At 47.7% G+C, this 141,808-nt stretch overlaps 8 protein-coding genes, 2 long non-coding RNA genes, 1 other non-coding gene and 3 pseudogenes across 31 annotated transcripts in view; 8 read left to right on the plus strand and 6 right to left on the minus strand.

Annotated features, from left to right (window-relative positions):
* Window positions 1-8,722: 8,722 nt before the first annotated feature.
* On the plus strand, window positions 8,723-9,591 carry LOC120679936 (copper transporter 5.1-like). Its single transcript, XM_039961597.1, has one exon. It carries the CDS (start codon window positions 8,886-8,888, stop codon window positions 9,357-9,359), a length of 474 nt encoding a protein of 157 aa, XP_039817531.1. The 5' UTR covers window positions 8,723-8,885; the 3' UTR covers window positions 9,360-9,591.
* Window positions 9,592-15,150: 5,559 nt separating this feature from the next.
* Window positions 15,151-18,046, plus strand: LOC120679946 (subtilisin-like protease SBT1.8). Its single transcript, XM_039961609.1, has 2 exons — window positions 15,151-16,905; window positions 17,159-18,046. The coding sequence occupies exons 1-2, from the start codon at window positions 15,267-15,269 to the stop codon at window positions 17,836-17,838; spliced, it is 2,319 nt and encodes a 772-aa protein (XP_039817543.1). The 5' UTR covers window positions 15,151-15,266; the 3' UTR covers window positions 17,839-18,046.
* A 2,476-nt stretch (window positions 18,047-20,522) lies between these two features.
* LOC120679957 lies at window positions 20,523-26,042 on the plus strand. Of its 11 annotated transcripts, none has more exons than XR_005677418.1 (7): window positions 20,535-21,086; window positions 22,076-22,161; window positions 22,242-22,290; window positions 22,720-22,887; window positions 23,572-23,643; window positions 24,724-24,786; window positions 25,168-25,580. It is a non-coding gene; the product is annotated as an uncharacterized LOC120679957 (long non-coding RNA). The 11 variants fall into 11 exon arrangements; XR_005677403.1 differs by having other exon boundaries at window positions 20,536-21,086; window positions 22,076-22,165; XR_005677401.1 differs by having other exon boundaries at window positions 21,055-21,086; window positions 21,561-22,165.
* A 5,651-nt stretch (window positions 26,043-31,693) lies between these two features.
* LOC120679989 (probable serine/threonine-protein kinase PBL8) lies at window positions 31,694-36,634 on the plus strand. Of its 6 annotated transcripts, none has more exons than XM_039961654.1 (8): window positions 31,737-31,886; window positions 31,990-32,117; window positions 32,285-32,495; window positions 33,764-34,098; window positions 34,418-34,553; window positions 35,350-35,486; window positions 35,578-35,701; window positions 36,055-36,634. In XM_039961654.1, exons 3-8 carry the CDS (start codon window positions 32,441-32,443, stop codon window positions 36,498-36,500), a joined length of 1,233 nt encoding a protein of 410 aa, XP_039817588.1. In that variant the 5' UTR covers window positions 31,737-31,886; window positions 31,990-32,117; window positions 32,285-32,440; the 3' UTR covers window positions 36,501-36,634. The 6 variants fall into 6 exon arrangements, with proteins under 6 accessions (XP_039817574.1, XP_039817594.1, XP_039817588.1 ...); XM_039961647.1 differs by having other exon boundaries at window positions 31,990-32,080; XM_039961672.1 differs by having other exon boundaries at window positions 31,738-31,886; window positions 31,996-32,117.
* Window positions 36,635-38,429: 1,795 nt separating this feature from the next.
* LOC120680029 lies at window positions 38,430-43,659 on the plus strand. Of its 5 annotated transcripts, none has more exons than XR_005677445.1 (4): window positions 38,435-39,043; window positions 42,000-42,807; window positions 43,210-43,267; window positions 43,348-43,659. It is a non-coding gene; the product is annotated as an uncharacterized LOC120680029 (long non-coding RNA). The 5 variants fall into 5 exon arrangements; XR_005677446.1 differs by having other exon boundaries at window positions 38,438-39,043; window positions 42,000-42,351; window positions 42,550-42,807; window positions 43,210-43,659; XR_005677443.1 differs by having other exon boundaries at window positions 38,430-39,043; window positions 42,000-43,267.
* A 1,316-nt stretch (window positions 43,660-44,975) lies between these two features.
* LOC120680048 lies at window positions 44,976-46,953 on the minus strand (annotated as a pseudogene).
* A 1,546-nt stretch (window positions 46,954-48,499) lies between these two features.
* On the minus strand, window positions 48,500-50,441 carry LOC120680058 (trimethyltridecatetraene synthase-like). Its single transcript, XM_039961706.1, has 2 exons — window positions 49,480-50,441; window positions 48,500-49,308 (listed from the first exon to the last, which is right to left on the minus strand). Exons 1-2 carry the CDS (start codon window positions 50,392-50,394, stop codon window positions 48,676-48,678), a joined length of 1,548 nt encoding a protein of 515 aa, XP_039817640.1. The 5' UTR covers window positions 50,395-50,441; the 3' UTR covers window positions 48,500-48,675.
* Window positions 50,442-53,308: 2,867 nt separating this feature from the next.
* On the minus strand, window positions 53,309-55,298 carry LOC120680068 (dimethylnonatriene synthase-like). Its single transcript, XM_039961716.1, has 2 exons — window positions 54,262-55,298; window positions 53,309-54,175 (listed from the first exon to the last, which is right to left on the minus strand). Exons 1-2 carry the CDS (start codon window positions 55,159-55,161, stop codon window positions 53,534-53,536), a joined length of 1,542 nt encoding a protein of 513 aa, XP_039817650.1. The 5' UTR covers window positions 55,162-55,298; the 3' UTR covers window positions 53,309-53,533.
* An 11,368-nt stretch (window positions 55,299-66,666) lies between these two features.
* Window positions 66,667-85,641, minus strand: LOC120695370 (annotated as a pseudogene).
* LOC120696325 lies at window positions 77,881-77,987 on the plus strand. Its single transcript, XR_005684102.1, has one exon. It is a non-coding gene; the product is annotated as a small nucleolar RNA R71 (small nucleolar RNA).
* A 1,380-nt stretch (window positions 85,642-87,021) lies between the features above and the next one.
* On the minus strand, window positions 87,022-89,185 carry LOC120695371 (annotated as a pseudogene).
* Window positions 89,186-121,533: 32,348 nt separating this feature from the next.
* On the plus strand, window positions 121,534-123,984 carry LOC120680080 (trimethyltridecatetraene synthase-like). Its single transcript, XM_039961725.1, has 2 exons — window positions 121,534-122,705; window positions 123,121-123,984. Exons 1-2 carry the CDS (start codon window positions 121,773-121,775, stop codon window positions 123,754-123,756), a joined length of 1,569 nt encoding a protein of 522 aa, XP_039817659.1. The 5' UTR covers window positions 121,534-121,772; the 3' UTR covers window positions 123,757-123,984.
* Window positions 123,985-130,652: 6,668 nt separating this feature from the next.
* On the plus strand, window positions 130,653-136,274 carry LOC120680092 (keratin-associated protein 5-1-like). The gene is made up of 5 exons (XM_039961729.1): window positions 130,653-131,098; window positions 133,168-133,220; window positions 134,023-134,067; window positions 134,145-134,189; window positions 135,287-136,274. The coding sequence occupies exons 1-5, from the start codon at window positions 130,967-130,969 to the stop codon at window positions 136,116-136,118; spliced, it is 1,107 nt and encodes a 368-aa protein (XP_039817663.1). The 5' UTR covers window positions 130,653-130,966; the 3' UTR covers window positions 136,119-136,274.
* Window positions 136,275-139,593: 3,319 nt separating this feature from the next.
* The window catches only part of LOC120680105 (serine/threonine-protein kinase RIPK-like), a 3,035-nt gene continuing 820 nt past the window's right edge, over window positions 139,594-141,808 (minus strand). Inside the window, exons 3-5 of one of the 2 annotated variants that reach the window (XR_005677472.1) lie at window positions 141,376-141,512; window positions 139,813-140,580; window positions 139,594-139,769 (exon numbers count right to left, since the gene is read on the minus strand). Coding sequence is in view for 1 of the 2 variants with exons in the window: in XM_039961737.1 (XP_039817671.1) it covers window positions 139,882-140,580; window positions 141,376-141,512 (836 nt within the window). In the remaining variant the exon portion in view is untranslated. Of the gene's footprint in view, window positions 140,581-141,375; window positions 141,513-141,808 lie in introns of both variants that reach the window. The other variant, XM_039961737.1, reaches the window with a different exon arrangement.

The following is a 141,808-nucleotide window of genomic DNA, read 5'->3' on the forward strand; positions in this document are numbered from 1 at the left end:
AATTTTTCCAGTAAAAGTTGCTTCACAGGAGTAAATGGATTTTCTACTTTGAAATGCCAGTGCGAGTCCTGTTCCGGAAATTTCCCTTTTAACGCACATAGCATTATATTATGTAGGAGTAGGATACATTCATACATCGAAGATCATTGGGCTGTGACGGACCGTGAGGATGACAGTGTGATGCACATCCCATACGGCGACATGCCGACGTGGCGTGTGCTCGGATCCTAATCCGAGGACCCGTGCTTAACTTGGCCTCAGCGATTCAGGTATCCATTATTTTGTGCGGCCACTGTTTCGACAAAATAGAGCCCATTCGCGTGTCCCACACGGCACTCTTTGCCCGGTAAGGACCCGTACACATGATAAAACTGTAGAGCCCGCAAACTGAACTCTACAGAGAATGGTAGTTCGTGTTTATCGACAAGTCCGGGTAGAACCCACGCCTAAAAAAAATAAAAATAAAATAAAACGGGTCCTTGCTCCCCCCGACGCTCCTGTCGCCCCCGCGCGGGCGACTCGAGCGGCGCGGAACCTCCAGCCGCCGCCCCTCCCCCGACGTCCCCTCTCGCCGCGCCGCCGCCTGAGCAAGCCGCCGGATGCCCGTGCGGCTCGCGATGAGGACGGCAGCGGGGCCTCTTCCTCGTCTGAGCCGTTTGAGGGGGCTCGCTAGCGCGGGCCCTCCCACAACGGCGGAGCTCGGGTGGCCCGAATTCGGCACAGCGACGGCCGGATCCGGTGGCTGCGCGGTCGGGCGGACGCGAGACGAGGCGGCGGAGATGTCCCGGGCGGCTCGCTGGAGTGGGCGGCGCCCCGCGACGACGAGGCCAGCGGGCCATGGATCCGGCACTGTGACGACCGGATTCGGTGGCTGCATGTCAGGGATCAGCTACCAGTCTACCACAGAATGGGCTGATGACAAGCAAGAGGCCAGGAAGCCCAAGGCAATATTCAGAGTATCGGTAGTGCCTGCGTGCTCGTACTTGGGCCCAGCCCATGTAATAGTCTATAATAGTGTTCCGATCGAGAGAGGAGGACATGAGAGATAATGTATGAACAAACACTTCTTCCTCCTCAAGAACAAACGGTCCTTGTGCCGTTCCTGTCTGCTCCTAATCCCCAATTCTTGCTATTCCTCCCCAATTCCAATTCTCCTTTCTAGTCTCCGCTACCGTGCTGCTAACATCTGGTATCAGAGACTCGATTCGATCCTCGGTCTGGATCATCACCACCACTGTACCCGCCTCCAGAAATCGCTCGGTGCTATGGATCCGAATTCGAAGCTCTTGCTCAACGAGATGAAGAAATTGGGGTATCGCTTCTCTCTGGTCGAGTCGCGCATGGATCGTTTGGAGGACTCCCTCGGCAAGCGCTTCAAGGCGGTGGAGCAGACGGCCGCCGATCTCATGGCCTGGCAGCCGGAAGTGGACTCCGCCGTCGCGGATCTCAACGCCAAGGTCGCAGCCGTTGACTCCATCCAGCATCAGATCGGCGCCCTCCACGGGCACATCGATCGAGTGGTGCTCGATCGGCCCTCCCACGACTCGGGCATCCTACCCACTTCGCCAGCATCGTCCGAGGCTTCACCGACCCCTTCGCCGTCGACCACAACCACTGCTGCGGCCACTACTTCATCTTCAACAGCCACCACCACGACGTTCGGCGACAACACTGTCATCAGCACCGGCTGCGAGCATGCCACGGTGCAGCAGATCAGTGCCACGGGTGCCACCACCACCAACTCGCCTACCATATGTTCGATTGATTGCCTCAGCCACGACATCGATGTGCTGAATCTGATTAGTGAAGCATCGACTTCTACTCTCGCACCTGCTGCCCCAAGTACAGAGGAGGAGGACGACAACAACTTGCCCACAAGGTGTTCGATGCAAGTCCGCAACAGTGACACCATGCTAACTACTTCACCAACCTCGATTGATTCATCACTCGACTCCAACAAGGGTAGTTCATTCGAGTGCAGCCAGGTCAGGTACATCACCAATTCTGCCCCATCCCACTTGTTTGGTGTTGTTCTGCCATGTATGGAAACCAAGGTTCGTGATGGCCAGAATGTGTTTCAGCAACTGCTTATCCAGAGCTCAGTGCTGCTAGAGCCATTGCTTGGTATTATGGTTGACAAAGGACTTTGGCCACCACCTACGCAACACTGCAGCATTTGTCATTCTGAAAACTTCCATATGTGCTTCAGTCTTTGGCAGCCATTTAATAGTGATTTGGTTACTGTACAACAAAAACCACCATGGCCTCCACCTATAGAGCTAGAGATGCAAACTGCTGGTGTTCAGTTCAGGCCAACACCTTGGCCATCCTTTTGTTGTCAAACAGCTGTGGTACATCAAGCTACTGTGTACTTGCAGGCATCTCTGCCGGTGTTAACTACTAATTCAGTGACCGTGTGCATGATGAGGTCTCTCAGTTGTGAGTTCAGTAATGTAGTTGGAGTTCATATAGTTGAGCCTGTGCTTCAATGGTCAAATTCTGCATATGCACTTATGCAATGGGAAATTCCTTGGCCACTAGCTACAATGGCTTGTTGGTTTGGAGAAGGACTGCTAGTTACCAAGAATTTGCAGATATTGTTGCAGCACTATACATGTGCAGCCAAATTGGTAATATTCAGTGGTGGGCTTATAAACATCCCCACATGTTCGGAATTCTCAAATGGGTGGCGTATCACTAGTTGTTATGTAGAAGGTGCTTTTCGAACTCTTGCTTTGAGATGGAGTTTAGAACCGCGTGCATCCCTCCAATTCTGTGTCTCACAGCATACTTGGCAAGGAATATTAGTGATTAGTGCACAGGATTTTCACATGATATGGATGGCAAATTGCATACTGAACATTCACAAGCCCCTGATTCTTCCTTTGACTCTAATTCAGTGCTACAAGTGGGATATGAAGCTGCATCTCCACTGGAAGTACCTTGGGCTATCTGAATTCTGTGATCCTAGAGCCGGCAGTATTACTGGCCAGTGCATCATAGTGGTGCTACTTCATGAGTTTCTCCACTTCAAATGCTATATGGTTGATCAGATTCCTGATGCTATGATTCCTGCAAGACTAATAGGAAAGTTCAAGTGCGAAACCAACCTGCTTCTGTCAAATTATTTGGTCCTGCTACAACCATGTTTTGCTTGTCTTCTGGGAGCTACTCCAACGACCTTTTGGTGATTCGTGGTGCAAGATGCCTGGTTCTATCCTTCTGTTGTCTATCAGCTTTCCTCTGACCAAAGTGCAAGTGATAGACTGGCATCCATTGCTAGTTGTCGAATCTATGTTCTGATTGCAAGTGCATCTTCTAGTAGCTGTTTCCTATGTGGTGATTCAGATGACGAATGTGACAAGCACTAAGTACTTGGAATCTTCCTGGGATCCCTGTTGAATTGATATTATGCATCGGCTTGGGGGCAAGCCGAATTTTAAGAAGGGGAGAATGTCAGGGATCAGCTACCAGTCTACCACAGAATGGGCTGATGACAAGCAAGAGGCCAGGAAGCCCAAGGCAATATTCAGAGTATCGGTAGTGCCTGCGTGCTCGTACTTGGGCCCAGCCCATGTAATAGTCTATAATAGTGTTCCGATCGAGAGAGGAGGACATGAGAGATAATGTATGAACAAACACTTCTTCCTCCTCAAGAACAAACGGTCCTTGTGCCGTTCCCTGTCTGCTCCTAATCCCCAATTCTTGCTATTCCTCCCCAATTCCAATTCTCCTTTCTAGTCTCCGCTACCGTGCTGCTAACACTGCACGGCCGGGCGCTTGCGAGACGAGGCGTGGCGGAGGAGACGCCATGGCCGGTGACAGGGCGGCGGCCGCGTGCAGAGGCTTGGCCGGGTGCATGCGGGCTGCAGGCCCTGGCCTCGGTGCGAGTTGCGGTGGCAGCGTCGGTGGCCGCAAGGCGGCAGACGGCGGCAGGCTCCTTGTGGGCTGCTGGCAGCGATGTCGGCACCCACGGCGGCGGGTGCCTGAGCCGGCGTTAATGGTCTTCGACAGACTCGACGTACGGCGATGTTATGCGTGCGGCGGAGCCATGCCCAGCTGTATGGGTTGTCTGATCGGAGGGGGTGACGGCGCGTTGAAGCCCTTATGAAGAGCTCGTACAGAGTGGCGGGACAACGGTGACGGCGATGCTGGTTGGGTGGAGGCCTAGCTTCTTGGCCGACGACCGGCTAGAGGGTTTTTTTGGGGCATCGTAGTTCCCTCCAGCTCTTTCATCCTAGGGTAAAAATCCTGTGACGGTGGCGCCATCGGTGTCGCTCTCGTCCTCTCGTACTGAAGTCGTCACATTTGGATTTCTGTTGTGGCTTTGAAGTTTCCTTTGGCGGTTGCGCTTAGCTTCTCGGCGCCTGGTTGATGCGTGGCCGCGGGTTTTGCAACATGAAATCGGAGCTGCTGCATCGGGGACGTGGCTTGGCAACGATAACATATGGTGAGACTTCTGTCCATGGAAGGATAGGGCTCCACTGGGGGTTGCAATAGTTGGGGACGAGGCGTGGGCCTGTGTTTGGAAGTCAGAGCTGTTTTTCACGGGGTGCTTGAGCTTGGCAACGATGACGGGTTGCGGGCTTTTGCTTTGAGGTAGTTGGTGGATGATCCGTAGGTGGCCTGTTTTGGGAAGTTGGAGCCGCTGGTAGCATTGCTTTTATGCTCGGCAACGATGACTCATGGCAGTGTGTCGTGTTGTGCTCAGCAGTGTCACGTGGATTGGTTAGCATCTGGGGTGCTGTTTGGCATTCCGTCGGCTAGCTCTCTTGTATATATTAATTTTTTTCGTTTTAATTGAGCCGTAGAGCTCCTGCCTCTGCCTTTGTTTCAAAAAAAAAAGTTGGGCAGAGCCCAACGAGCGTTTGCGTTGATCCAAGGTGCACTGGGCCCTGACCCTGTTCCAGCCCAACGGGCCCGAGAAAACTCTGCTGCACTGCACCGCAGTGGAGCAACAATGGAGTGGTGACGACCTACCACCTACGGCGGTTGATGATGATTTGGACTCCCGGCAGCTTTTAGAGAAGGCCTCGTTTGGTTGCGCGATTTAAAAATTTTAAAAAGATATTTTTTTATATTTGAATTACTAAATATAGATTAATCATAAAAATAATTACAGAACTCGTATGTAAATCGCGAGACGAATCTAATGAGCCTAATTAATCCGTCATTAGAGGTTGTTTACTGTAGTATTACTGTAGCAATTTAGTGCCTGATTACAGCCTAACTAGGTTCATTAGATTTGTCTCGCCATTTACAGATAGCAGTCGCAATGCGTTTTTTATTTTGTCTAGATTTAAGTCTCCATGCAGGTGCCGGAAAAAAAAATTTGGAATTTTGATTTTTTTAACTGAACACGGGCCAGTATAGTAATACCCGACGGACTTCAGAGCTGTACACGTCAGAAAAAATCATAGCTGGCGGAGAGAGAAACGAGGAGAGAGAGGAGGTGGGCGGCTCGTGAAACGCCAGCTTAAATGGGCGGATGAGCACTATACAATTGAACACTCTCATTGGCTCTAAAATAACAGAGAGCATTAATGGATGCTATGAGCCTCACCAGTACCATCCCTCTAGCTAAATGACCTGGCGTTGTAGGGGCTTTAGCCCCTCCTGTCTCATAAAAAAAAACCTGGCGTTGCTTGTCGCCAGCTGCTGGCGAAATCATGAGTCTTGCGCGTGTTTAGTTCACTGCATGTGGCTCAACCAGGCTCCCATAATGCAACAACTCATTGTTTGGTTACCTGCATTGATGTTTGGGTCTAGCTCGCGTTGTGCAAAAAGCGTCCTTCAACCAGGCTCTGCAGATACGGAGAAATCGAGCGTTTCTCGGCGGCCAGGCTCGCTGGATGCACGAGGTGCATGCGGAGGTGCTGCGTGCGGCAAAAATGTGAAGAGGTCGACACCAGACCCGGCAACCAAACAGCGCTTGTCTGCAGCCTGTTCGGATGGACGCAAGCAACCAAACACACACACCTTGCACGCGTTCAGCCTGGGTGTGCAGAGCCTGGTTCCTTGGCTCCGGTGGGCAGCGATCCAAACGCGCCCTTAGGGGATGGCGCGTCAGCTGTGGCAGGCCACGCATGGAGCCGCTGGATCTTTATCCTACCTAGGGTGTGTTTAGATGGAACGTAAAATTTTTTCGACGAAATCTTGCTAATTTAAAATATTAAATGAACTCTATTTATAAATTTTTTTTGTACATATGGGTTGTAAATCGCGAGGCGAATCTAATGATGCTAATTAATCCATGATTAATCAATAATTAGCGAGTGGTACTGTAGCATTACTGTTGTAAATTATGGATTATATTGGCTCATTAGATTCGTCTCGCGATTTACAGCCCATCCATACAAAAAATTTTATAAATAGACTTTATTTAATACTCCATACATGTATCGAAACATTTGATATGACGTTTTTTTATGGGGTGAGAACTAAACATTGCCCTACTAGAGGAGCCACGGTGTGCTCCAAAAAGAATGCCATGATAGAAGAGAGAAGAAAACGGAGCATTGATTCGTACGCTGTAGCTGTCTTTATACCCGTCTCAATGGAAGGGTTATAAAAATATCATGGACATTAAAATTTGATAATATGTACCAATAGTACGAGAAGAGAGAAAAAAAACATGTCATGAAATAAGAGAGATGTCATCATCATAATCCTCTACTGGTACAGTTCTTAAAATTTCAATTTAAATAACTATATAAATAACACTCTCACTGAAACTGATGTCATGTCAGTAGCCTTAGGTGTTGTTTGGCTCCAGGACTTTTTTCAAAAGTCCCTATCACATCAAAAGGAATCTTACTATTTTATAGTATTAAATAAAATCTGTTTATAAATGTTTTTTGACAGCTGAGTGCTTTTTCGCGAGATGAATCTAATGAGCCTAATTAATTCATAATCTGCTACAGTGATGCTACAGTGATGCTACAATAACCATTCGCTAATCATAGATTAACATACCTCATTAGATTCGTCTCGCAGTTTAGCCCCAGAGTTCTGCAGTTAGTTTTATAATTAACATTTATTTAATACTTCTAAATACTAAAAAATTCCAGAGACTTACAAAAAATCCCTGGAACCAAACAACCCCTTAGTGCGCGCGGCAGCTTCCGCTTTGCTCGTGACGACGGCTTGGCTCGCAAGTGGCAACGCATGCAACAGACAGGTTGGGGCCCGCACCTGACCTACCTTCCCCGACGAGTCGTCGCCGGCGGCACGCAACCGGCGGAAGACGGGGCGCCGAGGACTTCGAGAGAACAACAGACAGCCAAGTACCAGCCGGGAACGAGCCCCATGGGCACACGCATGGGCACAATGGCTCCAAACCCGAGCCGCGACCCGCGACCTTTCCGCTGGGCCGGCCGAGCGCGGGAGTACAAAGTACAACCCTGCACTCCTGCAGTACGCGTCGGTGCACCTGTACTGCACTGCACTGCACGGCTGCTTGCCCGCGGGTAGTACCGTCCGATAGATAGGGCGCGCAGGGCTAAATGTCGTCTGCGACTGCGAGACCGCAGTCATGCCTGATACTAGATTCAATGATCGATGTCCCTTTTGGCCGTGTTTGGTTTTTTTTCCACGCACGTTTTACGAGAAGAGAATCTCGCATGCATGGAGTACTAAATAAAGTTTATTTGTAAAAAAATTTCAGAGATGTGTGTAACTTTTCGAGACGAATCTAATGACGGTAATTAATTGCTGATTTGCTACAGTGATGCTACACTAACCATCCTCTAATCACGCGGTCAAAGACCTCATTAGATTCGTCTCGCGATTTACACGAGGGTTGTGGAGATGGTTTTATAATTAGACTTCATTTGATACTCTAAATTAGCGGTCAAACGTGCTATAGTAATTCCACGAAATCTAACCAAACACGGCCAGGTGATTTGTCCGCGATTCGCCGTTGCGGTCGTTTCGTTCTTGGTTTTTAAAAATCCGTTGGATGAAAATTTCCAAATGCCAATACAATAATTGGCCTCTAGAATTGCATTTTGCAGGATGAAATTGACCGGCAACCTTCCTCGTGACCTCTGCCAGACATGCTCTCCGAACCAAGATGAGCATGATCCTACATTCCTACTCCTGCTCCGTTTCGAAAAGCCAACTGAACGGCTCTCTCAACTAGTATACTCGTAGAAAAGTAGAGGAAATGCATGAAGATTGAGCCGGCAAATCTTTTAGATTGACAAAGTCACCACAGACAACGTCGCCTACTATTTAATGCACAATGCTGTTAAATTCCAAAATATTCGCTCCCATGAGAAGTCGAATTCAGGACCTCAGGTGCTACCGAGACTCTTATAACCACCAAGCCTGATAACCACTAGGCTACAGACTCTTTCGCGCATGTGTTCGTTTCCACATAGCTGAATTTTTAAACCTATAATACCAAACAAGAATAATATTACATTTAGAAGTAATACTAAATAAATCTCTTCTAATTACGAATTAATTGTTTTTCTTAGAATTATATCGCGAATTAACTCAAAAGTTCTACCAATAATTTTATAATTAAATTTTATTTAATACTTCTGATGCTAAGATCTAATGCTAAGATTCTTATTTAATGTGATGGAACTAAAGTTTAGTCGCGTGGAAACCTTCGTCTACCGCCTACGAGCCGGGAAAGCGACCCGATTCCGGTGGCGTGCGGTGAGCAATATCCAAATATGAAACCGATAAGTTCAAAAAAAAAAAACGGCGTGCCCCATGCCGCACCACGGAATAAAAACCGCTCCCTTTAAAATCTCGCCGGTCCCTTTCCTCGCCGGCAATCCGCCTCCCCCTCCGCGCTCTGCCATCGCCGCCCCCCAATCCCTTCTCAGCCGCCGCCGCCGCCGCCCGCCGCCACCCCCCGGCCAGCCACCATGATGCACATGACCTTCTACTGGGGCACGTCCGCCACGATCCTCTTCGACGGCTGGCGCACCTCCACGTGGCCCGGCTACCTCCTCTCCCTCGCGGCCCTGCTCCTCGCCGCCGCCTTCTACCAGTACCTCGAGGCGCTCCGGATCCGCGTCAAGCTCGTCGCGGGAGGGGGCGCCGCCACCAGCAAGCAGGCCCCCTCCATCCCGCCGCCCGCCAGCTCCGACCCGTCGCGGGCGCCGCTCCTCGCGCCCGCCCTCGCCGCTGCCGGGCGCTGGCCGGCGCGGGTCGCCGTCGCCGCCATGTTCGGGGTCAACTCCGGCCTGGGCTACCTCCTCATGCTCGCCGTCATGTCCTTCAACGGCGGCGTGTTCATCGCCGTCGTCGTGGGGCTCGCGCTCGGGTACCTCGCCTTCCGCAGCAGCGACGGGGAGGATCTCGTCGTCGTCGTCGACGAACCCTGCGCCTGCGCGTGAGGGCTGTATGGGATGGGGTCGCCGGCTTGCTCCCCCAGGTTTGCCCTCCTGGCGCTGTTGTATGCCACAAGTACTTCGTATATCATATTAAAGCCATGTACAAATTCAGTTGTGTGATTGGAGGATTTGCAGTGTTCATGTGTGCTCTGTTTGGGAGGAATTGTAGAGTAAAGAATCAGGAAAATCGCCCTTTTCTTGTAACAAATTGATAATTGATGCTTGTGAATGACGATTTCTTTGGGTTGGGGGGGGGGGGGCGGTGGCCTTTGGCAGTTAACTCCGAGATCAAATTACTAAGTAGTAAATGATAACATCTAGAACGGACAGATTATTTTTGTTTGCGTTGCGACGAATCCAAGAAACAGAGTGGCTCCTTCCACCAACTGACGAGGCATAGACATAGACACCCCTGTTGGATGAGTTTGAAAGTTTGGCTATTCGGCAGGGGAGGAGCGTCGATCCGATCATGGGGAAGAGAATGTTTGTCCTTTATTGCTGAATTGTAGCTGCCTGTCCCTACGATTTGAGTACCAAAACAGGGAGGGATGGGGGCAACCGTTGCTCTGGTTGGTGTAAAAGGGTAAATGCTAGTACTGTACTGTGAGGCTCGGCTTGTGCTCATTTGCCATGCTTGGTTTTTGCTAGCTGAAGGTCTCAAAGAACGAATGAATATGCAGCAGATTTGTTCAGAAATCCTAGTGAAGTAAAAACAAAATTAGGTTATTGGAGCATGCTCGTTCGTGCCTTTGCTATCTACTACGCATCGTGCTGACGCTGTTTTAGCTTGTCTGAATCGTGAAATGTGCTATTGATCCTTGGACTGGCAGTTGGCATTCAGTTGGCATTTGGCAACAACCACCACACGGCCAGCCTATTGGCCTATTAATTGGTGCATGTCCTCGCCTATGGCATGCCAAGTGGTTTCGACTTTCGATGTCACGAGATGCCAAGTAGATTGCCAAGAATCGGCAGGGGAGATGGCTTCCTTGCTACTACTGCTCTATGAGTATGCTGTCTGGATTCTTCTTGTTGGATACTAGAACACACTACCACTTGCCCTCAGTTAGATTCTCTCTTCATTGGCTTGCTCAAAGATATTTTCTGGTTGAGGGAGAATTTCTGCTTCTGCTTAAAGATTTCTTTACAAAATGAGGTAAACAGAGGCCATGTCAGTGTTTTTTTAAATTTAACAGGGATTTGTTTTGGCTGGTAGGTCTGTTTTGTTACACCATCTAAAAAAAAGGTCCGTTTTGTTAAAGCTCACTGCTGAGTGCTGACACGATTTTCTCCCAGTGTCCGTGAATTGCTCAGCCCGAGTTCCATCCAGCCTGTGCGTGCTCCGTAGTCCAGAGTCTAGATGCTTTTTTTTAATAAAAAAAGTCCAGAGTCCAGATGAACTTCACGCTGGTAAGCAGGATGGGAACGTGGGAAACCAAGAAACGACATGCCATTGCGTTTCCAGTTCCAATTTTATCAACACTTTCTGCTGCGCTGGACAGACGGTCTTGATTCATGCGTACAAACTACAGCCCCCTTTTCTGAAAATTTGTCTGCTCATGAACTTCGTTGCAACCTCAAATGGACACAAGGAACACAAGAAAAGAAATGGAAATTCCAAAGATAAACCGGCCTATGTGACCAGGTCAGACACTCACACCTCTATGAACACACGTACGCAAATCCTATTTTTACGAGCATCTTCGAAAACTGAGCTGGCAAATCTTCGAGATTGACAAAGTCACCACAGGACGCACGCACACTCACAACCCTATGAACACACGTACGCAAACTCTACTCCAATGAACATCTTCGAAGACTGAATCGGCAAATCCTCGAGATTGACAAAATCACCACAGATATCTCGCTGTCGACGGGAACGTCGCATACCACTGAATGCACAACACCGTTAAATTTCAGAATATTTGCTCTCATGGGAAATCGAACTCAGAACCTCAGATACTACCGAAATTCTTATAAGCACTTGACTACGGGCCCTTTCACACCAGGTCTGCTCGTGCTCGGCGTTGTTGAGACTTGAGACGCCCATTACTTATACACTTTGATTAAAAAAAATGCACTTTGATAAAGCCTGTTGTACAAATACTGGGCTGCGCTTTCCGGTCTGGCGTTAGCATGGTCCAAGCGATGAAATCACTTGAGAGTTTGGAAGGGACGCACAATCTCAGCGGACGGCCCAACAAGTTCCGAGGGGTCAGCGGAGCGCTACTAATTTTTTCCGTCACTTTCTGGTGTCATCACTGCCATGCATGGTTCACCCATTTTGGGGTCTGCTTGATTGCTCCTACGAGGATTCCTATAGATCTTGTTTGGATCCATCCTCCCAGCTAGTTCATTAGCAGATTAGCTGGAATTAGCTAGGTTGAATCAGCTAATTGGGTACTCCTTCCGTCCTGAAATATAAGGCATTCCAACATTTTTGGAGAGTCAAAGTTTTTCAAATTTGATCAAATTTATACAATAAAGTAATAACATTTATGATATCAAATAAATACCATTATATTCTCCATTAAATATATTTTCATAATATATCTGTTTGGTGCCATAAATTTTTATGATTCTATCTAAAAATTTGGTCAAACTTTAAAAAAACCTTGACTCTCCAAAAAAATTGGAATGGATTTTAAAACAGAGGGAGTAGTTGCTATTTAGCTTATTAGAATAGATTCAGGTGCACATTAGCTGATCCCGCTTGGATCCACTCTAGCTAAAATTAGCTGGTGGATCTAAACAGACCCATAATCTTGCAAAAACTTTTGTGAAAATAACCTTTCTGGCTATAGACCTATCTTATTTGCGAACGTCAGTCTTAGATGGAAGAAGCCACCACGACAGGAATGGAGCAGGAGCTATATTACATCACCATGCTAAAAACTGGAGAGAGAAGAGGACGAAAACATTTCTACAGAGTACAGACCAGATCAGGAGTGCGCGCCCTGCACATCCATTTCCTGGGTACGTGCATGGACCGGACGCTCGCTTTCCGTAAATGTTTCATGGCCATTCAAAGCACAAAAGAAAGAGAAGGGAGGGCCGGAGCCCGGAGGGAGAATTGTACAATCGCGACAGGGCAGCTCCGCGTCGAGGCGCGCGAGTCAATCAACGGATGTAGCGGTGCGCGTTGCACCGCAGCACGCCGGCGGCCACCGCCGCCGGCACGACCGCCGGCGCGGGCGCGGGCGCCACCGTCCCTCCGGTCCCGGCCTCGGCCATCCTCCTTGACTTCACCTTCACGGGCGCCTCCGCCGCCGCCGCGTCGGCGATGAGCCCCTTCACCATGTCCGCGTAGCAGTCCCTGAGCCGCGCGAGGGCGCGCCGGGACCTCCGGAGCAGCGCCCTGAGCCGGAGCAGCGGGAGGACGAGCAGCCTGCCGCGGCGCCGCGGGCGCGGGGCGTCGCGGCCCTCGTCGCCGAGCCGCGCCACCGCCATTCTCCGCCGGCCGCGGCCAGACACCCGGAACAGCATGCTGCTCTGTCTGTGGCTTTGGCGGAGCGCGGCCAGACGGAACGAACACTAGCTGCCGCGCCCTGACGCGGCGGACACGATATGCCATCCATATGGGCGCAGCTCGCTGCTGGGCCAATAAAGCGGGCAGGTTCACCATTCACCAACCAACCCATTGGTCGAGGCCGCTGCGGTTCGAGCATCAGCGTCGCGCTGACCGGTACCACCGGTGCATGCAGTTGCAGAGATTCAACTAATCGAGCGCCAACTTGGCACTAAAGAAACCACGCCAAACGTAACAATTACTCCTAACATATGGCTTAGGAATTAGCAATTGGTACAGCAGGCATGTTGACATGGTTTTTTTTTTAACTGAACCGAACATTTCGTATGAAGCTTATTCAAACGCGTTCTTTAAAGATAACATCAAGACTCTGCTTCTGCACATTCAGAGACTGGGTTCTCTTCTCTGAACCAATCCAACATTATCGATCGTCTTGGGGGTCAGCCGGGCTGACACTGGCTGATATCAGCTGTTGTGGCACCGATGATAAAAGGATCGATAGGATCACTGGACATGACAGCACGCCGCAGCACACAGAGCTAATGGGAGCCAGCACTAGGTGGTGAAGAAGCAACCGAAGCCATTACGAGCGGCGAGCCGGCGACCAGCTCACTCCGCCCACCATTCCAATCAGTCGATGCATTATGGATGCATGGTCACACAGTTGAGAACGCACTATGGCATCGGCATGCCGCCTGCATAATGGAGCCAAAGGTGATCAGATCATCACTATCGCAAACGTGTCTTGCCTCTGAAGTTCGCAGTCGCAGCGCAGGGCTATTGGATCACTGGCATTTCAGGTTCAGTTGGAGCACTTGCATTGAGTTTCAGCGTTGATATGAACCCCGGAGGATTCATGTCTCTCTGATCATAGAGCTGAAAATCCACTCGGATCATCATATCATAGGTTCGTCAGGATACTACATGCTGCGACTGCAGAGAGCTGACCAATTACACAGACAGAATACAGGCAATTCTTTGATAAAAATCGAAATGGGGAACACAGAAACGTGCTTACTTTATGCTAGACGCTTTTCTTTTGCCCCCCTTTGTCACCATGGTGCGGATACTAGAGGAGGTAGTGCGCTGAATGGCCTGGGCCGCTTACAGTAAAACGAGGTCCGCAGAAGCTGCACCCCCAAAAAGACGCAGAGCTGCTCATCGAACCCCGCCTTTACCCGTTCTGGCTCTGCTAGTCAAAAAACTCAACACTGAAAGGCTACCGTGTTGCTGTTCCCGTAAATCATCTGTTCTACCAGTCATAAGCTGTTCTAGAAACGGCCCCCATGAACTGAATAGTTGATTATGATGGTGGGAAATGAGATGACATGCCTAAATATCCTACGAGGCCATGACCACCGGAGCGGGTGAGATCTCGCCAGCTTTCGCGACCGAATCCAGCTATCCGCCATCGCGAGGCAAGGGATCGTGGCGGCACGCGGTGCCCCGCCCAAGAAAGTGGAGGCATGGGCGACGCAATATCAGAAGGCCCCAAAAGGCGACGACGCCATGCCATGCCATGCCGGACGGACACGAGCCTGCGCGATCGCACGCGGGCTGGCTCGCGCCAGGCGCCCGCGCGCGTGCGTGCGCACGCCTCGGCTCACCCGCGCCGCCCCCAGCCGCGCACCGGCGCTCCAGCTCGGTGGAGCGGTGGTGCCCGGCGCGTCCCCCCACCACGGCACCACCCCAGCCGCGCGGCGAACCTGATCCCTCCACCTCGCAGCCTCGATCGATCGCCCCGCACCACGGTGGACAGCCGGCCGACCGGCGGCGCGCGGCGCGGCGAGGCGGCAGCCATGGCCACGCCGCGCGCGCACGTACGTACGTGCGCGGCCGCGGGGCGCGCCGCTTGTAAAGGAGGGCGTCTGAATGAATCATGGCGTGGAGGGCGGAGAGGCGCCGGCGGCCGGACATGCATGATGGTCGGCCCCCGGCGCGTGGTGCGCTTTTCTGCCTCGTTGTCCGGCGGCCGGCGCGCTCGATCGTGCTGGGTATAGCACCGGGGGAAAGTCGACGTTGACGCCAAGGGTTCCTCCACGTTTGTGGGCGAGGAGCGCGACACGTACATGCGAACATTTCGAATTATTTTTTTTTCGTTGAAACGAAGGCATTTGCTTTTTTTTTTTGCGAAGAACATGATCCGGGTCAGACAGATCGGATATATGCTTTGCTTGCACTAGTGGCGCAACAGATTTTGGCTCTGAGCTGTCATCTCCATTTTACAAAGAGAAAGTTCAAAAGGAATAATTAGTGCGTACTAGTACTACATTTGTCTACAGTGTTTAGGCTGATGCCATCTGGGTCTTTATTTGAACCGAACGCCTCTCACGGACCGGCGCTCACGGCTCACTTCACTTCCCCCACACTCGAAGCTCACGATGCTCCCCATGAAGAAACCGCTCCTTGGTCTCCTCCAGCTCGTCCTCGTTGCCTCCACATTTGCCCTTGCCTGCAGCGGCGCCGGCGCCGGCGCGGCGACCTACATTGTGTACCTGAACCCCGCGCTCAAGCCGTCCCCCTACGCCACGCACCTCCACTGGCACCACGCCCACCTCGACGCGCTCTCCCTGGACCCGTCGCGCCACCTCCTCTACTCGTACACCACGGCGGCGCCGTCCGCGTTCGCCGCCCGCCTCCTCCCGTCCCACGTCGCGGCGCTCCGGGCCCACCCCGCCGTCGCGTCGGTGCACGAGGACGCGCTCCTCCTGCTCCACACCACGCGCTCGCCTTCCTTCCTCCACCTCCCGCCCTACGACGCGCCCGACGCGGACGGCGGGAGCCCGGACGTCATCATCGGGGTGCTCGACACGGGCGTCTGGCCCGAGAGCCCCAGCTTCGGGGATGCCGGTCTGGGCCCCGTTCCGGCACGGTGGCGCGGGAGCTGCGAGACCAATGCCACCGACTTCCCGCCGTCGATGTGCAACCGGAAGCTCATCGGCGCCCGCGCCTTCTTCCGCGGCTACTCGTCGGGCGGCGGGAACGGTTCCCGCGTCAGCTCCGACCTCATGTCGCCGAGAGACCACGACGGGCACGGCACGCACACCGCGACCACGGCGGCCGGGGCCGTCGTGGCGGACGCGAGCCTCCTCGGGTACGCGTCGGGCACGGCGCGGGGCATGGCTCCCGGGGCGCGCGTCGCGGCGTACAAGGTGTGCTGGAGGCAGGGGTGCTTCAGCTCCGACATTCTGGCCGGCATGGAGAAGGCCATCGACGACGGCGTCGACGTGCTCTCGCTGTCTCTGGGCGGCGGCTCGATGCCGCTCTCGCGCGACCCCATCGCGGTCGGCGCGCTCGCGGCCACCCGCCGCGGCATCATCGTCTCGTGCTCCGCCGGGAACAGCGGGCCGTCGCCGTCGTCCCTGGTGAACACCGCCCCGTGGATAATCACGGTCGGCGCCGGGACGCTGGACCGGAACTTCCCGGCGTACGCCGAGCTCGGCAACGGCGAGACACACGCCGGCATGTCGCTCTACGCCGGCGACGGGCTCGGCGACGGCAAGTTCCCTCTAGTGTACAACAAGGGCATTCGCGCCGGCAGCAACGCGAGCAAGCTCTGCATGGAGGGCACGCTGAACGCCGCGGAGGTGAGGGGCAAGGTGGTGCTGTGCGACCGGGGCGCCAACTCGAGGGTGGAGAAGGGGCAGGTGGTGAAGCAGGCCGGCGGCGTGGGGATGGTGCTCGCCAACACTGCCCAGAGCGGCGAGGAGGTCGTGGCGGACAGCCACCTGCTCCCGGCGGTGGCTGTCGGCGCCACGAGCGGCAACGCCATAAGGAGGTACGTGGAGTCGGACGCCAACGCGGAGGTGTCGCTGTCCTTCGCCGGCACCGCGCTCGACGTGCGCCCGGCGCCGGTGGTGGCCGCGTTCAGCTCCCGCGGGCCCAACAGGGTTGTGCCGCAGCTGCTCAAGCCGGACGTGATCGGCCCCGGTGTGAACATCCTGGCCGGGTGGACAGGCTCCGTCGGCCCGACCGGGCTGGTCGCCGACGAGCGGCGGTCGGCGTTTAACATCCTGTCAGGTGAGCGCACGCATCGCTTCCTCTTTACGCATTCTTGCGCTCAAAAAAATGAATTTGATTCTTCTTCTTTAACTAGCATCAGTCTGTGAACGTTATTATCGTGGCGATCATTCTTTCGGTAGCATCTTGCCTTTTTCACCATGATGCCGTTAGCTTTCGCGTGCAGCTCGCGTGCGTCAAAACTATGATATGCTGGACACGCGACAGGCTTTTAGCCGCACGGGCGCGCTCTGACACGCGTTCGGCGACGCAGGGACATCCATGTCGTGCCCGCACATCAGCGGCCTGGCGGCGTTCGTGAAGGCGGCGCACCCGGACTGGAGCCCCAGCGCCGTCAAGTCGGCGCTCATGACCACCGCCTACACCGCGGACAACACCGACTCGCCCCTCCTCGACGCGGCGACCAACGCCACGGCCACGCCGTGGGCCTTTGGCGCCGGCCACGTGGACCCCGTCAGGGCGCTCTCCCCGGGCCTCGTCTACGACGCCTCCGCCGACGACTACGTCGCCTTCCTCTGCGCCGTCGGCGTCCCACCGCGGCAGGTCCAGGCGATCGCGGCGGCGGGGGCGGGGCCCAACGCGACGTGCGCGTGGAAGCTGTCCAGCCCCGGGGACCTCAACTACCCGTCCTTCTCCGTCGTGTTCGGGCGGAGGTCGTCGCGCAGCACGGTGAGGTACCGGCGCGAGCTGACCAACGTCGGCGAGGCCGGGGCCACGTACGCCGTCAAGGTCGCCGGCCCCAGCGATATCAGCGTGAGCGTCAAGCCGGCGAGGCTCCAGTTCCGGCGGGCCGGGGACAAGCTCAGGTACACCGTCACGTTCAGGTCGGCGAACGCCAGGGGGCCCATGGACCCCGCCGCGTTTGGGTGGCTGACGTGGAGCAGCGACGAGCACGAGGTCCGGAGCCCCATATCGTATACCTGGGACATGTAGCAGCGCTGGTCGTTATATATATTTGCATTGGGTGGGCCGGCGTCGGTGATGGCGGGAGGATTGCCGGTGGCTGGAAGAGTTGTGTCTTCCGGCGAAGCTCGGCGCCTATATGTGGAGGCTACATTATTATTAATTTGTTATCAGCTGCAGCCCAGCAAGCTATTGGTATATCTGTTAATCGGAAAATAAGGAAGATGTTAATTCTCAAGTGCCTGTTTTACAACCTCCTGTTAGCTTTAGTACTGTGATTCTTCTTAAGAACGCCTGACAGTGTCAACCTCACAACGTTGCAGTTGCCAGTTGGCATTGCTCCCCCGCCTGCACGTGCACTGCGCACTCACGCACACACGCACACACACACAGAGAGAACGGTGGCCCGATAGACAGGCTGCATGGATGACTGAAAAGGCCCACTAAAGTAGCGCTCCTGCAATCTCCTCCACTGGGCTTCACAAGTCTTTTGTGTCTTCTGTTCCAAAAAAGTCTTTTGTTTTTTTTACGGTCAACCGGGGGGGTCCCACCTGAATTTCATTGATGGGCTTTTAGGCAAGTCAAAATGCTACAACATTTGAGATTCAGCAATTTTACAACAGCCCAACACAACACAACACCTAGACAGGGGGACAACTTTTACAAATCAAGAGACAAAGCTAGGATACCAGCTAGAAGGACAGTCATCGCGTGTCGATTTGGAGCCACCATCGAACAGCATACGCGCCGGATATACCGCAACTATTGCACCTCCACACCACCCCTCGTAGCTATGCCGCTCCGCTGTCATCCTCCATCTGAGAGTCAGGCCAACGGAGAGGGGACTAAAGGCGGCGGGAGGGGCGCAAACCAAGGCTCACTGAAAACGACGATCTCCCCTTCAATGCCAATGGAGCCACCTTTGAAATCACATCCGGGCTCCCACTTACCACCATCCAACGCCGTGCAAGGGGAGGAATCCTTGCAGGGGAATGGCGGCAAAGTGGAAACACCCCCGGCATTATATTTGATGGCACCACTAGCGAGAAGAGCGCCGAGATGCCAAATGGAGGACACCTGCGCAACTCACGATGATCATCCACAGCTTGAACAGCTTTGCACCAGAAACCAACACCGGGGGTTGCCCGAGGACCCTGGCAGACCATGCGAAGGTGAGACACCCCCTGCGCATCGGGCGCAGAGCTTTCGCTGTACGGTAGCTACCTCAACCACGGCTATGGTGCGAGAGTCGCAAGACAACGCCTCCATGGAGGAGAACGGCGCCCGCAAGCATCGTCGTTGTCACTGGATATTGGAAACCAGGGATGGCTTTCGCCGGCGACTCCCGGAACACCTGCCCACAGGAACCGCGATGCTGTCCTGCAGGGCCAGGAAGTCGCGCCAGCCGCCGGCAGGGCGACACGATCATGGTGCCCCGGGCCTGCAGTAGAGACCTTGCTGAGGTCCAACGGTGTGGGCGAAAGGTGTGGCAGACGCAGGCTCGCCACCAACCCAGCAGACGCACGGCCACCGCGAAACTCCCGTATATGGCAGATTCGGACCCCCGGAGGCCGAAACCGGTCACCGAGGACCGCGCGGAGGGGAGGGTTGCCGCACACGGACGGCACGACGGTGTCTGGGTGGTGGCCGTCCCACATGTCGCCCCCAATGTGGAGACGCATGCTCCGCCCGAAAGAAGGCCGAACAGGACCCCCAGAGCTAGCGAATGGAGCACCCAACCTGCGGTAGCCGGTTCGCCAAGCACCGAGTAGGGCCCCTAGTTCCCCATCGGAGAGACTAGATCAGGGCTTGAGGAGCCCGGATCTGACGAAGGTAGCTGCACTGGGCCCTCAGAGCTCGCGAATGGAGCACCCTCGCTGGATTTTCATGGCTGTTCGTGTCTAAAGTTTGAGGAGAAAAGGAGTGAGGGGAGGTGGAAAGAGTGGGTGGCGGATGGTCACCGGATTCTGTGCCACCGCGACCGCTGCCGTCGCGCGCTGACCGCCGGCGGCAGCAGCCGTCGAGGGCTCCTAGGTGGGGTGTTTGGTGGGGGGCGGCGTCGCCCCTCCTGTCGCCTGAGAGCGACGCGGAGGGGTACCTCCAGTCTCGTTCTCAGATTTGGTTGCTTTCGATCTACTCCCCCCAAAAAAAGTCTTTTGTGTCTTCTTGGCCTCCCTCTCTCTCACACTAAAGCTTCCAACAGAGTCTACAAATTTGCAATGGCATTAAGGGAATTTATTCCTCCTGAATGTGCTCTAGGTTAAGCAGTTCTTGTGGAGGTTTTCATATAACTTGCTCTAGTTAAATTTTTGATGGCATTGAGGGAATTTGCTCTAGGTTAAGTAGTTCTTGTAGAGGTTTTCACATAGAGAGATTTCTGCTGATGGATCGAAGGTGTCGACAATCAGGAGCTCCTTCCATCTATCTTTTCGAAAAAAGCTCCTTCTATCTGAAACCTGTCTGCAGCTTCAAGCTTGCACTACTTTCTCCTGATCTCCTCTCTGCTGCCAACGATCAATGGCATTCTCTTTTATCTTCCCTTTATTGTCGACGAAGTGTCAAGCTAATATAACCTCTCACATCATGTATCACCGGCATAGCCAGAAGCCCAGAATACGTTGTGCTCCCCCCTCCCGTGGCTTTCGACAGTAAGATCAATGACACGTGGGGTCATGGCTCCTTGATCCTGCTCACCTCAACTGACGCTTTGGCCCCATATGGCAGCTGGCTCAAACACCCCTCTTCCCCGGAGCCACCGGAGCAATTCGCCCCCCGTCTCGCCTTCGCCGCCACCAGCAGCCATTGCCCAACCCCAACACCGCCCCCTCCTCCCCCTCTCCCTTCCCTCACACACTCTCATAGTCCTTAACCCTAGATCCCAACCCACACTCACAGCGCAATCACAAACACATACCGCACTCCACCACTCCTCCCGTCCCGTATCCCGCCACCTCCTCCGGCTTGCTGTCTCCAGGGAGGCGGGCGCCAGCACTGCACAGGATGGAGCGCCCAAATGCTGGCGGCCTGTCTCATCGGCGGCCTCGTGCTGGTTCGCCACGGTGCTCGCGCTCCACCTCGCGGGCCCCAGTATCGTTCCGTCCCTGCCGCCGCCGCCCCGTGCGCGTCTATATGGACGGATGCTTCGACATGATGCACTACGGCCACTGCAACGCGCTGCGCCAGGCGTGCGCCCTCGGGGACGAGCTCATCGTCGGCTTCATCAGCGACGACGCGCGCAAGGCCAACAAGGGAACGCCCGTTACGGCGCTCCGCGAGAGGTGCGGGAAAATTTCTCAGCGAACACCCCCCCCCCCCCCCCCCCGAGAAAACCGATAATCGCGTTTGCGTTTATCGGTGGTGATCGGTTTGTCAAAAATTCTCGGTAATTTTGAATCCGTACCCACACTTTCCTCCTAGTCCATATGTATTCTCATTTTTATGCATTGTGACATCTCATCTTTGTTTTGAGATAATCTAGATTATTTTGTGAACGGTTTGATGATTTTTTTTTCGATAAATTTCTGAGAAATTCGATAAACACGTTTATCGGCATCCTCCAATTTTTTTCCTTACCGGTTAAGTCAACGAAGCCTCCAACCTCATACCACCCTATCATTGTTTTTTTTTTAATCTCTGATGTGTTGCCTAGTGCAATTCTAGCATACGGATGTGCAACACAGGTTTCTAAAGTAACGTATTTTCTTTTTTCATAGTTACTCACAAAATTGTCTTCGATCATTTCACTACTGCAGTTTCCACAAAATGGGAACAATCCATAGGGTTTTATGTGATCTTGTGGCAGTTATCTATTGGTTCATCAAGATATTCAGTTAAAGGGTAAGAGGCTAAAAGTGCATCGGTGCACTTGGTTTAATAAAGTATATCGGTACTTGGTTTGACACTTTCTGCATACGCAAAAAATCCTTAAATCATCATTTTTTTTTCTCAATTTTATATTATGTTCCATTACGTGTGACCTGGCTGTCTGGAAATTTATGTTTTTCTGTGTTGTTATTTTTTCTGATTCATTGGATGTATCAGAGTGTATCAAGTATCATGCTCCGTTATTCCTTTACATTCTATAATAAGGCTATGATCTTTCTTCTTTCAATGTAATACAGAATGATAATGGTCCCTTCTGTGAAATGGGTGGATGATACCGTTCCAGATGGACCTTACACTATAACTGAAAAATTCATGAAAAAGCTATTCGATGAGTACAACATAGATTACACTATCCATGGTGATGATCCTTGTTTTCTACCAGATGGTATTGATGCATATGCCCTTGCCAAAATGGCCGGCCGATATAAGCAGATTAAAAGAACTGAGGGAGTGTCTACGACAGATATTGTTGGTACTAATTTCACTTTAGTTTTTCTTTTCGGATTTCGATGTTAGACTTTGCTTTGCTAAGAATGGTTTTTTTGAAGGGCAAACTGTGGGGGAGTTCCTCAGAGCTTTGCTAAGAATGATATTGAGGTATGAATTAGGAAATTTCTAGGTTCTAAATCTCAGTTGCTTTTTATTTCTGAATTCTGATCGAACCTCACAGCTGTTCTTCGATTTTGCAATTGATTCTCGATCTACCAGGAACTTATTTTGTCAACAATTGTACTGTCCAAAAGATTTCCTTATCTGATCTGTCCTTTAGGAAACCATGTGAACCTAGTGTCATATTAAGAAATGTTTAAGGATGAGCAGTCCACTATTGTTCTTGTTCCAATGGCTGCATGAACCATAAATCTTCTGTTATACCCATTTTCTGGTTCTGAACTCCAACTTATTCAACCTTGTGGGGACCAATGAATTTGTGATTCCTAGATAATACACCTTTTTTCTGGTGATGGAAAGGCTTTATTCCCATGTTGATCAAGCATTGCTTCATGATATGTATGCTTCTGTGTTAAGAGGGAGGGAAGGAGGGTCACCTTCTGAGGCCCACAGTCACTCTTCGCTGCAAAGGCAATTCAGTGGTGGAAATGGTCAGAAAGTTGATGATAGTGGATCTTGAAGTTGGAACTAAAGTACCTCATTTCTCCTTCCTACATCTAGGCGAACAGTTCAGTTCTCAAATAGGTCTGAATTCTACAGTTTCACATGCATTAATATATCATTTTGTTCCTTTTAAAACATATCATTTACTTCTGGTTTTTCTTTTTTGAATAGTCTGCTGATAAATTAATATAGCTCTTTTGGTAACTTTTACTAACAAATTATTGTTATTACAAGAACTGATGTTCAAAATTGCTTGCTGGAGACCTTGTCTTGTCCATAATGTCAGTATATTCTGCGGTGTTACCCTAAACGTTTAAACGGACTAAACGGCTACCTACCGTTTAGCTATTTATTCAGGCTAAACAACCATTTAAATGGACTAAACGGTAATTGAATGGGATAAATGGCTGATTAAACTGACACGGTAAGCCACTGTGTAGCGTGTATACGGCGTGTACACGGGCTAAACAACTGTGCACACGAACAGTGATATTCTGGAAGTATAACAGTGGGAATAAAATCTGATAAGTCCTTGAATTGTCAGAAAAATCCATATGGTTGGTAGTCCAACTGTTTATTAAATGCATTTGAAAAATGTTCATTAAATGATTGTAAAATTTAGTTGGCCATAGTATACTCCATTTCTTGGGAACTGGAAGTGAATGATTTAGTTTACTTGGTACAACTATTGGCTCTTAAATCTAGACGTGAATTTGAAATATGTCCACTTGTTCTTTCTGCTGACTGTAGAATTTCCTGATGCAGGGTCCAGGTTCAGAGTCTCAGATAGTTGACATAGATGGTGCATCTGATCTATTCCATGCTGGAGATGTTGAGGTAAGTGTGAATTTCCTTTCACATGGCCACCCTTCCAAAAGAAGGAAAAGAAAGAAAGAGGAGAAAACCATAGTCAGCTAATAAGTCAGCCTATAGAGATACAAATGCCTGCTTATGCTTCTGTTGGCTGTTCCTGTTTTGCCATTTTCGTTTCTGGATGGCAGCAAACTGATTTAACCCTCCAAAGAATAGTGATTCAGACAGGCTTGTTAAGCCGACATAGGGATGATGTGTGCACTGGTTTAATTAGTTAGGGGATTTATTTGCACCAATTGAAATGTAAGCGATGAAAGTTACACTTTGGCAATACTTAAGGGATGGAAAATAAACTTTTCCTAAAAAATAGTTTTTGTATATCGTTGCATCCAAGTTCTAGCTTTGATGCAAACTAGGATATGTGTTTTTTCCAGAGCTACCCAAATTCTAAAATCTAAACCCTATGCCAACTAGATTTCAGCTTTGCTTAACTGGTCCGGACATAAAAAAAAAAAACTCGGCCGGGTGGGGAAAGACCGCCCCACCGGTATTAACTTAAGAAGAAGCCTCGGCTTCCCCGACCGAGAAAATCCCCGAACCCTGGCCCCGCCCTGACACTGGGAGACGTAACCCTTGGGAACTGTGCCTGGGCCATGTAAGGGTCCTCAGGCCGACCTGGGCCGTCTCACAACCAATGCTTTGGCACACGGGGCCAGCGAGGGGATTTTTTTACCCTCAGCCTGAAATTCGCTCCCACGGGGAGTCGAACTCAGGACCTGAGGGGTGCCGCCGGAGTGACTAACCAACTGGGCTAGCATCCTTTGGCGGTCCGGACATATGTTAAGTGTGCACCAAAACAGATGTAATCAGTGTCCTCAGTTTGTCTAAAGTCGAAATTGCTTGCATCAAATCACCAAGTAGAAGGCACATGCCATTTATATACATAACTTAAAAGGTTAACAGTTGAGCCCTCATATGTATCAACTATCAAGTATTGACCAAAGCCATGTAAATGACAATCTGCTGCAATTTTCGTTATGAATATCAGGTTATGTGGTTATCCGGAGCTATCTAACTTTTCTAACTTCCTCGTTTTGTCTGCAGATTACTGCATTCAATATTTTATTGTTTTTTCATGTCACAATTGCTGAGATGGACTATGCAAAGGTAATCAAGCTGTGAGTTTATTTGAATACACACATTTTACGCAAAATGATTGTCAATTGTGTATTTATCAGGATGATTCAAATACATATGCTGTTCAAATGGCTATGGGTATACATGTTATTTGATTCTGTCCTGTTCATATCAATGATGTGCATATGAGAGCTATTGTTTACTGATTTGAAAAGTGCTGATGCATTATTGCTTGAGTAAAGCTTCTTGCATGTGTACAATAAATACTGGTTGTTTTCCTGGGACCAATGACCAATCCCCCCTCTTATATTACGCTTGGCAACATGTTCTTTGATGTGTGGTTGTTGTGGTTCTCATTTATTCTGGTCCATGGATCTGGTGTGCTTTACATTCATTTTTGCTTTTTTGCAGAAGTGGAGAAGGAAGCCAGTGAGAATACTGTGACAGTAAAAGCTTTGTCAATGGGGAGTAAGTTACGGTGAAGATGTTGCCTGGATCATGTGAGATTCCAAGCTTTCTTCATAAACACAGCAGGTCCAGAGTTTTACCATCTCTTCAGCACGTTTGGTGCTTTGCTAACAATAGCTTAGGGAGCATCAGGGGTATCATGGATGAGTGACTTGCAGAGGCAATTAATTGGGCTCAGGCTAGAAACATTTTCATCATTTCCCCAGTGTCTCCACCCTATTTTTACCCTGTATATGCGCCACCTTTGAGTTGTCTGTTGTTTCCGGCTGAGTTCCATTTGAGATCTATAGGTTTCAGAATTGTGTGGTGCAGTAGGAATGTTACCTGATAAACTGTGCTGCTGCTGCTGCTGCTCCCTCGCTGAGTTCCATCTGCATTGCATGCGCATCTCGTGGCAGTCCTTTTCTCTTGAAACCGTTGTGCTGCAGGATTGAATGAACATGGACTGTCTGCTGTCGGCGATAGCAACAGTGGCTGATGGTACACCTGGGTAGCTGGATGAACCGAAGGTGGGTTGGTGGCACGTTGGGGTCTGACGATACGATATGGATCTGTGAGTAACTGAATTTGACAAACGGTTGCTGCCAAGCTGCTAGGCCTGGGCTCCCTGCCCGCTTGCTACATTGATGTCGTGGATGGAAAGGGATGTGCTACCTGTGATCTACATCGAGACCAGCCGGGGGGCACACACATCTGGATGCTGGGGCTGCTCCTGCTTGGTCTCTTGCGAACAGCTCCTACCGCATCTGCCGGCTGATTGATTTGCTTGCCAACATCGGTTTCGCTTTGATATTGGATTAGGACACTTGTCCCCTGTTTCTTGGTGTTGTCCATCTGACTCGCATGAATGCATGACACTGGCAATGGTCTTGCGAGCAGGGGTGAGTCTAGACTCTAGTGTTTGCTCTGTTTGGGTAGTGGGCAGGAAATCATTTGTCTTTCACGCGGCCCTAATTCACGGGAAAGATTCAAGATGCAGAGGGAACGAAGAGAGAAACTGTTCTCCAGTCATCAGCAGTTTTTGCACCATCCTTTTTTTATGCGATTTTCCCTGACTACACTGCCATACACGTAGCTCAGGGGGTTGAACAGTGCATGGATCGAATTCTTTTGCACGGAAACGAAGAAGGCCACAAGCTTGCTAGTAATGGCGCAGTAATGGACAGGGCAGGTCAGAAGGGGGAGAGATTTCCGCTGATGGATTGAGGCCTTGTTTAGTTCACTTCAAAATTCTAAAATTTTACAAAATTTCTCATCACATCAAATGTTTTAACCCATACATGAAGTATTAAATGTAGCTAAACAAAATAACTAATTACACAGTTTGTCTATAGTTTACGAGACAAATCTTTTGAGTCTAGTTAACCCATGACGGAATAATAATTATCAAATATAAATTAACCCATGACGGAATAATAATTATCAAATATAAATTAAAATACTACCGTATTTTACACCCAAAACTTTATGCATTGAGTCCCAAAGGTGTCGTGGACACGACAATTCAGGCTGTGCTGTGGGACAAGACGAAGATCCGGCTGTTGCATCTTCCAACGAGCAGACCAGCTCTGACGCGGGACCGATTCTCTCACATGGTCCTTGCTCGGGTCAGGCCACTGGGATTATCCAGGCCTTGTTTCTTCCATCGTGGGGGGCTGAAATGGATGAAATCCTGAATTATGTGTGTTTTGTGCCTTTCCTTGCAACTTGTTGCTTCCCCTTTTTTCTCTTCGTGGAACCCATTCCTGCCTGCATCACTGCATGCGCATAAGATCTTGAGGGAGTACTATAATATATATGTATATATGCTTTCATTTTCTGTAAGCCGTAGCTAGTTTGGTTCAATCAATTTTCATAAAACCATTTCCTTTCAAAAAAAAATCATAAAACCAAGTGTCCAAGAAACAAGCCCCAGCTCAATCAATGGCTCCCTCAGCTCGATGGATGGATCCTTGCACGTGCTTGCTTTCGCGTCAGTCCTCAGTAGGACTGCCATTGAAGTGAAGAGCAGGTCAGCTTTCGTCCTGTAGCTCGGGCGTGCACCTGGAAAACAATACGAAATCTAAAAGCCTCCAGTGAAGAACTTTTGGCCTGAACTAACAAACCAGACCTAGTTACTATTAACAATGATATCTCCAGCAGCAGGCTGCCACATATCTAGAGTAATTAACGCATCCCAAGGAGTCTTAAAACTTGTAACCATGTGCGTGCACGTACGATCTCGTAGGCGCAGAGTGTAGTACTCCCTCTATTCACTTTTGATAGCTATATTTCAAAAACTTAAATGTTCAAAAATGATAGCTATATTTACTATTAGCATGGGTATTGACAATAAATAGCACTAGTTACAAAGAGTTCCTAGTTAAAACATTGGAGGACCAACAAAAAAGTCTGTGACATTTATTAGATTGATAAGCACACTTGTGGTGCCCTTGGTCATTGTGTCATATGGAAATATATCTATCAAAACTGAATGGAGGGAGTATACAGATACACAACTAGTGCTTTGTCGCAACAGAACAAGCGCGTTGCACGTATCATGCCCGTCTCCCTACAAGTTGACATCTAGCGTGCATGCAGCGGAGCCCATCTAGGGATGAGTACTTTATGGGAATCGACTGAAGAGAAAACGATAAGCTCTACCAGTCCATCTCAAGATAATTAATCAAACAACCATTGATCAAATAAATGGAGTACTAGTCACATGTACGCTATTGACGTGACAAGGTAATTTATTGCACATGATGCGTGGCCTAACGACGAGCATGGGGGCTCTCTGAAACCCTGCAAGCCGATGCAAAAGCCAGGAGCTACTGCAGGTGCACGTTCTCCCCAACTGTCACTGCGGTGCAGGCATTTGTTTACCTGCCCATGCCGCCTCCTCTCCTTTCCTTTTCTTTGGCCCTATTTGTTTTAGCTTTCTACAGCTTTTGCTACTCCAACTAATTGAAAAAGCACAAAGCTCCACCAAAGGAACCAGCTTCTTCGAGCGATGAGAAGCTGCAAAAGCCTCCCGTTACACTACAAGCGAACAAGCTCGCTGGGAGGAGCTTCCCAAGCTTTTCCACTTAAACCGGTCGCCCCTTCCTCATCCTCGCGCTGGCCGCTGGCCGCTGGCCGCCGCTGCCCATCCATGCGCCGCCGCCGGCGCCCTCGCTTCCCTGCGCTCCGGCAGCCACTGCTCCTCCCCTCCGCAGTGGCCGCTGCCGCTCCTCCCCTCGGCGCGGGCCGCCGCCGTTCCTCCCCTCGGCTCGCTCTCCCGCCGGTCGGAGCTTTCTATCTCCCGTCCCTCCCCTCCCCTCCGCAGCAGCTGCCGCCGTTCCTCCCCTAAGCGCGGGCCGCCGCCGTCCCTCCCCTCGGCTCGCGCTCTTGCTGACTGGAGCTCTCTCCCCCCGCCGGCGGCCGACACGGCCGGCAGGTGCCGAGGACTGAGGCGGTGGAGGCGGCTGCAGGCGCCCGCGGCGGCGCGGGATCCGCTGGCGGCCGGCGCGGCCGACGGGTGCCGAGGCGGTGGAGGCGGGGCTGCACGCTGGGACGGACGGGCTCACGCGAAGCGGGGGGCAGGACTGCGGGCGGATGGTGTCTGTGCCGAGCCGCTGTCTGCCGGAGCTCCTCCCTCGCGCCGTGCTCCCTCAGTGACACGGCCGACACCCACAATCTCCCCCAAACAGGCCTTGTTAGCTTCTGGGAAAAACAGCTTTATAGAGAATCAACCTGAGCTTTTTCCAAGTAGAACTTTTGGAGAAGCTCAAGCTCCCTAAACAGGGCCTTTATCACCAACGAACTTTGCTAGCTCTTGCCGCTACACTGCAGCAGCAGGATCATTGCCGGAAGTACTGCTTGCTCTTGCTGTGCTGCTAGCTGTGCACATTAAGCAGCTGGCAGTTATAGGCCACCAACGAACCAGCATGGTTACATGGATCCCAAGCATAATCATTAAACAAATATAAGTAACCTAGAGCGATAAAGGTGATCCTGTGCCTACGGGTAGAAAAAAAGTTGGTGGGTTGAAGAAAAGAAATAAAGCAGGTGACAGATGCTAACTGTATTCTGCAGGGCCTCCGACTTTTTTTTCCCTGAAAGATTAATGGCCTACAACTGCGAGGCATGCAGCAGCAGCAGCAGCTTTGTTCATCGTGATGGTGCGTCGCTTTTGCTAATTCCAAGGTACAAGATCTTCGCCTGCTGCGAGTGTATCTCCCTCGTTCGCCTCCCCTTTTTCTCCACGCCGCACCACATGCAGCTCTGCTCTGCCTCCATCATTGCCACGGGCCTCCGTCGTGCCCCCCCCCCCCCCCCCCCCCCCCAAAAGCATCACAGGTTTCACAGGCAACGCACACGCTTTGCCACTTGGCTTGGCCGCTTGGGGACGAGACGACGAGATGGCTCCATCCATTGCCTCAGCGTGCTCGGCCTGCTGCTTCGGCTCCTGTTGATGCAGCTGCTGGCCTGGTGGCTGGCTGGCTGCTACTGCTGCTGTTGCTGGCAAGCAATCAGGCTGGGGCAGCAGCAACGCCGGCCGGAACCCACCCGTGCACAATTGCACATGCCCGTGGTCCTTCTCCCTTGTGCCTGTGCATGCAGTTCATTTCTCGCAATGGAGGGAGGGCCTGTTTCTCGGCGCTTTCCCCACCTCATTTCATGGTCGGTTTCCTCTCTACGTGTTCATGACCACAAACTCCTTTCCATTTCTGTTGGAGACAAGCAATTAAGTGGTTGCTACTTCACATCATGGCCCAACAGCTTTTTATCACCGAAAAGGGAGACATTGAAACGAGATACTATCCTCCAGAGCCTCAAGGATGCTTTTGGTTGAAGAGCAAAGTAGAATGGAACGGTTCCGTTCCACGGTAGAGGAATGGAATGACTCCATCTTCATATTGGGTTGGAGGGACCTGATGGCTCCTATTTGGTTGGAAGGATGATCACCACTTGACGTCTTGTTCTGTTAGTTCCTGTTCTATTCATTTTTCTCTTGCTTGAAATGTTCCAAGACGAATTGAAAAGCTCCCTCCATGCTGTCCATAACATCAAAGCCAGCTACATGTGGTGTTCATCGTCCCTACAAAGCTTTTTATCTCAAGAAATATGACACAAAAGACAATGCAACTAAATTTTTATTCAAAAGTAATAATAATGATTCATTTCAAGACAACATCATACATATTGTGCTCCTGAGCCCCTACCCCCTTTTTTTCTTTTCTATCAGGGTCGAAAAATATCTTCTAGTTGGTCCCTGTTAACTCAGCAGAAATGTCAAAAGAAATAATCATTCAACAAGAGAAATCATGGGAAGTGGTGGATCCCTCTGCTCATGTTCATAGTACCTTGTTGTACTACTTGGTAGGGCTAAAATAAATCTTCAAAATGCCCAGTAAGTCAACTATTATAGACACTGTATCTACAATATATGGAGCCGTTGATAACAGAAGAATTGCACAACTCGAGTTTTTTTTTGTTAACCTGCAGTAAAGTCACCCATTGGCCTATTTATCTGTAGAAAAATGGTAATAAAAATGTTTAAATGGTTATAAAATTATCAACATATTATTTTAAAAAAATTAGTGTTTAAAATATTATAATAGACCGTTGCATTGTAACATATTTTAACATATTCTAACTTTGCCACTGTGATGGTGTACCGAAAGACAAGACGTGGTGAAGGGGCGTGGGAATAAGACATGCTTGAGAGATGGTGAATTGTGGTGCAGAACCGGCGTATGAGATCAGAGTTGCTGCTTTTTCCAATAGCTTCCTTTGCATGGCAGTCCGATATATCGTCTTAATGGTTCCACCATTGCAATCTCTTTATTCACATCACCACTACCACGATATTTGAGGGATGAGACTTGTTTAATATAGTACCTTGCATGTGAGTGATCCACCTAGAGAATACGAAGAGAAATCTCATCGCCAGCTCTAGTCTAAACGGTAAATTCTAAATATTCGTCACCTATCTTTTAACTACTACCCCATTAAAGAAAAATAAGTCATTCTAAAAATTGTAGTATAAATTAACAAGAAAATAAAATGACCATGTTTGCTCCTATTTATTATTCATATTTGGTACTGATCGATTCTTGCATGCATCTATACTTTCTAAATAGGATAAAATAACTTATTTTTTGAACAAATTTTGAATGCTAAAATAACTTTTTTACGGAGGGAGTAATTATTCGAGCTAAACGCCGACTATTTATGGACGATTATTAAACGGGGTAAACAGATACAACTAGTCGCATAAACGGGCTCAATAGCCGAACAGGCGAACATTACGGCCGTGTGCAAGCAGTTCTTCCGCCAATCCACCTCGCGCTCGCTCTCGCGCCGTGCAACTCCTTCCCGGTTTTCTTTTATTTCCGATTTTTTTGCCCCCCGGCCGTGGTGCTCCACATCCCAACTCGTGTCAGTCTAGTTTCCGATTTTTCATTTCCAGCCGGTGGTGGGCCCACCACGACGTCGTTTTATTAATAGTAGTGAAGAGATGCTGAGCCGCACCGTGCTGCAAAAATCTGCGATCGACACCGTCAGGAGTTCAGGACGAGTCGAACTCGTTTCTTCGCCGCCCGACGCTCTCCTCCCGCGCGCCCGCCGCTCCGCTCGACCCGCGCCTCCATCGCTGGATCTGCGTCGAGCCATCACCGGTGAAGAGCAGGCACCAGGTAGCCCCTTCCCTTCTCTTCCCTTCCCTTCATCATGTGGTTGCAACGCATCACCGTGTCCTAATGCAAAAGCTTCCTTTTTTTTTTCTTCTTCTTCTTCTAGCGGCAGGAAAAGGGTATTTCGATTTTCCCTGCAGTTTGTGCGTTGTTCGTTCTCTCCTCGAGCAAAGGATCCTAGAATCCTCACTGCGGATGTGAGCTGATATTGCAACTTGTAGATCTACCTCTCATGTGTGTCGGTTTGTTGCAAAAATTGAATGTGTTAAATTTCCTAGCATACCCACCCCTCTCCCCCACATTTCCCATTTTTCCTTGCTCTACCGAGGTCGAGCGCGCACACTCTCCACCACACCACACGCCGTACTCACACGCCTCACAACTCATCCACCCGCCCGCAGCTCTAGCCGTCGTCTATCTCGTGTCGTCTCCGAGTCGGAGGAAGAAGCGAATGGCATGAAGCAACCTGCCAAGAATGAAAGCCTGGGTTACCCCTGGTACAAGTAGAAGAACACCATCAACTGAGCCGCAGGGAGGAGGGGAAGGAAGAGAGGGAGATGGGCAACTGCGGCACGCGAGAGGAGAATGCCGTCGTCGCTGCGCACGCGCAAGGTATCCTTCAAAGTTTGCCCTCGGATTTCTTGGGGACTCTTGTCGGTGGTGCTTTGGAATTTGGATCTCACGCTGGGCACTTCGGATTGCGTCAAAATTTGGCTGGTGGATTGGTAGCTTTTGGCTCTGGGTTCCCTTGGTTGGTTGGGTCGCCGCGGATTGCCAAAAATGATTTATTTCCTTCTTTCTTTCTGTTGTGATGATGGCTTTTGGTTCATCAGTATTCTCACAATGTCGATTTTGTTGCAAAATTCGATTTTTCTGGGAGTCCATTCCAAATCGGCAGCATGAAAATTTGGCTCAATTAAAATTTTAGGTCAATTTTTGCTCAAATGTTTCTTTTTAATACTTTAGTGGGGCTTTTGATGAATTGTTATGTTGATTTTCGCCTTGGATACCAATCAGCCTTAGGACTCTGGTTTTACTGCATTTGCTCAGGTATTTATCTTCTTTGGTTGAAAACTTGTTTGATTCTTCTTGTCACCATTCTAGGTTGTTGTTCTGCGATCTCTTCTCTGCTACATCTTCTGTTCAAGCTGTTGTGCTTCTCCATCTTCTTGGTTTTCTATAAAATCGAGTGGCAGTTTCCCCAGCGAGTGCCATTCTGTGCCCTCCTCCACACAATTGATTTTCAATTTCGCATGGATGAAAAAAAAACAAGATCCTCCAAGTCGAATAAACATAATCTGTTCTAGTTGCTACTTGCATTTTCTAAAGCAATTTGAGTTTTTTTTTATAATTTGCATGCACTGTTCAGCAGATCTGGTCCCCTGACCTGTTCACCCTTGCTGTAATCAATCTGTGCTTGTAAATATATTGCTTATTTTTTCCCTGCTTCGTACTTCGAAATATAAGTACAGTAGAAGCTATTATTTTAGGGAAAAGGCCATTTAATGGATGCTAGCAGTTGGCCACTCATTCATTTCCAACTGTTCTTATGTTACTTCTATATATAATCACCAAGTAGGAAATTGGCATTCCAGCATGAGTAGCTATCTTTTATTCAGTCCTCTTTGCAAATGCTGATAATTCTACTTAAATTCTTGAATCTTATTTATTTCTTAATGTATTCGTGACGTACATAAAACTGACTCAGAATTTTCTCTAGTGCTTTTTGGCACTTTTATCTTATACACGCAAGAAATCCTTGTAACTTAGACTAATCAATTCTGCAGTGATCTGATGGGCAATAGTACTTCATTTTTCCTTCATTTTTTGTTGTCGAGGACTTGAATTTACTACTGAATATCATATTACCATGTTCTCAGTTCAGCAGCTCCACCTACTACAACATCCTGCCAAGAATGCCATCGCCGATAGGAAGCACACCCGTACCTCATCAGATTTAAGTGATCCCTCAACACCTAGGAAAATTGAAGATGCCAAGAACATTTCCATATACAATGATGTGATTGCCTTCACATTGTTTGAGCTCGAGACAATCACAAAGAGTTTCCGTGCTGATTATGTTCTTGGTGAAGGAGGATTTGGGACCGTTTACAAGGGTTACATAGATGAGAATGTCAGGGTTGGGCTGAAGTCACTTCCTGTTGCAGTCAAGGTGCTCAACAAAGATGGACATCAAGGGCACAGAGAATGGCTTGTAAGTAGCCAAGTTGTTTAATATCTTTCATGCTTGAAAATTTGAAAACACAATAGCTTACTTGCATGCCAGAAATAGCAACATTATTGAGCAAAGAAACCTGATGCATTAAGATGGAAATCTATGAGCTATTATGATTTTTAATGGTTAAGCAAGTGTGAATGACTGCTAGTAAAATGCTATTGGCATATTTTTGCACATGGAAGTTGATAGCTATCATTCTTATTTATGCCAAGAAAATAATTGCTTCAGTATTATGTTTTGCTCAAAAAAATATTGAAAAGGTTTATTTATTCATCTTATGTTTTTCTTTGGTCAGACCGAGGTTAACTTCCTGGGGCAATTAAGGCACCCGAATTTGGTGAAGTTGATCGGATATTGTTGTGAAGATGACCACCGGCTGCTTGTCTACGAGTTCATGTTTCGAGGAAGTCTAGAAAACCATTTATTCCGAAGTAATCCTTCTACTCCTGTTTGCCAGATCGTGAATGATATCATAACTGAGTTTCTGTCATGCCACTGTTTACATACTGTATTCTGTTTTCTTGAATGTCATCCACTGATCACAACACATTGAACTGATAAAAAAAATATAAATGATGTCACATTTCTCATTTTTGTAACTGCTGTTGGTACGATCTAACTTCTCTAACCAGCATATGGTTTGGCATATTTTATTTACCTATCAACAACTGATTCGTTACCTTTTGAAATTCTTACATGTCATCTCGAAATTTTGCAAAATAACCATTGAACATCCAACTGTTGAACTTTCTGATGACTCAACATCCTGGATGATTACTTGCTCTGTAAACTGTTTCTTTAGCTAGATTACAGGTGGTACCTAGCTGGCTACCATCTATTTTGTGGCTTATGTATTGACCCTTTTAGGTAACTTCCCAATTTGACAATATACAATTATTTTAAACACTATCTGCTTGAAGATACCAAAAAATAATCCATTTCACATTTACACACTACCACACTTCTGTGTTAAGTTCTTCTGCATCTGTTGATTTTTGTAGTGCTCCTCTAATTATGGACTATAGTTGTTACTTGCTACATTTCTTAATGCTTTATACAAATTGGCTCTGTCCCCAACAAAAGGAGAAACTACTGAATGCTTTCCACTGCTAGCATGTATCATATGCAATGCTAGTGCACTATTTTCGCTGATTCAATCACAATGAACTTTTATTTGATAGGAAGGAAATTTTACTGATCACGACATCCTGTTTGTCATATTCTCAGAGACAGCTATGCCATTACCCTGGGGTACTAGGATGTCAATCGCATTGGGAGCTGCTAAAGGGCTTGCTTGCCTCCACAATGCTCAAAGGCCTGTCATCTACAGAGATTTCAAGACCTCAAATATTCTGCTGGACTCTGTTGAGTGTTAATTGCTTGCTCATGCTTTCTTCTCCCTTTTCAGTTCTATGCATCAACACGGGATTTATCTTTTTGTTTCCATTGCCACAGGATTATACAGCTAAACTGTCCGACTTTGGCCTGGCAAAAGCTGGCCCTGAAGGTGATGAGACTCATGTATCAACACGGGTGATGGGAACCTATGGTTATGCTGCTCCTGAATATGTCATGACTGGTACATTCCTCCTTGTTTCTCTTGCTTGCTAATCATGTTCCTTAGAAGATATCACCTGACTGTCTGGATATGAACTTCTACATGTCAAATTTTAAGACACAAAACTACTGTTTCTACTCCATTAACTGAGATCACATATATTACCATTTCCTTCTTCTTTCAGTGTTTAAATATTACTTCATAGCTAAAATGTATGGTCTCAGTTTGTAATATTCATAATGCATGATCTGATTAGTGATTATCACATATAGATTGTTTACTGCTTGTTTCTGCATTTGAGAGCAAAGTATGACCAATGTAGTATTTGTCCGTCTTTGTCTATTCTTCTCATGTATATAATACCTGATGGGCAGGTCACTTGACTGCCAGAAGTGATGTCTATAGCTTTGGTGTTGTCCTTCTGGAGCTCTTGACAGGGCGCAAGTCAATTGACAAGTCACGGCCCAGCAGGGAGCAGAGCCTGGTTGACTGGGCCCTTCCGAAGCTCAATGACAAGAAGAGGCTTCTCCAAATAATTGACCCGAAACTGGAGGGGCAGTATTCGGTCAGAGCTGCTCACAAAGCCTGCAGCCTTGCATTCTACTGCTTGAGCCACAACCCCAAGGCAAGGCCGCTTATGAGTGATGTCGTTGAAACCCTGGAGCCATTGCAGGGAAGTGGCGGAAGTGATGGGTCCGGTCAATCTTCTGGCCTTCCTGACTATAGGGCTCGCCGCAGGCTAACCGGGAACAGTGTCCACTTTAGGGCCATCCCAAACCCCAAGTGCTCCCCTGCTGTCCCAGCATGCAGAGTGAGGTGATGGCGATGTTTAAATTGCTGCTGGAATGGGGCCCTGTTTAGTTCTCATCCCATAAACCCTGTAAACACAAAAAAACCGTTACATCGAATGTTTCAGACACATGCATGAAGTACTAAATGAAGTCTACTTACAAATTTTTTTCATAGATGGGCTGTAAATCGCGAGACGAATCTAATGAGACTACTTAATCCATGATTCGCAACAGTGATGCTACAGTAACCATCCGCTAATTATTGATTAATCATGGATTAATTAGCATCATTAGATTCGTCTCGTGATTTACAACTCATCTATGCAAAAAGTTTTGTAAATAGACTTCATTTAGTACTTCAAATTAGTAAGATTCCAATGCAAAAAATTTTTGCGCTGGAACTAAACAGGGCCAGTTGTATATTATTATGAGGTCTAAAACCGTGGGTGGTGTGGGTGCATGTGTGCACCTGTTCTGTGGTGTTGTGTTTGTTTGTGTTTTTGGGTTTTGGCCAGCGTTTTGATGTGTAAATTTGATCTGCATACTGCTGCTTGTAAGGCCCTCTATTTTTCACAGTGGTCTTCCTTGACTGAGCGAACCCTGCCAAAACAGGCGGGTTCAGGATTAACCCTAGACATGAAAGGCTGAATGAAGAGAGGTTGGATGGTTGCTATGATATATGGTGCTGCTGTCCATATTTGTGGAATCAGTTTGTATTAAATTTCTTGACAACTTTCTCTTGTTTGGTATCCCGCCACAGGGAACTCATTGTTCTGTTATCGAAATTGTAGTCATATGACCTCTTGACTGATAAGGTTGATATTGTTGTTGTTACCCTAGTCTGCGATCTTGACATGGAATGGCTGCCGATCAGTGGTGCTGTTTTTCAGGCTGTACCAGTTTGCAGATACAAAGTTGTGTTTTCAAGTATCTATATCCTTCTCAGCTAATTCGATGGATGCTATAGCCTATTTTCTTGCTGATTCTAAGATTCTTATCTTACTATTCATATGTTACAGTTCCGAGCAAGTTGCTGCAGCTGATTTTGTGGTATTTGAATCTCGCACCATCTCTCTTCTGCTTAAAGGGCTTGGTTTTACAGTGCCATTATACATTGGTGGTTTTGTCTCACTGAAACTTTCTGATTAGTCAAATAAACTTGAAGGACTTGCCCTCAGCAGCTGTTAGTGAGGTGATTCATCTCTTCTTATCTTTTTCAGTCTTCTTTGCAAAGCACAGTGTAGCTTGGTTAAACTCCCTGCCTTTGTGAATTTAGTCATATAACTGGAGCCACTGTCTCTGCATCTACTAACCATGCAATCTGTCAAAAAAAATCAGGTTTTTTTTCTTTTTATGTATTATGTATTTTGTAGAATTCTATCTGTAACATCTCGTATTTTTACGAAATGTTATATTCTCCAAAAATGTGAGTTTTAAAACTTTTGTAGCAATGTTGTAGATAAATGCACTTAAGTAAGAATTAATCCCTTCTAAATTCTTAGTAAATTAAAATTTTGTTTTGAATTAGAGAAATATTTGCTAGTGTGAAAATATTTGGAGTTGGAGTTTATTTTGGATCTACCTTGTTTCCATTTGAATTGGATTTCTTTTGTTTGAATTGTGTGGGTTTTAATTTGAATTAAGCCAATTCAAATTAAAACCAAAAGCTAACTTTAACCTATAACCTAGTCTGGACCTAAACCCACCAAAAACCCTAGCCCAACCTAACCTGACCCGGCCAAGCCACGAACCCCGCCGGCCCACCTTGACCCGGCTTGCACGGCCCGCGAACCGGCACACAGCCCAGCTCAACGCCACCACCACTTCCTCAGCCCACACCGCACGCCACCCCCTCCCTTTCGCCTTGAGCCGCTGCCCTGTGGGCCCGCCTTGTCAGCTCCACCTTTCTCCCCCTTTCCAACCACCCAGCGCGCCCCCTCCTATGCTTTTTCTCCCCCGCAGCCGACGACGACCGCCTTGCCCGCGTTCCGCACCGAGAGCGCCTGACCTCGCTGACGCCACCATGTGCCGCCTTCTCCAGCTGTCAGCCACGACCCCGTAGGCACCTCGACCTCGATTCGGAGACGCCGTGGATGCTTGCCACGTTGCCCCGCCTCGCGCCGTCCCATCCGTGCCGTCGAACCTCGGCGTCCGCGCCCTAATCAACCTGGACATCGACCCAAACCTAGAGCCCCTGGCTTATATAAGTCCCCGCGGCCACCACAAACCCTAACCGCCTCCCCTCTTCCCCAATCGACCGCCGCCGCCGCCACGCCAGAGAAACAGAGGAAGGCAAGGAGAGGAGGGAGACGGAGAGGAGGACGAGCCGGACCTGAGCACGCCAAGGAAGAAAGGAGGAGGAGAAGGAGCTTCACGTCGCCACCCGAGCCGAGCATCGCCGTCACCAGAAGGAGCCGATGCCGCGCCGCCCGAGCCAAGGACGCCGCCGGAGTTCTTCACCACGCCGGCGCCCGTACGCCTACACCGGAGCCCCAGCTCGGCACGACACAGCTTCGCGTTGACGCTGCATCACCTCGCCACCGCTCCATGCCCTTCTCCCTCGAGCCCGCCGGTGAGCCATCGTTGCGCCGCCCCTTTTTCACCCGGTTCTGTTGCTTGCCGCCATCCCAAGCCACCGCCGTCGTCCTGCCCAGCCAAAGGCCCGACCTTGAGCCGACCTCGCCAAACCACGCGGCTCCGCCGCACACACACCCGCACTTGTACACGCGCCGCTCGCCTCCGGGCCAAAGGACACGCCTTGGCCCTAGCCGCGCGCATGCACCTCACACACACTGCCACGGACCCGCTGGACATGCCCCGCCACACCGATGCCGCGCCGTGGCCACGCCACGACGAGCGCGTGCGCTCGCGCAGGCCAAAGGCCTCGCCTTCTCCCCGTCCGCCCGCGCATGGCCTCGCACGAGCACCACTCCACACGAGCACGCACCAAGCCACCCGTGCCCGGCCTCCCCATCGCCACGCCGCCTCGCCGCGGTTGACCCTAGCCACCTCGTCACCACGGCCCCGCTCGTCACCCACGCCGCGCGACATCGCGACATGGCGTGCACGCGCACACGCACCCCGACCTCACCTTGGACCAAGCCCTGCCTAGCCGAGCACTGTCAGCCGTGCTGCGGCTTCCCGCGCACGCCGGATCGCCTTGCCCTCCATGCCACTCGGGTCACGCTGCTGCTGCCTTGCAGCGCTGGGCCGAGCCGCCGCCGTGCCTCACCGCCTTGCCCTGCTCTGCCTAGGTTGCCTCGCCGCCGCCGCGGACTGGAACGCCAGCGCCTGCGCGCGAGCAACCCCGGACCGTGCCCAGCCTAGCTTGAAGCCGCTGCCGTGGACACACGCGCACAGCCTCGCCGTCCAGCCGAGCCCTCACGCCGACGTTGCTCACGCCGCCGTCGCATCGCTGTTCCGCCATGGCTCCGCCGTCGCCATCGCCGCGGGACCTCACCGTCGATGCCGCCTCTATCCTGCTCTGCCGCGTGAGCCTAGGCACACCCACGCACACACAAGCACACAAGCACACCGGACCGGCCCTGGCCACATCGGATCCAACAAGCTGCTGACACGCGGGACCTAGTAGTAAGAGAGGAGCGCTGACGAGTGGGACCGGATTGTCAGCCAGTGAAGGAAGGAGAAGAAAAGAAAGAAGAGAAGAAAGGAGACGGGCCGCCTTTGGCCCAATTCGCCGGTCCATGGGAGAAAGAAGGAAGGGAAGAAAAAGAAGAAGAAGAGCCGGCCTGATCCTCCTTTGAGCCCGTTAACCCTTTTAACCTTTCCTTTTTCTTTTTCGTTGAAACCGGCATTGACACATGGGTCCCACCTGTCGGTGAGACCTAGTGGCTGACACGTGGACCCCTTGAGCCGTGGACCCATTGACCAGTCAACGGTAAATGTTGACTTGGTCAACACTGATGTCAGCAGGGCCCACTGCTGACGTCAGCAGAGCCGGACCCCTGGATGACGTCATGCTGATGTCAGCATGCCATGTGGCACGCCCAGAGGCTACCACGTGTTGCTGACCGTGTGTTTTCTTTTTCAAAAATCATTTATTAATTCCAGAAAATGATTTAATCTTCAAAAATTCATAATAAATCAATCGGAGCTTTGAAAATTATGAAACCAGTTTTATAATTCTTCTAAAATCATGATCTACGCGTTAGAATAGGTTTGTTGTGTGGTTGGATCTTATTTGAGCAGTTTTGGTGCATCTTTGCACTTTAGTCTCTATAGTTATACATAATTACGATTAGGTCCCTACGAGAAGGAGTTAATCGACGCCCCGGACGCCCAGAAGACCCAGGAGGACGTCCCGGACTACGAGAAGCCCTCGAGACCCCGGAGGACTACGAAGAGTTACTAGGTTCATGCCCATCTATGACTTGAATTCCTATTAGGTATTGCTTGCTAGAATCGCCACTGCTATACTTGTGTGTATGTGAGATAATCCTGCATGGCCTACTTGTATACCATATTCCTTGCATCCCTATATACCTTGATTGATTATTGGATGCTTTGGCTACTGTGAGAGAGAATGGGTATGGGAAATTCCATGATATGATAGTCTTGGCATGCTTTGAGACCCACTTTGTGAGGAGCCAGAGATAGGGCTTTTAGCGGGGGCAAGCTACTGGCCGGGAATGTGTATTGGACACATTCTGGGGAGCACCTGTGGCGGTGCGGGAAAAGAAGAAGGGGGCAATACCTGTTATGGGTGCCTAAGGAGAGGCAATACCTGTTATGGGTGCCTTTAGCGGACCACTGCGGAGGACTGTGTGAGGAGTGCTTGCCCTGGCTCTTATGGACATATGCGGTAACTATGATTTGTGGGACTTTGTAAACGTGCACGCCACTTATCCACTATGAGGGTGGACCCGGTCCGAGCTAGCTATGCGCATCACCAGACCTGTTAGAAGTAGGGTTGTGCGGGGAAGGCCCGATGCGGGAGTAGCATGGGCCTTATATAAACTCCGGATGGCAGGGGGTGGGGCCACACAACTCCAGGGCGACCTCTTGCGAGGGTATGCATCTCAACCTGGGGGGACAAGATGATGCCGTAGCGGTTAGTCTCGTTCTCAGTAAACCGGTGCCTCGGAGTCAGTCGGTCGACGGATCGGCGGGTGATGGGGCTAGTGGGTACAGGTGCGCAACCCCTGCAGGGTGAAAACTATACGTATAGCCGCGTACTCGGTCATGTACATTCTTACTCTTCTGTTACTTCATTTAGTGTAGTAAATCCTGATTTCTACCTCCCTCTAGTCCACTTCCCCCAGTGGAGTCAGATGAGGTGCAGGGAGAGGGAGTTCCTGCACCGCCCCGGGATTTGACCGGTGCCGGTATGGGCCGTGTCGATGAGTGACAGATGACATATATATATATATATATATATATATATATATATATATACTTGCTTGCATAGGAAACCCCAGCCTATCCATTGACTACTTTTATAACTTTTTGCATCCACTTAAAGCTTGCATACAGATGGTGACGTGAATCTATCCCGTCTTTGGGGATAGTCTGGTAGATGCAGGATTCGACTCGCGGATCAAGCCTGAAGATGAAGGAGGAAGTTAAGGACGGTTCGTGCTACACTCCAAGCTACCTGTGAAGAGGAGACATCGAGATGGAGAATGCCCAGAAGATTAGCTACCGCTCCCGACTTCTGTTTGTTTTCCTTTAGCCCAAGTGACTTGTACTCTGATTTTCGTACCACAACCCTCTAAGTTATGTAATAATTAAATCCATGTAATGAATTTCAGTGTTGTATGTCTGTGATATCTAATTGAAATGAGTTCTGTATGTGATAGCTACTGATCCAGGAACTATCACGACGATACAGGGATTCGGGTTCTCCTTCCGGAAACCCAGGTCATTTCACTATCTGCTCACTGTTCTTTCGCAAGGATAATCTACGTTTGTTTAGGATGGTATATTTTGATGTACATCTCTGCGCATAATTCCTAGATATCTAGATGTTTTTTGTTTGGTTTAGATTGCTTTCTTTCCCAGAGTCATCAGTATCTGTGTGAAACTATCATTCCCTTCTGAACGGTTTCTTTTTTGTAGGCAGCTGAGCACGTGATTTCCTGTAGTAGCGGCTTCCCAGCCAATTAGCTCCGAACTGTTTTAAGGCCAGGAATTAGCAGCAACTTTCTCCTCTTTCAGCTCTCACCTAGTGTCATAGTGTGTCATAGGCAATTGCACTCTTATCTACTTTGATATAGATTCTCCTTGCTGATCCTTTTGATTGTGCTCCCCTTTTACAGGAATTTGCAAGGTCCTTAAGGTCATGAAAAAGTGCTAATCCCATCTGCTCTCTGTGAGGTTGCAAATGTTATTTCTCCTCCAATCCTCTGTGTACCCATATTTATTTATATTATTCTTTTAATGCAAACATAATTAGATTTTTCTGTTATATCTAGCCTTACTAATCAAGTGGTTCTACATTTATATATATCCTGACTTGATATAGGTGTTAGCGTTTATATCTGTAGTAAAATAGATTTTACTATGTGTCTAGAAAGAGATAAATTCCTGCTAATGTTTTGAACTGGCACTTCTGCAAATAACATTAACATTATAACGTTAGGAGAGATAAATTTTGTTATGGGTTGGACATTGTTAGTGCTACAGTTTTCAAAGGCCTAACTGAACATAGGCAATATTATGCTTTCCAAATAAATGGCTTTACTCAGGTGACATGCTAACTAACACTATTTCTTGTAGGTTTCCTGATTCTCTGATTTCTAAAACATCACAACAGTTTAGTTGCTGCGAGTTGTAGGTTAGAACTGGTCCTTATGGAATCACCGTAATCACTGTGTCTTTGATGGAATCAACCTAATTTGTCCTGTACGTTATGAGGATTATCAAGGAAGAAATGAAGCAATGGTCTTTTGCAGGGGCTCGAGGAGTATCTCACCTCCTCGCCCTAGCAGCTCCAGCCACTTAGAGGCTTTTGGTCTAGTGTTCCGGGTCATGTCTGTCTTTTTTGTAAGAGTCTCTTAAAACTGGTTTTTGGGTCAGATGCAGGCCCATCATTTATGTAACATTTTGGGCATCTTTTTCCCATTTCTTCTTAATATATTGATGCGCAGCTCTCCTGCGTGTTCGAGAAAAAAAAGTTGTATTGCATTTCTTTAATTTAGTTTCTAAACTGCAATGAGATTTGGCTAATTAATATTCATTCACCGTTTTCTCTTATCTTTTCTGGTTCCACTTTTTTTTTATATATTATGGTTACATTCAGATAATGTTCATTGTCAATGTGTCATATGTTTCTTTACTGCAAACTGCTGCTAGGCAACCTTGGTTTTGTATCTGTCAGTTATCTAAGAGAAATTGGTGAAGATGACAGTACTCTTAGGCTCTGTTTAGTTGGTGAAAAGTTGTTGGTTTTGGTACTGTAGCACATTTCATTGTTACTTGACAAATAATGTTCAATCATGGAATAATTAGGCTTAAAAGATTCATCTCGTGCTAATCAGTTAAACTGTGTAATTAGTTATGTTTTTCAACTGCATTTAATGCTCCATGCATGTGTCCGAACATTCGATGCGACGGGTACTGTAGAATTTTTTTGGGAACTAAACAATGCCTAATATTGGTGGAGGTATAAAGTTATCGTCTAATGGCTACCAAGCAGAGGCTATTATTAAGATATTTTGAGCCTGCTGTGTTCATGGTTGCTTACGAGGCTATGAATGTCCTGCTTTGCATGCTGTTAATAATTATCCTTCATAGTATATATTGTTATGTCGTTGTTGACTATGGTCACCACGAATGGTCTATGAATCACTGGAGCACGCAACTAACCAAGCATGCGTAAGTTCAGCTAGATGTTATCAGGCACTGGGTAGTTGGGACAGCACATCAGAAGAGGATATAGGTAGTCTCTGTCTGATCTGGATTTTATCAAGCACCATATATAGTACCTTGCTTCATTTGTTGATCCTCAATTGTAATACTGATTAAAATGATCCTTCATGTGATTTAGTTTGGTTGATTATAGCTATTCTTGAATGCTAGGTTAGATCACTATCTATCTTTGTGCTTGGAGTTTCTGTCACTGCACTTCGATGCTGTCAAGATTTATCCGAGGAGCTTCAGTTATCTCCACAGAACAGTGCAACATCGATTGTGTCTAATCAACTAATAAGTTCATTTGACACTTCACCTTCTTTTCATTGTGGCATTCTTAGTCCACTTCACTTGGCATCTACAAATTGACCGCCTCTGGCAACCTACATTCCTCCCTCTTCCATTCACAATCTCATCAACACCATACCAAATTCGTTAGCCATGGCCAATCACCCTGCCGCCTCCAGCTCTCCATGATCTATCTCACAGCCTCTGGTAACTACGACCGCACCGTTCTAAATTATAAGTCGTTTTATTTTGTTCTTAGTCAAGACAAGTGTCTTGTTTTGACTAAATGTATAGAAAGATTGACTTAGGATAAATCTGAAATAACTTATAATTTCAAACTAGGATACTAGTAAAAAATTCTTTGTTATTAATAAAACTTTGTGCTCCTTACACCATCGCGATTCAGATCTCGGCAACCCGTGCCAACCAAGAAACGTACGTACAAGCAGCTCAAGCCCCCGCGTACAACAATGCCGGCAGCTTGGGCTCGACGATGGCCTCGAGCGGGACCTTTCGTGGAAGTACGAGCTGGTAGGTCTCCTCCATGGACAAGTCCTCCTTGTCCATCCCATCCGGGAGCCTCCACGCGAAGCCGTGCAGCAGGTTGGCGAGGCTCAACGCGACCACCTTCAGGCCGAGGCTGAATGCCGGGCACATCCGCCGGCCGGACCCAAACGGCAGCATCTTGAACTTGAAGTCCGCCTCCGACGCGGCGGCGATCTTGCTCCCGGCGGCAAACCGCTCCGGCCTGAACTCCTCGGCCGCGTCCCACAGGGCAGGGTCGCGGGCGATGGCCCAGGCGTTGACGAGCACGGTTGTGCCGGCTGGGATGTCGTAGCCGCCCGCCGACGCGTCCTCGCGGGCCAGGCGCGGCACCAGCATCGGCGCCGCCGGGTGCAGGCGCAGGGTCTCCTTGATGATGCAGTCGATGTACGGGAGGTTGGGGAGGTCGCTCTCCCTGACCAGGCGGCCGCCGCCGACAACACGGTCCAGCTCCATGGTTGCCCTGGCTAAGAGCTCGGGGTTCCCGAGGAGCTCCGAGACAGCCCACTCGATGGTCATCCAGGAAGAGTCCGAGCCTCCGATGAGCAGGTCCTGATCGAGCCCCAAAAGAGATTGCATTTCTAATATGAACAGATCCGGACCATTAAAGAGTCCTAAAACTAGATAAATGGGAAGGACGAGATTAGCAGGATCACCAGTATGAGAGCCTTGACATTGTCCCTACTGATGGGCACCTCAAGGTTAGTAGGGTCATCGGCCAGCTGCAGTAGCACGTCCACCATATCCCGCGCCACGAACCTCTCACCCTCGAGCTGCCGCCGCTCGTTGTGCTCGTCGAGGACGTGCTCCAGAAACCGATCGAACCGCCTGCTCATCTTCTTCATCCTCCGAACCAACCCCTGCAGATCCAGCGGCTCCAGCCACGGCACATAATCCCCAATATTGAACGCGCTATTGAGCGCGAAGAACTCATCGACAAGCTCCCTGAACTCGGCGGGCGTCGCCGCCGGCGGCGCGCCCCCGGCCTCCGCCTCCACGTACTTCCTGCCCAGGACCATGCGCGAGATCCCGCCGAGCGCCGCCATTTGCAGGTGCTCCCTGAGCCGCACGGCGCGCCCGCCGGACTCCGCCGCCCGGCGCAGGCCTCGCAGCAGCGCGCGCACCTCGCCGTCGCGGATGTGCTCGAGCGACCCGACCCGCTTGGCGCTGAAGAGCTCGGCGGCGCAGATCCTGCGAGCCTGCCGCAGGTACGTGCCGTAGGGGCCCACATGATGTCGGAGTAGTCGTAGGTGGTGTGCTTGCCGACGGCGAACCTAGGGCCGTCGCAGAACGCCGCATCATGGGTCTTGAGGAAGAACCTGGCCATCTCCGGGGACGAGCCGACGACGACGGGCATGGACCCGAACCAGAGCTGCATGAGCGGGCCGTAGCGCCTGGAGAGCTCGCGGGTGGAGCGGTGCGGCAGCTCGCCCAGCAGGTTGAGGTTGCCGATGATCGGCCATGGCTTGGGGCCCGGTGGGAGGTTGTAGGCCCGGCGGCGGCGGCCGCTGGAAGGGATGGCTTTGAGGAAGAGGGCGGTGGCAAGCACGACGGCGAAGAACGCAGCCCATGGTGATAGCTCCATTGTGGACGTGTACGCTTGCTTACACTTACAGCGGGACGCTAATTTGTAATCCTCATTCTCACATAAATTTGGTTAGCGCGCAACGGCTGAACATTTATAAGCAGGCATGACTGCAATTTGGTTTCTGACTCGCCCGTCGTTCTGCAGGCATGCTGTGGCGACTGGCGAGAGATCGCCATCTTCAGAATCTGATAGACGGATCCCTGTTTGCTTGTAGGATAGCAGCGGCTTTGTATTGTATGTTAGCCATCAGTCTTATCTTCCTAGTTGTATGGTGGAAACGGATTGTAAGTTGTAACCAGACTTCTGAGTAACGACATGCTATCCCTGTTTGTAGAATAGCAGCGGTTTGTATGTTAGCCATTTGTCTTATCTTCTAGTTGTATGGTGGAAAGAGATTGTAATTTGTAACTGGACTTTGCTTCGGCCTTCGGGGACCTCTAATTAATGGTCGCCTGAAAGAAGGTATGTGGACGGTCCATTTCCGACTGTCAGAACAATTTTCCACGTGTCGGAACAATATTTTTTTCGATAAAAACTTTTCAAAGAAAAAATTGAAGAGACTGGAAACCTTTGATGAGAAAAAGTTTGAAAGGAAAAGTTTGAGAAAAAAATGACGAAAAAATTTTATGTCCAAAACCAAAAGGAAAATTTTGGAAAAAAAGTTTACTGAATTTTTTTTCATCCGAAAAATCAAAACAAAAGAAAAAAAGAAAAAGAAAAGCGCCGCTACCCTGAGGAGCACGCCGCCACTGCTGGGGGCGATCGCCTGGATAGGTCCCCGCCGCCGCCGGGGGTGAGGCCCAGGGAGCATGTTGCTGCGCCGTGCGCGGAGCTCACCCTGGGAAGCCCGTCACCGCGCCGCTCCGCCCAGCCACTGCCACCATGAACTCGAGCGCGGGAGATCGCCGTTGCCGCCGCCGCCACTTTGCGCCATCTCCGCCACCTACCGCGCTCAAGAGAGAAAAGAGATAGAAAAAAGAGAGGAGGCCGAGTGAAAGTGGTGAGGTTCCAGTTTGTCCCACCATGTGCGGCCGGTCGGTCGGTCGAATTGACCGTAAATTCTATTGCGTCCGACCAACCGTAGAAACAACATTTGGCTTTTCTTTCGAGTAACGACATGTTATCCCTGTTTGTATAATAGCGACAGCTTTGTAGATTGGCTAGATAACTTGTTATAAATTTTTTTATTGTTCTTACTTTTTCTCAAAAACTATTTTTCTTTCATTTCGAGTAAAATGCATGGTCGATCCTGTAACTTGGCTCGTAGTACCACGTAGGTTCCCAAACTTACAAAATACACATTCAAATTCTCAAACTTGATAATCGTATCATGTGAAGTTCAAATCACCATTTTAAGTTAAGATGAAAGTGTTTCTACTGATGTGTGGAGCTTACATATGGACTCAAGTTTATATTTAATTTTTGTGCTTAACTCTTATTTTTTAAAAAAATCTCTTAAATTTTATTTCAAAACTTTATACCAAATATTTTTTCAATGTTTCCTCCAAAATATGTTCCTTTTCTATTTCTTGATCTTTTTACATTTTTTGTCATATGAGTTTCATTTATGTAAAACCTTTTGGTGTCCTCCCTGTCACAAGCTCATGACGACGTCAGAATTTGATTGTCCAGGTTTCGATTGTGATTCGGATTGATTTGTTCGGGTTCCGAATAGGATTCCAATTGATGGACCGTGGAATCATTGCTTGTTTTAGAAATAGTAGAGATAAGGCACACTAGAAACCACCTTTTATGTAGGTATCTTTATTGAGTCATGATGGATTACATGTATCATTCAACTCTTCGGTCTACCCAACATGACAATAGCTTGTAATATAATAGGCTTTGCATAAAGATCACCATGACCAGTACACACCGAATGCCAAGCCATGCACATGCATGTATGGACTTAATTAAGCACACATATATAGATGGCTCTGCAGCCTGGGCTCGACGACAGCCTCAAGTGGGTCCTTGCGTGGCATCGCGAGCAGAAAGATCTCCTCCATGCTCAGCTCCTCCACCTTGATGCCGTCCGGGAGCCTCCACTCGAAGCCGTGCAGCAGGTTGGCGATGCTCAGCAGGGTCACCTTCATCCCGTGGCCGACCCCAGGGCACATCCGCCGGCCGGAGCCGAAGGGCAGCAGCTCGAAGTCCTGCCCCTTGACATCGATCTTGCTCCCGACGAATCGCTCCGGGCGGAACTCCTCCGGCGCGTCCCACAGCGCGGGGTCGCGGCCGATCCACCACACGTTGACGAACACGGCCGTGCCGGCGGGGATGTCGAAGCCGTCGACGCTGGCGTCCTCCCGAGCTAGGTGGGGCACCAGAGTCGGCGCAACAGGGTGCAGGCGGAAGGTTTCCTTGAGGATGGCCTCGATGTAGGGGAGGGCTGGCAGGTCCCCCTCTGTGACCAGGCGTTCGCGCCCCACCACACAGTCCAGCTCCTCGGCGGCCTTGCCTAGCACCTTGGGGTTCCTGATGAGCTCCGACATCGCCCACTCGATGGTCGCAGCGGCAGTATCTGATCCTCCGAGGAGTGCGTCCTGCGTGATACATCAAGGTTAGGTTGTGTATGAGCACTATGAGATCGTAACAAGTAACAACAACATGGTAATTTGACCCGTTGATTATTAAGAAACTAGCTAGTACCAATGTTTTTTTTTAAATTAGCTAGTGCACCAATGTGAGATGGAAATTGGGGGCACATGCAACACCTGTACGATAGCCTTCACATTGTCCCTGGTGAGCTGGACCTCAAGGTTAGGGTCATCCGCCTGCTGCAGCAGCACGTCCACCAGGTCTCTCGCCACGAAACCCTCTCCCTCGAGGCGCCGCCGCCGGTCGTGCTCGTCCAGAACACGGTCCAGAAACTGATGGAACTTCCTGTTCATCCTCTTCATCCTCCTGACGTACCCCTGCAGGTCCAGCCAATCCAGCCACGGTATGAAATCGCCGATGTTCGACGCGCCGTGGAGCGCCAAGAACTCTTCCACCATCTCCCGGAACTCGGCCGGCGTCAGCACCGGCGGCGAGCCCCCCTCCTCCTCTTGGCCGATGTACTTCCTGCCGAGGACCATGCGCGAGATCACGCCGAGCGTCATGTTCTGCACGTAGTCCCTGAGCCGCACGGCGCACCCGGACGCCTCGAGCAGGCCGCGCAGCATCCCGCGCACCTCCTCGCCGCGGATGAGCTCGAAGGTCTGGAGCCGCTTGGCGCTGAAGAGCTCGGCGGCGCAGATCCGGCGCGCCTCGCGCAGGTAGGGCCCGTACTGGCACCACATGATGTCGGAGGCGTCGAACGCGCCGTACTTGCCGATCGCGAACCTGGGGCGGTCGGCGAAGGCGGCGTCGCTGGTCTTGAGGAAGAACCTGGCCATGTCGACGGACGAGCCGACGACGGCGGGCAGGGACCCGAGCCGGAGCTGCATGAGCGGGCCGTACCGCTTGGAGAGCTCGTGCATGGAGCGGTGCGGCAGCTCGCCGATGAGGTTGAGGTTTCCGATGATTGGCCATGGCTTGGGGCCTGGCGGGAGGTTGTAGGTGCGGCGGCGCCCTCGGGTAACTATGGCTTTGAGGAAGACTGCGGTGAGGAGCACGATGAACGCAGCCCATGTTATTGGAAGCGCCATTGCATTACTTGGAAGTTTGGGTGGATACCTAGCTAAATGATGTCTGCTTCTTTGATTGACTGATGAAGGGCTTGAGCTTAAAGGGTGGGTGATCTTGTAGTGACACGCGCGTGTTGTATAAATATTATGGCCTTGTTTGGTTTCTTCTAGAGATTCTAGAATACGCAAGCCGAGAAGATAATCTTGCATGCATGGAGTACTATTTGCAAAACTTTTTTATGGATGGGCATAACATTTCACGACGAATCTAATGACGGTAATTAATTGATGATTGGCTACAGTGATGCTACATAATCATCCTCTAATCACGCGGTTAAAGATCTCATCAGATTCATCAGGGGTTCTGGAGTTGGTTTTGTAAATTACTTTTATTTGACACTCCTAATTAGCGGTCGAAGTCCTTTGTCCTTTCTAGAACTTCTAGACTGAAACCAAACAGAGTTTTGCAATGGTGTAGATATAGTGTAGATGTCTTCTCTCTTAATGGTGTAGCTATAGTGTAGATGTCTTCTCTCTTAATGGTCGATCAGCTCGATCCATTTTTTTTCTTTCGAGAAAAACGTCGTCTCCCTCACGCAGGCAATTACTTGCACGTTGTAATCTCGTCGTAGTGCAGACAGCATCATTATTGGCTAGACATTTTGCAATGTCTCTTAGCTTGAGTCAATATTACTTGATACGTAACTCCTCCACTGCCCTTTCACGCCATATGCGTGGATGCATGCGTCGCTTCTTTTCAGTCGTATAGTCAAGTCGGCATCCATCTGGTTACACGTGTCAGTTGTCTTAATCAGTGTTATCTTACTATTACTAATTGGAGGCTTTTTTTGAAGCCTCCAGATGAAGCCACCTAGGATCCTAGTTAGACAATCTAAAAAATAAAGAAATTTAATATATTCTCACAAAAATTAGAAACATCCGGCCATTAATTCGGCAACTCTAATCATAATAGTCATTGGATTTGTTATATTTTTCTTATAAATTACCTACCTTTGCCATTATGAAAATAGACTAAAGTAACCCCCTAAATATGTATCTAAATTATCCACCTTTGCTATTATAAAAAAAATAATATAAAGTAACCCCCTAATCTTCATGTAAATTACCTACTTATGCCATTATAAAATAGTATCGAATAACCCCCTATATATTCAGTATCCAGGGTACAATATAGTACTACTATATATATATAATCCAATGATAACACAATAAAAATTTAAAATAAATCCAAATCCTAAATCAAAATTATATGATTATATTAAAATTTTAAAGCGCATCAATATAAAATTCTAACTTCTATCATTATTAATTTATTATTTATGTTATTATTTATATAAAAATACTAACCATAATGTGTGTGTCATCATATATTCATGTATGAGATAAGAGATAAGAATATAAATTTTCATATTGTTCACATAACTCAAACAAAATGTTCAATTAAATACATATCAAACATACATGGATGTGTGATGCAAAGTGAGAAATTTTTTTTGTAACTAAGCCTATCATGTTTTTTACAATTATATAATGATAAATATGTATCTTTACACTACTGGATTAAAATATTTAATTGGTTAAAGAGAGCGTGAGATAGATCATTATTAGATATCTTAACTAGCCCGTGCAGGAGCACGCGTTGATAGACTAGTATAGTAGAATTGCAGTGGGTTATGATGACCTTTATTTCTAGCAAAATGTGAATGCGAAAGAAGTGGTTGCTTGGTTAGGCTTTTCCTACCACCAGTGTCTACCATTGAGAATACATAACTTTTGTCTCAAAGCCCAAACTTGAGTTCCATTCGACGTTGTTCCCACCAGATCACATCCATTGATTTTGCAAGTAGTTGGCAGCAATAGTCATTACATCTATTTTGCTTCTTAAACTACCCTTTGGTCCTATAAGAATAAGCATAAAAGTAACTCTCTAAACCTCTATCAAAATTAAGTACCCACACTTGTTACTTTGAGAATAATAAAATAAAATATAAACTCCTGAATTTACATATAATTATCCATAGTTGACATTTTAAAAGAATAAAATAATCCTCAAATTACATATAAATTACTCTTTTTCATTATAAATAAATAAATTAAAGTCATGTCTAAATCCTCATCTGAATACTGATGACATACTATTATGAAAAATAGCACCCAAAAATACCTATATTAATGCTTCTAAATCACCATTTCCTCAAATGATGTCATCAATGCCGGCGCCAGCGCTATGCCGACTACAATTTTCTCCAATGGTTTCTCGTATCACCTAACATTCACGGACCTGCATGTAGGATAGTACATCGATATAGCCTCCAGCGAGAAAATTCCTGCAACAAGCAGCACCATTGCCAGCCAGCATGACGCCAGCTGAGATTTCTCCCTGTGCTCTCCGAGCCAAGTCCGCACGCTAACACAAGAAGGTCAGCTACCGATGAAGCAGTCGCCCTGCATCGTCGCCCCCTCGAGCAGCCATCCACCAACTGCCCCATCCATCAGCGAGCAGGCAACTCCCCAACCGCTGACGCGTCAGCCACCCGGGCGAGGCCAGATCCGGCCCCATCGGTCGTGGATCCAGCGGCGCCACCACCGGGCAGAGGGTGCCTCGACACGAAGGAGCAGGCAAGGTGTGGCGGCCGCCGCCTAGCGGGCACGCGGACACCCTCCACCAGTCCTGCAGTTGCCGGACATGCGACCGGCCGCATCCCACCAGGCTGCCACCACAGCAGTAGGTCCAGTATGGTGGGGGACGCATCCGCCCTATGGACGGCGGATCCAGTCATCGGAGGGCCACCAGCGAGCTTTTGCGGACGCGCCGAGGCGAAGGAGAAGACCTCGCCGCCGCCATCCTTGCAGTCCGGCCTGCTCAGGCAGCGGGCGAGGGAATGGGGCCCCGTGGGGGGGGGGGGGGGGGGGGTGGCTCAACTATTTATATGCAGATATGAGCTACAAATTATGTGTGTACATATATACTCATTGTCTCATTCTGTCATTCATCTCTCTACATATATATAGAACATACTGTCTACCTAGTAAATAAAGGCTTTACAGAAACACCAACCAATATATAGAGCAGCAAGCACTACACACACATGCACCGCACGCCAACAACACATGCATATATACATATACTTTGCGGATACTAGTCACTTGTAGTCTTGTATCCAAACCTTTCCATTTGCTTGGGCTCGATGACAGCCTCGAGCGGGACCTTACGTGGCATCGCGAGTAGGAAGGTCTCCTCCATGCTCAGCTGCTCCACCGTCATGCCACTCGGGAGCCTCCACGTAAAGCAGTGTACAAGGTTGGCGATGCCCAGCAGGGTCATCTTCAGCCCCAGGCTGTACCCAGGGCACATCCGCCGGCCGGACCCGAACGGCAGCAACTCGAAGTCCTGTCCCTTCACGTCGACCTCACTCCCAATGAACCGTGCCGGACGGAACTCCTCCGGCGCCTCCCACAGCGCGGGGTCACGGCCGATAGACCAGACGTTGACGAACACGGTCGTGCCGGCGGGGATGTCGTAGCCGTCCACGGAGGTGTCCTCGCGGGCAAGGTGGGGCGCCAGCAGCGGCGCCGCCGGGTGCAAGCGCAAGGTCTCCTTGAGGACAGCCTCCATGTAGGGGAGCTGGGGGAAGTCTCGCTCCGTGACCAGGCGTTCGCGGCCGACGACGCGGTCCAGCTCCTCGGTGGCCTTGGCTAGTGCCTCTGGGTTCTTGAGGAGCTCCGAGATTGCCCACTCGATGGTCATAGTGGAAGTATCTGAGCCCGCAAGGATCATGTCCTGCAGCATAACAGAGTTGCATGAACTGGGGAAAATTAATTCACTGTTCTAAAGATGACATCCTAGCTATAGTACTAATTAATCACCTGTGTGAGGGCCTTAACATTGTTCCTGCTGAGCTGGACCTCAAGGCTAGGGTCGTCGGCCAGCTGCAGCAGCACGTCCACCATGTCTCTTGCCACGAACCCCCCTCCCTCGAGCCGTCGCCGCTGGTCGTGCTCGTCCAGGATATGGTTCAGGAACTGGTCGAACATCTTGCTCGCCCTCTTCATCCTCCCGACGTACCCCTGCAGGTCCAGCCAGTCCAGGCAAGGTACGAAATCGCCAATGTTAAAAACGCCATTCAGCGCGAACAACTCGTCCACTATCTCCCTGAATTCGGCGGCCGCCGCCTCCCCCTGGATGTACTTCTTGCCGAGCACCATGCGCGAGATCACGCCGAGCGTCATCATCTGCAGGTGGCTACGGAGCCGCACGACGCGCCCGGCCGACGACGCCTCTCGCAGGCCGCGGAGCATCCCGCGCGCCTCCTCGTCGCGGATGTGCTCGAACGAGTCGAGCCGCCTGGCGCTGAAGAGCTCCGTGGCGCAGATTCTGCGCGCCTGGCGCAGGTACGCCCCGTACTGGGACCACATGATGTCGGAGGAGTCGTACGCGGTGTACCTGCCGATCGAGAGCGTCGGGCGGCCGGAGAACGCCGCGTCGTTGGTCTTGAGGAATAACCTGGCCATCTCGGCGGACGAGCCGACGACGACGGGCATCGACCCGAACCGGAGGTGCATGAGAGGGCCGTGCAGCTTGGAGAGCTCGTGGATGGAGCGGTGCGGCAGCTCACCCAAGAGGTTGAGGTTGCCGATAATCGGCCACGGCTTGGGGCCCGGCGGGAGGTTGTAGGCGCGGCGGCGCCTGCGGGAAGCCATGGTTTGGAGGAAGAGCACGGTGATGAGCACGACGGTGAGGAACGTAGGCCATGGTGGGAGCGCCATGCATGTATATGGGTTCGACAATTAAGTGATGGATGGGTTGATCTTGGCTCCTTATAGGAATGTAAAACCTCTCCTGAGCTGTGGAAAACCTCAACGTAACTCATCATCTGCCCTTTCACGCCATATCTGGATCCATGCGTTTTTCCTTCTTCGGATTGTTGGGTAAATGATCTATTGTGATATTTATAGATGAGGTTGATGTGCTTATAGAGAGCAGATTTAACCTTTGCGGGTGCCCTAAGTAGTGGTGGCCAAGGCTAAGCGATGGGCGCTGGTAGTCTTCTCCTGCACATGAGGGTTGCCATTGTGACTTATGAACTCGAAACGGTGGCAAATAAGCTGGAAATGACATGGGCGTGCGCGCTGTACTTGTTTAAAACTACTTGTAGTATCGGCCAATATATTAGCCCCTATTTATTTATTATTTGTTATTTTATTATTTATTTATTTAGTAGTAGTAGTTGTTGTTGTTGATGGCTGTGGCAGCTAATAAGACTTTCAAGTATCTTGATGAGTCTATTGATCTGTGAAAACCTGAAACGTAACAGCATGTACATCAGCTGTCCTTTCACGCACGCCATACGCGTGGATAATCCACCTAATTAAATACCGAATCGGATCGAATGTCATGGTCAAGTCGGCATCCACGTAGTTCACGTGTTACTTTGGCTGGTGTCTAGGACTAGTTCCTATTCGGATAAATCTCCATGGCTGGAGATTTTTAGTAATCTTTTTTCTGTCTTTGTATATTGAGCTTTTTTTAACCCATGATTTTATTATTAGGGAATATCATAGGACTTAGTTTGCACTACTACAAAAACGATTGGTAGGAACGCCCTGATTGTTTTTCAGGGACGGATAAAAATTTCACCCGATGCTACAAATAGAACGGGGTTACTGTAGCATCCGACCCGTTCCTAGAAAAACATTTTTAGCGGCGGGTCACCCCTCATCCGCCCCTAAAAATGAGCATCATTTTCAGGGGCGGTTCATGGGGTCACCCACCCCTAAAAAGAGCATTTCTAGGGGCGGGTGATGCCATAAACCACCCCTAAAAATGGTGGCATTTGTAGGGGCGGGTCATGGCCTCACCGTTCGTACAAAATGCATTTTTAGGGACGGGTGATGGCATGGCCCGCCCCTACAAATAGTTCCACGCAAAAAAATCATAACTTTTCATATGATCTTGGATGAAGTCAAATTTTATATCAAAATTGTAGAGAATGACGAGATCTAAAACTTTGTAGTTGATAACCTTTTCATTTAAGGTCATCTATCGGTCCAAAAAATTATTGTTAGATCTCTAATAGATATAACTATATAGTATCTCATATAACTCAAGTTATACTTTGAGGTTACCACAATCTTAACTTTTATATACACTGAAATATACTTGACATATTTTTTTTGTTTCTATAGTTCACAATAACTATAGTGTAGAAGTTTCACATTTTTTTAATTTGTTTTGCTATATGTAACAATTAAATGAATTTTTAGATAAAATAAAAAAATATTTTTAGGGGCGGGTGATGGCGTCACCCGCCCTAAAAATGCGTTTGTAGGGGCGGGTGATGGCGTCACCCGCTCCTACAAATCAATTTTCGAGTTAATATAAAACAATAGCATACCTCATAGAGTCACAAGTGCTTGTGTAGTGTAGTGGTAAGGAAGGTTCGCACGAGGCTGGAGTAGGCGGTTCGAATCCCAGGTGATGCAGCAAGTGTGTATATTTTGTCAAAAAATTGTAGATTGACACTACAGGGCTAGTGGTGGTCACTGGTTAGCTAGGATATTTTTTTCTTTTTTCTTTTGCTATTTTCGTTTTTTAACCTTTTTTATTTTTTAGGACAAGGATTTATAGGGGCGGGCCATGGCATGACCCGCCCCTGAAAATGTCATTTTTAGCTGCGAAAATTAGAGGCGGGTACAACATCTGCCCCTAAAAATTATTTTTGCAGTAGTGTTGTCCGAGAGATTAAAAATGTAATTGCTTCCTAACTTTACAGCTGAATGTCAATAAAATTGTTTAATTAGAAAAAAGTCAAGTTTGTTTACTTCTTATCTTATTATAGGAATATGTCAATCGTTTATGATATAACGAAATATGCCCTCCGACATGACAATACAGGATGGAAAACAGTAAAAAAAAGAACTGCAACTTGTGGTATAGCTTATTTTTCATCTAGACCTCGAGTCTGCAACTTACCACAGCTATTTGCATTTACGGATAATTATCCTGTTAATGATAGTCGATATATCCTCGACAGCAAGGAACATGCGGAAAATTCTTCAATATTAAGATATTTCAACTCAATAATCTCTCGAATGTGCTGCATGTAATTTGTATGGATGAGTATGCGTGTATTTGTATGGATGAACGTGTGAGTATATCATGTGCTCGAAAAATCAGTGAAAAAGGTCCTTCCCTAGCTCTTGTTTTAAACCATCTGTTAGAACAAGTTGTTTAATGCGCAGTGTGGATTGTTATTGTATCACGTCTTCAACACATTGCTCGAAGATAAACCTTCAGTGGCTAGGTTTCTTATTGAGTTACACACATGTATGTGTTGACACCGTTTTTTGACATGTGTTAAGGAAGGTGATTTTAGTGAAGGGAAGATTGCCGATTTAAAAGAAACCAAAAGATGTACAGGGTTGGAATCGGCCGATAGGGTCCGTCCGATGGACTGAAGGAATATTCTTTGGAGATGCTGATCCGCTCGCTCTGGTGCTCGACCGACAAGGAGTTGCCGATGAATCAAGAAGAGAAAAGAAGTCCGGATTCTATGAAGATTCTGATGATTCGGTTGTAATATTTTAGTATAGTTTAAATTAGGAAGTATTTTCTTTTTAGTCAAGTAATGTTTGCCGTAATCGGCTAGGATTTGATAGTGCTAGGCTATATATATCAGTTGTAAAGGATCGGAAGAATTTGATACACATCCAATACAAAAAGCTTTACAATTTCCTTGCACTTTTTCGGCGACTTCGCCTTTTCTTTTTCTTTTCGACGAGTTCTTTCAAGTTGATCAAGGACGTCTCACATTCGAGTGACTTTGTTTGCTGGTGAGTTTTCATTTTACCGAGTATATTTGAGCTTTAGCTACCGGACGCATCGCTGTGGCTTCGTTCAGATCTATTCAAAAGTTATCGAGTTTATCTAGGCTTTGATCTCGGGCGCATCGCTGTTTTCTAGTCTAGATTTATTCACAATTTATCGATATCAGCTAGATTTGTAGGTTTTTCCTATGCTTTTTGGCCATTATCACATATATCTGCTAGAAGCATATTAGATCGGTTTTAGATTTTGCAGTAATACTTTGTTATCTTAAAAGCCGATTTAGATCTGTTTCAAGCCTTGCATTATCTGAGTTACAAATTCTTAGCTTAGATTTTGTTATATACGTGCAATCGGCTACTCTAAGCTGATTTTGTCATTTCTCGCATCGGCTGATCCTGCCGACGCGCTCGTTTATTACACACTCGCATTTAATATCTTTTTGTCGTCTTCTGTATCGGCAGAGCCTGCCGATACGTCTGTGTGAGAGATATTCGGAATCCCAGCCGATACGCTCTCGAATTTGACTTTGTTTTATCCCTTGTCAATTACATGTCAAATTGGCTGGCACGTTTGGTTGACTTTCTGGAGCTTGGCGAACACTTGCCCTCGGATTCCACTGTGTGGATTTTTGCGTCAACACATCTTTTGGCACGCCCGATGGGACCGAAAGCTTTAAAATGGCGGAACTTGGTGATCCTTCTGTAGTCAATGAAGAGAACTACGTCTCTGTTCCTGAAGACAAGCTTAAAGAAGATCAAAAGAAGGAGTATGAGGAGCTAGTGGAAAAGTTTAAACGTTAATGCCTCAAGTCATACAGCGTCACCAGATCTGGTGACGTGATCAATAAGTTTAATCTTCCATCCTTCCAGCCATTGGCAGAAGCGCAATGTGAAAACAAGATGATAGATGCGGTTGGTCAAGCTGTGGCACAAGCATTTGTCAATAGCGCGACAGTCATGGGCAACACGGTACACAATGCAATGGTCAAGACTTTTGCTGAAGGCACTTTCCCGGGTTGCATGGATCCTTGTTATATACAGCCAGATCAGATGCAGTATGTTCCCTTGGAGGTGTCCATGGCAGCAGCTTTGTCGGCTCTAAATAGCCAGGCAGAAGTGAGTAATAGTCAAACGCCACCACAGACTACCACTGCGACATCCACGTCTACGACATCTCCTATCTACTTGACTACTCCGCCTATCCCTACAGCTGTGCAGGATGGGTCTGCATCTGGATTTCCTAAAGGTTGGAATCCGATGACTGGATATGGTATGCCTCCAGATTTCTTTACCACACCATCTAGGACACAGTTTAATGCATCGACTACACAGCCGATGACCTCTCACCCGGGACAGCAGAATGCACAAGGTACATGGAGTCCGCAGATGGCTGCACAATCCAATGCATCAGCACCACCGCCGATGACCCCACATCAACGTCTCACTATCCTGCTCCAGCCCCAGTCTCCTTCAGAAGTGCTGATTTCACAATCTCCTCTCCAGATGGGAGTCAACTGGGTTTTCCACAATCAGACGACTGGACAGTTACGATGTGTCAACATACCATATATGGATTCTACTGGTCAGCAATCGGCTAGTCCATCGGTTCCACAACCAACAATGACTCAGTAGACACCCAATCAGGTGGCTCAACAAGCACACCAGATGCCGTCGGCTGGGCTGTCGATGATGCCTATGTCACCACAGCCTACGATGATGATGAACTCAGCAAATATGGCTTCTCCTCAGCAGATGCCAGCAGCTGATCAGCAGGTTGATTGGAACACTAAGATAGCTGAAGTGATGAGGGAACAATTTGGCTTAAGGCCAAAACAACAGTCTGTCATGTACAAGACTCCTTATCCTCCGGCTTATAATCAGATTCCTCTCCCATACAAATACAAGTTGCCTGACTTCACAAAGTTCTCAGGGCAGGGAGAAGTTTCTACAATGGAATATGTCAACAGGTTCCTTCTACAGTTGGGAGAAACGGGCAACCAGGACGCGCTTAGAGTTCGGTTGTTCTCTTTGTCTTTATCTGGATCGGCCTTTGCTTGGTTTACCACTTTACTAGCAAATTTCATATTATATTGGGCTGATCTGGAAAGACAATTCCATCAATTCTTCTACTATGGAATTACTGAATTGAAGTTGACCGATTTGATTGGTTTAAGGCAGAGAAATGATGAATCAGTTGCTGCTTTTATTCAGAGGTTCAGAGATGTCAAAAACCGATGCTACAGTCTGGTTTTGTCCGATCAGTAGTTGGCCGATGCAGTATTTAATGGGTTCTTGCCACACATTAAAGACAAGTATGCATCGCAAGAATTTGAAAGTATTAGCCAGATTGCAGCCAGGATGTCAGGAGAGACTCGGTCTTATGAGTCCAAGAAGCCTTTTCAGAAGAAGATAAATTACGTGGAATATTCTACTAATGATAATTCTGAAGAGGAGTAAGAAACGATCACATCTGCTGAGTGGATACAAAACAACAAAAAACCAGTGACGTGTTCATTTGGGAAGAAAGAGCCTGAGTCATACGGATTTGACATCACCAAAGCCGACAAGATCTTTGACTTGTTATTGTCGGAAGGGTTGATCAAGGTAAAGCCATACCACAAGATCCCGTCGGAGGACGAGTTCAAAAACATGAAGTACTGTAAGTGGCACAATGCCACGTCGCATGATACAATTGAGTGCAAAGTCTTCCGGCAGCAGATTCAATTGGCTTTCGAGCAAGGGAAGCTGAAGTTTGAAACTCCCAAAAGGACGATGAAGATTGATCAGCATCCAGTCGCTACAAACGTGGTGGATGTAGCCAGAGACAAAGGTCCTTCTCAAGCCAAGGTTCTAACGTCATCATCGGCCAGGAAATCTGGGGCTGTTGACCCCAAAGCGCAGATAACGACCGATGAAGTCGATGGGAAGGGTTTACAGGAAGAGGCCGAATATCCTTCGGCACCTTGTAGACGTGTCACGTCTCAAATGCTGTTGAACAAGTTTCAACAGGATCGTGAAAGGCAGCAGTGCAAAGAAGAGGAGGCACGTCGTGAGAAAGATCATTGGAGATGTCCTTTCTTTGTCTACTGCTGGGAAGAAGGGTTGACATTGCCATCGGCATATGATTGTCCCGAGTGCAATGGTCAAGGCAGCCGATCATATAAAAGGCCACGTCATATTGATGAATCCTATCGACGTGAGCGTACTCCTGTTGGGAGGAGAGTTCCCACACATGATCGGCTAGAACAGATGGCCGATGACAGGGTGCAAGATGATCAACCGATGCGGAGAGATCCAGAGCGTGAACCTGATCGTACAGGTCAACTTCAGTGGTGTCCAGGAGGTTTGACCAGGTCTCAGAAATGGCGTGTTCAGAGGCTACACCAGCTGAAGATTATAGAGGAAGAGCAAGAGTAGACTCTAAACAAGAAAGGAGTCAAGTCACAAGTTTGACGTGCTAAATTGAAGGCCGATAGTGAGCAAGATTCTGGATCATCGGTTGCGCCGATTAACATTGTTTTCATAATGCCGAAGGAGTTTGTGGCACCATGTGAAGAAGATAATAAACCAGAGTTAGAATAAGTTATGGCTCAGTTGAATTTGGAGCCATTACCGGCAACATTTGAAAAGCCGGAAGATGATTAGAGACAACATCTTAAAGCATTGTTCTTGAAAGGGTTCGTTGATGAAAAACCAGTCACAAAGATGCTCATTGATGGAGGTGCAGCTATGAACATAATGCCCTATGTTATGCTACACAAACTTGGGAAGAGCCAGGATGATTTGACAAAGACTGATATGATGCTGAAGGACTTTGAAGGAGTCGTGTCTCCTGCTTTGGGGGCATTATGCGTTAATCTGACAATTGGTAGTAAGACCCTTCCTACTACTTTCTTTGTTATTAATGGCAAAGGTTCCTACAGTTTGTTATTGGGACGAGATTGGATTCATGCCAATTGTTGCATTCCATCTACTATGCATCAATGTTTGATTCAATGGGTTGATGATGCTGTTGAGATAGTGTCTGCCGATTCATCATTCAGTGTGGCATCGGCTGAATCCCATATAGTGAGTTATGACCGGATGAATTGTCTTTCTGGTCAAGCATGGGAAAAGGATTTCTTTCGGATGGCATATTATGAAGTCACGCCAGTGAAAGCAGGAGATTCTTCAGACAAGTCTTGATCGATGAAGGATATGGCCGATTATAAGATCCGCCAGATTTTTTAGTTACAGCCAATACTAAGTAGTATTGCCTTTAGCGCAAAAGTATGTAAAAGCTGTAAATTGAATGCATCGGTTGTAACATGGCTGACGCGATATGAGTCGCCCTTAGAGCAATAAAATATAAATGAATTGTATTTCTGGAATTAGAGCATGCTGTTTGCAATTTCTGGAAATTACGACACATGAAATGTTCTTACAGTAATCCTAAAGCTTCCCGGATTACTATTATCGCACGCAGACGAATCTGATCAACGTTTTCGATTACTTGATTATCATCTGATGATGAGGCAGGAATCAGCCGTAGACTCTTGTGAAGCTGGTATACTTGACGAGCATGTTTTTGTTTCTCTTCTTCGAGTCTGCTGATGGCCAATGGGATCTGAGAGAGGTCGTGATCTGCAGTGTCTATTGCTTGATTTACTCGGTTGAGCTCTTGCAGAAGATGATCACGTTTAGCCTCCAATGCAGCTTTGTTCCTTAGGATGCCAGCCTGGGTGTCATTCAGAGACTTGATTTCATCGACGGTTGATTCTGCTAGAGCTTTGGAGCTATCCCTTTGTTTGACAATCTCCTCCTGCTGAAGGCGATCGGCGATTTGTTTCTGAGCCTTGAGAACTTGCATGCGATGGCTCTCAATGAAGGCTGCAGGAGTTAATGCCTCTTCGATCGCTTCTGGGAGTTTGCCTTCCAGTTCTTCCAAGATAGCACGGATTGGCTGAGTATTTTTGACTAGTTGACTGATGTCTTGTTTAGAAACTGGAGTGTTTCTTGGAGTTTGGCTTTGGCTTCATCAGATAATGCAGTCAAGTCGGCTGATGTTGTTTCCTCTCCTTCTTCCTGGGAGATGGCTGCAATCTGGAAGGAAAACAAGCTGTTGTCTGGGGATTCTCGTGGCTGAAAGGAGAATAAGAGTTAAGGTGGCCAATAGAGACAAAAGATATGGTGAAATCGGCAGAAAGGAAAGATACTTACTTGCTTCAGACGTATCTCATCGAAGTTGGATCCCGCAGGGACAGAGGGCCGCAATGAGGAGGCTGGAATTGCAGTGTTTGGCTGGCCAGACAATCCAGATAATGCATGGTTGGCAAGCTGAAGGATGATTGTCAGAAATATGCGGAATGTAATTATAAGCAAGCTCTGAAATTATACCTGTATCAGTGGAGAGTCTGCTCTGGATTTCTTGGGAGTTGGAGGTGAATGCTGCACCTGAAGAAAGTAGAAAAAACGATGATGAGGTTCAGGGTCATGAAGGAGTTTTGGTTATCTGCTAAATGAATACCTGAATGGTTGATGGTGTGCGAGGGAGTGTTCTCCGAAAATCTTCTTCTCCTCCAGATTGGTCTTCAGGGGCATCTTGATCACGAAATGAAGATATATTTATTGTTCAGATGGAAGAAAATCACAATGGGTTCATGATTTCTTACCTTCTGAAGGAGGAGAGGGAGGATTTGCTGAATCATCTATTTGAGATGCTGCTGCTGCTGAAGATTGGCCTGGAGACTTCTTCTTCTTCTTGTAAGTTGTCACTTTGATGTAGGACAACTTATATTTTCTCCTAGTGGCCACATCTGTCAGAGTTGGAGCACCATAGTCGATATTAGGCTTATCGGCTGGCAGGGCGTAGTTGATCGGCTGACCGCTTCTGCTGATTGTTGGAGGATCTCGATCATCATCCTGCAGGGAGTAATGGTTAAAAAGTGCAGACGGGAGATGCTCAGAGATATTGTGAAGATTGATGTGATTTATACCTCATTTTCCGCTTGATGGTTGTCATTCAGAGCAGTGCAGTGTAGAATGACAGATTTACAGAAAAGATGCTCCTGCCATTCAGACCACCATTGGGTAAAAGGGGTATTTACAAAGAGGACAGCTTGCCAATCGGCCAAGAGTGCCATGTCAACATCAGGCTCCAGATCTTGCAACCGATCATACGAGAGAGCACAGCCGATGTTTCCCCTGAACTGAACTTTGCCTGCAAAGAAAGGGAGTGGTGGCACTTGGCCAAATCCCAGTTGTCTGGCTGCGACTGATGGGTTGTAAAACTCATAGCTGGGAGTTTCTTTGTCAAATGTGAAATTGGCTGGCAGAATCCTCGGGTAAATTATCTCCTTCATGATTTTTGTGGCTTCTTCATCAGTCTTCCAGGAATCAAGCTGGAATTTGAAAGGATTCTCATAACTGGTGTTCTCATCGTGGTATGCAAACCAGATGGTTGAATTTTCAGCAAATCCATGGTAGAAGCATTTGAAGAAATCAGTAATGCCAAGGGTCTTGGGATCATTGGCAATCATTATAGCAGCTTCGCCAAAGGAAGTGCATCGGCGGTGGTCATTTCTTCTTCTTCAGAAAATTCTTCTAATGGGAATTTCATTTCTGACAGATCTACTATCATTGTCTTGTGCATATACATATGAAGCCACAACTGAATGAACCACCAAGGGTCCCCGAGTTTGGTGATTGGTTGATTCTTTCATAGCCGAGATGATACTTGGTGGAGCAGGTGATAGACTGCTCCTAGGAGGTGTTTGTCAAGAGGAACTAAACGCCTTTCGGCTAGAGCTTCAGCCAGCTTGAGGTTGTTACTTGTTGGGCCTACTGTCTTGCCACAGAAGATGAATTTTTCCAATCACATGTTGTGGAAGGCAGTGTGTTCTCTGAGGGATACTGATCCAGTTTTTATATTTTTGCTGATGTATCCTTTCCATCCGCCAATATTCTTTATTTCAATTTTGAAGGAAGCCTTTTCTAATAGTTGGAAAGGCCTATCAGAAGCATGGATGTTCAAGCCAGTGAGCATTATGACATCCATCAGGGTGGGTGTCATTGGTCAATGATTAAACATGAATGTGTTGATGGCATCGGACAAAAAGAAAGAAGCCGATATGAGCATCAACTCGTTCCTGACCATCTCAGATAAAGATAAGTTCAGGCGTTGGCTAATGTCATCTTGTTCCCAGTTTGCTCTCTGAGCAGTAGCTACTCTACGGAACCAATTTCTCCATTAGGGGTATCGCTCGACCAAGATTTGAAGGCCTGAGACCAATCCAGATTCATGTCGGATGATTTGAGTGGAAACCTGCTGGTCTCTAGATTGATTATATTGGCGGGATCTGGTTTGCCCATCGGACCTAAGCAGACCATGCTAGATTGGTTTTCTAGCGGAATGATTGCATTGCTCCTAAGATTCTGAAAATGAAGGCAGAAATAAGAGATGCGAATGAAGAAATTGGAGGAAAAGTAGAAAGTAAAGACGCAGATGAGAAAGGAAAACGTACCTCTGGGATCTCGGAGATGGATGCCATTGCTGGAATGGGTGGTTCTTGAACCTGAATCCTCGAACCCTAGGAGGATGTTTTGGCTGCGCAGATGGTGGCGGAACTAGTTTGTTCTTGGGTGAGAGATGAAGCAGGTAGGTGCTACAGGAAAAGTGCCAACGAAGGGGAAGACGGAGATATTTATAACCTTTGCTTGAAGGGTAAAATGGAGATTTGACGCGCCGTCTGTTTGGAAGACAAAGGTCTATTCGAACGTTGGTAATCATGATTGGAGTTAATTTTGGAGCAACGAATAAATTACTCCGAAACTGGGGGGCATGTGTTGATACTGTTTTTTGACATGTGTCAAGGAAGGTGATTTTAATGAACAGAATGTTGCCAATTTTAAAGAAACCAAAGGACGTACAGGGTGGGAATCGGCCGATGGAGTCCGTCCGATAGACTGGAGGAATATTCTTTGGAGATGCTGATCCGCTCGCTCTGATGCTCGGCCGATAAGGAGTTGCCGATAAATCAAGAAGAGAAAAGAAGTCCAGATTCTATGAAGATTCTGATGATTCGGTTGTAATATTTTAGTATAGTTTAAATTAGGAAGTCTTTTCTTTTTAGTCAAGTAATGTTTGCCGTAATCGGCTAGGACTTGATAGCGCTAGCCTATATATATCAGCTGTAAGGGACTGGAAGAACTTGATACACATCCAATACAACAAAGCTTTACAATTCCCTTGCACTTTTTCGGCAATTTCGCCTTTTCTTTTTCTTTTCGATGAGTTCTTTCAAGTTGATCAAGGACGTCTCACATTCGAGTGACTTCCAGTGTATTGATTTTTGCGTCAACAGTATGGAATCCCATTGATCTCGACATGAGACACAACATTGCCTTCTGATTCCAAGAGCTTGAACAATCATGTGCTCCACTTCCCAGACATACATGCCAACATACCTAAGGACATGAGGCACTCATATAGAGGCGGGCTGGCAACCTGGGTTCGACCGTTGCCTCAAGTGGGAACTTTCGCGGCACCGCAAGCAGGAAGGTCTCCTCCATGCTTAGTTCCTCCACTGTCACGCCTTCCGGAAGCCTCCACACAAAGCCATGAACCAGGTTGGCAAGCCCCAACATCATCACCTTCACCGCAAGGCTGTATCTGGGGCACATTCGCTGGCCAGACCTGAATGGCATCAGCTCGAAGTCGTGGCCCCTCATGTCGATCTTGCTCTCGAGGAACCTCTCAGTCCGGAACTCCTCGGGCGCGTCCCATAGCACGGGGTCATGACCGATGCCCCACACGTTGATGAACACGGTCGTGCCCGCGAGGATGTCGTAGCCATTCACGCATGTGTCTTCACGGGCCTGGTGGGGAGCCAGCATCGGCGCGGGAGGGTGAATGCGCATTGTCTCCTTAAGGACAGCCTCAATGTAGGGGAGGTGTGGGAGGTCCTCTTCCGTGACCAAACGGTTGAGCCCAATGACATGGTTCAGCTCCTGGATGGCCTTCGCTAAGATCTTGGGGTTCTTGAGGAGCTCGGAGAGAGCCCACTCCATGGTGTTTGCAGAGGTATGTGTGGCTCCGATGATTAGATCCTGCGCCATATAAGAGAATTTCATTGTTGGCAATTAAACGGCCATTTTGCTTTTCATAATCTTTAGTATTAGTTGACCATTCTATGATTTATTGATGAATATATTCTAATAAAAGAGTAAAGTACACCAGTGCTCCGTAAATTTGTTTTGGTGTGTCATCTAGATCTCTAAACTCTTAAAATACATTTTCAGATTCCTGAACTTGTTTCAAGGTGTCACATAGGTCCCTAATCTCTCAAAATATATTTCTAAAATTATTTTTAGGTCTATAAACTTGTCACATGGTGTTATTGTTGGAAATATGCTCTAGAGGCAATCATATTTCCTTGTATTCATGGTTAATAAAGTGTACCTTGAATATTCATGGATGACAACTTGTATTGATTAATGGTTATGTGAAGTATTTGTGAAACTCTATACTTGTATGAATATTCTAAAATGTTCCTAGTCGGAGTTCATGTGAGGACACACCTGAATATTAGACTAGCACATGTATTAGTTGATTGACTACGTTTCACAAGTCATGGACATGGAGATGTCAAACTAATAATGTAGGCTCATGTGAGACATGAGATTGAACTGACCCAACACGAGATGATGACTTCTCATTACACAATATGTACGCTGTGTCCTAAGACCTGAGATCGTCGTATGTACTCAAGATGTGAACCGACTTACTTAGAAGACATCAAACGCTGCACTGTAACTGGGTAGTTATAAAGGTGGTTTTCAGGTCTGTCAAGAAGCATGCTGTGAGACATAGTCGGTCAAGATGGGATTTGCCCCTCTCTACAAAAGAGAGATATCTCTGGGCCCCTCGAGTGATTCAGATCAAGAAATGCATGGCCATGCTAGGGTTAAGAGTTAACCAAGGATTCTGAATCATAGGATCGAGAAAGAGTGGTCGGCTTCAAGCAAGACCAAATATCGTGAGTCAAAGGGAACAACATGTATATGATATTGTGGCGGCTCGTCTGATATGATCTTTGTGTGCGTATAGGAGTTGACATGTCTTACTAGAGGCCACTGTCTACTATTGGGCCGAGTAAGAGTACTCGGGCCATGTCTATTCGCATATGAGCCCATAGGGTCACACACTTAAGGGAAAGAAGCCTGATAAGGATGAGATCCGAATTAGACTGGGCTTAGGTGCACTAATGGGCCTTTTCGGCGCAAAAGGGGGTGCCCAAGGTGGGGCCCAAGGCAGCCCACCTAAGGGGCTATATAAACAGAGGGAAGGGGGACGCCTAAACCTTAGACCTTTACTATTGACGGTTACAGTGCCGCCCCTCCTTCGCGCCCAAGCCCTAGGTCGCCTTTGCGGACCTAGCAGTCCGGATCGCGACGCTTCTTCCCGGACGTGTGGATACCTTGGAGGTGCCGCATCTGCTGCACAAGGACGAGCCGTTCGAGAGGAGGTTCACGCAACTACACTGCCAGCTTCCATTTGCACTACACCGACGCGCTACAGAAGTTCCGCAACCGCGCGTCTAGTGGTAATCCCGTGATCTATAACTGCAGTAATCCTGGTTTATGTGGTAGAAAATTTTTGTTTTTGCTACCCCATATTCCTACAGCGGTACAAGAGCCAGTGCTGTCTCGTTATAGATTCGGATATGTGCATATGGAGATATGCGTAGTTTCAGATCGATTTATGACCTAGTTTCGTAAACTAGCTGCGAAGGTTGTGCAACGACATACTCCTACCGGTCGGTTTTCCGCCATCGGAGTTAAGTGATGCACATAAACCCGGTCGCTACGGTTGGAGATCAATGTGATTGGTCGAATCGAAACTTAGGGCATAAGCCAGATGCATGAGATGCATAGGGCAGTAGATTGGATCTACTGCGAATTCCGTTTTCTTGCAAAAGCGTGTTTTACTGTAAAACAGTCATAACTTTTGCATACGAACTCGGATTGAGGCGAATTTTATATCGATTTGTATCTACAGAAAAAGTTAGAATTGGTTCAGAACATTAGTCTTGTTTTCGCGATATTTAGATTTGCGAAATTCAGCCCAGAAGATAGACTTTTCGGCGATTTAAGTTCGAACGTCGGAATCGCATAACTCTGTTTTGCAGGTTTTGTGATCGGTATGGCCCCTATGTGTATGTGATGCATGTGTGTAATTATTTCATGACCTACGTGTCGTGATTATGATAATTCGGCCGGAGCCATATGAATTGTTGCATTTGATGTAATGGCCTGCATGCCAATCTGTGATGATCCAAGTCGTGAATGTAATTTTATTTACTAGCTATTAGGTGTAATAGCATGTTCTAGTTCTTGGAGTTTTCATCACATGAAGAATGGTGCACATGTACATGGAGATGGAGATCAACATGATGAAAAAGTTCCATGAAGATGGAGATCTACATGGCGAACAAGTTCTATGGAGATGGAGATCACGATGAGAACAAGGGCCATACTGATTCACAATTATGTGCTTGCCGTTCTTGATGTTTTACTACTACGTGCGTCATAGTAGAAGTAGAACGATCCCTCACAAATTTCGAGCTACCATGCCCTACCAACTAAACCTTGCACTGTCCCATGTCTTGTACGATTGGTGGTGGGTCTATGAAATTAGGGCGCCACTGGTTTTCCTTGACTAGACAGGCTGTATCGGATACATGCACGCATAAAGGGTTGGTGAGCTTGACAAGGTCATCTTAACGGTTAAGGACCTTGGGGCATAAAGGTTGGGAGCGAGACATGGAGATGTCACCCAACAACAAGAGTCATATGAGATATGATTAGCAAGAGTTGTTTACCGATCTAACTCGTCTTCTAGCGGTGTTGCAAAAGCTCACTAGTGAACGTGTTAGTTGTGGGTCTTGAATCACTAAGAATCAACAGAGGGATATTGATTTTAGTGGGAGTAAATTCTATTAAATTGTTTAATGTCGTTTACTCCATCATGAATACTTTTGTCTTAGTATTTTGTATTATTATTTATTTGTAGATCAATGGCCCAAAACCAACCTTTTGCTTTACGTTCCGTACTTGAGAGCAACAAATTGAATGAGACAAACTACGCGGATTGGATCCGCAACTTGAGAATTGTTCTCAGGGCAGCTAACAAGGAAGATGTTCTAGATAACCCGTCACCAGTAGGGCCGCATGTAATCAAGATGGTTGGTTACACACAGAGGTTGGAGAAGCTAGGCTTCCCACTTGGCTAAGAGTTGGCCACTGACTTCATTCTTGCCTCTTTGCCTCCGAACTATGGAAATTTCGTCTCGAACTACCACATGCACGGGGCTGAGAAGGGCTTGAATGAGTTGTGCGGCATGCTCAAAACGGCAGAGAGTGACATCAAGAAAAGCACATGTGTCGGCCATGTGATGGCTGTCCAGAATAAGCCTACTTTCAAGAAGAAAAGTTCTTCTTGGAAGAAGAAGAAGGGCAAGGCTAAGGTTGCGAACCCCAAGCCAAACCCTACACCCAAGACTAAACCTGGACCAGCTGCAGACAAGGAGTGCTTTCATTGTCACCAGCCAGGACACTGGAAGAGGAACTGCAAGCTGTACCTAGTCTCGTTGAAGAATCGTTCTTCCACTTCAGGTACGCTTGTTGTTCATATTACAGAAATATTTCTCGCTGACTCTTATGTTAATTCTTGGGTATTTGATACTGGATCGGTTGCTCACATATGCAATTCGATACAAGGACTAACAAAGAGTAGAAGCGTTGAAAGAGGAGAAGTTGACTTCCGCGTCGCCAATAATGCAAGAGTTGCTGCTATGGCCGTCGGGATGATGCAACTTCACCTACCATCAGGATTTGTCTTGGAGCTTAATAATTGTTATTTTGTTTCTAGTTTGAGTCGAAACATTGTGTCTCCTTCATGTTTGATGAAGGACGGTTATTCTTTTGCGAGTGAAAACAATGGTTGTGTGATCTCTAAGAATAATATGTTTGTGACTTTGGCGTCCATTAAGAATGGGCTATTTATTTTAAATCTTGATGATTCTCTTGTCTGTAATATAAGTGCTAAAAGGCCTCGGCTAAATGATTTGAATCCTACCTACATGCCAGAGGAGGATATCAATACTTCATTACTTTTACTGATGACTTAAGTAGATATGGCTATGTCTACTTGATGAGGCATAAGTCTGAAACCTTTGAAAAGTTCAAGGAATTTTATAACGAAGTTGAAAATCAGCGTGGCAAGAAGATTAAAGCCAAGCGATCTGATCGTGGGGGCGAATATCTGAGTCACGAATTTAGCGATCATTTGAAGAGTTGCGGAATTGTTCCACAACTTACGCCGCCTGGAACGCCTCAAAGGAACGGGGTTTCCGAGTGACGTAATCGAACACTGTTGAACATGGTTCGATCAATGATGAGCCAATTGGACTTACCATTGTCATTTTGGGGTTACCCTCTAGAAACAGCAGCTTTCACACTGAACAGGGTGCCGTCAAAATCTGTAGACAAGACACCATATGAGATATGGACTGGCAAGACTCTCAGTTTGTCTTTTCTAAAATTTTGGGTTGTGAAGCATTTGTCAAACGACTCCAGTCTGACAAGCTTGCACCCAAATTGGATAAGTGCATATTCGTGGGATACCCAAAGGAGACCTTAGGGTATTACTTCTACAATCAAACTGAGGGCAAAGTGTTTGTCGCTCGGAACGGAGTTTTCCTAGAAAAGGAGTTTCTCAAAGGAGAGAAAAATGGAAGAATGGTGCAACTCGAAGAAGTTCGAGATGAGCCAATAGGACAAGACTCTACAAGTGACGCTAATGTAGCTGAACAAGTTGAGATGCCTATGGCAATAGAAGCACCTCCGCAACCACGAAGGTCAGCAAGGCTCCGCGCAACGCGGGAATTATTATTGTTAGACAATGATGAGTCTGCGACATATGCAGAGGCGATGGCAGACCCTGACTCCGAGAGATGGCAAGATGCCATGAAATCCGAAATAGAATCCATGAAGGAAAATCAAGTTTGGAACTTGATAGACCCGCCTGATGGTGTGAGAACCATAGAGTGCAAATGGATCTATAAGAAGAAGAAAGATATGGATGGAAATATTCACATCTATAAAGCTCGGCTTGTCGCAAAAGGTTTTTGACAAGTTCAAGGAGTTGACTATGACGAGACTTTCTCGCCCGTAGCGATGCTTAAATCTGTTCAGATTATTCTAGCTATTGCTGCATATTTTGATTATGAAATATGGCATATGGATGTCAAAACAGCTTTCCTCAATGGAAATCTGACCGAGGACGTGTATATGATGCAGCCCGAGGGTTTTGTCGATCCGACCAAGGCTGGAAAGATATGCAAGCTTCAAAAATCCATTTATGGATTAAAGCAAGCATCTCGGAGTTGGAATATTCATTTTGATGAAGTAGTCAAAGGGTTTGGCTTCATTAAAAACGAAGAAGAAGCTTGTGTTTATAAGAAGCAAAGTGGGAGCTATGTTGCATTTCTAATCTTGTATGTAGATATGACATACTACTGATTGAAAATAATATTCCTATGCTTGAGTTCGTAAAGACTTCATTGAAAAATAGTTTTTTGATGAAGGATTTAGGAGAAGTAGCATACATACTGGGCATCAAGATCTATAGAGAGAGATCAAAGAGGCTTATAGGATTAAGCCAAGATACTTACATTGACAAAGTGTTGAAGCGGTTCAACATGGAAGAGGCAAAGAAAGGGTTCTTGCCTATGTCACATGGCATACATCTTAGCAAGACTCAGTGTCCTACGACGACTGATGAGCGAGAGCGCATGAGCAAAGTTCCATATGCCTCAGCAATTGGATCTATCATGCATGCAATGATAAGTACACGCCTAGATGTTTCTTATGCTCTAAGTGTTACGAGCAGATACCAGTCTGATCCGGGTGAGAGTCACTGGGCAGTTGTGAATAACATTCTTAAGTACTTAAGAAGAACTCAGAATGCGTTTTTGGTCTATGGAGGTGAGGAAGAGCTCGTTGTAACGGGTTACACCGACGCTAGCTTCCAAACTGACAAAGATGATTCAAAGTCCCAATCAGATTATGTGTTCACAATAAATGGTGGTGCTGTTACCTGGAAGAGTTCTAAGCAGGAGACGGTGGCCGATTCTACGACAGAGGCCGAGTACATCGCAGCTTCGGAAGCTGCGAAGGAAGGTGTTTGGATAAGGAAGTTCCTTATTGAGCTTGGTGTGTTTCCTAATGCCTCTAGCCCGCTGGGTCTCTACTATGACAACAGTGGAGCCATTACGCAAGCCAAGGAGCCAAGGAATCACCAGAAGAGCAAACACGTTATGCGGCGATTTCATCTCATTCGAGAGTTCATCGATCGGGGTGAGATCAAGATATGCAAAATAGACACGGACCTGAACATTTCAGATCCGTTGAAAAAACCCCTTCCACAGCCCAAGCATGAGAGGCACACAAGAGCAATGGGTATTAGATACATTCTGGATTGACTCTAGTACAAGTGGGAGACTGTTGGAAATATGCCCTAGAGGCAATCATATTTCCTTGTATTCATGGTTAATAAAGAGTACCTTGAATATTCATGGATGATAACTTGTATTGATTAATGCTTGTGTGAAGTATTTGTGAAACTCTATACTTGTATGAATATTCTAAAATGTTCCTAGTCGGAGTTCATGTGAGGACACACATGAATATTAGACTAGCACATGTATTAGTTGATTGACTACGTTTCACAAGTCATGGACATGGGGATGTCAAACTAATAATGTGGGCTCATGTGAGACATGAGACTGAACTGACCCAACACAAGATGATGACTTCTCATTACACAATATGTACACTGTGTCCTAAGACCTGAGATTTTCGTATGTACTCAAGATGTGAGCCGACTTACTTAGGAGCCATCAAATGCTGCACCGTAACAGGGTAGTCATAAAGGTGGCTTTCGGGTTTGTCAAGAAGCATGCTGTGAGACATAGTCGGTCAAGATGGGATTTGCCCCTCTCTACAAGAGAGAGATATCTCTGGGCCCCTCGAGTGATTCGGATCAGGAAATGCATGGCCATGCTGGGGTTAAGAGTTAACCAAGTATTCCGAATCATAGGATCGAGAAAGAGTGGTCGGCTTTAAACTAGACCAAATATCGTGAGGCAAAGGGAACAGCATGTATATGATATTGTGGCGGCTCATCTGATATGATCTTTGCGTGCATATAGTAGTTGACATTTCTTGCTAGAGGCCACTGTCTACTATTGGGCCGAGTAAGAGTACTCAGGCCATGTCTATTCGCATGTGAGCCCATAGGGTCACACACTTAAGGGAAATAAGCCTGATAAGGATGAGATCCGAATTAGACTAGGCTTAGGTGCACTAATGGGCGTTTTAGACCCAAAAGGGGGCGCCTAAGGTGGGGCCCAAGGCAGCCCACCTAAGGGGCTATATAAACAGAGGGGGGGTGCCCAAAAACCCTAACCCTTGCTACTATTCACGCGGATGGACAGTACCGTGAACAGTAACGGCACGCTACAGTCGCACCCCCTCCCTGTTCCTCCTCCTCGTGCATCTAGCCCTAGTTCGTTCTCGTGGATCTAGCAATCCGGAGTGCGAAGCTTCTTCTCGTACGTGTGGACTTCATGGAGGTGCTGCGCTTGCTGCACAAGGACGAGCCGTTCGTGAGGAGGTTCACGCAACTGCACTGCCGGCTTCCATCTGCACTACACCGACGTGCTACAGAAGTTCCGCAATCGCGCGTCTAGTGGTAATGCCGTGATCTATAACTGCAGTAATCTTGGTTTATGTGGTAGAAAAATTTTGTTTTTGCTACCCCATATTCCTACAGTTTTTTAGCTGTCTCCTTGTCTTGGGTTGTTGAGAGTTAGAACGGTGCATAGAGAAGTACTTATTTGCTCATAGATCTGCAATCCATCTGGAGATACTTTTCGAAAGATATTTTCGAAAGATGTTTTTCCTTACCAGGGTAGTATCTGCTTCCGCTCTTTCCTACTACTACAAAGCCTTTATGGAGCTCAAAGTGGGATAAGAATAGGGCATACTTGCATTCCATATATTGTAAAGTCAAAGAGAGGATCCATGGAGAAACAAGTCATGCAATCTCGATCAAAGAGTGCAGGTGTATGAGTGGATAGATGGATGGATGGATGTGACTTACTCCTTGAGGTAATGGCTTTCTCTCTTGAATCATCCCTTGTCTCTTTTTTTTGAGACATGGCTACCCCTTTTTTTTCTCTCTCTTTTTTTTTGGGTCATGCTTCTTTGGCATGTCATCTTTTGTCTTTTTGGGGCAACCATAATCTGACTTTATTTTATTTTCAGGGATATTCTACGAGAGAGATCACAAAGACATGGAGCATTTATTAATGTGGAGTGGATGGATGAAGGTGCTAATTCCCAGTGTAGGAATGTAGCAAATGGATGGGTCGTGTACGTGCTTATGATCGAGAAAGCATGAAAAGCATCTCACTAGGGTCACACAATTTGACAAAACTCAACAGAACATCAAGCAACATATGTGTGAGGTTTTTTTATGGAGTATGACATATGGCTCTGGTAGGACATTGCATATCACTGGGGAACTTGCCTTTTTAGATTTTTGAAAAAAACTCCAGACTTCAAGCATCACTAGAACAAACTTGTACAACCTTATTTACCATATTTATACTCACAACAACTCAGACTTGGATCAAGCATATGCAACCCACGGAACTTTTAGGTTCATCAGCAAGATATTTGTATAACCAACAGATTTAAACTCAAGATAGCTCTTATTTTCAAACTAGGCACAACAGATATGGTAGAACAAAGCAAAACTCATCCTTTTAACTTATCATAAGGAGTTAAAACATTCTTACCACGCATGATGAAAAAGGGAAATAAAGCAGTAAATATTTATTTTGTTTTGAAAGTTTTTTTATCAAATTTTATTCAAAGCAAGTAAAGGGATACAGTTGACTTAGGGGAGGGAACCTCCCCCAAGCTAGCTCTTGGTTTAGGGTCCGAAAAGCAGGACCTTTCTCCATACCTGATCAGGCTGAGGTCGTTTCGTCCGTACCTGGAGAAGTAGTAGCGGTCGATGACGTCTTGTTCTTCTTGCGCCATACATTCTTGGTCTTCTTTGATGGCGTAGACGGCGCAGGAATAGGATCCTCGGATGTAGGATAGACGATTTCTAGATCTTCTCACACTGTATTGGTGATGAAATCAGAGATCTTCTAGACGTCTTCCACTGGCTCGGTTGGTGGAGTATGAATCTCCCAATCCTCCCAAGCTAGCTTGGAAGGGGAGCGATAATCTTGACCATCCCAACCGGGTTCTGCCCATAACCCTTGTTTCTCACTATCCTCATGAATCAGGAATACCTCCCTCTTATTTTCAAACTTGAATTTCATGGTCTTTCCCATGATGCGGAGGCTGATTCTTCCTATCCCTACATCAATTCTGGTGTTTGTATCCTTGAGGAATGGTCGCCCAAGTATGAGCGGAATCCCAAGATCTCCTTCCATATCGAGGACTACGAAGTCCACCAATATGTAGGTATTCTTGACTTTTACCATTAACCTTTCCACAACTCCTTCTGGATATCTTATCATGGAATCCGCCAGCTGAACACACATAGTGGTAGGGGAAATTGATGGATAGCCTAACCTTTCGAATGTTACCATGGGCATGATGTTGACGCTGGCTCCAAGGTCACAAAGTGCGTGATCAAATTCACAATCGAAGATTGAGCAGCTGATCACTGGGGTTCTGGGATTTTCTCATATTGTGGCTACTAACTCGCCCCATGCACCACTTCTTGGGCGTGTGAGCTTCTCTGCATAGCTGAGGGGTGTCCTGTTAAGTGGCTCTTTCCACATAGCATTGATGACATTAACGCTTTCTAGAGTTGATTCGGGTTGCCCCTGAATCTTCCCTAGTTCAGCAGCAGGTGTAGCAGCAGCTAGCTGAGCCAATTGAGTTTCTAGCGCCTTATTGAAACTCAGCTGGTTCTTCATAGCGGTGGACAATCCGTCCATCTTGGCATGGATGGTCTCCATAGATTTGTCTATAGCGGCCAACTTCTTCTGAAGGGACTCATTGATCTTCGCTTGGCCGTCGACAAGATCTCTCAAGGTAGGTTGGTAAGGACTGAAAGAATTTAAATTTCCATTACCTCCTTGATAGTATGGGCGTGGTTGATTCCACCCCTGACCTCCTTGTGGACGAAGCCCATTGTTGCCATTGAGGAATAAAGCTTCCTCTTGGGTTTCTTGGCAGTTGTTGCTCGAATGTCCAACATTCCCACAGACCTCGTACGTCATGCGAATTTTCAAGACTTGAAGTGTTTGCATTTGAGCCTTATCTTGGGAATAATCCTCAAATTTCTTGAGGACGAGATCAATCTTCATAGCGAGCATGTCGGCCTCCTTGACGGAGTGCATACCTCGCTGGCGCGGTTGGAGGCGATCATCGCTCCAACCTTGGTTGGAAACTATCTTCTCGATCAATGATGTAGCTCTTTCAATGGTCAGCGAGAAGAAAGCTCCACCCGCAGCGGCATCCACATGATCACGGGATGAATGTGTCAACCCGTTGTAGAAGTTCTGTGGAATAAGCCAATTGTCCATTCCATGGTGCGGACACGCTAGAATGTACTCCTAAAGTCTCTCCCAAGCTTCAGGAATTGACTCATTTGATGCCTGCTGAAAGTTCGAAATTCGTCCATGAAGGGCATTGGTTTTGCCCGTCGGAAAGAACTTCGAGAGGAACGCCTTGGCACATTTGTCCCAAGTGTCCACAGCAGCCTTGTTAGCATAAAACCAGTGCTTCGCTCTCCCCAAGAGAGAGAACGGAAACAGACGGAGCCGGATTGCATCTTGCAATACACCCTTGATAACAAAAGTACTGCAGAGCTCCAGGAACTGCTGGAGATGAGCGCTGGCATCCTCATTGGCCTTGCCACAGAAAGGGCTGGCCAGCACCATCGTAATAAGAACTGTCTTGATCTCAAAATTTTCCCGTCCGGTGTTAACCTTGGGCTCGGTAGGGACCTGGTTAGCAGACGGAGCAGAGTAATCATGGAGTGTCTTCTGGGCCATAGCTCTAGGAGCTGACGACGATGCAATGACTAGTTCGGCTGTCGAGAGTGATCTATGAGGTGATACGAGACGAGCTCGCGTCCTCCTCAAGAGTGACTCTAGATCGGAATGAAACTTTTGCGGCAAGTCGAAACCGGTCATACACTACCCTGCTTTCATATCAATAAAGACAAGAAAACAAAGCCAAGTTAGCCTGTTTAGCAAGCGAATACCAATTTCGATTTTGTTCATAACTTTGTCTGTATACTTCAATCTGTGCCTTCCCCGGCAACGGCGCCAAAAATGCTTGTTGGCGCCTACCAACGTCACCACCGGGAAAGCAGCGATGACGCCCGCAGGTGCCAATTTTGGGGTGGCAGTATTTCATGAACCATGAATAAATCCGCAAGCGCATGGAATACCGCTACAGTATTTTACCTGGGAGTATACCGGGGTGTCATTTATATTTCCGCAGGGAAGGCGGTGAGTGAAGAGATATAGACTAGTTAATGAACTTTATCTAGATTGAATATTCTCATGCATAAACAGGGGGTAAGATATATAACATGGTAGGAGGTAGTGTGATACACACACAAACTACCCTCTTGGATAAATAAACAAAAGAAAAGATAAAAGGCGCTCTAGGTCGGGAGCAAGGCAGAAGTCAGAGCTCGAGTCAACTGTGCAAGGCTAGCTATATCTATACTATCTCATTGGTTAGATCGTTAGAGATTAAACTACACAACAGGGAGACCGCTATCGAAACAATGGGAGGAGCCCGTACACTCTGGCGGCTTTATGTACCTCCTACCCCCCATACCGAACGTGGAGAATTACTCGGGCTCGGACAGGGCTGTCACCACCTGCCGGCTAACTCTACAAATTGTGGGTATAGTTGACATCCAGCAACTCTTAGCTAATCTAGACACCATGTCTACACTAGTAAGGGATACTCTAGTGTCCCGCGCGAAGCCCCCACCGTCCGGATGGACAGACATCACACTAGAGCAAACATACGAATACTAGAGCAGTTGATAGAGTTATAAGAATGATACGATAACCATCTCAAGCACAGGGCGATCATGCAATGCAAGCATTGAATAATAACGCAACCATATCAAGAAGCATATATCCGATAGCTCAGAACATACTTCAAGCAGATATCGGTAACCATAGTCTAATTCTATTACAAACAACCGAATATTACAAGAGAGAGCTAGAGATGAACCCATACCAGACTCTCGAGCAGGTCCGGTGACTCGAAGACTCCTAGACTTCTCATAAACTCCACTAAGCCTAAAGACTATGCAAGAAGTGCAAGAGAGGAGAGGAAGTGGTGTGTGTGTGTCATAATCTCTACTCCCCCTGTATTTATAGCAAGGAGCCACGGGTGAGATCTTGCAGAACCGACTTGAGCAACCAGTGAGGTGGTGACACATGTTGAAGTTGAGGCTGTGGGGCCCACGGGCCAGTTCGGCCGACTAGGTAGGTCGGTCGACCTGCCCGGGCCGCCAACCGCCCCCAGCTTCTTCCAACGGGCTGTCTTGGGCCTCCTCTTGTCTGAATGCTGGGGCTTGCCTTGTCTTGACTGATTTTGGTGTGGTTCTTGGGCTACACTTGGTCTAAATGAGCCTGAATCGTCGCTCTGATATTTTCTGTGATTTTATGTCGAGCCAAAGTGTGCTTGCAACCTGCATATTAGCTCAAAAACACAACTTGCATTTTCTAGAAGGTGAAGTGTGGTTTAGGGACTTTATTGGATAAAGATGCGTTGTAAGAAATGCAAACTCTCATGATTTTCTGATCAAGTTGACGCCAGAAAATGATCGTTAGTGAGCGTCAACAATAACATGGTCACTAAGGTGATATCTGTTAATCCAGGATGCTAGCAAACAAAGGTTAAGATCCCTCAAATCCGGGATACCTCAACCACCAAACTCTTTTTTCTGAGCCAAGCTTTTCCAATTAGATAGGTGGTATTTGCTTTTGTTTTCAGCATCATTCCACAGAAAGTTTGCCATTTGGGAATTAATGTTCTCAATGGCCCACTTAGGGAATTTTATAACTGAGAGAAGGTATATAGGTATACTTGCTAGGCAGGATTTTAGTAAAGTATGCTTTCCTGCTGGAGATAAAAGTCTCCCCCTCCAACCAGCAATCCTTTTAATCAGCTTGTCCACAACTGGCTGGATGTCTCCCCTTTTCAGATTAGTGTAGTGAAGGGGAACCCCAAGGTATTTGATTGGGAATTTACCAAGACTGCAGCAAAAAAGTCTAACATACTTGTTATCTTCCTCTTCAGAGATCCCTAAGGTCAGCAGGTCACTCTTGCTATAATTGACTCTCATACCCGAGAGATTTTCAAAACAAGCCAAGAGCCATTTGAAATGGACGAGCCTTGGTGACATCATTTTTAAGGAACACAAGGGTGTCGTCTGCGTATTGCAGGCTAACCACCCCACCCTCAAAGCCATTTGTAAGTAGCCCTTCAATAAGGCCTAAGTTTGCTGCCTTAATTAGCATTTTGGTAAAAACATCCACCACATGGTTGAAGAGAAGGGGGGGGGGAGAGGGAGTCTCCTTGTCTGAGACCCTTCCCTGCCAAAAAGTAACTACTGTTTTCATCATTCAATCTTATACACATAGATCCTCCTTTTGTTATTTTTTTAATCCAATTAGTCCACTTTACACCAAAGCCTCTAGATATAAGGACCTCCTCAAGGAAATCCCAATTAACATTATCATAGGCCTTTTCATAGTCAAGTTTAAGAATTAGACCAGCCTCCTTTTTCTTGACCACCTCATGAATAATTTCATGGGCTGCTACGACACTTTCAAGAATGTATCTACCTTCTATAAAGGCAGTTTGGTTTGATGAAATCAGTCTATCACAGATCCTAATCAGCCAATTGTTAAGAGCTTTACTGATGATTTTGAAACTGTAATTAATTAGAGCAATAGGTCTGAATTTCCTTAGCTCAGTGGCTTCAGCCTCTTTTGGGATTAGGGTCAGCATAACATAGTTGAGCATGGCAATGTTAACATTGTCATTCTCAAAACCACTCACTATATTCATTAAGTCAGACTTAATAGTCTCCCAGAATCTTTGGTCAAAAATAAAAGAGAAACCATCTGGGCCTGGGGCACCATCAGAGTAGGAGCTAAAAACAGCCTCTTTGATTTCCTGTTTAGAGAAAGGCTCTTCCAGGATATTGTTTTCCTCCTGTGTCAGTTTTTCTCCTATATCCCAAAAGTGGTCACTTAAATGGGTATCTAACTTTTCCTCAAAACCAAAAAGGTTTTTTATAAAAGTCAACAACCAATTGTAGCATCTCCTTGTTGTTATTAGTTTCACCATTTGGCCCCTTAAGAGAGGAAATGGTTTTCTTTCTTTTTCTTTGGTTGGCAACTGCCTGGAAATAAGCCGTATTACGGTCTCCTTCCAGAATATTCCTATCTCTCGACTTCTGCTTTGCCTTGGATTCCTCTATACACCAAATGTTTTCTAATTCATGTTGAATTTCATTCATCCTTGTTTTTTTAGAGTCATTGAGCTGATTGTGTTCAGAGAACACATCTAGGATGTCAAATTCTTCAAGCAAGGCACTTTTCTTCTTTTTAATTTCGGCATTGATATTCCAAGCCCAGCCCTTAATTTTTTTCCTCAGTAACCTTAGTTTAAACTGCCACACATCAATTGGATCAGAAAGAGAATAGGGAGTTTCCCAGACTTTCTTAACAATGTCAGAGAAATCATCCCTTTGCAACCACCATTTTCAAAACGAAAAAGGAAAGGTTTGGGTTCAATTTGTAGGCCAAAGTCCACTAGGATGGGAACATGATCACTCCCCAGTCTGGGAAGGTTTTTGGTATTTAGTCTTGGGAAGTGGGCCTCCATATCAGTGGAGGAAAAAACCCTGTCAAGGACAGCCATAGTAGACTGGTCCTGGTTGTTAGTCCATGTAAAGAATCTGTTTGGAATTTTAAGCTCTTCCAGCCCCAAGAGTTAGCCCAATCATTAAAAGTCTCTACCCAATGAAAATTAATATTTTCATTGTTTTTGTCAGCTACACTCCTAATGAGGTTAAAGTCCCCCCTATTAAACGTAGCGCTCATCGCCACGAACCTCTCCCCCTGGAGTCGCCGGCGCTCGTTGTGCACGTCCAGGACATGCTCCAGGAATCGATCAAACGTGGCGCTCATCGCCTTCATCCTCCTCACGTAGCCCTACAGGTCCAGCCAGTCTAACCAGGGGATGAAATCGCCAATGTTAAATACACCGTGAAGCACGAAGAACTCATCCACCATCTCCCTAAAGTCGGCAGACGTTATCACCGGCGGTGAGCCCCCCTCGCCGTTAACGGCCGCCGCAAGATCCGCCTCGGCGTACTTCCTGCCCAGAACTATGCGCGAGATCACGCGAGCGTCAGCATCTGCAGGTGGTCCCTAAGCCGCACGACGCACCCGGACGCTCTGCGCAGGTCTCGTAGCACGACGCGCACCTCCTCGTCGCGGATGTGCTTGAAGGACTCGAGCCGCTTGGCGCTGAAGAGCTCGGAGGTGCAAATCCTGCGTGCCTGACGCAAGTACGAGCCGTAGGAGGACCACAAGATGTCGCGGCAGTCATAGGCGGTGTACTTGCCGACCGCAAACCTCGGCCGGTCGGAGAACGCCGCGTCGTTGGTCTTGAGGATGTGCTTGGCCATCTCGGCGGACGCGGTGATGACGACAGGCAACGACCCGAACCGGAGCTGCATGAGCGGGCCGTAGCGCTTGGAGAGCTCGTGGATGGAGTGGTGGGGCAGCTCGCCCATGAGGTCAATGTTGCCAATGACAGGCCATGGTTTGGGACCCGGCGGGAGGTTGTAGGCGCGGAGGCGGCGATGGTGGCTGTGTAAGAGGAAGGTTGAGAGGAAAAGAGCTAGGCCAAGGACGATGGCGAGGAACGCGGCACATGTTGGAAGCTCCATCAAGTGGGGTGACGGTTTTAGATGAGCTGAATTGGAGGCTTTGCAAGATTATAAGGTGGCAAGCTGGGGCTTAAGATGTACTAAATTTCATACCTGATCCCTTAGATCAGTCTTAGCATTGTGTCAATTACTTGTTGTGAAAAAATTGCAAGACCATGACGCACGTTAGGAAATTATAATTGCCGCATTTGACTATCATTTTACTCCTTGTACGGAATTATTCATTGGTTGGTGGTTGCATTTATCTTATTCAATATTGCTTAGGTTAATTATGAAGTCCATACTCTATTACTTCATCCTAAGTCACAATCAAGTCTACATCCGTGTACTTCCACGGGGTAATTATTATAACCAATTCACTCTTGCTATAGTATTATATTTTATCTTAGGCCATTCTCACAACCTCACTACAAGGTTTCCTTACGTGGTTTCCTAAATTGACATCATCTAAGAATTTTTTTAGCGAATGAATGAAACAAGGTCTATCTATCAAATCAATGTTTCATTTTACGGTTTCATAAATGAGAAAATCATTTGATTGTTCATCTATGTGACCAATGAGAATTGATGAAACGTGTGAAGATGAAGGGCAATACTACGGTACTCCATTTACCTCTTAGGAGGTAAGAGGTCAAATAAATATGAGCCATTGAATTTTTAAGGATTAAATCCATCTTAAACATAAAAATATTCGTGCTTATTTATCTTGCATGCATGCATGCAGAATTGCAGATCCGAAAATCATGGAACTCCAACGTTTTCTAATCATGCATGCAGGCTCTTTCACCTAAATCATACATGCACGTGTGTGGAAAAAATTTGTAGAAATATTAGTCTCGTTAGAGTTTAGAAAATTTTTCTATAATAGTTGAAAAACATAGCACCTCCCGCACAAACATAGCAATAACATGTGCACATGTATTTATGTCACACTATAGAAAATAAACGCTGCATACATCTCTCTGTTTTTTTTCAAGTCATTCGTTACAGGCATGTCGCGTTAGACCAAGTCCTACCACTAATAACTCAAAAAAAAAGTCCTACCACTATATTATTATGTCATGATACATATGTGTAGCTGTCATGCATGCTACAAAAGTTATAGGCACCTGCCACAATATTGTTGTAAAAATATTTTTTCTGGTCAAGTTTGTCACGTATACATATTATTGTCACGAACATGTTTTTTTTCAAAGTGTGACCACACACCTCACGTTTGCTTTTGTTCACGTTAAAGTTAAACAAATTTGAGATCTCATCAACTAATATAATGTTTATGACCGGCACATCACATGAAAAAAACATAAATATAAGATCTCAACTAATTTGCATGCAAGTTAGTTCTGATTCTCTATTTTTTATTTTAAAATATATAAACTAAATATTAAAACTATTACCTCCTAAAAGGTAATATGATATTAGATCAACGGTCCACAGTCACTTTGGTGTACCGTAGCAAAGCCCGAAGATGAAACACAGCCCCCCCCCCCCCCCCCCCCCCCCCGGCTCCCTCCTCAGTTTCACTCCCATCTGATGAGGTAATATCACCTCTATAAAACTCTCACTGGAAATGGTCTTATATCATAATTGATCAGTAAAACTATCACTGGAGATGGTCTTAACATAATTGATCAGTAAAAGAGAGTCTAGACAGGAGAGCAATACCGCGTATTGTTGATAGTGGCATCGCAAGCTAGAGTTGACAAGGAATGGCCATGAAGCTATTGATCTAAATAGCAGGATATAGAAGTGAAACTCTCAGTGAAAATATTGCTAACGCAATTGATCAATAAAAAAAGTGTACTTGGGTTTTGAAACAACTGGATCGTGTGTTTCGGGAAACAAATGTACGGTGGAAAATCTAGGAAATTTAATTTCTTGAAAATCAGACACACCTGTACAAGCAAAATTGACGACAAAAATAAAGGATAAACAAATTTTCTTGAAAATTAGACACACCTGTACAAGCAAATATTGACGACAAAAATAAAGGATAAACTGGGCCGCATTTGCAGTTTGCACAGCACGAGAAAGCTAGCTGGGCTCAAGGCTTTTGATGGGTTGGGTAATCAATCTCTTGGAGCTCAAATGCAGCGGTTTTTTTTTATTTTTATATTTTTTATTTTCATTTTTTACAAAAATATATTTTCATAATCCAAATTTACAGGAATATACCCCGGCCGCCCCGCTGCCGGGCGGCAGGGGCTTATCTGTAAAAAATTTCGCGAAAAATTACGTTATGGCCCCTGGAGGACCGGTCGTCCGGCAGCGGGGCGGACCGCCTCCCATTGCAGCGACAGGCGGCGCGGCGCGTCGTCGGTCGTCACCGGTGACGCCATGGCTTAGCAAACGGAGAGCCTGCACCTACTCATTCATTCACTCGTGAGTCGCGACACAGCCTGCTAGCAGCCTGTAACTGTCATGCAACTACGCACGCTCCCGGGAACGGGCCGCACGTGCACGCACGAGACAGTTCGACCTCGACGCCCCGCCGCGCCTACCCGTCACTCTGCTGCACTCAGTGCTCACCTCAGCACCAGTAGCACACAAGTCGGAGTCGCTAATTGCCTACGTTTCCTCGCTTTCTCTGAACAAGGACTAGTCACGTTTCTCATGTAGTTAATTCAGGCGCCGGCCAGCAGCAGGGCCCCAAACCGACGGCCCCGGCCACCGCGTGCGCGGCGCCCGTGACGGCGATGTGGCTCCCGACGTTCGCGATGGCGTCGTACAAGCTGAAGGGCGCGGCGTGGACGCCGGGGTGGCGCGACCGGCAGCTGGCGGCGTCCCTCGCGCAGGCCGCCGACGCCTGGACCAGGCTCCTGCGCGCGGACCACCCGGACCACCGGTTCTTCGCCGCCCGGCGCGCGCCGAGCAGGAGATGGTGATTGATTGGCTCGGTGGGGAGCTGGAGATCGACCAACTAACTGTTCAGTCACATCATGGACTGATGGACAGTTTGTTTGTACAATGAAACCAAGAACATGTATGTGCTTGTTTTGATTTTTGTTCTCGAGTCTGAAGGTAGTTAGGTTCAGCGAGACAGACCGGGATCACAAAGTGCTCATCCAGTCTTTGTTGTTTCAGTGCTTTTTGTATCCGTGAAACTTTCAGGTGAAAGTGTATCAGAAAAATGTTAGGTGTAGAGAAAATGAGAAACACCATCAGTTGGTACAGTGTTTACTGGTTAACTACATGAGAAACGTGACTAGTCCTTGTTCAGAGAAAGTGAGGAAACGTAGGCAAATAGTGACTCCGACTTGTGTGCTACTGGTGCTGAGGTGAGCACTGAGTGCAGCAGAGTGACGAGTAGGCGCGGCGGGGCGTCGAGGTCGAACCGTCTCGTGCGTGCACGTGCGGCCCGTGCCCGTGAGCGTGCGTAGTTGCATGACAGTTACAGGCTGCTAGCAGGCTGTGTCGCGACTCACAAGTGAATGAATGAGTAGGTGCAGGCTCTCCGTTTGCGGAGCCATGGCGTCACCGGTGACGACCGACGACGCGCCGCGCCGCCTGCCGCTGCAATGGAGGCGGTCGCCCTGCTACCGGGCGGCCGGTCCTCCAGGAATCAGAACGTAATTTTTTTGCGAAATTTTTTACAGATAAACCCCTGCCGCCCGGCAGCGGGACGGCCGGGGTATATTCCTGTAAATTTAGATTACGAAAATATATTTTTATAAAAAACGAAAATAAAAATAAAAAAACCGCCTCAAATGCAATCCAGTCTAAGCAGTGTACAGGTGGGCCGGAAGCTTGCTCAACGACGACCTGGAGCGGGAACTTGCGCGGCGTGGACAGCCCGAAGACCTCCTCCATGTTCAGCTCCTCCTTACTCGTGCCGTTGGGGAGGCTCCAGGAAAGGTTTTAAATAACCAGCTATAGCTGCCGCTATGACCGGATTTAGCCTTTTGGGAGCATAAATGCTAGAAGAAGGTTCATTTGACGCTAAGTAGGATAGCTCGTTAATAACCCGCTATAGCCAGCTAAATCAGCTAAATCTGCTGGTGATGATTAGACGGGTAGAAATGATCAGATGCCACTGATGTGTATCAACTTCATATTTATGCTTTCAGTTTGTTTGTGTGAAACTGTGAACTCATTTCTTCGTCGGTCTGTCGTTTGTGTTAGACTTATGGTTGTTGCATCATCTGAACTTTGTGTTAGATTTGTGAAAGCATGAAGTTGAAGTCCTATGTTGTTTCTCTACATGATGAATTGATGATGTACTGAATATTCTGAAACTATGAACTTGATTTGCAAAACAGCTAAATGGGCTAGCTAAGGCTATAGCCGGATATAGTCTTTTCTTAGCCTTTGAAAAAATAACCGCTAAGGACCTTAGCAGGATATTTAAAACCTTGGCTCCAGGTGAAGCCGTGCAGCAGGTTGGCCAAGGTCCCCTGGATCACCTTCAACCCGAGGCTGTAGCCGGGGCACATCCGCCGGCCGGACCCGAACGGCAGCTGCTCGAAGTCCTGGCCCTTGACGTCGATCCTGCTCCCCACGAATCGCTCCGGCCGGAACTCCTCGGGCGCGTCCCACAGCGAGGGGTCGCGGCTGATGGCCCACGCGTTGACGAGCACACGCGTGCCGGCGGGGATGTCGTAGCCGCCCACGGATGTGTCCTCCCGCGACAAGCGCGGCGAGAGTAGCGGCACCACCATGTGCAGGCGCATGGTCTCCTTCACGATGGCGTCGACCGTCGACGTAGGGGAGCTGGGCCATGTCCTTCTCCGTGACCCAGCGGCCGCGGCCGATGACGCCGTCCAGCTCCTCGGTGGCCTTGGTGAGGACCTCGGGATTCTTGAGGAGCTCTGAGATGGCCCACTCGACGATGACGGCGGCGCTCTCGGTGCCCCCGGCGACGAGGTCCTGTGTATACCATTGAAAAGCGATTGATCATTAAATTAATTAAGCACTTCTGTTCAGACTACAGAGAACTCTATCAGTCGGGAAGAGTACCTGCGTGAACGCTTTTACGCTGTCCCGGGTGAGTTTGACCTCGAGGTTGGGATCGTCAGCAAGCTGAAGCAGCCTGTCGACCATGTCCTTGGCCACGAACGCGTCCCCCTCGCGCCGCCGCCGCGCGCTGTGCTCCTCCACCACGTTCTCCATGAATCGATTGAACATCTTGCCCACCTTCTTCATCCTCCTGACGTACCCCTGCAGGTCCAGCCAGGACAGCCAGGGGATCCAGTCCCCGATGTTGAGCACGCCGTTGAGCAGGAACAGCTCGTCGAGCATCCACCTGAACTCCGCCCATGTCGTCACGGAGCCGCCGCTGCTGGCGACCACCTCCTTGTCCACGGCCTTCCGGCCCAGGACCATGCGGGCGATCATGTTCAGGCTCATGGTGGACAGGCGCTCCTTGAGCGGCACGACCTGCCCGGCCGCCGCGTGCAGGTCGCGCAGCAGCGCGCGCGCCTCCTCCCTGCGCACGCACTCGGAGGAGTCGAGCCGCCTCGCGCTGAAGAGCTCGTCGGCGCAGATCCTGCGCGCCTGCCGCCAGTAGGCGCCGTAGGGGCTCCAGGCGATGTTGGAGTAGTTGTAGGTGGTGTGCTTGCCCGCCGCCATCTTGGGCCGGTCGATGAACACCGAGTCGTGGGTCTTGAGGAAGAACTTGGCCGTGTCGACGGACGACGCGACGACGACGGGGAAGGAGCCGAACTGCACGCGCATCAGCGGGCCGTGCCGCTTCGACAGCGCGTCGAGGGAGGGGTGCGGGAGCGCGCCGAGGAGGTTGAAGTTGCCGATGATCGGCCACGGCTTGGGGCCCGGCAGACTGTGGCACGGCCGGCGCCGGCGTCCGGAGGCGGCTCGGAGGAACACGACCGTGGCGACCACCACGGCAAAGACGGACGACCACCACCACAATGCTGGTGGCTCCATGCGGGGAGAACGTGGTGATAGGCTGACAGCTAGGGGCCGGTGATCGCCGGAGGGTACTCCGGTACTGCCGTACCGTACTTCAGCACCGTGTTCTCGTGTATGAGATTGATTGTTGGAACTTGGAAGGAGGGGCAGCTGGATGGAAAAATGCGACGATCGATTTTGTTGCATTGGAGTTTAGAGTGTGCTCTTGGCGACTTAGCTGACATGAATGTTATGCAGAGTTGACTTGGATAAAAGACAACTATATCTCTTATAGGATTATTAATTAGGAGTTAAATATTGTATTATGCAACTGGTACTTTGCACCATTCTGATCGGACAGCGTCAGCTAGCCCAGCCAAAGCCAAAGTCAGCTGCCACTACAATATGGCATGTCGCGATTTTTTATCCTAAAGGAAAAGCTAATACCCTAAATGAAGGGTGCGGTGTAGGTGGACGATAGTATTTTGATCAACACCACAATTTTGTTGGATTTGCAGTATCTTCATGTTGGATTAGGAATTGATGTTCCTAATACAACTGGTAGCTTGCACCACTCTGGGTGGAGATCCAGCTAGAACGACCGAAGTGAGCTAAATTAACACCACAATTTTATTATTGTTTCCTTTTTTCCATTTTTTGTTTGTTTTATCTTCCATGTATATTCCATTATATTTTCTTCCTTATAATCCCATACCTGATTCACTAATGCATCTTTATTTTTATTTTATTCTATTTTGTCTATTTTTTATTTATCTCTAAAACTAATTCATTTTTATTGGCTGTGTATTCTATTCACCTGTAAGAATAGTATGTTTAAGACTGGACAAAAAACTCGCGGTCTGTTAGCTCGCTAGACTCGGCTTGTTAGTGGCTCGACTAGGCTCATTGGGAAAAAAAAGTAACGAGCCATCTCGAGCTGCCTTGCGAGCGGCTTGCAAGCTAAAATGAGCGAAAGGCTACAACCCATCAAATAAATTGGCCCATAACTCTCAGCCCAATTCACTAAAAGCCTGAAACTCCTAGTCTCCAATCCTCTAGCCTCTCGATCCGCAGTCCCTTTCCTTCAAGGGAAATTTGGATCTGTACCTTTAAAAATTCCAAAGTTAGATATATACCATCGTTATCTCACTGACATGTGAATCTAACTTTGGAGTCTAAACATATAGTTAAGTGTGATCTTATTATATTATTTGTTGTAAGGAATGTAATAATGCAATCAAAATTTACCTATGACGTACTGGTACTGACACTAAGCCTACCATATGAGACCCTGTTCGTGTCATGTTTTTAGTATCATTTTCCGTGCAGCCCATCTGACACGGCCCATTTAGCCATCTATACATGAATATTTCTGATCAAGTGGACCGCGGCATTGCAGTAGTGCAACGGACCATTAAGGTTTTAGGCCCGATCTATGATCAGAGATTTTTCTCCACTCATTCTTCCAAATAGTAACAGACATATTTTGTATTTATAAATAGTGGTTTAGGAGAAAAAAAACATCGTTACATTGCTTATAGAAGATCCTTTTCTATCTCCAGTGTGATGTACTTTGAACACGCCCACATAAAGGAATATTTGAAATTAAAAAAATAGGAGTATACAAGTTGGATATACTGCGTAGTGTAGTGTGTGCCAAAACTCTAGCATGCAGTGCCGGCACGGGCACGACATGGATGATGGACTGGCACGGTCTGGCACAAGCCCAGCCCACAATCCCTCATAGGATATACTCTCCATGTCTTTATCAAACCCTAATATTCCTTTACCCAAATACCCAATTCTACATCCAGCCACCACCCTCTCCCACTCTTTCTCTCGCACTCGCTCTGTCCCACAACGCGCCTCCCCTCCCCGGTCGGTGGCTTGCACTCCTCTCAAACTCGCGTGCCGCCCTCCTGCCTTCCCGCGATGTTGCCGTCCTGACGGCCGCCGCCGTGGCCTTCACTGCACTAACGTCATCCCGGCAGAGTAAAATCAACCATATATTTCTTCTCCCTCGTAAAATACTGACTTACCATATCTAAATATTGACATAGGATTCCTGGAATGACAAATTGATTGTAAGGAAACATTACAACATATCTGAGTTAGTGAGTTAGTGATTGGCCGGCCGTAAGAGTTGAGTCTATGGAGTTATGAACTTTTCAAAGCGTAGGGACAGTGGCGCAGCTATGAGGTAGAGTTATTACCCTTAATCAATTTCCAAACTTTTTTTTAGATAAGGAAGTTTGAAAAGCTACATATGAGCCTTCACACTTCTCATGGAGCCCTCATGGTTGATATATTTTATTAATCATTGTAAAGTACTCCATGCAAGTGCAAATGATTGTATTTTCTAATTTAGTTTGCTCCAATTCATCATATTTACGACAGCTGCTATACATAGTCAAAAGAAACAATCATATAAATCTTGTAAGTGAGTTTGTTATCATCATTCTAGTCTACATATTAAATAATTATACTATAATCATACAATATTTAGTGTGGAGTAGTTGAAAGAAATAAACCTTTAGTAGCTGCCAATATGGACTTGATAGCGTTATAGGTACGCAACTCGAATTTGGCCCAGACTAACAAATATGACTGCCCTAGTTGCGTTTCAGGTGACGAAACATAGATTTATCTTCCGCGTGATATTTAACCACACCCCTACAGCCCTCCTTCACGCCTCCGCTCCACTCCACTCAGCCCCCACCGCCCTCCCTCTGTGATCCTTGGGATTCCGAGCCGCCCTACGCCTTCTAAGGTCGGACACTAGCAGGTACATCTGTCTCACATTCTACTTTGCATGCTTGCATCTCTCTTGTGTGATATCTAACCGCACCCTAGCAACTTGAAAAAAAAACAAAAGAAATGCTTGGCAAGGCGGCGGCGAGCGGAGGAGGCGAGCTGTCCGGTGGTGGCACATACAGCAGAGGTGGATCCACCAGTGGAGGCAGCGCGGCGGCGGGCCTAGCACGCCAGCCTCCCTTGGATATCAAGCGAAAGTCATGACGACAGTGATGAGGAGTCCAAGGAACTCAAGGATGGCGGCTCCAGACCGGAGGACACCTGCGACACAAGCAATGGTGGTGCATGCGGCGGAGGTGGGTCGACCGGTGGAGGTAGCGTGGCAGCGTCAAGCGATGATGACAGTGACGATGAGTCCAAGGAACTCAAGGATAGTGGCTGCATCATGGAGGACACCTACGACACAACCTAAGCCCATCCCGAAACTGAGGCGTTCTTCTTCCCTAACTAGTCTAGTGAGATGTGATCCTTGAAACCCTACCCTAACCGTGGTAAGTTGTAGAAGTAGTAAAGAATTGTGTGGTTAATTTGTGATGTATAATTTTTGCGTTGATTTGAGATTTGGATCGACAATAGTATATTAGTATTACATGTTTAGGTAAATTTTTGGTTTGGATTTGAGATCTTGGCCAACAATGAGAAAAGAGGGGGGTTAAAGAGGTTTTTTTTTTGGGTGGGTGGGGGGGTTCAACTAAAAATCATATTTATGCATTTCTGCTTATTTATTTATCTCATCATGTCACCAAAATTGACCAAGCATTATCATAGGACTTTTTTAATCTAGCAATAGTGGTACAGGCTTCTAACATTGCGATGTTACCGGGAAAATCTTACTGAACAGGAAGCAAAGCCGATTCATTGCAGTATATTACTTATGTTTCCATAACAAAAATAAATTCTTCCATTCTTTTGCTTTGTAAATAAACTAGTAAGAATTTGCAAACAAATGCAGTTACTTTTTTATTCTATTCTATAATTAGAATCATGAATATGTTATCTTGTAGGGCAAACTATGGAATAACTTCAATTCTATATTTCTTCAATTTACGGCTTTACACTGGCATGCTGATGCTTCTATGCTTGAACATTATACTTCAACTATCTATTTCTTTGGTAAAATTTGCATCCATGTACTGCACAGCCATTGCAAGATGATAGGGGGAAGATGAGCCTTGGTGTGCTTTATAGATGAGTTGCTTAACCATCATCCATAAGATATTTAGAAGCCCCAAAACTAGCCCCACCCACCAGCCTTGGATCCTATATATTCAACATTGGGTAGAGAGAGCACTAGGAGGGACATGTGGCAGAGTTTGTGGTTGACTACGATAGATATTAGTAGCTTTTAATTTTAGATTTCAAACTTCAAATGCAATTTTCTCCCAAATTGTAAATTTATTTTTGAATCCATATAAACCACTATGTTGCTGATAATTAATTTGACACAATGAGATCTAACATGAATATATTTATGTTTTAAAATCAACACTTCGAATGAACTCATTAAATATTTTGGATATATTGCCTCAACATTTTTCATCCGAAATGTTGAACAGGTTTGTTCCAAATGTTGACCTTGACTTGAAGAAATGTGGAATCTAGGTGTTATGATGTTAACCATATTAATTTAGCATTTTAACTATACTGGATGACACACTTTGACAATAAAAAAATAATAAATTGATTAGAAGGGGGAAAACATGTTTTCTACCACCTATGCTGTGCATGCGGACGGCTACAGCGCTATATTTCTTCATCAGACTATAATATCCTGCCAAATAAAATTCTTCATCTACTTTAGTTGTGTTCTCATCGATGAGGCACTATTCTTAGTTTATTGCACAACATTTCCGGTTCAAGAATATTTGATGGTTTCATGTCTTATCGGATAGAAAAAAGGATTTATTATGATCCAAGTTATGTAAGACACTAGTCCACAAACACGTTAAACATCAATGCAATAATGTTTCTTCCCGTTGGACATTGGAGTGAGGAAAGGCAAGATTCAGATGGTCAGCCAGGCTCCCGTCAGGCATAAGCTTCTAGAGGACCAGTAGCTGCGTCCCGCTCATGGTCCTGTAGCTGAGATCACTATTACAGAGATGATCTTTTATCATTGATATTAGTCCCGGCTGCTGTTGGGTCAGGGACTAATGAAGGTTGTAGTCCCGGATCCAACGGCTCTGGAGCAGCGCGGAGCTTTACTTCCGGTTGGAGTCACTTTTAGTCCGGTTGGTGCCGCCAACTGAGACTAAAGAATTATTCGTAAGTTAATTTAAAAGGAAGGCATCCCATTCAAAGTTGCAAGTGTTGTGTAGTTGAGATGGTAAAGAATGTATCCACGAGACCAGAGGTTTTGGATTCAAGTCCTATATGCAGAGTAAATTTGTTTTGCCATGAACAGGTTAAGGCAACCATACCTCTGGCGCCAGACCCGTAGATGCCAAGCCCCTGGCGCCAAGGCCATGGGCCATATGTTCTATGCAGCATGTACGGAGATCTCCGCAAGCGCTAACGGGTGGAATAGAGATCGCATGCTAGCAGGAGGACAAGGATCTCTGGTGCGATCCGCTTTGCCGAAGATTGGGCGCCAACGTCCTAGGGTTTCTACATGCAGCATAGGAAGAGATGCCAGGGGAAGCGGATGGAGGAAGAATCTAAGAGTGTGTTTTTTTAATCCCGAAGGGGTAAATGTGTGTAACCGATGGTAAAGGTTGGTAATTATCCTCCAATTCCATGAGAAGGTATAAAAATAGAGTTCCTGAAGCACCTATTGAGGAGCAGTATAAAATCCATGGAGCTGTTCTCTAGATCCATGTTTTTTTTTGAGCTATTTTGTGGAGCTTGACGTGTTTTGCATGAAGATTTGGGAGTGGAGTTGGATTTTGGGGAGTGGAGCACTTCCAAACAGACACTAAGCACCGTGACATCTGGCGGGTGTGGGATGCCTAAAGCGTGGATAGCGAGTGAAACGACCTGGGTTTCCGTAAGGAGAACCCGAATTCCTGTATCGTCATGATAGTCCCTAGATCAGTTCATACTTAGTTAAAGAGATTCAAATATGGATTTAATTATTATAAAATCTAGATGATTTGTATTACTAATCTTTTATTACAGGCTCATTGGCCTAAACTGGAACAAACAGAATTCGGTGGCGGTAGCTGGTCCTCGGGCCATCCTTCATCTTGAACTTCAACTCCACACAGGCAGACTTGAGCGTAGCACTGGCTTCTCGGCTTCAGTTGTACCATCCATCATTGTTGGGTCCAAATCCTAATCGAATCATGCATCTTGCCAAACTATACACAAGGACGGGATATGTTCATGTCACCATCCGTATGCAAGCTTTAGTGGATGCAATAAGGTACAAAAGTAGCCAGTGGATAGGCTGAGATTTCCTATGCAAGCAGCAAGCAAATATGTCATCCAAAACACCTTAACGCGGGCCATTCTGGCATCCTGAACTCCCGGTCAACTATCTTCTCTAAAAGAAAGTAAAACCCACTATAAGTCGGTGTGAGAACTCCCTCTCTCGCACCTCAGCTGCTATCCAAGCAGAAAACTAGACTAGAGGAAGGTAGAAATCATGTAACACTACTCTATAAAAGTGAACACTGATCAAGAGTTGTACATGACCGAGCACACGGCTATACGTATAGTTTTCACCATGTATAGGTTGCGCACCTGTACCCACTCGCCCTGACGCCAGCCGGCAGCAACTCTTACTTACCCCGAGGCATTAGTCTATTGTAACAAAATTAAGGGCTACGGCACCATCCTGTTCCCCCAGGTCTGGGATGCGTCCTTCCGCAAGAGGTCACCTCGGAGTTGTGCGGCCTCCCTTGACTTACAGGGTATCGCGAGGCCAATACCACCCCACTACTGAACCTCCCCCGCACAATGATACCATATCCTACCAACAAATTGGGCAATGAAAACGATAAAGATATCAGCCACGCAGGTTCATCTCATATAACAAGAAAGTAAAGCAGTAGCGTAATTAGCAAGCAATGCCTGTTAGGTATTCAAACATAGATGGGCGTGAACCTGAGATCTGCTCGTTGTACTCCTAAGTCTCCTGGTAGTCCTGGTTGTCGGTCGTCTCTTCGGCAACATGATCTATTCATAATTACATGTAAATACAGAGGACAAAGTGCAAAAATTCACAAAACTGTGTAGAGTATGTTTTTAGAAGAATTATGAAACTAGTTTCATAAATTTCGAAGCTCTGGTTGATTTATTATAAATTTTCCAAGCTAAAAAGCACTTTTGAAATTAATAATGATTTTCAAAAAAAAGAAAAACCCTAAGTTAGCCACGTGGCAACCTCTGGGCGTGCCACGTGTCATGCTGACATCAGCACGAGGTCAGCTTTTGCTAACATCAGCATAGCTGTTGCTGACATCAGCAGCGTTGACTTGCTCAGGTTAAGGAAAAGAAAAAAAGGGTTTAGGAGCTAAGGGGTGGAAAGTGGCGGGGTTGGCTCGGCTCGGCCCAACAAGGTCGGCGAACTGGGCTTGGGGCGTGCACCCCGTCTTCAGCTCTTCTTCATTTCTTCATTTTCCTTCTTTATCTCCTCTCACTGACGGAGCGGGCCCGCGGGTCGGCGTCTACTTTTCCTCTAACAGGCAGGGCCCTTCTGTAGGTGTCACGGATCTGGTGCGGCACATCTCCGATCCGATGCGGTCTTCGTGTGTGTGTGTGCGCGCGCGCGCACATTCATGCGCGCGGTCCCTCGGAGCTATGGTGGAGCAGAGCAGGTTGACAGCGGCGAGATCTCCAGGCGGCGGCACGAGCTTCCTTCTCCTTCGGCTCGGACAAGGTAAAGCCACAGCAGGGCTGGGCGGCGACGGTGGGGTGAAGGCAAGGTGGTGGCGCGTCGGAGCCGAGCAAGGCGGCTGCAGCAGTGGAATGGAGCTTGGGGTGTGGCGAGACAAAGGCAAGGTGGAGTCAGCAATGGAACTCCGACGGTGGCCACGAGGCGGTGGCGGAGGTCCGGCCTCGCACGGTCCATAGGTCACATTCCCGCGCGGACGCTTGGCATGGCCGAGGTCGTTGCGTGGCAGAGCGGGCCGAGCTTGGCAAGGGGAACGGGCACAGTTTGACGGAGGCCGACGGAAGACGACGGTACAGCCGAGGGGCTCGGCTGGGGAACATTGTGCACCATGCGTTGATAGGCCAAGGGCCTAATCAGCGTGCGCGTGCGGCGATGTGCCCGTAGGGCGTTCAGCGGCGTCGCGCGGCATGCGCTGCGAGCAGAGTCGCACGGCAACGAGGCAGTAAGGAACACGATTGAAGGGGGTTGTAAGCTGGGTTCGGTATTGCCAGGGGCATGTCCCTTGGCTCGGCTGGCCGCGCACGCGTGCTGGCGCCTGGGAAGCCAGGATCGCGGCACGTCGGTGGGGTTCAGAAGCGGCGCGATGATGGGCTCCTGCAAGCGAGGCACACAAGGGACGGAATCCTAGGGTTCTACTACGGGAGGCTCATCGACGGCCAGAGCACGTCGGCAGCACAAGGGGGCCGGAACGGGGCAAAGGCGACTCATCGGCGACCTGAGGAAGACGAAGTCGGGGCTGTGACGAGCCGGAGCAGATATGGCTCGGTGCGGTGCAGGGTGTACGGGGGCGTCGCCGTCGTCATTCGGGCACTGGCTCGGTGGGGCTCCGGCGGCGGCGGTATCCTTCTCCTCCTCGCGGCGATCCACCATTCTTCTCCTCCTTCCCTCTTCCCTCTGCAGCGGCGGCATAAAGGGGGAGGAAATCCCCTAGGGGCCGGGCGAGCGCGTAGGATGCTGGGCTGTGCATGTGCGGATTGGGCCGGCATCGGAGCTAACGGGCCGTGCTCGTGTGTGCGTGGGGTGAGTTGTGCGGGCCGAGGAAGGCTTGGGCTAGGTAGGTTTAGGTGGGTTAGTGCCCAAGGTTAGATATGGGTTAGTATTTGGTTTTTAATTTGACTGGCTCTATTCAAATTTAAAACTCACACAAACTTAAACAAAAACTTTCCAACCAAATGTAAATAAGGTAGATCCAATAAAATTCAAAATATTCCGAATAATTCACACTAGCAATATTGTCCTCATACTTATAATTATATATATTTTATTTTCTAGGAATTTTGAGAGAGATAGAAGATATTTTTAGATTATTCTAGCTATTTTCACAATCGCACAAAAGATTTTAAAAAACACATTTTGGAGTTTATAACATTCCGTAAATAATCGAGATTATCGCGCACGCGACCCCGAGACGAAGCATAGGCCACAAGCCTTCCCTCACTCTGGCCCATGATTGCTTGGTGCATGGAGTTACGTGCAAAGAAATATTCAATTGAAAAAAATTATAGTTTTTGAATCAACTACATAAATTAAATTCCGTTTGCATCATTGTGTTTGTAGTGACAAGATCATCAAAACAAAATTTGTCCATCTTAAAAGAAATTTTGTCCAGCTTCATAATAAAAGTTATTTGTACAGCTTCATAATAAAATTGTTCCGTTCAAGAAAAATATTCCACCTTAAAAGCTATTTAAATATAGTCAACTGGGATTTCATTTTGAGACTAAGAAAAAAAAATTAAAAAGAAAACAGAAAAAATTGACATACAACTAGAGTAAGAAGAAAACTAGCAATTTGGACTAATAAAATGTGATAAACCCTCTACTCCCGTCCTGATCCAGCATCCACCTTCCGCAACCACGTCAAGCACGAGAACTGCAATGGCGTTAAACTGTACTGTATACGGTAAGAACGTTCCAGGTCTTGGACTGCAGGAAAAGCCAAACGCATCGCTGTAGTGAGGGTGGCCAAAGCCCACTCCGCGTAAAGGGACGTGCCAACAACTACTGGCCGGTCAGTCCAGTCCTCGGTCCGTCGGCCCTTCTAAATGGTCAGTCAGTCAGTCAGTCCACGAGCCGATCCTCAGCAGTACTAGGTGTGTTTCCCTGTTCTGCCACAGCAATTCCCCTCGCAACTGGATGTAAGCATCGCTAGACAATTCAATGGATCTAGCTAGATCACGCGGCATCAGCCCACAAACAAAAACTGCAACTTGTTGCCTGTTGAATTGCAACTTGTAGCAGTTTCTTTTGGTAGGTGGGTAGGGGTTCCATCAGAACGTGTTACCTGCTTCCAATGGGTTTTTTGTGACCAGACCAGACTTGCTACAGTCTCGGTGCCGATACTTTATGTGGAATTTCGAGTGCAAACGTCAGGCCCTGAGGGTTAGTTGGTGCATTTCATGCACATTTCGGCGAAGGTGTCATGTCGTTTGATGCCAATCAGGATTCTTTTCCGGGTGGAGATCAGATGATCGCACTGCAAAGTGCTAAACTGACCTCATGATTCTACCCTGCATGGTCTATCTTCAACACCAATTTCCCCATTCAAGTTTTCAGTTTTCAGACCTGAAACCTCACATTCATGTCAGCAATTGCATCAGACAGGTGACGCCACACGCGGACGTTTAAATTTGTAACGGCCTTTTAGTAAACCCCGTTACAAAATATGACCAGTGGGCCCGGATGGAAGTCTGGTTATAAGTATAGGTAATGGTCGTTTACCGAAAACCGTTACTAATGTTTAGGTTTTGTAACGGTCGTTAGTCTTTGCCCGCTACTCCATTGCTCTGTGGGCCCACAAAAAAAGCAAGTTTGGATTACTGATTACTGCTTTCCGTAACGGTCGCAGATAATAATCGTTACAAATCTGGACAATAGGTACGCCCGTTACCTTTACCCTATCATTTGTAACCCGATAACAGTAACAGTTGCGATGCCCGTTACCTAATGGCTGTTCGTGCCCGTTACAAATCAAAGTTTCTCACGTAGTGTTTGCAACCGTGATAATGATAGCTGCATCATAGATAAGGCTATATTATTCTGCCAAAGATATCCATGACGGAAAGTTATGTATGTCATAACTCTAACATAATTTGTTGTAGCCAATATTTTTCATGACCGAAGCTAAGCTCATTAAAACAAGGAAAAAGTCTAGTTTACACCCTTGAACTATCGCAAAAGTCTGATTTTTCAGCCTTCAACTCTAAAATCGGACAACACAGGTTATCCAACTGTCGAAACTGGACAAATTTCAGTTTTCAGACCTGAAACCTGCACGGTTTATCTTCAACACCAATTTCCCCATTCAGTTTTCAGACCTGAAACCTCACATTCATGTCAGCAATTTGCATCAGACAGGTGACGCCACACGCGGACAGGCGATAGTGCGCGTCAGTTATGTATCAGGGTTTCGAGGGAGCACTTTGATTTGAGAAGATTATGGGGTCTTGATTTGAGAAGATTATGGGCTGAAATCGGTGTCCTGACCGGTCGGTTTTCATGCATGTGCCATTTCGGTTTGCCACACCGATTGATCATTGACGCCGCACTATGTCGCCACGAGCTTCTGTTTGATAGCCCTGTGCTCTACCACTCCTTGCCTGCTCTGCCGAATGCCGATCATGCAGTGTCTGCTGAAAACGACACGGGTTTGGAGTGCTCCGCAACGAATGAAGAGCAAATAGAAATCTGACAGTGCCCAATCCATGTACTGAGGTACCTGTGGCTTCTCTCCAGAGAGTACTTCAGAGCAGGTATTACAAGGGACTGAGAACCGGCTAGGATCCGACGTGGGGATGAGAGAGAGCGAGAACGAGCGGCTGCTGAAACGCCCGCTGGCCGCCGCCGGCAAGGGCTCCCGCTCTCACTACAACACATTCAATGCGGGCGCGGCGACCTGATGATGGCGTGCTCCCAGCCGGCTGCCGGCTGGGATTATAAAACTTTCTCAGTCGTTATTAGATGCAAAAGCTGAATCTGATCGATATAGTGACACGGAAACATTTACTGTCAGACTTCAGTGGACAGAATAGACTGCACCGTTTCTGCCGCATATCTCTCGGAGTTTTTACTACCAGGTGTACTGCAAGTCTGCAAAAGCCGGAGCTGAACACTAGCTTTAGGTTGTCCCCGGCACGTGTTTCCCGAGAGACTAGCGTCGCGCCGTTCTCTTGTCAAGTTTTTCTTTAGCTCAAGTCGTCTCTGATTTCCCCGTCCTTTCCCACCAAGTGACACACCAAGTGACACAGCAGCTTCCGCAAGCGCTCCATCCCATCCCCCGCCTATAAGAAACCCGCGCGCTCAGGCACCACCTCACCAGCTCAACTCATCACTCGACCAGCCAAATCGCAGGCGGCAGGGGGTGACGGCGGGCGGACGAAGGATGGGACGGCGAACGAAAGATGAAAAAAAAAAAACTTCACTCTTAGCCCATCTGAAATTTCAAAAGATATCACTTACCTATAGATGTGGATGCACGGTAACCCGTCAGTAATTTCTGTATTAAAATTTGGTTATCTATGAGGCCATAACTCCAGTAGATTTCACCTCCAAGCTAGTTATCTTTTCAAATTTCAAGGAAAGTTCATCCATGAGTACTAATTGACAAGCTCTGACGGGAAATTGTTACGTATAATGGCAGAAGGTTCCAATCAAAAAAGTTAAAAAATAGTTCGAAAATGACCGGTGAAGCCGTGAAGGTCAAGCCGGAATGAACTGTACTCAATTTTAAATGGGGCGCTGGTAGCGCTCGGACTTCCGATCAAATTTTTTTCATCGAACGGTTTGTCGTAACACTGAAAATAATAGTTGTAACATCAGAAATCAACGTGCTTGCCACATCAAAAGTTATGTATACAAGAAATAATAATTGTACAACATAAAAAAATAATTACAACATTTATACTTGTCTCTTGCAACATGGGTCAGAGATTTTATATATGGTCCTCGAGAAACTACGACACATCAGGAACCCGACGGAGTGGCGAGTGGCATCAAGGGCGAAAAGCAAGAGCTTTTGTTTACATCAACTGCCATACTCATCGCTGTCACCAAAGCAAACTCCATGTAAAGAAGAATCCCCTTTCAGATCTGTGCATTGGTCAGTCCATGGTCAGTCAACCGTTTCAAATGTGGTCCAGAAGTCATATAAACAATTGCAGTATGTGTTTCTCTGCGCTGTCCCAGCAATTCCCATTGGAGTTTCTCTTTATGTCAACAGCATCGTTACTGTAAAAGATCTCTAGAGAGTCGATCTACAGGAGTCCGTGGAGCCCACACGGACCAACACGTTTAAGTGACTGCGTACAGCACCATCAGTTAACAATATAAAAATGCAACTTGCTCCACGAATTGCATCGACGCATGTTATCTGCTCTCTGAATCCTTTACTTAGGACTTGACTTACTACAGAGTCAGTACTTTGGGGTGCAATTTCAAATCAAAAAATGTGAAAGTCTCGAGGGTTAGTGCATTTCTTTCGCACTTCGGCGAAAATGCCTTGTCGACTGCTGCAAATATCTCAATTTCAATTCACCAAGAAATATAACATATATATCGTGCTGGAAATAAAGTTGGTCCACACAGGCACACACACGGTAAGATATGGAAACTTTCCAAAGAGAAGGCAATGGATCCGGATATGACGGAACAGGAGGGGAGGCGATTCGAGGGCGGCGCCGCAGGTGCGTGCGAGTTCTAGATCTCCCGGCCAGGGAGAGTCAACTGCCAGCATGTCGTCGGGCAGAGGCGAGGGCAACCTCGTACAGGTACCGCTGCAGGACCCCTGTCTAGGGTTTCCGTGCGAGCGGACTTCATCGAAAGGCAGTCAACCCTAGGGGCACGGCTTGGCTTTATTCTCCGGGTCTCTCCGCTGGGATCTGGTCTCTTGAGTCCCAAAGTAGTAGGACTCCGTGTTGACGACAGCTGGTACGTATACGTGGTCACTACCCTTGGATCAGTTTCTAGGGTTTCAGGAAAGCCGCCTCCGAAGTCGCCGAGTTGCTAGCCTCGGATCGTTTCTGTTCTCACGCTCGTGGTGGGGGGTGACAAGGGATTTCCGGTGAGGAAATTACCCACCTGAAGCCCGACGTGGAACTTGATCCAGGGTTTGTTGTGCTTGGCGGCATGGCGGGACCTGCAACCGGTGGAAGCGAAGGTGAAGGGAAACTCGACGTCCCTTCACAGCTTGCTGTTAGCCCTACGGCCCCAGGTGGGGAGAACAAAGGTAAAGGGATTCTTGTGCAGGATCTGCAAGAGACAGGTCGCCGGATGGTGCTGGTGGGCGATCCTGACAAGGCGGACGAGGAGGATGAGGATGAGTATGTGTTCGAGGAAGATGTAGAAGCAAAGCAGAGGCCAAAGCGTTGGATGGCGATCGCAAGATTCTACTCTGGTAAAGCTTATTCTACTTGGGGTATGTTCAATGAACTTAGCGCAGTGTGGGGAAAGCAGGAGCAGATTCCCGTGAGGGAACTGGGGAATAACAGATTTCTAGTTGAATTTGATTCTGACAAACTCTGGAGCAGAGTGATTGGGGGTGGTCCTTGGAAACACAAGAGAGATGCGGTTATTTTTGTTCCTTATGATGGTATTTGCAGATTCTTTGATGTTGTGATAAACTCTATCACTCTCTGGATACGCATCTATGATATTCCGGAATCAATGATAACAGAGGGTTTTGGTAGGGCTTTGGGCGCAAAGCTAGGCAAAGTGTTGAAGGTTGGACAGGCCATCCAGAATTATAAGCGCGTGAAGGTGGATTTCCCGCTGGAGAGGGCGGTTACACACTCAGTAGAGCAGAAGGTCCGCGGATATGGTGTAATGACTTTCGCGGTTAAGTATGAGAATATTCCAGATTTCTGCTTCGGGTGTGGCCGAATTGGCCATGACAAGGAGGAATGTCCGGATGAGGACTATAATGGTGATGGAAATCGCTTTGGGAAAGCACTATGCTGCTCGCCACAGAAAAAGTACGTTGGTAGGAAGATGACAATCCATGCGGATGGAGCTTCTGTGCGGCGGGGTCTGAACTTCAGTGGTGATCAGCAACGCAAGGTTCTATCGACGACGGGTTCATCAACTGGTCAGCAGCGTGGTCGGGCTAGCCTGATGGGGACTTTACCAATGGACAGTGTTAAAGGTGTGGCTCCTGAATTCTCGGATGAACTCGTGGATGGGGTGAGGAAGATGGCAGTGGATGCACATCTGCCGGACCTGAATGCGCTCCCAAATGCGGTAGGCAAGGACAGGGTATCCGGGCTGGATTCACTCCTGGAGTCGAGTGGTACATCAGGAAGCTCAATTCCTGATGGGGGAACTGACGATCGTATTGGTATGCACCAGAGGTTTATGAGGAACAAAGGAGGAAAAGCTGGGGCTATGGGGGAAAAGAAGTCTCAGATCGGGGTCGGTGGTGCAGCTAGCGATATAGAGAAGCAGAAAAAGCCAAAGATGGCTATGCATGCAAATATTCTGGACTCAATCAAAGAGCTAGAAAAGAATGGCATTAGTGCCGAAGCAACACCACAGGAGGTGAAAGTGGAGGAACAACGGGTGTTAGATGGAGAATCACCTATGAAACGCAGTCGTGTGTCGCCATCACGTGCACCACCCCTAACGGGAGCTCATGTCGAGCCCCGTCAGGAGCAATGAATGCTTTCGCATGGAACTGCCGGGGGGTGGGTGGGGAACCCCCGGACAGTTCGTGATCTGGCTGCATTTGTGCAGTCCTACGACCCCAAGCTGGTGTTCCTATCGGAAACTAGGCAGTCATAGGAGCAAATGAAGTTACTTCGTTGGTGGTTGGGTTTGAAGGGATGTCTAGCTAGGAGCAGCATTGGCAAGAGTGGAGGCATTGCTTTATTCTGGGATGATACGCTAAAGGTGGATCTGATTACTATATCTAATAAGCTCATTGACATTGAGGTGCAAGAGTCCCCCTCGTCTACGCAGAGGCGGATATCGTTCATCTATGGTGAACCCAGGGCAGAGGACAGGCATCTTACGTGGAAACTTCTGCAACGTATTCGCCTCCGATCAGATAAACCATGGGTGATCATGGGTGACTTTAATGAGGCTATGTGGCAGTTCGAACACTTCTCGGAGACTCGGAGGAATGAACGGCGAATGGAAGCATTCAGGGACGTGCTGGCCACATGCGATATGCATGATCTGGGCTTTTCAGGGCTGCCGTGGACGTTTGACAATAGGCAGACCGGTAGGAGGAATGTAAGAGTTCGGCTTGACAGGGCGGTGGCTAATTCGTCTTGGTCAACTCTGTTTGAAGATGCTACGCTGGACCATCTAGTGTCACCATGTTCGGATCAATGCCCGATTTTGTTGCGAATAGCTCCAACGACGCAACATAGAGTGGGTGCACGGATTCTTCGTTATGAGATAATGTGGGAAAGAGAGGAATCCCTAGTGGAGGTGGTGAAGGAAGCTTGGACGGATGCGCGACCGAGTGCAGACCTGGGATCGGTTGCTCGGGCGTTGAGAGATGTGATAGGTTCGTTACAGGAATGGAGTAGGTCCAAGTTTGGTTCCATTCGCCAAAAACTTAAGGAGCTGCGGGACAAGCTGGGCGCTGCCCAGAGTAATGCTGATGACGCAGGTCGTACCGAGGCAAGGAGGATCGTTGAGGAGATGAACGAGTTGCTCTATCGGGAGGAGATGATGTGGCTCCAACGTTCAAGAATCTCCTGGCTGAAAGAAGGGGATCGAAATACAAAGTTTTTTCACAGGAAAGCGGTGTGGCGATCACGGAAAAACAAAATAAAGAGATTAAAAGCTTGTAATGGCCAGTGGTGTGATGATCCACTTGAAATGGCTAATATGGCGAAACAATTCTTCCAAAACATGTATCAGAAGGATGAGCATGTAATGCCTGATCAGTTGATTAATCTTTATAGCGAAAAGGTGACAGCTAATATGAATGAGCTCCTTTGCAGGGATTTTACTGACGAAGAAATTGGTGATGCTTTATTTCGGATTGGGCCGCTAAAGGCGCCGGGGCCAGATGGCTTCCCAGGCCGCTTCTTCCAGCGTAACTGGGGCATTATAAAGGCTGAGGTGATCAATGCAGTGCGCGCTTTTTTCAAGGATGGTGTTATGCCGGATCAGGTAAATGACACAGCCATTGTTCTCATCCCAAAGATTTCACACCCTGAAACACTGTCAGATTTCCGGCCGATAAGTCTGTGTAATGTGCTATATAAGATAGTGTCAAAGTGTCTGGTGAATCGCTTACGCCCTCTCCTGCATGATATTATTTCACCAAGCCAAAGTGCGTTTATCCCGGGAAGAATGATAACTGATAATGCTATAATTGCTTTCGAGTGTCTGCATGCTATCCAAAACTCCTCTTCGGCCTGAACGAATTTTTGTGTGTACAAACTAGATCTCTCCAAGGCTTATGATCGTGTTGATTGGTCGTTTCTTGAAAAGGTTCTTCTGAAGCTGGGTTTTCATAGAACTTGGGTACGGTGGATCATGTCGTGTGTCTCCTCTGTATATTTTTCTATTCGCTTCAATGGGGTCCCTACGGACTCCTTCCGACCAACTCGCGGCCTTCACCAAGGTGATCCTCTTTCGCCATACTTATTTCTGTTTGTCGCTGATGCTCTCTCGATGGCATTGCAGAGTGAGATTGAGACAGGAAACCTGGAGGAACTGAAGGTGACTCGTGCTGCTCCTGGGATTTCCCATTTGCTGTTCTGTGACAGAACCGCCAAGTTAAACGGCTTAATTAAGCGTAATGGCCATCATTTGAACGCATCAGGCACATTAGCTTAATTAAGTGTAACCTGACAGCCTGTTTCCAACCCACAGGCCGATCGAAACACACCAGAAGTCTCGCGCGACGGCGAGCACAGACGGTACCAGCATAATATAATTTCCCAAAAATAGATAATAACATAAATATTTATAAAACAGCTTTAAATTTAGAATTTACATAAAATAAATAACAGCAGCGGAAGAGAATATGACCTGAGAGAAGGAAATTTGATTGAGAACCAATAAAATAAAACGATAACTATGAACACGTGAGGACGTCACATCGAGCCCACTGATGCGAATCCTGGTTAGCTTCTATACCTGAAATAGGGTAAACAACAAACCCTGAGTATACTAATACTCAGCAAGACTTACCCGACCAGTGGGTATAACTTAGCCCACCTAACTAGACATGCAAGGCTTTTGGCTGTTGGTTACTTTTGCAGAAAAAGCTCTAGAAATGAGTCCTTATTTCCCCTCTTTTAACTCCAAATTCTATATTCATAAATCATTAACTATTATTTGCACCTGCTAAGCAATCATAACAACATGGAATAATAATTCCTGGTAGACCCTACTACTCATCACTTAAAATCCATATAGCATCACTACGATGTGGTGCTGTGATCAAGGTGCTCATATCCGAGATGCGACGTACGGCGGATCGATCCGTTTTAACCTTGCAAGGTGAACCTAACCAACACGGCACGTATTGGCCCCGTCGGACCATACAAACCAACCATTCCCCTCCCCGTCTCGAACTACAGGACCGCCCCACCATCATATGGTCAGCCGAGCTCAACGTGAGACCACCAAAAATAAACATATGCAACCCCATTTCTCCGCGACTACTCGACTACCCCAGGAGGTGAGTTGGAGTCCTGTACTTTCGAAACAAGGCAGTACTCGGCTTACCGGTTTCGACTACCTCCTACTCCCGGCATGCGGTTAGTACAATTCAAACTCGATCACAGGGCCAGGCAACGAACGGTCCTTAACCGACACAGGCGGGGCTAACCTTTCCCCGCCCGGTCTCCATTTTCTTTTCCTTATCCAACCTATCCCAATATTCCATATTCTCAAAATAACGAGATATCCTATATCTCGCGAGTGACCCGAAATCACTCGTCTTCTACCGAGTTCTATTAAGCATAGCATTTCTATCGTCCTCTACATACTAGTATAACTCGAGGAGACCTAGGGATCATGCAACTAGGGTTTCAAATAATTCCTGAACCTAATGCACAAGTAATAGAAACATAATATAGGTGTCATAGTTTGAAATAAACGGATGTGCACCGGGGCTTGCCTTAATTGCAGGTTAAGTTAGTTTGCTTGACGCCGAGCTTGATCCATGGCAATTCCACCTGGGTGAACTCCAGATTGATCAACCGCAACTTCGTGAACGATAAGTGCATATTCCGGCTCTACATGAATGATAAAATGCTATGCATGAGTGCAATGGATGAAAGCATACATTTATGAAACAAACATAAACTACACAGTGAAGTGCGATGACTACTCGATAACCAACGGATAGGACAGTCAGTTATCGAACCACTAAATATTTACTAAACCACTATAAGAGGCAACACTAGTATGTCTACTAACAACAAGAAAACCATTTTAATTAACTAAGTCCTAATTAAATTCAACTAGTTTATCAAGCATAAAATAATTATTAGCAGCTAACTAAATTATTTTGGCATGAACCCCAAAAATATGTTTTTAATACAAACTAGCTAAATTCACCATGAGCAAAATAGATTTACTAAAGTAGATCATGAGTACATTCTAGCGATGAGCAAAATCTAGCATGAAACAGCTACTGATACAGTGTTCTAATTTAAATTAACAAGATTTTTCTTACATATAATTTATTCCTTAATTTATAGATATACTAAGATATGGAGAACCCGATTAACATATCAAACTATGTTTTCTGGACATGAAATTTTTATAGTGGACTACACATGCATAAAATGAAGTACCGCAAAAATTTCATAATTTTTGGACTAGCAGATTTGCAGAAATTAATTAATTAAGCCTAAACACAATTTAAATTTTTGCAAGGGTAAAAAGATCATTTTTGCAAGAATTAATATTTTTCCCTTATAGATACAGATGTAACCACTCTAACAAAACTAATTTTGTATTTTTTCTATTTTTCCTTGATTTGTTATGCAGTCTATAAGTTTTCGTCAAATGAATAAAAGTTAGAAAATCCTACCCACTGGTAAGAAAGGTCGCGACCGGCGGCGCGGCGAGCGGCGACACCATGAACGAGCGCAGAAACAACGAGAACGCGCAAGAACGAGGAGAGCATGAGCATCACCGGCTCACGTACAGTCGATTTGAGCTGTTGGGCAGTGGAAACGATGACCAGAGGAGGATCGTCCACGTACTGAGGCTCGGGCGGCGACGTCGAGCTCTGTTCCGGCGATGAAGGTGGCCGGGGCGGCGGTCTGGCAGCTCAGGGAGGTGCCAGGGGAGGTGGTGAGTGGGCCTAGGGGTTTGGTGGAGCTCGGGGCGAGCTCGGACGGCGGCTCGGCGTGGGGCGTCGAGCGGCAGCCATGGCTCGGCTCTGCTCGCTCACGCTCGAGCTGGAGGAGGAAGGGAGGGAGAGGAAGAAGATGGCTGCTGTCTAGTGGGGCCTGGGGAGCGGCCGAGTAAAGAGCAGGCGCGTGGAGGCAGGGGCACGACGACCCATCTAGCGACGACCCCGTGGCTGGCCAGCTCAGTGGTATTCGGGAGAGGGAAAGCTGGTGCGAGCTCGAGAGGCTTCGGGAGAGAGATGGGCAGGGAAGGAGGGAGGGAATGACAAGTGGGCCATGGGTGACTGATGGGGTCCAGTGGTCTTAGAAAGAAGAAAATGATGACTACTATGGACTCTTTGAGTATCCAAAATATCTGGTAAATGAACTCTAATAATTAATTAATTTAATTTATTTTTTTTATATCAAAACAACAAACGAAATAAAATTTTTAGAACCATATTACATAGGAAATATTTAGTTTTCAAATATTTAGGCATGAAATGTCATATGCACATTAAATGTGATATATATACCTATATTACGTCGTGATCTTTAAAAAAAATGCTTCATTAAGGCTAACACACATGTTTTGCAGATAATTTGTGCTTAATGAATTTTTCGAAACACCAGGGTGTTACAATCCTACCCCCTTAAAGAAATCTCGTCCCGAGATTTAGAAGGAAGATACGGAGGTGAAGTATTCTTGTTATACCTATAAGAATTCGGCATGATAATTTTGAAGAAAAATTTTCTCCCTCAAATTATGAACTAATCCTATAATTCAGTTACAGGATGCCTGTTTGGAAGGAAAGCTAACTGGGACCAATGTTGCAATGCTTCACGCGAACGTGGCCATGCCAATATTACAACTGATTGTGCAAATGCTTTAATGCAATGATGTAATGTACGTATTTCAGGCATGGTTGCAACTATACCATGCACCAATGGAATAACGGATGTGAGAATTGATGCATGTGACCTAATACTTATGCAGAGGAGTTTATGGACACATGCTGCAAGCAGTCAGCGTTCCTTGAGCGACAATTCTAAATCAATTTATTTAAGACGACACCTAGTCATTTCCCTATTTTCTAAAGTAGAACAAGATGGCCATAGAGTTCTGCAACAAGAGAGTGTAGCGGAGTCTCGTCCACATCCACCTAGATACCCGCGCGCCCCTAGCAACACAATCGTGTGGACACACGAGGTCTTAGGTTCCGACGCGGCACCATAGATTGTGGGACAAAACTCTACCACAATAAAATCAAAGATAGCAGCCCAAGTAGCATACGTAGTTGGAAAACAGATTCCCGGAACATGGATAAACCACAAATCCTACTTCGACTTATTGTTCCATTTGATGCATGTAACCCCTTGATGATTTCATCAACATGCACTGTGTGATGTTATTAACTTATGCCATGCATGATTATCCTACCAATGGTCATAGGCAATACGTTACAGCTATCCTGATTCATCCTTTATTAAACCGAGTCTAACTGAGAAGGATGGTCATATATGATTTTGATATTGAAACTAAAGTTTGCTAGTAGGGGGGATGTACCAATGTTAGGATGAAACTAAGGATCATTGAGCCATGACTAGAAAAATCTTTAGCTCAGGCGATGGTGCATCAAGAGAATCGGCTAGAAGATTCTTCTATCGATAACGTACTTATTTTGATTCTCAAGACAACGAGATTTAATAATTTATATATCCTAATTCATGAGTTCAATTTTTATTATTATTTTTTTTATGGTATGTAGCTGAATGACCACAGATATTGGTATTCAAAGGGAGGTCAAATCCAACAATTAACTCTGCTTAACTCCGCCTTACTTAGGTGGTGTCTATGTTAAAATTTCAAACTAGTTGGGATTATGTGAGACATAGATCAAGTCGTACATCATTAATATCTATGAAATTTCACTAGTAACGAGATGGAGATGTTTCTAAAATTTCCTTATGAATAACAAGAATTAGATTTGGTTATGAAACCTTGATTGACTTCTAAGAACTGTATAGGACTAATGAGAGTTGGCTATGAAACCTTGCGCACTTGCTCAAGCGTAGTTCTGGACATCCAAAGAAAGTCAAGGGAACATTTGGAGGAAGAAAAATTCAAAGAAGGATTCATCTCCAAGTTGCTTGTACCAGATTAGCAGAAAACTTAACACCAATGTCTAAGCTGTTTAGGTTCGTACACTAGGATGTTCTCGAAAGAATCGAACTCTCTTGATTGGGAACATGAATCATTGGGGATCAAGGAAAAGTTTGTGCTCGAGAACATTCTTGCTCAATATTGTTTATTAACTAAGTTGCATGATGCAAGATGCATATGTTGCCATGAATGTTAGTGTACTACTATCCCAGAAACTCAAACCTAAAACAGCCCATTCGCGTCGTTATTTGTCTAGGGCCTACCCCCTTAAAGAGGACGAAGTAGAGAAAAATATTTTATGGGTTGCATAAAAAGATAGTCGTAACAGTCCATGTCCCTCCGTACTTAAGCGCCAGCGCGTACCCAGCGGCACAATCGTATGCGTCCATACGAGGCACTAGGTCTCGTCGCGGCACTATAGTTTGAAAGACAATCACCGCTACGAAAGAAAAATCATAGAAAGCAATCCAAGCAGCACAAATTCAGAGAGGTTTTTCATATTTCAGAAACATCAAAAGTTCTACGTAGACATACGGGACACATAACGTTAGTTAGCCTATCATCCGGTTTCACCTTGTTAAACCCATACCTAAACAATGTATGATTATGCAATGCAACAATATTGCATTCCTATTCATGCAAGATGACTATAATGTAGGTGATTAAAATCTTTAACTTATTCACATTGATTCGAGCAAGAATGCAAGTGAATCCATATTAAGGGTAGGAATCAAAATAATTAAGAATGAAGGATATCAATACTCGAAGAACAATAGAATGTCTTTAGTCATCAAGGATAGTTGGGATGGATTATCTTCGAGCATTTGAACACATGGTCTAGAGGCAAATTAATGTTGACCAATACTAGAAAAGATCATTGTTTGGATCAATTGGAAAGGTCGTTGAGCCACTAATCGGTTAATTGTAGTTAGTTATGGTATGAAAGTTATACCAAAATAACCAACCAAGGGTTTCACCTAAGGATAATATCTTTATTTGGACTTTCGAAGATAATGAGAATGTTAAGAAAGACCTGATCATTACTACTGAATCGTAACTATAAGCATAGAAGGCACTGGATCAAAGGGGCCAAGTTTAGTCTGGAGATCCATATGAACATTCCCCTAAGGTCGTTAAAATTTCTATAATATGTAAATCTATAATTTCTCACATCTTTCTCATAATCAAGTTTTTCAGGAAAATTTATTTGGATAGCTAGAAGTTGGATCGATAGTAGTGTAGCGCAAAATTTCAAAACAGCGATATATGCTCTTAGTGAATGAGTGAGTATTGGATGCACCAGAAAAAAAAACACCCAAAACTCCACACATGATGATATGATGATGCATGCTCGTCTAATTTCGTCCTCTCCAAAATTTGCCAATATAATTATATGGCAATATACGTGAATACTCGGTGGCATATATACATACTCTCCCTATTATATATTTAGTCGTTTTGTACTCGTTCTAACTCACGCAATCGTTTGTTAGTGTACCTGCAGAAAATCACATGATATACATATATATATATCCACGACTGGACCCTTCGTGCCAGCACACACAAACGGCCCCCATGTGTCCTACGCCACATGGGTAACGCATATGCAGTTGCCCACATATTCACACATACATCACCATCTACTATAGAGATGGCGCCCATGCGTTTAACGCTGCATGGACAGCGCTGCATACGTTACCGAGGCAACGTATTCACTTCCCGTACAAATCGCCTTACGGGACACCCAAGGGTAAACGTGTCCCAAGGTACACGGTCATGTCCAATCGCATGACAGATTTACATCTCGTAACATTGCCTTACGAGATGGCCGTGATTGCAATCACACGGCGGGAAGTCCGCACTCCATATCAGGCGGCAGATAGCGACAGGCTCATTTGAATGGAGCCTTATCACTTCCTCGTATGCTCATCATACGGGACCCGCGCACGTATGAAACACGTGGGCTTTTCTAAGGACTACCAAGAATGCTTACCTTGCTTACCTTAGCGTAGATGCGTCGTTACAATATTTAATAAAGATTATGCAAGAAAGTAAGTTTTGACATAAATGTAATGTGCTGTAAATTAGTTGATATTATATAGAGCCACCTGATTTAACTTACACTATATAGGGCTTACGTACTAATCTTCCCTAATCCCTTAAGCGCAAAGAAGCGTATCTTTCTAAAACTCATTTTTTTTAATTTTGAAAACACTAAAAATAATCATGCTAGTACCCTCCCTGGTGCATTTCAGCTCTGATATCAGCTGTGACAGAACCGCCAAGTTAAACGGCTTAATTAAGCGTAATGGCCATCATTTGAACGCATCAGGCACATTAGCTTAATTAAGTGTAACCTGACAGCCTGTTTCCAACCCACAGGCCGATCGAAACACACCAGAAGTCTCGCGCGACGGCGAGCACAGACGGTACCAGCATAATATAATTTCCCAAAAATAGATAATAACATAAATATTTATAAAACAGCTTTAAATTTAGAATTTACATAAAATAAATAACAGCAGCGGAAGAGAATATGACCTGAGAGAAGGAAATTTGATTGAGAACCAATAAAATAAAACGATAACTATGAACACGTGAGGACGTCACATCGAGCCCACTGATGCGAATCCTGGTTAGCTTCTATACCTGAAATAGGGTAAACAACAAACCCTGAGTATACTAATACTCAGCAAGACTTACCCGACCAGTGGGTATAACTTAGCCCACCTAACTAGACATGCAAGGCTTTTGGCTGTTGGTTACTTTTGCAGAAAAAGCTCTAGAAATGAGTCCTTATTTCCCCTCTTTTAACTCCAAATTCTATATTCATAAATCATTAACTATTATTTGCACCTGCTAAGCAATCATAACAACATGGAATAATAATTCCTGGTAGACCCTACTACTCATCACTTAAAATCCATATAGCATCACTACGATGTGGTGCTGTGATCAAGGTGCTCATATCCGAGATGCGACGTACGGCGGATCGATCCGTTTTAACCTTGCAAGGTGAACCTAACCAACACGGCACGTATTGGCCCCGTCGGACCATACAAACCAACCATTCCCCTCCCCGTCTCGAACTACAGGACCGCCCCACCATCATATGGTCAGCCGAGCTCAACGTGAGACCACCAAAAATAAACATATGCAACCCCATTTCTCCGCGACTACTCGACTACCCCAGGAGGTGAGTTGGAGTCCTGTACTTTCGAAACAAGGCAGTACTCGGCTTACCGGTTTCGACTACCTCCTACTCCCGGCATGCGGTTAGTACAATTCAAACTCGATCACAGGGCCAGGCAACGAACGGTCCTTAACCGACACAGGCGGGGCTAACCTTTCCCCGCCCGGTCTCCATTTTCTTTTCCTTATCCAACCTATCCCAATATTCCATATTCTCAAAATAACGAGATATCCTATATCTCGCGAGTGACCCGAAATCACTCGTCTTCTACCGAGTTCTATTAAGCATAGCATTTCTATCGTCCTCTACATACTAGTATAACTCGAGGAGACCTAGGGATCATGCAACTAGGGTTTCAAATAATTCCTGAACCTAATGCACAAGTAATAGAAACATAATATAGGTGTCATAGTTTGAAATAAACGGATGTGCACCGGGGCTTGCCTTAATTGCAGGTTAAGTTAGTTTGCTTGACGCCGAGCTTGATCCATGGCAATTCCACCTGGGTGAACTCCAGATTGATCAACCGCAACTTCGTGAACGATAAGTGCATATTCCGGCTCTACATGAATGATAAAATGCTATGCATGAGTGCAATGGATGAAAGCATACATTTATGAAACAAACATAAACTACACAGTGAAGTGCGATGACTACTCGATAACCAACGGATAGGACAGTCAGTTATCGAACCACTAAATATTTACTAAACCACTATAAGAGGCAACACTAGTATATCTACTAACAACAAGAAAACCATTTTAATTAACTAAGTCCTAATTAAATTCAACTAGTTTATCAAGCATAAAATAATTATTAGCAGCTAACTAAATTATTTTGGCATGAACCCCAAAAATATGTTTTTAATACAAACTAGCTAAATTCACCATGAGCAAAATAGATTTACTAAAGTAGATCATGAGTACATTCTAGCGATGAGCAAAATCTAGCATGAAACAGCTACTGATACAGTGTTCTAATTTAAATTAACAAGATTTTTCTTACATATAATTTATTCCTTAATTTATAGATATACTAAGATATGGAGAACCCGATTAACATATCAAACTATGTTTTCTGGACATGAAATTTTTATAGTGGACTACACATGCATAAAATGAAGTACCGCAAAAATTTCATAATTTTTGGACTAGCAGATTTGCAGAAATTAATTAATTAAGCCTAAACACAATTTAAATTTTTGCAAGGGTAAAAAGATCATTTTTGCAAGAATTAATATTTTTCCCTTATAGATACAGATGTAACCACTCTAACAAAACTAATTTTGTATTTTTTCTATTTTTCCTTGATTTGTTATGCAGTCTATAAGTTTTCGTCAAATGAATAAAAGTTAGAAAATCCTACCCACTGGTAAGAAAGGTCGCGACCGGCGGCGCGGCGAGCGGCGACACCATGAACGAGCGCAGAAACAACGAGAACGCGCAAGAACGAGGAGAGCATGAGCATCACCGGCTCACGTACAGTCGATTTGAGCTGTTGGGCAGTGGAAACGATGACCAGAGGAGGATCGTCCACGTACTGAGGCTCGGGCGGCGACGTCGAGCTCTGTTCCGGCGATGAAGGTGGCCGGGGCGGCGGTCTGGCAGCTCAGGGAGGTGCCAGGGGAGGTGGTGAGTGGGCCTAGGGGTTTGGTGGAGCTCGGGGCGAGCTCGGACGGCGGCTCGGCGTGGGGCGTCGAGCGGCAGCCATGGCTCGGCTCTGCTCGCTCACGCTCGAGCTGGAGGAGGAAGGGAGGGAGAGGAAGAAGATGGCTGCTGTCTAGTGGGGCCTGGGGAGCGGCCGAGTAAAGAGCAGGCGCGTGGAGGCAGGGGCACGACGACCCATCTAGCGACGACCCCGTGGCTGGCCAGCTCAGTGGTATTCGGGAGAGGGAAAGCTGGTGCGAGCACGAGAGGCTTCGGGAGAGAGATGGGCAGGGAAGGAGGGAGGGAATGACAAGTGGGCCATGGGTGACTGATGGGGTCCAGTGGTCTTAGAAAGAAGAAAATGATGACTACTATGGACTCTTTGAGTATCCAAAATATCTGGTAAATGAACTCTAATAATTAATTAATTTAATTTATTTTTTTTTTATCAAAACAACAAACGAAATAAAATTTTTAGAACCATATTACATAGGAAATATTTAGTTTTCAAATATTTAGGCATGAAATGTCATATGCACATTAAATGTGATATATATACCTATATTACGTCGTGATCTTTAAAAAAAATGCTTCATTAAGGCTAACACACATGTTTTGCAGATAATTTGTGCTTAATGAATTTTTCGAAACACCAGGGTGTTACATGTTCGCGGATGATGCGCTCCTATTTTTCAAGGCGAATAGCAACCAAGCCAACCGTGTACGAGAGGTGATCAAAAGTTTTGAGCAGGGTACCGGCCAATTGTTGAGCCCCACCAAATGCTCTATCTTGGTTCGTGAGGACCTATCTTCAGAAGATAAACAAGATATCTGCAGTGTGCAGGGCGTGGAAAAGGCCCAGTTCGAAGCAAAGTACTTGGGTTTGCCGACCCCTGATGGGCGCCTGAAGAACAAACACTTTCAACCACTGAAGGAGAAGTTTGCGAAAAGAATGGCAGATTGGACAGAGAGGTTATTGTCGTCAGCAGGGAAGGAAGTCCAAATGAAATCGGTTGCCCAAGCAATCCCAACATATACTATGAGTGTGTTTCAACTGTCAGCTGCAACCTGTGAGGAGTTGGAGCGGGGGATTAGGAACTTTTGGTGGGGTGCAAGCAAAGGACAACGCAAAACACACTGGATTTCATGGGATAAATTCATTCGCTCAAAAGACCGTGGTGGGCTGGGCTTCAGAGATCTTGAGACTTTCAACCAAGCACTGTTAGCAAGACAGGCTTGGCGATTTTTGGTGTTTCCAGACAGCTTATGTGCCAGGCTGCTGAAAGCGAAGTATTTTCCGAATGGGGACTGTAACGAACATGACATTATTTATGTCATTTCGAGTGATTTTGGTGATCGAATGACAACGCAATCAATGGGACTAATATGATTATTAAGATGACCATTCTCAGGCTTTTAGGTTCAAATGATGACAAAGAGAAGATAGGCGTAGCTAGGCCCGAAGGGCCGCCCCTACGGCGTGAAGAAATCCAAGTCAAAGAAATCAAGACAGATATACTTCAGTAGCACCGGAAGAACCGATGCTATAGGCATCGGTGCATCCGATGGTTGTCGGATGATCCGACGGCCTGGCAATTGGCACAAGTCTGTGCGGCTCTGGACATCAAGTGAAGCACCGGATAAACTGATGGTGTCAAGAGAGGCATCGGTGCATTGGACGTACTGTGTTCCAGAGACGATACAAGTCGCGCAAGAGCCAAGTCTTCTGCACCAGTTGAACCGGTGAAGCATCGATGCATACCATCGGTGTAATGACGTCAGCTGCCAGGAGTTCAACGGCTACTTCGGGTTATGAGTGACCGGATGAATCGACGCTACCACAGCCAGAGGCATCGGTTCATCCGATGATACACAGATTTTCTGCTGACCGTTGGAGCAACGGCTACAAGACTTGGTGGCCTATATATACGCCTCACCCCGGCCATTTGAAGTTTGCTGGAGTTTCTAGACTTCCCACACATACTCAAGAACACCTCCAAGCCATACAAGAGCATAGTGATCATATCCTTAGCCCTTAGCACACTTTGAGAGTGGTGTGTAAAGGATAGCTCTTAGTGAGTGAGTTTGCAAGGCCTAGAGCCTTTGTTCTGTGGTTCTTAACTGAACCAAAAGAAGATTTTGGTGCGCCGGCACCTTGGAGCTTTGAAGGCTCGCCGGCAACGTCATCGACCCTCCGACTTGGTGTGAAGCGGCGACGACATCTTTGTGCGGGGGACGTGGAGAGCCCCATCCTTTGTGGAGAAGCTCCTTAGTGGAACCCGGGGCCAAGATGACCGTGATTGTGTTCACGGAAGAGACTTGGTGGCCGAGTAGCAATACTCTTAGTGAGTGCTACAACAACGTGGATGTAGGTGTGCCTGTGTGGCTAACCGAACCACGGGATAAACACCCACATCAAGAGTTTGCTATCTCATATCCCGCTCTTTAAGCTTCCGTATTTCATACTGGCAATTTGTATGTCTTTACTTTCATAGAGTAATTTCTTGATAGGAAAGGCTATAGGTTGCTAAACTCTTTTGGGATAGGAGTTTCACTCTAGAACAACCACAGTTGCACATCTAGATAGCTTGTTTTTGTTTAATTTTGTGCAAACTAGTTGGAGCCATAGGTCTAAGTTTTGAGTTGCCTAATTCACCTCCTCCCCCTCTTAGGCTAGAGCGCGCTACCGGTACTTTCAGGGACCTTCTAGACACGGCCTTCCCATCAGTTGTTTCGCCAACCTGGAAGGCCATTATGTTCGGTTTGGAGCTTCTCAAGAAAGGAGTCATTTGGTGTGTTGGCAATGGCAAACAAATTAAAATCTGGAAACATGCGTGGTTACCTAAACCACACTCCCTCAGGCCAGGAAAAAGCAAGCGTCCGTGCCGGCTGAAATGGGTTCATCAACTGATTGACGAGGAGACTCGTAGTTGGAAGGAGGACCTCCTTCGACGTTTCTTTCATCAGTTTGTTGTCGAAGAAATTATGAAACTGAAGATTCCTGGGCAAGAAAGAGAGGACATGACTGCTTGGTACTATGAAAAAACGGGCATGTTCACGGTGCGGAGTGCATACCATCTTGGGGTCAAGATGAAGGAGCTTGAGGAGGGACAAACTTCCAGCAGTGCCAACCCGGATGGGGCCAGGCCAGCGTGGAAGAAGCTTTGTAAGCTCCCAGTTCCTCATAAAGTGCGCATTTTTGCCTGGAAGCTAATCCATGGAGGGCTGGCTACCAAATACAATAAGCATAAGAGGAAGATTGTACAGGATGGCGTTTGTGATCTATGTGGCAGTTTCGTGGAATCGGAGCATCACGCTGTTGTCAGTTGTGATCATGCCGCCTCCCTGAGAGAGGCGATGCGGAAAATATGGGAGCTGCCGTCGGAAGCTAATCTAACCTTTTCTGGCCCAGAATGGCTTTTGTTGCTCATTGACAGGGAGAAGCCGGAGGTCGCTGCTAGGTTGCTCCTGATCCTGTGGCGGGCGTGGTTCGTCAGAAACGAGCTGACTCACGGTGGGAGGTGGATCCCTATGGAAAGATCGATCTCTTTTCTCTCTAGCTATTGGGACACATTGGTGAACGTCAAGCTCGGAGGACTGGATGATTTGAAAGGCAAAGCGCCAGTGCAAATGTCACTGCCCCCTACTGTACGTCAGGCACCTGCGAAATGCTCTTGGAAGACACCGGAGATCGGCTGGATAAAGATCAATGTTGATGGAGCCTTCTCAGAGGCCTCGGGGGAGGCTGGCATTGGTGTGATAATCAGGAACCATTTGGGACAGGTTATACTGTCTGCAGGGAAGTATATCGATGGTGGAGGTTCGGCGGAGCAGGTAGAGGCGTTGGAGTGCAGGGAGGGTCTGACTCTTGCTGCAGATTGGTCCCCCAGTCCGGCTATTGTGGAATCGGACTGTGCTACGGTAATTAAGTACCTCACTAGCCCAGAGTCCCAGCGATCACCCTCCACCTTCTTCATCCAAGAGGCGCTGGAGGAAGCAGGAAAATTGCCGGCGGTGAAGTTCCGCCATGAAAGTAGAGTGCAAAATGGTGTTGCCCATGAGCTAGCGCATATGGCCAAGCGTCTTCGTCATAGCGCTGTGTGGAGAGAGCGTGTTCCGGACTGTGTGGAGCAGTTGTATGCTCAAGATGTAAACTCCTCTATTATTTGATAATAAAGCTCTCTCCTTTCTCGCAAAAAAAAGGCACACACACACACAAAATCCCACTTCAAACGAGTTGACGTCTCAGATATACATGGAATATTTGAACCAATTCGGACTGGTCACAATCTGCACATAGTAACGCTTCTGGCTTCTCAATATCTCACACTTTTTTTTTATTTATACATCTCATACTATGCGATGAAAGGGCTTCATCATATACTTCCAGTGCGGAAAGAGGGACCACCATGATTCGTGAAGATTTTTGGTGGAAAGCGTTTGCTGAAATTGGTGCAATTACGTGCTATTTCGCTCTGATATACTGACTGATCATTGACGCCACGCCATGTGGTCATTAACAGTTCGGTGCCTGTGTTCTCCAACTCCAAACCTCATCGCTGAAAAAGACATGGCACAATCTATAGTTCATGTCTTGATATAATTGGCCGCAAAAGTCATCTAGCACATTGTCATCAGAAACACTACTACAAAAAATGATTTACCGCGACCTACCTCCGAGACAGGCAGGAACTTCAACTGCCTCGGTTAATAGTATTGATTAATCGATGTGGTCATTTTTTATTAACCAAGGCGGTTAAAAAATCCGCCTCGCAAAACTTATTAACCGAGACGATCACCATTAAAATGACCGCCTCGGTTAATGGTATTATTTTCGAAAGCGGGCCACTTATAAAGGTCTGCCTTGATTAACAGACCAAACTCAGGCAAGATCCATGTAAGCTCAATTGCTAAGAAAGAGTATATAAACAAGCAAATCCTAACTCTCCCTCCCTCGTCTCCCGGTCCCACCCGCACCACTCCTCTCTCTGTCCACACCTGTGCCCGCCGCCGGCCCCTAACGCCCCCGACACCGGCCCCGGCCCCGGCCCCCGACGCCGGCTGCACCCCTCCCTCCGCCAGCCGTGCCCCTCCCTCCGTCGCGTCCTTGTTCCGAGCGGTCGGTGGCACGCGGGGCGGGCGAGGCCGAAGCGGGCATGGATCCGGCAGCGGGCGGGCCGGATCCGACGGCAGGAGGCAGCGACCTATTCTGCCCATTGGACATGATAATACACTGAGTTGCTTATTTTTTAACATGGTATCACAGCCTAGGATTGCCATTGATCCGGCCACTACTGCTGCCGCTGGCTTGTTGCCAGTGAGCCTCAGGCGGTCGCCGGCAACTCCACCTCTCATAACCCTTCCCCTCCACCCGCAGACTCGCGCAGCCCGCGGCCTCGCGCGCCCGTCCCCGCGCGTGTCCCGGGAGACCAGCGTCGGCGCCGTTCCCTCGTCAAGTTTTCTTTGGCTCAAGTCGTCTCTGATTTCCCCGTCCTTTCCCACCAAGTGATACTGCAGTTTCCGCAAACGCTCCACCCCATCCCCCAGCTTATAAGAAGCCCGAGCGCTCCGGCACCACCTCACCAGCTCAACTCATCACTCGACCACCCACTTCAATCCTTCCATTCCATTTCAGTCACCTCCAGCCGGCGTCGGTGTCCCGATGGAGCTTCCACTTCCACCATGGGCGCCTTTCCTCGGCGTGGTGCTGGCCACCGTGATGCTTCTCAAGGCCGTCCTCGGCCGGCGCAGCCGCCGCGCGTACAACCTCCCGCCGGGGCCCAAGCCGTGGCCGATCATCGGCAACCTCGACCTGATGGGCGCGCTCCCGCACCGCTCCATCCACGAGCTCTCCAGGAAGTACGGCCAGCTGATGCAGCTCCGGTTCGGGTCCTTCCCCGTGGTCGTCGGCTCGTCGGTGGACATGGCCAAGTTCTTCCTCAAGACCCACGACGTGGTGTTCACGGACCGGCCCAAGACCGCCGCCGGCAAGTACACCACCTACAACTACCGGGACATCACCTGGTCCCCCTACGGCGCCTACTGGCGGCAGGCGCGCAAGATGTGCCTCACCGAGCTCTTCAGCGCCAAGCGTCTCGAGTCGTACGAGTACATCCGCGCCGCCGAGGTGCGCGCGCTGCTGCGCGACCTGCACGCCGCGTCTGGCTCCGGCCGCGCCGTCATGCTCAAGGACTACCTGTCCACGGTGAGCCTGAACGTGATCACGCGCATGGTGCTCGGCAAGAAGTACCTGGACAAGGAGGTGGCGGTGGCCGGCGGATCCTCCGTGACCACGCCGGAGGAGTTCAAGTGGATGCTCGACGAGCTGTTCCTGCTCAACGGCGTGCTCAACATCGGCGACTCCATCCCGTGGCTCGACTGGATGGACCTGCAGGGGTACATCAGGAGGATGAAGAAGCTCAGCAAGATGTTCGACCGGTTCATGGAGCACGTCGTGGAGGAGCACAACCAGCGGCGGCTGCGCGAGGGGAAGAGCTTCGTCGCCAAGGACATGGTCGACGTGCTGCTTCAGATCGCCGACGACCCTACCCTGGAGGTTGAGCTGAACAGGGAAAGCGTCAAGGCTTTCACTCAGGTGAGTTGTGATCTGATTCCCATCCTAATCTTCTTCCGTAGGATTCTGATTCTCTCCTTTTTCTGTTTTACTGGCATTCATCTGCAAACATTATCTCTTCATCAGAAGATCTGGACATTGTATTATTGCATTTCTCCAATAAAGTAGTAATGACCTTGTCAAACAACTTTAAGAAGGGATCATTAGTCAACCGAATAATGTCGTTAGCAGAGCTACTATGTCGTCCACCTGATCTTAATTAGTTGCCATTGACGAAAATTAGTAGTCCTAATAGGAAGTAGGAACACAAAGTACTAGTAGTCTCTACACGTGGTCAGAATGTCGTCAGATTATCACAATCTCTTAGGGTAACTCATAAACTGCGGCAGCGATCTGACTTAAACCACCATCACGTGTGGGCATGTGGCACGCGCAGGATCTCATCGCCGGCGGAACAGAGAGCTCGGCAGTCACCGTCGAGTGGGCCATCTCGGAGCTCCTGAAGAAGCCCGAAGTCATCGCCAAGGCCCCGGAGGAGCTGGACCGCGTCATCGGCCGCGGCCGCTGGGTCACGGAGAAGGACATTCCCCAGCTCCCATACGTGGACGCCATCGTCAAGGAGACCATGCGGCTGCACCCGGTGGCGCCGCTGCTGGTGCCCCGCCTTGCGCGCGAGGATGCCACCTTCGCCGGCTACGACATCCCCGCCGGCACGCGCGTGCTCGTCAGCGTCTGGTCCATCGGCCGCGACCCCGCGCTGTGGGACTCGCCGGAGGAGTTCATGCCGGAGAGGTTTCTGGGCAGCAAGCTCGACGTGAAGGGGCAAGACTACGAGCTGCTGCCGTTCGGGTCGGGCCGGCGGATGTGCCCCGGCTACAGCCTCGGCCTGAAGGTGATCCAGGTGAGCCTCGCCAACCTGCTGCACGGCTTCGCGTGGAGCCTCCCCGACGGCGTGACCAAGGAGGAGCTGAGCATGGAGGAGATCTTCGGCCTGTCCACGCCGCGCAAGTTCCCTCTCGAGGCCGTCGTCGAGCCCAAGCTGCCGGCACATCTCTACGCCGCCGAGGCTTGATCGATGTGCGCCGCGTGGTTTGTTCGGTTATAGGTGCCGTTAATTTTGCGTTGCTGTGCAGAGTCCACTCGCTGCTCCTGCTGTTGTTAGAGTCACTCTGTAATGTTTCTCTCCAAGCTTGCGTCGTGTGTGGCTTGTCACTATAGTGTGGAATAATGCTGTAACTCAGTTATACCCTTACATCTATATACACAACACAGAAAAATACTCCTAATTATCACAGGTTCAGTATACTATTGTATTTTATTGATGAGCATCTCTTACTACGATTTGCGCAACAAAAGAGGGCACCACGTCATCGGAAAAAATCGAGGCCGTCGATTCGGCAACCAATGGCCAGCGGCTGGCTGAGTCCCTCTTTCCCGTGGCCGCTCCTCGCGGCCGCTGGCCGAGGGCACCCCCGGCCGGCTCCTCGCAGCACCGGCCTGAGCCTCCTCGCGCCCGCAGAGAAAAGTGCAGCGGCCGCGCGCAGGCCGCAGATCAACGCCGCCGCGCGCGGAAGGGTGGAGCTCGATGATGCAGGCCTGCAGCTCGCCGCTGCGACCGCGCCCATGCAACGCCTGCGCAGCGCCGACCGCGCGCCGACCGCGCTGCGGAGAGAGGCTGCCCAGCTCGAGACACCCTGGATGCAGAGCTCGGCGCGGCTCCCGGGGCACTGCTACATTGGGGTCAGAACCGCTTGCCGCTGCTGATCCGACCTGTTGTGGACGTAGGGGAAAACCGGAAAGGAACGCTTGGATGAGAGACGCCATTGAGATGGAGAACATAAGTGAGGAGAGAGGGAGAAAGAGTAAAAGATTCACGAGAGAGTACTCAGTAAGTAGGTGAAGGGGTGTGTACAGCCAATAGAAACACTCGGATTAGAGGCCACGGATCACTGAGATGGTGAGATCCAAGAGACGTGTGTTTCTTTTGAGAGAAGAGTGGAGGGAAGAGGCCGAGAGATGGAGCCGACACCTGTGACCATGCTTTTGGCTTAAGTGCTCAACGTTTACTCCTCTGCCTGCCGGTGACTATGCTCCGCCCGGAGTACCAAGCAAGGCAATAGCATCTCCACTTAGAAAAAAATAATTTATTTTTTGCAAATGGTGCATACGGCTGTCCTACTACCTAGCTTAACATGTACTACCTCCGTATCTAAATATTTGGCCGTTGACTTGAAGCACAGGGTACAACTATAAAAATTTATATTAACTTTTTGGTAAACATTTTATTTATGTGCATCTGGTTAATTAAATCCATTACATTTTTATAAATTAACCCATAGTCCTGATCCTCACTCAATAGTTGCTTTACAAAAATGCTCAGATTTTTAACTAAATCAAATCACAACGTGTTTCATAAAATCAACATTATATGTTCAATTTGAACACCAAAACACACTAAAATCAAAAGTTGTCCAAAATGAAATTTGATCAAAAAATAAAATACTAGAACATAATTGTACATCAAATTTAAAATGCAAATATATACCATGACAATATGAAATTCAAATATATACCAAATGCAAAATCAGGCTGCAAACCACCTACGTGAAAACAACGAAGCGACAGATTTGCCTAACCTATGTTGCCTACAAAAAATTATAGAACTACCTGCATAAAATAACTATTACTCTATATATTAGTTTACGTAGCATCAAAGTCGTAAATAATAATTATAATCTTAGAGTTCACTAAAAAAATAAATTACTAACACATGCGAGAGATCTCAAAATTAACGGATAGGAAGCCGCAGTACCCATCCGACCCATAGCTACCTCAACTCACCAAAGCATACGAAAAATCAGGGGGCCATCTGCAGTGCAAGCAGCCCACACACTGGCCATACGCGGCAACGCCGCTGGCATTTCTAGTTTTTACTGATTTTATAAGCAGAGCTGGTAAACGTTGTGTTTCATCTCAACTATAAATCCGCAGTGTGAGCGGGTTTGGAGATCCTGGAGGTGTTTGTTTTGACGATGGGTGGCCCGTCATCTTTTCAATCCTCGTGCATGTTTTTGTTTGGTACCAGGAATAGAATGAGATGACCTATCTATTTCTCACCCCTCACAAAAACAAGATTAAGCTTAGCAATGAAAATGGGTTTAATAACAAAATTCATGGGATGACTCAAACCAAACAGCCCACTATGTTTTTTTTAGGGATGGAGTCTTATTTTGACATTTTTGCTCTACGCCCATTATCCTAAATTTTAATACTGCTCTAACTTTAGTTTGATCACGAAGCAACCGCCAATTTGTCAGCCAAATTTTGCATTCCTCCTAACTAAAAGTGAGTTATCATCGCCCCACTACTCAAACCAAACTGTTCATTTGACTCCAAAATCATCGGATACAATTTCCAAACAAAGCGAAACTAATAGTCTAATAAAACCACCCATCAAACGTTCTCATTTGCCTACTCATAGAAAGTTCCAGATATAAGCCACGAAACTGGATCAAACTTTAAGGCGTCAAAATCAGAAGTTGAATCTTGGAGTTCCTCAGATCCTCGGTCAAGTTCGCGGTCATCTTGGCGAAGAGGTACCCCGTGACGGCGAAGCCACTGAGGAAGGGCCAGTTTCGGCTCCACTCCCGGCGGAAGAACACCGGCCACGGATCGAAAAGTCCTCATTCCCGGCAGCTCCGCTTCTCGATCTCGTCCCTCTGCCTCCGCCGGGTTCTCGCTCAGATGGCCAGATGGGGATGGACAAGCGGGTGGAATCGATGCGCAAGGTCTCAGCCAGAGGAAGTAGCAGCGGGGCTAGCTTTACCCTTGACACGCACGTCCTAGTGCTCATTTGGAAGGGGGCTCATATACGATAGTTAATAAGTTACTTATAAAGTCCAATAAAATCTATTTAATTAAAAAATGTTGAATTAATATTTAAAAAATAGTGAACCAATATTTTGAAAATATTGATTCAACAATTGAAAAATGTTGAACCAGTGGTTCGAAAATATTGAACTCAACATCTTCTTTCATCTTCTCCAGCTCGGGCGGCGTTGGCGGCGACGTGCGGCAGCAGCAGCGCGCAGCAGTCACAGCAAGCAGCAGCAGCAAGCGGCGGCGATGGCCAGCAGCAGCGCAGCAGCAAGCGGCGGCGTGCGGCAGTAGCAGCGCAGCAGCAAGCGGCGGCGAGCAGCAGCAGGCAGCGCATGGCAGGCAGGTGGACGTGCGGGAAGGGAGCAGGAGGAGAAAGAAGGTTAGGATTGTGAAGATCCAACGGATGAAATAATTTACACGAATTTCAAACACTGAAAGGTGGGGAAGAAAAAATATTTCGAAAGATGTATAGGATTTCCGCATTTGGAAGCACAACAGCATGTCGTTCAGCCCAACTCGCAGAACCCGTCCGAAGACCGTGTGGATTTTCGTTCACTGGGCCCAGTCCGTGGTTCACTAGGCCCAATCTCTAAATATCCTGAAAGCACCAGCCCAGGCCGCCGGGGACTGGCCAGAGGGCCGCCGACCAAACCAAACCCAACGCAACGGCGACGCTGCCACGCAGATGCGTGATGATGCTACTGTAGCGCACAGCACCGTGCACGCGCAACTCGAACTCAAACTACTCCTGTCCTTTTTTTTTTTGAACTCAAACTACTCCTGTCCTGGGGGCACCGTCGCCTGAAACGGATCCGGCGAGGGGTGCGCGCTTCGATCCGCCGGCCGGCCGGGCAGCATTGGCGAGCCTGCCATTCCGTGCCCGCTGGCCAGCAGCTGCAGATCGCAGCGCGCTGCGTGCGTGCGGCGGCAGGGGGATTCACGTGCCGCGGCGCGCGGGTAGCAGGCGCCCTGTGGCCCAGCCGGATGGCGATGGCGATGCCGCTGCCGCCTGCCGGCCTTGCCGCCGCTGCCGCGCGGCGCGGAGCAAAGGCGAGCTCGCAGCAGCGGGCAGCCGGCCCGGCAGGGAGGGGGGCGTGCAGCAGCAGCAGCAGCAGCAGGAGAGGGCTTAATAGCGTGTCCCATCGCACGGCCGGCCAAACCTCGTATCCGCGTCGGGGGGGGGGGGGGGGGGGGGGGGATGCGGTCCAGCGGGATCAAGCGCGCCTCGTGACGAGACAGACAGACAGATCTGGGGAGGCGCAGCCGGAAGCAGTGGCGCCGGGGACCCTGATGGAGGAGCTTTGGCGAAAGCTGCCGAGGCCTGCGCCGCTGCACCTGCGCGGCGGGGTCGCCGCTAACGGTAAGCCCTCGCGCGCTCGATGTGAGTGCCATACTACCGTACTAACAAGTATTAAATAAAATTTATTTATAATTTTTTTTGACAGATGAGTACTAATTTACAAGATGAATCTAATTAATATATGATTTGCTACAGTAATACTATTGTAATCATCCACTAATTATGAATTAATATACTTCATTAAATTCGTCTTGCAGTTTAGCTCTAGAATTCTGTAGTTAGTTTTGTAATCAGACTTTATTTAATACTAATAAATATTAAGATTTTCTTTGATGTGATATAGTCTAAAGTTTAGTCCCTAAAACCAAATAACCTCCTGCCATGAAGGAATGAGCAGCAAAGAGGAAACTATTCTGTGGTATCTCTGGTTCATGACTGTGATGAGAATTTGAATAGCAGGGTTTGTTTTTCAAGTTCTCCACTCTCCATGAACTAATACCTCTTCCTTTTCTTTTAAAAGAATGAGAAAAGGAGAAAAAAGAAACTAAAACATCCAGGAGGACTACACGAGTAGTAGTACTAGGATTGCAGCCCACAGGAAGCAGGCCCATCGGAATCCGCCGCGCCTGCGAGGGGGGGGACAAAGCGCTGCCGCGTCCGCGGTCCGCCTCGCCTCTGCGCCCTCTGGTCCTGCCTGCTTGCGGCGCAGGCGCCGCAGCAGCTGCTGCCGGCCTGCGTGGCGCACGTCAGCGACCCGTTTCCGGCCGTGGATAGGCGTGCGAGCGGAGCGGGTCCGGCGGCCCCACGCCCGCACGCTCCCGTCCGCGTCGGCGGCAGCCCACACGGCGCCAGGAGCTAGGCTCGCTGCCGGGCGGGGCCAACCGGGATGACGTTACGGCGTGGCGCGGCAGGACCACCACGGTCGCGAACGAGCGTTAGCTCGGTTGGTGAGCACTGGCAGTGGCCAGGCCACCCGCGCAGGTTCGAACCCGTCGGGGACGATCCTGGGTGTCGCACCGGGGATTAATCCCAAGCGAGGTTGGAGGGCTCGTGTGTGCAGGTGTGTGTGTGCGTGTGTGTGAGCCCCCAGGCGCGTTCTAAATTTCTCGGTAGCTCATTTGATCCCTCAGTGCTCTGGGTGCTAAAAAAAACCACCACGGTCCGCGGGCACGGCGGCGCGGTTGGCTGTAATGCCGTTTGTACGCCGGGCGAGCCGTTGGTGTCCTCTCTACAAATCTAATTTTGCTGGAACAGCTATCGTAAATCTCGTATCCCATTTACTTGCAGCAACGCGACGTAAAACAGCCGTCGGCCGGCCTCCGGTTCTCCGCACCGCTACGTACCAGCAGAAAGCCCCGAGCTCGCCGCGGGAAGGAACCGCCACGCCTCGGCCGTCCGGCGAGCGCGACGACGCGGCGGCGGGCGCACGCCGGCGGCAGGGGGCGCACCGCGCCGCGTGACGAGCATTGAAACGGGGTGCAGTGCAGGCGGGCAGCTGCTCCGGCGGCGTGCAACCGCTGCTGCTGCTGCGCCGGCGGCGCCGCTGCTCCACAGAGCAGAACAGTGTCGCGCGCGTCGCCGCAGGCCTGCGACGGGGGATGAGGCGCGCCGCCCGAGCGCGCATTGAAACGCCGCGGGCGTCCTTCGCCGGTTGCCTTTTCAAATCGAGCGGGGGGCAGGCCAGCGTCAGCGAGACTCCGAGTCCGAGTGCTGTGGCTGCGCGCTCCGGCCTCCGGGGCACGCCAGACGCCGCAGCGGCAGCAAGGGCCCGAGTGCGGGGCCCGCGCCCGACTGCGTGTGGGCCGGAGGGACGAGACACGCCGTACGGCCCGCGGTACGGGCGCCGCTGACACTTGGGGTGCACGCGAGGCCCCGTGCTGCTCCTCTTCTCTTCTCTTCTCTTCTTTTCTTGGGTGGAGTACCTCTCTGACGGTGGGGCACAGGCGCACCCATCGTGCCGGGGGCCGGGACTTGCCTGTGGGGTCCCAGGGGACCGACGTGGACGTGTCATGGTGGTTGGTGAAGGGAGTTCTTCGCGGCACTGCTTATTGGTGAGCCGGTGTGATTGGGTTGGCCGGGAATGGGGGCGTCGTCGCCGCCGGCGCGGTCCCGTCTTTATCGAAGCTCGGTCGTTCCGTGCAGTCAAGTATTCTCGTAAGCTACCACTCGGGATCCCCGAGCCCGGGCGTGCCGTGCCGTCGATCTCATACGCTGTGCTGTTGCACCAGGTGGGGTCGGAACCTTTTTTTTTCTGTTGGATGATGATCCCAGTGAGTGATCCATGTTTAAGTTCAGGAACCCTCCCTCCGAAAAAGGTGTGGTTGAGGAACAGATCCCCGCTGCAGTCGGCGCCCGGCATGATTTCACCGACGCTTGCATCATGCCCTTGCACTGTGGAGCTCATGACCGGCACCGGAGCCCGGCCTCCGCAACCCCACGCGGCCACGCCAGGTCGCCGGCCACCGGACCCATCATCCCCCCGCCGCCCGAGAAGAGAATGGGAAATGCTCCCGCGAGCAGCGGCGGGCCGGCCCAGCGGCAACGGCAAAGCCCACCCGCGCCCAACCCAACGGCAACGGGAACGCCGTCCGTAATCCCGTACCCATCATCATCGCCCAGCTGCTTAAACCCCGCGGCCCCGCGGGCCCGGGGCCCACCTCGCAGTCGAACAAGACCCCACCCATTAAACCCCAACAGCGTCCTTCCTCTATCATTAAACCCCACGCACTCCCCCCTGCTCTCCCGTTTCTCTCTCTCAACCCCACCTCCCCCTCTGCCATTATTGCCCGCGCAGCCATCCTCTCTCTCTCCCCCTCGCTATATGGGGTCCTGCTCCTCGCTTCCTCATCCAGCCCTCCTCCCACCTCCCCCTGCACCCGTCGCACGCGCGCGCGCTCGTGAGCCGGGCTCTCCGCCTCGCGCGTCCACGCCCGCCCACCACCGCGCCCCGGTTTCCACCTCGCCGCGATTCACACCGCCGCCGCTTCCTCTTCACCGTTACGCTTCGCTAGTGCCGAGCGCCGGGGCTCGTTATTAAGCCGGCGGTGTGGGAGGGAGGTGTACTGCTACTCTGCTAGCCGCCGGCACATGTGAGGTGAGGCCGATGGGGGAGGAGGTGGCGGTGGTGCTGGAGCCGCCGCGGCCCAAGTCGCCGCCGAGGTACCCGGACCTGTGCGGCCGCCGCCGGCTGCAGCTGGAGCTCCAGATCCTCAACCGCGAGGTCGACTTCCTCAAGGTGAGCGTCCCCTGCCGCGGCCGTGTTCCCTCTCCTCCGCCCCCACAAACCCCACTCGGGGGCCGCGCGCCACTCCCTTCCGTCTCCCATTTGACCTGGACCCCATTAAAAAATTTGAAAAATCGCCTGCGGCAGGATCCGATTCGTCCCGCGATCTCCTCTCTTTTTTTTTTCTTTTCTAAGCGGGTGCCAGCGCGTAGAACGAGCAAGTACTAGTACGAGCGCGGGGGAAACGCAGAGTAGTTGATGGGCTGGTTGTTGGTGCGAAATCTGATCGTTGGAGCACGCCATTTATTTCTCCTTCGTTTGGGGATGGGAGCCTAATGCGGAGGGAGAATGAGAGGAGGGCGGCGGATCGCGCGGCGCGGCGGCAGCGCAGTTAACCCGAGGCGCGACAGGCTTGCCCTCTTTGGGCGTGCCCGCGGCTGTACCTCCTGGGCCGTGCGGTTCGATTCTTGGGAGAGAAGAGGGGGAGGCAGGTATGGGCAGTGGTGGCCAGTGGCGCTGGCTCTGGCGCTAGCCGTGTCAGTGCTGCGCGTGGTGCAGCGTGTGGGCGTGTCCCCCCCCCCCCCCCCCCCCCTCGCCTCGCCTCGCCTCGCCTCGCTTCCCGTTCTTGCTTCGCGGACACGCACACGGCATGGCTCGTCAGGCTCAGGCACCATCATGAGGGTTCCTGCAGAGTTGCCGTACTGTATGTACTGTACTGGTGCTTATGGGCTGGGCTGCCACAGTATGGGGCTTTTCATGAGCTGGACTAGAGTTTTTTGAAGGGAAATGAAGGGCTTTTTGACGCCGTGCTCCGCTTTCAAGGAGCAGATTTGCGACGCTGTTCAGATGGCTAAAGTGTAGTACTACTCATAGTACTACTACTACTGTAACTTCTTTGGTGACCAAGTGCGCTTTGGTCGTCTTTTTATCTCCTCTTGCAAGTTCAGTTGCTTTCCCAGCTCAGTAAAGCAGGACTCTCGTTATTAGTCAATTAGTTATGCACCATATTTGAGACTAGAATCAACCTTTAAATCAGTCAGTCGGATGTCTTGAGTTTACTTTTTGTTATCGTAGTAAAGTGATACTGGCTCACTATTTTATTGGTTTTAGACTTTTAGTGTGTTCTACAACATCATGATTGATTTTTTTAAAGATATTTTTATAAGATTTAAACGTTCTCATCTGTTTTTAAAAAAGTCCTACACTGTCAGTCTCACGTATCTAATGTTAGAAAATTCCTTGTTCGACACCAGAAAATTACATGGCTTATCTTCTTGGGTCTTTCTTCTATCTACTATGCACTATACAGCACTACCGTCATTTTTACCAGCAGTTACTGTTAGTTTTTGCTTTAGCCTTGTCAGATTTTTTAAACTAGGACCAAAATGCCCCCTATCCAAATAAAACTGCAGAACACCCCAGGAGACCTCCACGGGCGCCTCTGTGGAGGACCCGACATCCCCTGTCGAAGATTTATTTAGGGTGATGGTGTTTTGACTCAAGGTGAATATTTGAGCATCTAGTAATAATATTGCTTAGTTAATGAAAATAATGGTTAGTTTAGCAATCTTACTGACTTTTGGACTAAATGATGTCGGATCCAAACTCTGCTGCAGATTTAGCTTTCTGTGTATTTTTTAGATCCTGGGCAGGTCAAGGCAAGTACAAAATTTAAGCACTGGTCCTTATCTCAAATGTGCATTAATCAAAATAGGAGTTAAATGTTGCTCTGAATAAATCAAAAGGGTTCATGACTTCATGTACTGCTGCTAGAGGCCCAAATGCTGGTCCGAACTGACAGAGGGCAAAGAAGTCTTCTTGCACATCTGTTAACAGTAGTGCCATATAGCATAAAAGATAGATCCAATGTCAATAAGGAACCATGTAATTTTCTAGTATCAAATAAGGAATTTCCTCCGGAAACTATGTGCAGTGCCATACGTTTAGGAATACCTTTCACTTTATTTCTCTTGCTTGATTTGATCCATTGTACAGATGGCATCGATGTTTTTTGTTAGCACTTTCTCGATTAGCATAGGATGGAAGAACAACATTTGTTTGACAGCAACCTGATTTTGCAGGATGAGCTACAATTGCTTGAAGGAGTTCCACCAGTTTCTAGAAGCTGTAAAGAGTAGGCACTGTCGTCCTTGCTGCATTGCATATTAATCTTGCCATTGGAATATGTTGAAAGTATTTGTGTCTATGATCAAGTTCAAGTCCTAATGTTGAATGACATTTAATTGATAACTTTTAACGCAATTTCACCTTTCTGTTGTGTTTTTTGTCAACCATGTTCAGTTCTTTATCATGAATATTGATGTGAAAATGTTGTTATTGGTATGTATTTCAGTTCATACATTAATCCTATTACATATCAATTTGCTGCACACAGCCTGTTGTTGCTATGCTATTCTCAATTTGAAATTGTACCTGAATGCTGATTTTCTTATATTGTTCTTGCTTGGCTTCAAACTAATATTCACTAAGTAACCACAGACAGCACAATGTTTAGTATATGTTTCATATTTCTCGTGTCTTATTCTTCACTTTTAGCCTGTAGTTCGGTGATCTATTTTAGGTCCCACTACCCCCATTTTTGCAATAAATAGTATTTTGTTCATTTGTTGCTATATTTGGCGTAAGTAGTCAAAATGAATCTTTCTGTGCCCAAAAGTACCTATTATGCACTTACATCATGGAATGTGCACATATATATGCGGTTGAGAAGGCTATTAAATTATTGGTTACTGTTTTCTTCCTTGTAGTGCATGTTACAGCAGTTCTTACAACACTGAGATAGCCCGATTTGTGAGCTATGGAACACCAATATAATTTATATGTAAAATTTGGAACAGTACCGCACATATTTATTGACTGCTTGGAGCAAGTTCTGTTTACATTCTGCTAATGTTCTCTCATTCCAAACCTGTCAGGGTAAATGAGTTTGTTGGCACTAAACAAGACCCCCTACTACCAATGTACGGCCTCTGGACCTTATGTTACAATTACTTTGAAGCATCTGCTATTTCTAAATTGGATTACTTTAATTTTTCAGAGAGAAAAGGAGACACAGATCCTGCCGTCTTTTTTGGTGGATCAGGTGTGTATTCTATTATATTTTCTTCCATGGATTACAAGGCAGGTGAATGCCAATCTTGATAATGTTTCATTTTGGTTTCACCTCTCCAAGAAAAAAACACTTGAAGTGGCAATATATTTGGGTCCTTCAGTAGATGAAAAATGAACAAGCAAACTTATGGCCTGCCGTATTATTTTTCTCCTTTGAGCTTTGAGAATGCAAGTTAATGATATCATTGCATCTCAGTGAGCAAACAAGTAGATTGGGGCATCAGGGAAAAAAAAAACTCGAACATGCAGGAGCGCTGCATATTATAGATTAAGAAGACAGAAATTGTAAATTTGGTGGCTTCATTTAGGAAATTGATGAAAGGGCTTAACATACTTGGTCTTGTTTCCTTGCTAATGGAGCTCATTTACCATCTTATTATGGAACCTATTTTGGTCACTTTGCCTGCATAACATGTGATTAATGGAACTTAAACGCTCAACAAAGTAACTAGCATGCATGGTCACTTTAAGTATCTACAGGTGACCATGGTCGCCTCTTTTTTCTACTGACAGCATTTGTCGCGGTGGTAGTGAAGAACTAAGTCCTTAATATCTTCTCTGCTTTAAAAACATGTTTTTTTCCTTTAAAGAAGAACAAAAGATGTACACATATTCTGTTATCAGACCTGAACATTTTAGTGCATGTTCTGTTTGACCAATACAATCAGATTGTACGCTGAAGCAAAGTGTTTATCTAATTGTGGTACTTAATAGTGGGGTCTGCATAATTTTCAATAAACATTCCATCCATTGCACTATGAAAGCACACTAAGGGATTATTGGTTGCTGAAATTTTTACATCTAACAAATCCTGAAGACTCATTATAGCATGGTGCTTGTTTGCCCTGAACTATTCATTTGCTTAGAATTATTTGTAACTTTTTTCCTAGATCATAAAATGTTTTTCAGTGGCATAATAATACCACTGATTTAACTATAAGATGAAAATTTCTTTTCATGTTCACAGTATTGCAACTCAAGGCATTTGTACTACCCTGTCTTGTAGATACGTAGCAACTCTAATGACTTTCCTTACTGAATATCTGGCACAATTATCTTTTGCTGCAGATCAAAATTGTGCATATGCGTGCCATGGATCTGCTGCTCCTGCCAGTGCTTGCCGAAGTGCAAAAGACCGTGTTGCTTCTATTGTTCTTGTTGTTCATGCCCAGATATGTCTTGCTGCAAGCCGAGCTGCAAATCATGCAACAAGCCGTGCTGCGGACCTAACAGCTGCTCGTGTTGCGATGTGTCCTGCTGCAAACCCGATTGCCCATCCTGTAGTCCGAGCTGCAGCTGCAAACCAAGCTGCGGCTCGTGTTGCCATCCGCCATGCTGCAAACCAAATTGCGGCTCGTGCTGCAAAACAAGCTGCAGCTGCTTCAGGCTCCCCTCCTGCTGCAAGTTACAGCGCAGCAACTGCTGCACCTGTACCCTGCCGAGCTGCTCCGGCTGCAGCCCCTGCGGCGGTTGCAAGGGGTGCTGCTCATGCCCCAGCGACTGCAACTGCAAGCCAAGCTGCGGCTGTTTCGGGTCGCGATGTTGCAGCTGCGGGGAATGCGGCTCCTGCACCTGCTCCGGCTGCTTCAAGTCCTTCAAGTGCTCGAACCTGTTCGGTGGCTGCTGCTCCTGCAAGCAGTGCTTCAAGTGCCAGTCGTCGTGCTGCAAGGGGCCGCCGTCCTGCTGCAAGTGCCAGTCCTCGTGCTGCGAGGGGGAAGACGGAAGCAGCAGCTGCTGCTGGAGGCCGAGCTGCTGCTGCTGGAGGCCGTGCTGCAGCGTCCCGAAGCCGTCATGCCCCGGGTGCTCGTGCGGGTGCGTTTGGTCGTGCAGGAAGTGTACAGAAGGGTGTCGATGTTCCGGGTGCCGGAATCCGTGCTGTGCCACCGGATGCTTGTGCTGAAGTTGAGTTAGATGTTCTCTTGTTTCTTCTTCTTTCTGTGCCTCTTAGATGGCCTTGGGTTTCGTTCGTACTTTGATATATGGGGTGCTGCTTTTTTTCCTGTATAAAAAAATGCCAAATCCTCAGATCAAATTGAAGCGCCAATAATAGTCATCACGTACAAATTGCGGCTGCCTTTTTTTAAAAAAAAATAGGCATATAGTCCATGTATTTCCGCGGTTAGTATTGAAAATTTAAAAAATTACATGTTGTATTCTTACTTTAAGATTATATTTTTTTTTTACCATATATCATTCTATTTATTATCGTAAATTATATTTTATTGTTGATTAAAATAATTCAATTATGATCTACTTATAATAATAATTTGATTTGTTGAGCTTTAATAATATTATGCAAATAATTATTTTTATTTTATTTTGATTAATTGTTGTTTGTTTTAGTTTTTATTAATAGTATATATTTGTAACTGATATATAGATAAATGATATTTTATATTTAATTTTTCATAATGGTATTGGTGAGTGATTTTTAATTAGATACAAGGGTATTTTAGGCTAATTTTTATCATAATGGTAATGGTGTGTAATTTTTATTTTCCTATTTTTCTCTGTTTAATGTGGGAATTTCTAAATTTTGAGAGCGAACTAGATACTCTGTTTGTTGGTCAAATAATAAAATAATAGATAAAGATGGCATGAGCTCTGCCGGTTTGAATCTGCCGAATCTGCATCTGTACCTAGCAGAGTAGGTACGAGTAGGACTAGGACTAGGACCGGTGTTAGCAAAGTTTGGTACTCCGAGACCGAGTCAGTTCGTGGCTGCCGCGGCGCCGGCGGCAGGCGGTCCGACATATATGTAGGAGAGTGTATGTATGCAAACGCGGCAGAGCAGCGCATACACGATACTACGGAGAAACGCGCGCCATGGGCAAACGGCATCGTCAGACCGCCGGCGAAGTGGCCGGCCGTGAGGCCAAGCGTCGAGGTCAGAAGAAGCAGCTATACCTGGCCCTGGACGACTGGGACAAGGGCTACATCATCCACATGGTCGACGTCGACGCCGGGGCGACGGCGGCTGCTGAGCCTGAGCCTCTGCAGCCTCCTCCCTTGCTTCGCCTGGAGGCCTCCAGGGGATGCCACGACGTCCTGTTCGGCGCCACCTGCAGCAAGATCCTGGCCCTGTGGCAGCCAAGGCACAGGACGACCCGCGCCTCGGTGTACGACACGGCGACGGGGTCCGTGCTGGCCGACGGCCCCGCGCACCCGGCCGGGCTGCAGCCCATGCTCTTAGTCGCGGCCGGCTCCGGCGGCCGGCTGCACGCGCTGCACGCCGGAGGGGTGCACTGCTTGGACCTGGACGAGTCGCCGCCCGAGGACCCTTTCTCCTACGCCGCCAAGTTCGAGGCGGACGCCCGGCGGTGGCGCTGGACCAGGGCCTGCTGTCCCCTACGCCTGCCCTTCCTCACCAATGACGGCACGCCCACGCCCGCTCCCTCGGCGCCCATCGCGATCGCCTCGTACGCCGTGCACCCCGACGGCCGCGTCTTCGTCTCCGCCTTCGGGACCTACCACAGGTGCTTCGGCACCTTCTCCCTGGACACGGGAGCCGCCCGCCCGGAGTGGGCGCGCCACAGCGAGTGGCTGCTCCCGTTCCGGGGCCAGGGCCACTACGACCCCACGCTGGACGCCTGGGTCGGCCTCCACTCTCGCGGACACGTGTGCGCCTGCGACGTCCCTCCTCCCCTGCCCGTCGGCGCCGGCGAGAGGCCGCGCCCGGAGTGGAAGCTTGTCAGGGCGGAGGGGCTGTTCGACACGGACCCAGAGGACGGCCCCCTGCGGCAGAGCTTCATTACGCTTGCCAGCATGGGCGACGCGGAGTTCCTCATCCTCGAGCCCCTCACCACCGAGGGACGGGAGCTCAACATCACGCTCTACATGGATCCCCATTTCGATTACACTCTTCGCGTCACCAAGTTCCGCCTGAAGCACGATCGCGAGGGGCAGCTGCGTGAATCGTCTCGCCACCGTGTTGCCCGCTCTTACAAACTGCGCAAGTACGACGATGGCTTTGATCCCCAGGCTTTTTGGTTATGATCGATCAATATAAGTTGGTTGCGTCTTTCGGCAGACATCACATGATTGTACTGTACTACTCCAGTTTTTTTTTTTTTTGAGAGAGAGCTGTACTACTCCAGTTGAGCGGGGGCTCCTCCAACCTTCCGTGCAAAATTGATATCAGGGCCCGGCCCAATTGATAGCAGCTGACAGGCCGGTAAAGCACAGGCAGCAGCGGCCCTGCAAAGCACGGGCACTCCACCACGAATCCACGATGCAGTCCGGAGCTGAGGTTGAACAAATATATTCAGCATTTAGAAAATATTATAGATTCGACATTTCCTCAAGTATATTTAAATATTATGGATAAACTGGTCCAAAATTTTACATGAAATTATTGGAACAGTATATCCAAAATGTTGAAATAATATTTTCAAATGTTGAAACGGTACATTCTGATTCTGATTGTTGATTTTTTTAAGAAAAATATACTAAAATAATTTTATTTTGTGGCATTGGTTTTAAATAAGATGATGGTTCGAAAAGATCTAAAAAGTTATTAACGGTTCATGAAAAAAATCACATTTGAATATTGAAGGTCAAACTAGATTCCATCCACCCCCGGGCCAATCAGCAGCATACACCTGTTCAATCATGCTACCTATTATCTGACGCTATCAGCATCTGATGTATCAGTTCAGCTAGTTTTCCAAATAGTGGACCAAACACTGAAATGAGCAAAATATAAGTAGCACTGGGCAGCCTGTTAACCAGATCATTTGCTTGTGTACAACATCTTTAAGCCAAAAATCTTGCAAATCCATAAATTACAGGCTTGGTTAGAAAAATAATTGTTCTGGTTACAGTTTTGTGTATCGTTGCTAGTTTTGGATGACAACATGAGCTTTTATGTTTCCTGATTTGTTTGAACTCCACTTTAATATATTTAATCAGTAGGGGCTTTCCCCCTCCTGTTTCATTAAAAAAAAGAGCTTTATGTAGCTGCTGCAATATGAGACATATAATATTTTATGAAATCTGTACTATTTCGATTGGCGTAAAGCCTGTTTTATTCATAGTTTCTTAAGCTATTGTTTTTGCCCAAGACGTTTGATCAAAGTTGAAGTACCTTCAGAATATTTTCTTTCTTCAACTGTTAAGTTCTGCCAGAGAAAATATTTTCTTGCCTACACTATTTTCTCCCTATCTCCTCGTTGATGAATACACCGCTGGCCAAATTTATTTTTATTACTGACACAACGTGTGCCCAGTCCAGCTCGCTATTAGTATTAAGTGACGTCATCAACATATTTTTATTCTAGCGCCAGTTTCACTTTACATTATTTTTCTTGTTCCATTCTGTCATTTCACCTATAAACACTTGGCAGGTTTCCAAATATTGGACCAAAAAAACAAAATGAACAAATGAAGCGCCAACCAGCATTGGGTGACTGTTCACCACACTTTCCTTTTACACAACCTCTTTGTGCCACAAACCTTTGCAAAGTCCGAGCCGGACTTTTCATCACACTATTCTTGCATTACCTGTATTTCCTAACACCTAACATCCACTACCGCTATCAAGAAAAAAAAACTAGAATCACAATCTCAGAACTAAACCAAGCCGATGTGACATTGTGTCACATCTCTAGTATATACATGAACCCTTTTTTAAAAACCTACTCGCCACTTCCCGCTCCTGCCTCCTACGGCCCCCTCTCCTGGCGAAGGCTCGACGCCCGCCGCTGCCGACGAAGCGCGTCAGTATAGTCGCCGCCGACCAGCCCTTCCCGGCTGTGGAGCACAATGCCGGCGTGGATCGAGGAGTTGGGGTACTTCTGGCGGTGCCTGTCCTGGTGGCTCCGGTGCTCTAATGGCTGGTGCGGCTTCTCCTCGACCTCCACCTTGACACCTACCACCTTGTCGCCCTCCACGTTGATGGTGAACACGAATGGGCCGGCGGGGAAGAAGTCATCCATTCCCAGCACGGGCTCGAGGGCCTTGACCACCTCCCGCATTGTGGGTCGGGACTTGGGGTTCTGGCTGAGGCACTTGTAGGCCACAATGGCGGCCACCTCAGCGCCCCTGCACGAGTACTGGCACTCGAGGGCCGGGTCCATGACCCTGTAGAGCCTATCAGGGTGCTTGAGGTATGGCCTGGCCCAATCCACCAAGTTCTGCTCTCGCGGCCGCCGTGCGCGGTCCACTGATTGCCGACCCGCGAGAAGCTCGAGCAGCACCACCCCAAAGCTGTACACGTCGCTCTTGGCGGTGAGGTGCCCCGTGAGGATGTATTCGGGCGCCGCGTACCCGTGGGTCCCCATGACACGTGTCGTCACGTGCGTCTCGTCCCCCTGCGGCCCGTCCTTGGCCAGCCCGAAGTCGGACAGCTTCGTGTTGTAGTCCTGAAATCACATCGCATCGCATCAGAAGATTAGCCTTTTGGAGGACAATGTGATACTCGTACGATGCACCGAGATATTAGTGGTCTGATTAATAGCACTGTTTAGCATTGACAGTCCGTGGGGTACTTGTATGGGATAGGCTGACAGTGATGGTTAGGATATTTTGGTTAGGTGGATGATGTGAAGGCAGGATAGAACAGCTAGAGATTTTCTCAAGTTTGGCGTGTATCCAGGAACCTTCCGAGCTCCGGTCAGGTCAATGCTGCGCCCACACCGTACGTGCTGGCAAGGTGTAGTTCAGAAACGTGTGGCGCCGGCTGCTGGATACTGCTGCAGCCTACTCGAACGGTCACTTGGGTGACTCAAATGGTCAAAAAGTTAAAAATAATAAAGATTTGAAAGGTTAAAAGTTTATTCGTGCTGTGGTGGAACCGGGGCCCCGGACTTGTCATTTTCACCTACTGGACAAGTATTTTACGGTCACCAGAGCGACGTGTGTCAGCCTGTTCCGTTTGTTGGTAACTACCGTTTCCAGATGATGAGCTTGCAAAGTCTTGAAAGGTTAAAAGTTTATTCGTGCTGTGGTGGAACCTGGGCCCCGGACTTGTCATTTTCACCTACTGGACAAGTATTTTACGGTCACCAGAGTGACGTGTGTCAGCCTGTCCCGTTTGTTGGTAACTACCGTTTCCAGATGATGAGCTTGCAAAGTCTAGAACTTTTTTTTTTTGAAAGGTGCAAAGTCTAGAACTACCAGTGAACTAGTACGATGGAAGAACAGGGCGCTTCGCTTACCGAGTCGAGCAGGATGTTGGAGGCCTTGAAGTCGCGGTAGATCACCGGAGGGTCGGCGTCGTGGAGGAAGGCGAGGCCCTTGGCGGCGCCCACGGCGATCTTCATCCTCGTCATCCACGGGAGGGCGCCGTTGACGCCTGCAGCGAAAAGGACGTTTCATGTGAGTTCGTTTCCTCCCCGGCATTGACCAAAATATGAAGCAAGAGCATCTAATCTTATGAAGAAATCGGTGTTCCTTTCTCATAAAAAAAATGGCGTTCCTCTGGAAGGCACATTACAGTTCACCTAGCCCTATGACTTCACACAAAAGGAAACAGAGACTGGAGGCAGGGGACAACAAAGACTATCGGTGCCTTGCATGCGCTCTTTTTTTTTCAAATTGGGGAATTTCTTTGCTTGCTGGGCTCAAGAACGACCGGATTAATCAGCACGC

The sequence above is a fragment of the Panicum virgatum genome, chromosome 2K (assembly GCF_016808335.1).
Source record: "Panicum virgatum strain AP13 chromosome 2K, P.virgatum_v5, whole genome shotgun sequence".
In the NCBI taxonomy this organism is placed as follows: Eukaryota; Viridiplantae; Streptophyta; class Magnoliopsida; order Poales; family Poaceae; genus Panicum; species Panicum virgatum.

Coding starts and splice junctions, on each gene's coding strand:
- LOC120680080 (XM_039961725.1), top strand. CDS start 121,773: ATGGAGCTTCCACTTCCACCATGGGCGCCTTTCCTCGGCGTGGTGCTG. Junction 122,706..123,120: donor GCGTCAAGGCTTTCACTCAG/GTGAGTTGTGAT, acceptor TGGCACGCGCAG/GATCTCATCGCCGGCGGAAC.
- LOC120679946 (XM_039961609.1), top strand. CDS start 15,267: ATGCTCCCCATGAAGAAACCGCTCCTTGGTCTCCTCCAGCTCGTCCTC. Junction 16,906..17,158: donor GGCGTTTAACATCCTGTCAG/GTGAGCGCACGC, acceptor TCGGCGACGCAG/GGACATCCATGTCGTGCCCG.
- LOC120680058 (XM_039961706.1), bottom strand. CDS start 50,394: ATGGCGCTTCCAATAACATGGGCTGCGTTCATCGTGCTCCTCACCGCA. Junction 49,309..49,479: donor ATGTGAAGGCTATCGTACAG/GTGTTGCATGTG, acceptor TGTATCACGCAG/GACGCACTCCTCGGAGGATC.
- LOC120679936 (XM_039961597.1), top strand. CDS start 8,886: ATGATGCACATGACCTTCTACTGGGGCACGTCCGCCACGATCCTCTTC.
- LOC120679989 (XM_039961640.1), top strand. CDS start 31,709: ATGCTGAGCCGCACCGTGCTGCAAAAATCTGCGATCGACACCGTCAGG. Junction 31,887..33,763: donor CGGTGAAGAGCAGGCACCAG/GTAGCCCCTTCC, acceptor CCATGTTCTCAG/TTCAGCAGCTCCACCTACTA. Junction 34,554..35,349: donor AGAAAACCATTTATTCCGAA/GTAATCCTTCTA, acceptor TCATATTCTCAG/AGACAGCTATGCCATTACCC.
- LOC120680068 (XM_039961716.1), bottom strand. CDS start 55,161: ATGGCGCTCCCACCATGGCCTACGTTCCTCACCGTCGTGCTCATCACC. Junction 54,176..54,261: donor ATGTTAAGGCCCTCACACAG/GTGATTAATTAG, acceptor GTTATGCTGCAG/GACATGATCCTTGCGGGCTC.
- LOC120680092 (XM_039961729.1), top strand. CDS start 130,967: ATGGGGGAGGAGGTGGCGGTGGTGCTGGAGCCGCCGCGGCCCAAGTCG. Junction 131,099..133,167: donor GCGAGGTCGACTTCCTCAAG/GTGAGCGTCCCC, acceptor CTGATTTTGCAG/GATGAGCTACAATTGCTTGA. Junction 133,221..134,022: donor GTTTCTAGAAGCTGTAAAGA/GTAGGCACTGTC, acceptor CAAACCTGTCAG/GGTAAATGAGTTTGTTGGCA.